This window comes from Mustela nivalis (assembly GCF_964662115.1).
Source record: "Mustela nivalis genome assembly, chromosome: 8".
Lineage (NCBI taxonomy): Eukaryota > Metazoa > Chordata > Mammalia > Carnivora > Mustelidae > Mustela > Mustela nivalis.
The window spans coordinates 138,736,612-138,875,446 of NC_139027.1; the positions used below are offsets into that span (position 1 = coordinate 138,736,612).

Here is a 138,835-nt window from a genome sequence, read left to right on the forward strand (position 1 = left end):
GTATGGTGGGGTGATCCAGAGCCCCTTGGGCTTATGTTCCAGTCTTCCTTCTGTTGGAGCTGGAAGTAGCCACTTGGCCTTTCTGTGCCACAGTTTCCTTGTGTGTTCATAGGCTCCGGCTCAGAACGATGCTTGGCATTGACTCATTCTATGCCTACTTTATGCTGGGAACGGTACATACAAGAATTAACAAAATAGGCAGAGATTCCTGTCCTCACAGAGTTTATTTTTGGGGTGGGGGACCCGTGGGGGACACTCAGTAAGGTTATTAGCCCCCAGTGAAGTCTGACTTTTGCCAGTGAGCCATGTAGTCACCTACGCTTGGGGACTTCCTTTCCATACGCTTTGCATGGTGACACCTCGCCACAGTGGTGTTCTGCCACCCACCAGCCAGCGGGACACAAAATGTGCTGCCAACAGCCCCTGGGACCCAGGAGGGGCACCCACCAGCCTTGTGGGATCCAGCCCGCCAGTCAGTGGGAGGACGGAGTGTTTTACATCAGCAGTGAACTGGGTCAAAGTTTAGTCAATTGCAAGTTGTGTAAGAACTTGCTGTGGCTGGTCTGGGGACAAAGGCCTCACAGCACTCATTAACAACTATCTGTTCAATAATTATCTCCCTGGGGCTTATTGTGGTGAGATGGTCCAGAAGCTCCACCAACTGTGGCCTGGATCCAAAGTCCGGCCCCTGACGTCAGAGACGAGCCTCCCTGGGTGTAGCCGAGGGGTGGGGCCTTTCTCCTCGAGGGGATTTAAGGCCAGGAGCTTCTACCCCCAGCCAGCAAACGCGGGCTTCCCCTTGGGAACGCGGGTTCACCAGCGGGAAGAACCTCGAAAGACCCTCTCAGATCTCTGATCGGGATCATCCGAGAAGAAAAAAGGTAGGTCGAGATTTTTAACTGCCGTTTCTAGAAATAACGTAGACTCATTTCTTCTTGTCCTCAGAGCTCTGGCTGTCTGGTGAGACGCCGCCCAAAGAAGTATGTTGAGTTTCCTTGAGGGCATGTGTTTTTTTGGTCATGAAGCCTGTGTTTTCTCTTTCAGGGAACCTTGGCGCCTGTGGCCCTTAGCACGACCCCGCAGAGATGCCTCCTCAGCTCCAAAACGGCCTCAACTTCTCAGCCAAAGTCATCCAGGGCACCCTTGACAGCCTGCCCCAGGCGGTAAGAGCTTTCGTGGAGAGCAGCGTCAGGCTGTGTCAGCCCGACCACATCCACATCTGCGATGGCTCCGAGGGGGAGAACCAGCAGCTGCTGGACCAGATGGAAGGAGAGGGCATGATCCGGAAGCTGCAGAAACTCAGCAACTGGTAAGCCGGCCCCCAGCCCCCAGACGCCGCTCCGCACCTGCACCCGCCGGAGGTGGGTCCACGCCCAGCAGGGGGTCGGCGGGGTGGCTTGTCAACTCTTGAAAAACTTAATGAAGGGGAGGAACCATGCAGCCTTTGATGGGAAGACGGGCGTCGAGCGGCTCAAGTCTGCAGTTGAGATGGTACAGACACACAGTCCTTGCAAACGGAATCCCTGATAGAAGTGACAGTCAGACGTGCTCTGTCCTAGAAGCCAAGCACCTAGTCCAGTACATTTACTCCTTGACGGTGCCCCAGCTGGTGCGGTTGTCCACTGTTATGGGACATTGTCAGTGTGCCTGGCCTCTGCAAGGTGTGGGAAGAGCACAGTAACGAAGGGGACTGGCCCATTCCAACAGGTCGCTTGGCTGAATCCCAGGCACAGATCCAATGACAGATGGTGGCACTTCCTCTCCATTCCTAACCTGTGTGTGTTTTCTATCTGCAGCTGGTTGGCTCTCACCGACCCCAGGGATGTGGCCAGAATTGAAAGCAAGACAGTCATCATTACCCAAGAGCAAAGAGATACCGTGCCCATCCCCAAAACTGGCCTCAGCCAACTAGGTCGCTGGATGTCGGAGGAGGACTTTGAGAAAGCGTTCAAAGCCCGATTTCCAGGGTGCATGAAAGGTGAGTGAGATGTTTGTTTGACTGGGAAAAATCCAGTAAAAGCAAAGGCAAACCTCTTATTATGTCTTCCTCATGATAATTAGGATAGCCCTGAACACTCCTGTGGCCTCAGATAGCTTTAAATTCATGTATGAAACTTGCAGCGTATTGAAATGTCTGGCTCCTTTCTGGGATTCAGGAGAGCTTGGCAGAACCCGGTTGCATGTTTATGAAAATGCTTTCGTTTTGGCATTCCGTTTGATTTCCAGTGGAGTTTTCAAAATCAGTGGGGCGGGGAGCGGGGCGAGGTTGCTGGTAGCAAGAGTGTGATGAGACAGTGGGGACCCTGACACTAGGCTCCCCTGCTGGGTGGCCGCGGGATCATTTCTCACTGGTTGCCATGGACTGGCCCCCACAGGTCGCACCATGTACGTCATCCCATTCAGCATGGGGCCCCTGGGCTCGCCGCTGTCGAAGATCGGCGTCGAGCTGACCGATTCGCCCTACGTGGTGACCAGCATGCGTATCATGACACGGATGGGCACAGCCGTCCTGGAAGCACTGGGGGACGGCGAGTTCGTCAAGTGCCTCCATTCGGTGGGATGCCCTTTGCCTTTAAAAAGTAAGCGTATTATTTCAGAATCAGAAGTGCAAACAACAAATAAGCTGAGCCTTCAACCCTGGGCCTTTGCCCTGGGGGATCCCTGGGTGGGGACGTGACACGCTCATCTGGGATGTGTCCTCCTCTGCAGAGCCGTTGGTGAACAACTGGCCGTGTAACCCAGAGCTGACGCTCATCGCGCACCTGCCTGACCGCAGGGAAATCATCTCCTTCGGGAGCGGGTACGGCGGGAACTCGCTCCTTGGGAAGAAGTGCTTTGCCCTCAGGATGGCCAGCCGGCTGGCGAAGGAAGAGGGTTGGCTGGCGGAGCACATGCTGGTAAGACGTAGCAAGTTCTGCAGGCGCACGGTGGGGTCTTGGGCATGGGGTGGAGGGGGGCACAGAGGTCCAAGTGTCTACGGAAGTGCATCTCCCACGGGCGCCTGACCCGCCCCAAGGAGGACAGACTTAGAAATTCCACTGATGATGCTTCATGCCTCTCTCGAAGACTTCCACTGCAGTGGGGCCAGTAGCACTCCTTTAGGCTTTGTTATTTAAAGTGTTCATTTTGATACCTGAAGACATAGATCTTGGGACTCTCTTTTTTGGGGGACTTCTGAGCACTCTCCTAGACTGAGCCACTGACCGCCAGCGGGGACACAAAGGACGGATTAAGGAGGAATTTTGTCGCCAACAGATCCTGGGTATCACCAACCCCAAGGGCCAGAAGAAGTACTTTGCAGCAGCCTTTCCCAGTGCCTGCGGGAAGACCAACCTGGCCATGATGAACCCCAGCCTCCCCGGGTGGAAAATAGAGTGTGTGGGTGATGACATCGCCTGGATGAAATTTGACCAACAAGGTGACTCTTTCAGGCCCAACGGCGGGCAGTAATCATTGGAGCTAAGTGAACTGTCGCCTTTTAAAGCATGCCAGATCCTCCCAAATCATGTTTGGATCTTTTAAGTTATTGCTACGTCTTGCAAAGCCTTAGGAATATGTATTCTGTAAGCATTCTTTAATTTAATATAGAATCTGGATTGAAATCGAACCATATGTTGTTGCTTGTTGACACAATACATTTGTTAAAATAGTACTAGTGGAAAAGGAATGAGGAAGAAAGGGTCGTCAAAGTGTCAAAGTGGAAAATAATGCTTGGAAGAGAAGAGAGAAATCTCTTCCAGGAATGAGGCAAGGGAAAGAAGCAAAGACTTGAGAATTTGGTGCAAAAATGAGCCTGGCCAGAGCTGAGAATATATGCTGGGCTTTCTTGGTCATGCGCTTCCTACTTCTCTGGTTTAAAACTTTGCAGGTAACTTAAGGGCTATCAACCCGGAAAATGGCTTTTTTGGTGTGGCTCCCGGAACCTCTGTGAAGACGAACCCCAATGCCATCAAGACCATCCAGAAGAACACCATCTTCACCAATGTGGCTGAGACCAGCGATGGGGACATTTACTGGGAAGGTATCGACCAGCCGCTGGCCCCAGGCATCAAGATCACTTCGTGGAAAAACAAGGAGTGGACCCCCCAGGATGGTGAGCCCTGCCTCGAGGCCCCGGGGCTCTAGCCCAGAAACACCACTTGTTTGGACCAGACGCTAAGGGGTCTCTCCTCTCTTGCTGTGGTAGGAGAACCTTGTGCCCATCCCAACTCGCGCTTCTGCACCCCGGCCAGCCAGTGCCCCATCATCGACCCTGCCTGGGAGTCTCCAGAAGGGGTGCCCATCGAGGGCATCATCTTCGGGGGCCGCCGACCTGCCGGTGAGGCTCTCCTTCGTTCAGCCTGGGAATGTGGGTGTGTTGGCTCCCAGGGGACATCCGTGGAATCTCTCCTTTCTCATGACCTTGTCAGAGGGTGCCAGAGATCTCCAGCTTCCAAAAAGCCAAGATAATTGGCAAGGCACCACAAGCCTTTTTGGATCCTTGACCTAAGGGAGCTCCATCCAGTTTAACTTTCTGTTGTGTGGCCTCAGTGGCGTGAAGCTGATGATGGTTTTGCACCCTTTCGCTTTGAGGGAGCCAAAGTTAGCTCAGTGAGACATCATTCGGCCGTGTCTTTCCATTTGGAAAGATGCCACTGCCAGCCAAAGGGTCTGTGTCAGAGCCTTTAAGGGACATTTCTTTTCTTCCACTGCAGGTGTCCCCCTGGTGTATGAAGCTGTCAGCTGGCAACACGGAGTTTTCGTGGGGGCGGCCATGCGATCAGAGGCCACAGCGGCTGCAGAACACCAAGGTAAAGCAGAGAGGAAATCACAACCACAGAGAGTGACCGGTGTGCTCTGTCTCTGTCTCTGCCTGTCTGTGGCTTAGTGCGAGACAGAACTGCACAAGCTTATGTCAACAATAATGTCAACAATATTATGTCACCGGTAAATGGCACGGACATTGTTCTGTGAGAACGTTGACCAGCATCACCCTTTCTGTTAACAGGGAAGGTCATCATGCACGACCCCTTTGCCATGCGGCCCTTCTTCGGCTACAACTTCGGCAGGTACCTGGCCCACTGGCTCAGCATGGCCCAGCGCCCGGGAGCCAAGCTGCCCAAGATCTTCCACGTCAACTGGTTCCGGAAAGACAAGGACGGCAGATTCCTCTGGCCGGGCTTTGGAGAGAACTCCAGGGTGCTGGAGTGGATGTTCAACCGCATCAGCGGGGAAGCTGGCGCCAAGCTCACGCCCATCGGGCTCATCCCTGAGGAGGGGGCCCTGAACCTGACGGGCCTGGGGGACATCAACATGGAGGAGCTCTTCCACATCTCCAAGGAGTTCTGGGAGAAGGAGGTGGAAGACATCCAGCAGTACCTCGAGGAGCAGGTTAACGCCGACCTCCCCGCTGAGATCGAGAGAGAGGTTCTTGCCCTGAAGCAGAGGGTCAGCCAGATGTAATCAGACCCGAGGGCTTCACCTGTGAAATCACCCCCTTTCCATCCCATGAGGGGGTACCAGGAACAAGAACAAGTGGGGTGTCCCAAACCCACACCACCTGCTCTACTGTAATGAGCAGATTCGTTTTCCAGTAAGACTGTAGAGTACGGGCTAGTAACTGTGAGATCAGGGAGGGAAATCTTAGCAGGTCTCTAAATCCACTCTCCAATGCACGTTTCTTCAACCCTGAGGACGCTAGGCAGTTAGGCTTTGCTGTTTTGATCACTGCAGCTCTCAGTTAGCTGGAATGCACCGGGAACGTACTTGAGTTGTAAATACAGGTGTGTGCGTGTGTGTGTCTGTGTCCGTGTGTGTCTGTATTTCTTGTTATCTGAGATGTATATAATACCTTTGGAAAAATCTTGGGCAAGATTCTCTACTAGTTGTTGCTAGAAAGAAAGGTTGCTTTATTACTGATATGTATGTTTAAATTATTTTTATATACCCTTGTTACTTACCTTGATGTGATTCCAATTTTTCCCCCTAACTCTTCTTGGAAAAATTAAAAAAAAATAAATTTTGTAGAAAAGATGGATTTGTTTGCTTGGTTTTTCTTACCTGAGCCACCAAGAAACAAGGAATGCTGATGAAACATTGTGTGATTGGAGCCCTGTCCGGAGGAGGAGGAGACACCAGGATCATCCCCAAGAAGGGAGTGGGGGTGGGGATGGGGGAACAGAGAGGAGTCCGATGGGAAGCGGGAGCAGAGAGAATGTCACCGGGGGTACCGTGGCACCACAGTTGGGTTTTCTGAATTGACCACCGGTTAGAGTCTAGAAACCACTAGTTAGTGTCATTAAATGGTAGGTCTTGCATCTCCTTGAGTGGGAGAATTTAAAATGCGCTTTTTGACAAAAGTGTGGGCCTGGGGGCTCTGCACCCCACATGGAGGAAATGGAGGCCAATCTCATGGGCTTTTGTCCATAAACTCTTTTTGACCAATGCTTTTCTCAACTGTCCATCCACAAGGGAGGAGAAGAGAGAAAGACAAGTGAGTTCCAGGGTACAAGCATTCATTGAGTGCCTTCTGTATACTGAGCAGCGTGCCAACCGTGGGCTACCCTGAGAAGAGCAGGTGGCGTGGTTTGGCCTCAAGCCCTCACCTGGTCCCTGGGCTCACAGTGTTTATTGGGTGATCAGCACAAACGAACCCGAAGCTGGTGTGCCACATTGTTCAGATAAACACAGCGTCCTCCACTTGCTGTCTCCCCGTCTGCGCACGGGCGGTGAGAGCCGTGACCCCCGCGTCTGCAGCGAGCTCCGTGCTCTCCCCTTCATCGCCATGCCCCTGCATCTCGGCTTTCCTCGCCTCCACCGCCTGCAAACTCGCTCGTTCCCCTGGGCTCCTTGGTGCCTTGCTCTGCGTGGAAGGTGAAGCCGAGGTCGCGTCAATCTTAGAGATGGGGAAACTGAGGCCCGGAGCATCTGCTGGAGCTGGGAAATGGCAATCAGAGCTTCCTTTCCCTTTAAAGGGCTGAGCGCTGACCCAGCTCTCCCAAGAAAGCCTCATGTTCTGATGCCAAAACCACTGATGGGGAAAACCCATTTAATGGAATTAAATGTTATCTGCTGTATTAATTTAAATCGAGGGCTTTCAAACCTGTTTTTTTCTTTCCGCACAGAACACTTACTTGGCGTGTGCTCTGACTCAGAAACTGAACGTCTGGGGCAGGGGATGGGCAAAGCAGGGGAGTGTCCACCCCAGGCTGGGGAGGGCTGGCACCCCGGGCACTGGGCTTCTGTTTCTCTGCCCCTGCTGGCCTCTGAGGCAGTTTCCTGGACCCCCGTTAGAGGTAGAGTTTGGGCTCCGTGGTTAAGATGTCTGTCCGAGGCCCTCGAGTCCTGTTCTAGGCCTTCAGCAGGCTTCTCATCCCCATGGCAAAGCTGGCCATTTGGGAAGCTGTCCCTCCCCTGTGCAGTGTCACCCACCTGCCCAGCGCCCTGGCCCATGACCCTGTTGCCACCAGGCCCTGGGAGTCTGGGAAGCAGCCCAGAGGAAGTGCCTTACACAGAACAGAAGTGTCCAGGGGGCCACAAGGGTTCCATCCCTGCCTTTGGCTCCTGACTCACTTTCCCCAAATGGTGCCAGCTGTGTTCCATCCACCTGCAGCTCCCGGTTTCTGTGCTGGGACCTCGGACTGCAATAATCAGGACGTGATGACCTTGTTCGCCCGCGTCTCCGTGCTGTGCCCCGGACCCTGCGAGGCAGAAAGGTAGAGAAGGCCAAGTTGGTTTGGGGGCTGTAGGTGCCCAGTCTGCCCGCCCCCAGCACGCACGAGCCCAGACCAACTGGGGCTGATACCTTCTGCTGGAACCCAGTGTGTGTGCCGCCCCCCAGACCCTATGGGTGCCTGGAGCTGGAGGCCGGGTTAAAGCCCAGAACACAGCAGGTACACAGCAAATACGGAAAAACTCGCCCTGAAGTTCACTTGGGGCAGAGAGGGGCAGATGAGCGGGGCTGGGCCAGCCCGGGGCACCTTTGGGGCTTACGAGTTCATACTCTTCCTGTCCTCTCTCCTCAGCCCACCCTCATCCAGAGTCCCCAGCCGCCCATGTGCCCCTCTGAGTGTCTTCCAGAGCTTTCAGACCACCAGGCATGGGCTCTGGAGGCTCCCTTGACCTGCTCCCCTGCAGAGGGCACCCGATCGTGACCTTTGCTGTCACGGTTAACAATCACAGTAAATAGGCATCAGGTTCTGTCACCTAGGGGAAAGGGCCTGCCTCCCCCGGCCTGCCCCCGCCCTCCTGCCTTTCCTGGGGGGGCAGTAAACATCTGTGACCTTGGACACATCCCAGCTCAACCTCTGGCCAGTAGTGTCACCCAAAGTGACATTTATCTGTGTCGTAGGGCACTAACATCCCTGTTGGGGTCTGATGAGGATAAAACAAAACAGCCCAGCTCAGCATGGACTCTGGGGTCCAGAGGGTCTGGGCGTAACTCACCACCCTTCCCCTTCCTAGCTGCATACTCCCCAGTGATTGCATGAAACCCCAAGCCTCATTTTCCCAACTGTAAAATGGGCACCATAACCGTGGGGTCATGTGAGCAAGGGGCCTGGCACTCTGCTCTTGGTCTTTACTGGGGGCTGAACTCACGCAACACCAGGAACGGGGGCTCACGGTCCCTCACAGCCCCTCGTGGCCCACTGAGGACCAGCCCTAGGCTCCTGGGTGACTCTGGAGGGCTGTCCCCAAGAGGAACACAGGGTCTCTAGGGGCAGGCTGGGGGTGGGGGTACACATGCACCCAAGCAGCAGCCACTCAGGCCAAAGTGGGCACAGGACCAGCCTGCACTCCCTTAAGGGCTGACATTCAACTTGGTCGTGCTGGAGGGGAGAAGCTGAAATCACTCCAAAGTCTCCTTAACTGCCCACTGCTCATCTATCCTGGGATGATGGGACCCCCCAGAATTTCTCAAATAGCTGAGGGGTTCCCAAACCTGGGTCTGGATTATCTCTGCCAGTCACAGTCCTCACCCGTGGCATCTGTCCTCTCCCAGCGCCGACCCTTCACACAGTGCACGAGCCCCCACCCAGACCTTTGCCTCAGACTGGGGAGCTGGGCAAGGGGAGGGTCCCCCCAAGCCAAGAAGACCTTGAGTCAGCTGACATCACCCCAGTGAACTATGATGAAGGTTCCTTCTTGGGGGCAAATGGCAGTTTGAGATGGAGAAAAGTCCAGAGGGAGTAAAATAAAGTGACTGTTTTTTTTTTTTTTTGCTTTTTTGAAGTTTCACCTTGAGTTTTCCTGCCCTCACTTGGACAAGAAACTGAACGGGGCAGGGGGTGCCCTTGGGAGAGGTTCCGCACACGGGTTCTTGTCAAGGACCACCTCCTGGGACCACGGCGCGATGGATATGTTTCTGAATTTTACAGAGCTGTTCCACGCACGATGTTCTCTCTGCTCTCTGCACCTCCGCACCTCCCAGCCGTAGGACAGAGCCCAGAGGTTTCTCTGATGTCGCAGAGCTGGGATTTAGGGCTGCCGCAGAGGAACAATGGACGTCATTGGTCCACTGTAGCACCGTGGCGGGGCTGAGAACACGGTCGCTTTGCTGACACCTGTCACCATTTCAGCACTGACGCTTGCTCCGGGGGCTTGCCTGTCTACCACCTGCTCGGCGCCGTGCGGCCCCCTGGGTAATGGGCTCTGTAAATGTGTGAATGTGCGCCAGCCGTGCCAGCCCGCTCGGCAGAACCTTTCTCCAGGCGAAGCAATTTGCAGCAAAATATGCTGTAAATATTTGTTCAGCCCAGGAAAATGACTTTAATTGCATAATTAAACTCGTTGTAGATGCTGCTTCTGGACAAAACGACTGGAGAGAAGCTGAGACCACAGCTGTCCCTCTGAGTTTGTTGAATAGACGGGACTAAACATTTGTTTGCAAAGACTTTGCTCTGCAACACCCCCCTCCCCCGCCCCAACTTCCTTCGTGCAGTGGGGGTTTTGAGAACAGTCAGGGAGAATGGAGGAAGAGGCTTGGGGGTTCTGGGAGAGGGGAGGGGGGGAAAAAGTTCCCCAAATCAGAGAACCAATAGCCAAAGTACCCCCCAGGCCCTTGGACAGGATCTGAGAGTTCTAGTGAATAGCCCACCTCCCACGGATAACTGATGTCTTGAGCAAACGACCCATTCCCTTAATCGGAGAAAAATGAGTAGATAGAAAGAAGTTTGTTTTAGAAGAAAACATTGTATCCCAGCCATTAATTAAAAAACAGGCATTCCTTCCTAATGTGACCACATCAACATGACACCAAGGGAAAGAAACACACCACGAAAGACAGGTCCATTGTGTAATTCCCTTCATAGCAAATGTCCAGAATGGTCAAATCCACAGGGACAGAAATCAGATTTGTAGTTTCCAGGGGTCGGGTGGGGAGAAGCATTGAGGAGGGAGAAGTGCTAGCTAACGGGACAGGGATTCATTTTGGGGTGCCGGAAAACATTCTCAAATTAGATTGGGGTGAAGCTTGCACAGTCCTGCGAATATATTAAAAACCAATGAATGGCATTTTAAGCAGATGAATTTTACGGTACATGGATTATATAGCTCATAACATGGTTTGAAAAGAGAATAAATTCAACAAAAACAAAAGCGTGTCTTTTTTTTTTTTTTTTCCCCAAAGTGTGTCTTAAGTGGCCTTCGAAACCTGTTGTCTGCCAAAGGCTGTAATCGGAGGCCCGCTCTGACCTTGACAGAAAGGCAATGGGAACGGGAAGAGGAGGTGGCGAGGCAGGTGCAGCCCACGGAGATTCATGCCCAGGGATGACCAGAAGGATTCACAGACAATGCCAAAAGGACAGACTTTCTCATTGCGGGGCTCAATGTCATCTAATGCCAGTCCTGTGAACCTCTCCCGGTTATTGTGAACACCGTGAAAATCATTTCACCGACTTCTAGGAGAAACAGGGCCGGAGAGGACAGAGAAAAGTCAGCAGAAGTCATGAGGCCAGCAGCAGCAGCACTGGGCCCGCCAGCCGCCTGGGATTCCAGGCCGCCTTGCACTGGCATTAAACCCAATTTTATAATCCCAACCTCATCCTCAGCAAGGAGAAGAACCCCAGAGTCAGGAGACCAGAGAGCCTCCCAGCTCTGACAGTGGGTGAGGAGCTCTCGCCAACTGGCTTGGCGATGGATGGGAGGAGTCAGCTCATGTCTCCACACGAGGGAGGGTCTTGACGCTCCGAAGGCCACGGGCTCCAGCCACGCGGGAGGGTGCACTTTCCTTCCTCCTCCCCCTGCAGCCGCCGTATCCCCTCCAACTGCTAGAACGCGGGCACAGTCCAGGGACACGCGCTTCCTCTCTGAGCCTCAGTTTCCCCAGCTTTGCCGGAGTGTCCCACCTTGTTCCCTGAAAGTCTTTCCACCTCCAACCTGTCGTGAAGCCGGTGCTATGTGGCTCTTCAGTGGACCCTTAGGACTGGGGATTAGGGAGACCAGGTGCAAGCTGGAGAAGGCAAGCTTTGATCAGGAACAAGAAGACCATGTCCTGCCCCCAAACAGGTCACCTGCTGCTCTTCTGCATGTCTGTGATCCCTCCCCAGGAACGCCCCCCACTCTGTTTGTCACACTTGAGAACACCCTCACCCCTCGCCTACAGCTCAATCCTGCCAACACCACGCCCCAGGGAAGGGCAATGCAGAACGGGAAGCTCAGAGTTGCGGGCACATCCCCAGCCCCGCTGGGCCCTCCATCTAGGCCCAAAGCCTTTCCCTGCAGCCCACAGAGGGGAGGGAGAGAGAGAGAGAGAGAGAGAGAGACCCCCAACCTGAAGCTGGTTTGGCCTTCAAGGACACGGGCCAACTCAGACAGTGAGGTACTCAGCTGGCTTCAAGAGAAACCCTCACATCTCCTGGGAAGAAGAAAGGGACCTTCTCTGTGGCCCAGGGGCAGCTCCAGGCCCACAGCAGCCTGAGGGAAGTCAGCATCTGAAGGTCTTGGCTGCCACTCTAGCACTAGCCCTTGCAGGGTTCAAGGCTACTTCTTGAGTCCCTGACCCCAGTGGAGACCGCTGGCCCACGGTGACATTCTCTGTCAAGGGCTGAGGCTCCCGAATCTGGGGAAAGGGGCACAGGGGCATCGGCCGCCCAAGACAGCCCCAGGGGACTGACCGGTCTAGCCCGGTTGGAGCCTCCCCTGGGGTTGGCATAGACGTCCCAGCCCACAGTTCCCTTGGTTAGCAGCACGGCCTGTCTGCAGAGGTAATCTCTGGTCTGGCCTCAGTGGGCACAGAGGCCACGGCTGTCTGAAGCCTTGGTGAGGGTTTCATCACCATTAAGAGCAGAGATCAGGGAGCCAGAGGCCTTGGTGACGCATGTGGCAGCTGCTCCCCCGTTCCATCAAGCGGAGCTCAGAGCCATTAGCCGATAGGAGATGAAATTTACATTTTGAATTAACTTGGATCATCAGAATGCTTCCTCCCGACCCAGGGAAATTAAACATGAAGTCGGAGGGGCTGTGGGCTGTGGGCTGGGGCGGTAGAGGTTCGGCCAAGCATGCCAGATTGGCTTTTTCTTTTTCTTTTTTTCAACAGGCTGCAGGCAAAAGGGGATGAGAGGACACGGCCACAAAGTCAGCCTCAGAGACAGAGGGAGATGGAAAGTTGAGATACATGTTCCCTCTTTTTCCCTGGGCAGAAGCACAATAGATCTGCGTGGCAGAATTAAATTCTGATCTGTCTGATCTCCTCCATTTCTTCCGCCCCTAATAATGGTTATTTATCGAGCACTTATTATGTGCCTGGCACTTAGCTAAACACTTTAGAGATAAGGCAGAGCGAATTTGTCTTCCCCCTGCACCCCTTTCCTTATTTCCCCGCCGCCTGCATCCCTCGTGGGGAGGGAGTCTGAGGGAAGAAGTGCAGACATGCTTTTATTAACAACACAAGGTTCCCTTAGATGCATGACAAGTCTTTCAGAGGCACTGCCCAGGACTGCGAGGACCGAATCTGGCCACGAAGCTAGCCAAGGCCCGCTGCCCTCCCCCTGGTCCCTGGGTCCATCCCTTGGGCTCGTGCAGTGCTCCTCCTGTGTAACTGTCCAAGTCAGAATAGACCGTGCAGGCCGGAAAGAAGACTCAGCAGACAAGCTGATGTTTGCACCTTCCTGGGGCCCCTGAATGTGTCTGTGACCAACATCAAGTGAGATTTGTCCTTCCTGGAAGGGGACAGTGTTCAGATGTCCCTCTAGCTTTGTGCTGGTCCTCCGTTCCCCCACTGCTCTAGGGACTTGGTTATTTATCTACAGGGTCTTCCTGGATTCATGGGTGAATCGACTCCCAGAACACTTACAAGTCAAGTTGCTTGGGGTTTGGCTAGCTCCGGTCTGATGTCCTTCACATCTTGAACCCAGATGGCTCAGAGGAAGGGCTACCTCCCTGGTACCCTGGGGACTGGTTCTTACAGGGAGGCATGGGCCATGGGCCCCTCCACTGGGTGGGTTCTGGTGCTGTGCAGACATGGCAACAAGGCCAAAGAATGGAGGCTGGGCTGCTCGCAGCAGTGTCAGTCTTCCTTGCGGCAGAATATGAGAGAGCGTTCTCCTCAGAAACAAAATGCCCAACACTTCCCAGCTGGCCGTGCCTCCCTGCAATGGCAGGCCTCCAAGATCAACCCATCACTTTCCAATGAATAGTTATTAAATGCTCTCTGCCCGCCTGGCCCTTAGAGTCTGCCCAAGTGCTTAGGTGAGCTGATCAGGACTGTCCTTCCTAATGAATTGGTCCCATAGGAGCCTCTGTCCTTTTCCCAGGGTCACTGAAAAACTCCAAGCCCCAAGCTCTCAGGAGCAATAGTTCTTGCGGACAAGAATCCAGAAGCTCACTTTCTGCCCCTTCCGGAATTTCCGGGTGGTCGGCCTCCTGGTCTACCTCCCAGACTTTGTAATTCTGCCTGGGCAGCGAGTTGCATCCGCAATTTATCTTCCCCTCCTCTCCCTCCCCCCTCCCCCACTTCTTTCCATCCATCAGTCCAACCCCTTCTCCTGCCACTCAACCGTCCATCTCTTTATCGTCCAACTCGCTCCGCCTCCACACGGCCTCCATCCCTCCGCACATCTACCCAGGGCATCACCCAGCCTCCACGTAGGGGCTCATCGGACCACTGTGGAGTCCGTTTAATCTCAGCGCTCCCCCCCCCACCCTTCCGCCTTCTCACCAGGGCGCTGCAGCTCCCAGGCTGTGAGAACCTGAATCTGAATCAGCGGCCCGATTTCTCGACTGTACCATGGGCCTTCAGGACAAAGAAGCCCTTCAGCTGGACAGAGCAGGAAAACTGGGTGTTCTCCGAGGTGTGGACCGATGGCTGCGAAGTCACAGAAGAAGTAGCATGGGAGCAGCCCTCACAGAATGATGTCAGATTAGGAAAGCCAGGGTCAAAAGGGCAGAGTAGAGGAATTGCGGGTAGATTAAGGGGCGCGAGCAAGGATCAAGGTGGGCTGGGGGTGTAAAGTGTGAGGGTCGGTGCGCAGGTGCCGTCTAGATGGTTGGAGGCTGAGGGGCAGAAGCGTGGCTTGGCCCGAGTAGAGTGCGTGGACTGTGGGACGAGGAGAGAGTTGGAGTGGCCGCCCTAGTCTGGAGCAGATGATGAGAAGCCAAGTCATGTACCTGAGCGGGGATTCATTTTGTTGGCACGGGGAGGAGATAGGGAGCTTGCCGAGGACGGAGACGTTTTTAGTGAGGGAAGCCTCGACTGAGAGCGGACCCTGAAATGGTATGCTTTCTGCTTTGGGGTGCTAGTCGGTGCCATCCTTCTGAATCTGGGGAGCTGGGCCCAGACCACTCGGCGCTCCTGGGGGTCTTTCCATCCAGTCCACACAGCGGCTCTCAGCCGACCGGGATCCTGAACAGCCCGAGTCCAGGAAACAGGTTGGCGTGGCGAGTGTGACCCACCGCAGGTCCAAGAACTGCGCTCTCCACGGCTCCTCCATAATGGCCGTGGCAGCTCCTGCTTGCCCACCACGAACAAAGTGGCACCGGAAATTGAACAACTTCCCGGGCTCTTGCCTCTGGCAGGGGAGAAATCTAGGTCTTTTATGGTTTCAGACATAAGTGCTAGCCTGCTGTTATGCTAAAAATTTCAGCATCTGAAAAGTTCCAAGCTAATTTTCAGGGGGAAATTAGATGAGAAGTGGCTTTAAAACTCAGAGAATTCTTGTGTTTAAAAACTTGGTTGCCAAGGAAACTCTTTCTCCAATACTTCCTCACCACTATGTTATAAATGAAACCCCCTAACTGAAGGGTAATTAGGGTAATTGGTAGCACTTCTGCAGAGAGAGAATGTGGCAAAGCAGTTGGGGGCAGGGTCCCCTAACATTTTTGGGCACACACCCCCCCGAGCCCCGGGGAAGCTGGGCCCATTACTGCACACGGGGGGCTCGCGGGCACCTTTGGAAGAACATCTAAGCCAGCAAACAGCTGCACACTGTGTTCTGTGAAAGGCCAAGCAATTGATTGCTGAAAGGAAATCTGAAATGTCACGCTGCTACCCCGTTGGTTTCGAATAGGTGAAAAGCTCCGTGAGTCAGTTAATGACCAGATTGTGGGGGCTGCGGCGTTCCGGCCCCCTGTGGCCGCGTTAATGTATGTGGTACCAGGCAGGAGCTGAAGCAACTGTTGTTGCCACCTTCGGGAGGGAGGCAATTTAGCATTTCGTTTCCGGTCCCAGCCATCCGGCAACCCAGCTGTCCATCATCTATCTCTCCATCTGTTCATTCATTCAGTTTTCCATTGGAACATTGACTCACCCACCAGCCAGCCACCCATTTATTCACTCAGCTACCCATCTGTCTGTGTGTCTGTCTTCCTATCTGTCCCTCTCTCTGTCTACCTCACCATGTGCGTATGCACTGATTGTACAGAGATGGTAGGAAGGATGGATGGACAGGTAGATGGATGGAAGGACGGATGGACGGGTGGATGGACAGGTGGACGGATGGATGGACAGGTGGATGGGTAAATCAATGGACGGATGATGACTGCACATGCACCCTTTGTTGATCTGCTCACCTCTGTCTACCTATCTAGGGGTCCGACCACTTACACATTCATCCGTCTGTCCTCCACCCACCCATCCACTTGTCCTCTCTTCCCTCCAGCTGTCTGGTTAGTGGACATCAACTGAGCACCCTCAGGGCTGGAGGCAACACCTGCCACTGCTGAGTGCTTGGTCCCTCATTCTATAGATGAGTAGGGAGTTCTTAGAGCTAGCAAGGGTGAAGGGCGGGCGTTTGGATTTTTAGCCCTTGTCTCCACTCTGGGCACCAATTCCCAGAGAGGAGGCGTGGGTTTGTCCTCTTCCAACCACCAGCATTTCAGCCCTAAGAGCAAGAGTTGAAGGAGGATGGGACAGAGAGCAAGGATGAAAGACCAGGAGGGGAGCCCACATCTGAGGCTCCAGAAGCCAGGGCCTCTCGAGGGCCTGGGTCCAGCTGCCCTGGCTCGCTTTTCTGCTCGAGGGCGCGTGCGCACACACGCACTCCACCCAGCCGGCCCCTTCCTCCGCCCCCAGGGTAAATACTGCCAACGTGTTCAGGGAGCCGGTGCCAAGGTGAAAAGTCCATAGATCAGAAACCCTAGCGGTGAAGGCTGAGCCCCCAGGAAACGCTATTCCCAGAAGCTGAGACCTTTGGCCCAGTGAGCCTCAGGCTCTTCTACCCCTCCGCCCTCCAGCTCTTTGCAGGGAGGGCCAAGTAGGCAAGCTGCTCCCCCCGGCTTTGGCCTCCGCCTCACCATTCTCTGCCTTCCAAGGTACCCTTCTCCCAGAATTGGGCTGGTTGGCAGTGAACTCCCGACATCCAGGGGGTCCGGGTGCTGAGCAGTGTGGCGGGAAGTGGAGGGTACTCCCTATGGCCTGGCACCATGCTGGGGCTCTAGGTGCTTCTTCACGGTGGATCTGAGTCACATTTCAGTCGTGGGTGGGCTCACTGTTCTCTGTTTGCAGAAGAAGAGACTGAGGTTCAGAGTGGTGAGGTGACTCCCCAGGTCGGACTCTTTGTTTTCAAGGAGCAGAGTCTCACTGAACCTTGACGGTGCCATGCCCCCTTCATGGGGCAAGGAACAGCTGCAGCTGGGCTGGGGTGGGCATGGCCGGGCGTGAGAGGGTAGGCTCTGGTGTCAGCCTCTTCAGAGCTGTGTGACCCTGAGGGGGTCACCTCACCTCTCCATGTTTCGCCTCCCTGTTTTGAACAGAGAGATAATAACAAGACCTTCCTCTTGGTGAGGGTTTAAGGAAGGGGTGCATGTCAGGTGCTCCGAACGTGCTTTGACACACAGTATATGCCTAGTGTGTGTCGGCTGTTCCCGATGATCGCCTCCCTTGGGCACCGGAGCTCTGCAGGGGAGTGGGAGCCAGACGAAGGAGCCGTGCTGTGGGCAGGGCACCCAGGTGTCAGTGGAGCCATGGCATCTTGCGAAGGGAGGATTGGTCGGCTGTTGTGTTGGTCTGGGAAGGCCACCCTAGAGGCTGGCAGGAACTCTGTCGCTGTGGCAAGCCTCAGTCCCTGGGGACATTGCCACCCTGCAGAGACGCAGGGAGCGGGATTGGGAAAGGGGATGCCCCTTGGCGTGTCTTTGGGGACAGGTCTCACAAGCTTTTTGTGGTCTGAAGGGACTGGTGAGCACCCGTGGAGCAAGCCACTGAAGGGCAGGGCTGATCTGCACTGTCGGCACCCCCACCCCTGGTGCCCGGCATGGTGCCTGGTATCAGCCAGACATTCAGGGACATGACACTCCTGTGGGCTCCCATGTGGCAGAGAAGGCACTCACAGCTGGCCCTTTCTCTGAGCCCCCAACCTCCCCTCCGAGGCAGCCATGACACCAAGATCTGGCTTATGGGGCTCACAGGGTGAGTGACTTGCCAAGGTCCCCGGATGCTAACCCGACGTGTCTGAGCCCAGAGGGGCTGCCTCTACCTACCGCTCTCTGCCTGCCAGCCGTCTACTGACCCAGGCAGAGCCAGGCACGGGTTCCCCTAACACTCTGCAGATGTTACCAGGGGCTGGGTGAAAGTGTGAGCCACCAGGGGCCATTTGCTGAGAGTGGTCCCCATGGCAGACTCGAGGGGCTCCAGTGCCAGCCAGTCGCACGCGGCCCTAGGCTTTGGGCAGCGGTTTGGTCAGACGTCCCTGCTGGGGGTGGGCTCTGCCAACTCTTTGGAGGGGCTTCTTGAGCCCAGAGCTAAACCAGTGACATGTATTCCTTCCTAGATCAATAGTCCCCATGTCCACCCCCCACTGAGTGCTTGCCAGGTGCAGAGCACTGTGCCGAGTGCCTTCTCAGTGTCTCTTGAGGTCCCCCCAAAGTTCTCAAGGGAGGAACGCTGCCTTCATTCCCATGCGGCGTACGGGAGACACCGGGGGCTTTGCTGTAAGCCCCACCACCCTCGTTCCTGCAGACGCGTCCAAATGCTCTGTCCCCCAACGGCTCCCACGCCCCCTGCCTGCCTCAGCCCCCCCCCCCCAGGGACGCAGGCAGAGCTGCCGCTGTATCCCTTCTCTCCAGGTGGGGAAACTGAGGCTTGTAGCCGGGAACAGGCGGATTGAAGGCTCCCAAGTCTCTCCAGCTCGCTCTGCAGACAGTCTGAGCGAGTCATCCAAGGTCACCCAGAGCCGCCACTGCCGCAAGACGACAACAGTGTTTTGACTTCTGGTCAGGCCACGCCGCGGAGGGAGGGAGGCGTGGGGGCCGCCGGGGGCCTCTTTAATTCATGAGTTACTGGCAGAAGCACAATCTCCGGGGAAGACTGATGGCCCGCTGCAGGTACCGGTGGGCGGATTCATAAAGCTGTCGGCAGCGGGCCGTAAATCAGATGAATATTCAAGATTCGGCCCCGGGAGCAATTCTCCAGCTCGGCAGTAACAAGACGGATGCGGCAGGAAGGCGGGCGCGGTGGCCTCAGGAGCCCCCGTGTGAGGTTCTTTCCACTCGCACAGAACTTCTGCTTTGCCTGGGGAACTTGGGTGGCTCAAAAGAGAGGGGGCGAGAGGAGACTGTGGAGCCTGAACCCCAAATCAGACCCTCCTCTAAATATTTTTTATAGGGGTATCTTTCCATGCCGTGAAATACACAGGTCTTCAGGGGCAAGTGGGGTGAGTTTGGACACCTGTGTGTCATCACTGCCCGAATCAAGATCTAGAACATTCCGTCATCACCCCCAAAAAGTTCCCTGGGGCCCTGCCTTATTAATGTCACGTCCCTGAGCCCCAGGAAACCACGGATCTTTTTTTCATTACCAGAGGAGGGTTGTGACTTATGAAGACAGACAGACTCCTGTGATAGACACGGGTTCATTCTCCCTGCTGTGCCCCCAGGACCCTCTTCTGCATGGCCACGTGGTCCCCTGGGAGCCTTGACCACGGGGCCAGGTCTGTGGCCAGCTGGCCTCTTTGTGGCTCTGCCTTTTGGGATAAGGAGACTGTGAATGCCTGCCCTGGTCTTACTGGGTTCTTCCTCTTGGGTAAACACCAGTGTGTGGAGCTGCTGGACCGAAGGCCGATGTCTGCTGAACTTTGCAAAGAGCTGCCCACAGGTTTCCAAGCGCGTGTGCTGTTAGCGCCCACCGGCCCTGGCCAGCCTCCCCCCGCCTCCCCCCGCCTCCCAGCCTCGCCGGGCATGTGACGGTCTGCTGTTTCTATCCTTCCCGCTTGAGCAGGTGTGTGGTGGCACGGGCACGGGACAGCCCTCTGTGTCATTCGGAGTCCCCGCCAGTCCTGCAAGAGCACAGGCTTTCTCCTGCCCTCCGAGCTGCGGGGGGAGGTGGCCCAGCTCTGGCTGAGCTCGGGAGCTGTGTGCCTAGGATCTCCCTTCCCGATGAGGCTGAAGCTTATTCCTGGGGCTGCTGGGGCTCAGCTCAGCTAACGGCCTTTCCACAGCTCTCCCGTGGCTGCCCACTGCGGCCAGGCCACCACCCGGTTCCTCCTGGCGGGGTCACAAGGTCCCATGGGACTGGACCCCTGCCACCACCCTGCCCTTCTCTCAGGCCACTGTCCCTCCTGCCCGCCTGGCTCTGGCCTACCAGCTGGGGTCAACCACACTGTCTGCTCCTCTGGCCTGCAGAGTAGTAGAGGCGGGAGGTCTGTGTTTCCTCCTCCCTCACCCCTGCATCCTCTGTAGTTGCCCCATTTTGGGTTCCCACAGGCTCTTTTGGGGGAGCCTCTGAGGGTGCAAAGGTTTTAGAGGGCCCCACTGCCCTCCCCTCCCCCAGTCCTATCTGACCCAGTGGGAGGGGGTCCCCTCTGCCTTCTGCAGCAGTGAACTCGCGGTGGGTCTGGTCCTGCGCCCTGCTACTGCAGGGACCACCGTGAGCCTCATCACACAGACCAGGAGGCTGAGGTCACTGTAATCCCCAAGGCCCTCTCCATTTCCAGCTTGTGGGATCAGCCTTTCTGGGAGAGGGCGTCTGGCATCCTGCCTGGGGAAGGAGCCCTGGGCTGCCTTCGGGCAGAGGTCAGACTCCACGAAATGCCTCCCTCTTGGGATCACAGCTCTTGCCTTTTCCTCTTCTGGAGAACATTTCCCTACTCCCCGGCTCCCGAGACGGACTTCTCTGCTAATTCTGGGCTCTGTGGCTTCACTGGTAGCAGCTGGCACCAAGGCCAATGGCCCATGGAGTGGGGAACCTTTAGAAGTAAATACAGGGGGGCCCCCCCGGCACCCCTGGGTCTCCCCACGTGTCCATTCCTCCTCTAGCCTGGTGCAAAGCCAACCCCAAGGACCCACCAACATCCCAGAGATCAGAGCCCACCCCCAGGGTAAGGAAAGCCACAGGACCTACACCCCTTTTTGCTATTTCATCCTGGGGCAGGGGTGTAGACGAGGACACCCCCCTCCCAACCTCCCCTGCCCCGGGGAGCTCAGCCTCCTCACCCCAGAGCACAGAGCCCTACCTGCCTAGTCCTTGGGGAGGGGGATTGTCCTTCCTTATCCCTCTGGGGTCCTGCCAGCGACCCCGACTTCTAGCCCCGGACCCTGGTGCTATCCACCAACGCCTCAAATCAGCCCCCCCAAAGACAGTCACCCCAGGTTTTTCCCCATTGAGTTAAAAGTTTCCTGTTCTAGACTTTCAAAGTCTGAGAAAGAACCTTAGCAACACAGGCACGTCCGCGGGCAGACATGTGCGTCATGGAAAGCCTGGAGCCCGGTGATTGGACCGTCTCTGCTGCAGCGAGGCCGGCCCCGAGCACTTGAGAAACAACGTAATGTATTCCTGTCTGCAGCTCTGAGCCGAAGCTCATTTCGTGTCTTGTGTTTCCATTTCCTGAGGGTTAGTAAGTGCGGAGGGGACTCGGGCTTCGTGCCGAATATTTATTTAGTCAATATACACATCAATTTAGCTAATTAGAGATTGCAAGCCATTTCTAAGCAATGCTGTAAAGTAACAGCTGTACTCTACCCTGGTAATGGGTTCTGGTGCGGGGGGAAACAGCTACAAGCCCGGCACTTTCCAAGTACAAAGTTTAGCTCCCCTTAAACTTCAGCAAATGTCTGAGTCATCGTGACTGTTTGTTAAAGCAGACATCAAAACCTCACTGTCTGGGGTACACGGAAGGGCTCTGGGGTGGGGGTTCTGGAACACATTTAGAGAAGACAGAGTGGGCTTTGGCTGGAGGGACCCCAAGTGTAGACCCTGACTCCGTTCCTTGTAGCTGGGGGACTACAGAGGGCAGGTTTGGGGCCAGATGATCTGCTGCTCAGGGCTCTGTGGGATGTTTCTGGCATTGCTGGCTTCACCCTCTAGAGGCCAGCAGCAGCAGCCCCCTCCCCAGTTGTGAGGGTCACAAAGGTCTCTGGAAATGGAGATGTGTTCCCTGGGCAGGGGCTGGGGGGTGGGCACAGTGTCCCCCAGCTGAGAGCTACTGACGCATAGCAAGGTTGTCAGACCCTCTGGGGCTCCATTTTTCCACCAAGACCCCATTCTGCAGCCCAGTGAGTGAGCGAGTTGCGGCCCCCCATGTTGTAGGTGAGTGAAGTGGCTCAGGGGGGCTCAGAAACCCGCCCGGGGCCCTCGGCCAGAGCCCGGCTGAGCTGGGATGTGCAAGCCTCTTCCCACTTCTTGGAGCGGTCCACGGCTCCTTCTCGGCCCTCCAGCCCCAGTCCGGACGCCGCCTCCCCAGAAAGGCCAGCTCTGCCTCCTGCGGCTAGGGTAGCTTTCCACCTCTCTGGCCCCCGCGGCTTTCTCAGCACACTGCTGCTCTCCTCCCAGGGCTTCGCCAACGGGCAGCTCCCGGTCTCGGCGGTCTCCCTGGGAGTCGCTCCTCGGGGCTCTCTCCCTCCTGGTCCCTACTGTTTCATCAGCACCTGGCACAGAGGACGGGAATCAGAATGATAGAATGGCTCCCCTGAAAGTGTGCCAAGGCAGAGCTGCTGCGGACTGCCCCATATCATTTGTTCTCCCTGTCTTCTCCAGGAATGAGGACCCTCATTTTTAGTGACGGGGCACATGGATGTGTGATGAGATGTAAGTGGAAGTCCTGTGTGTGCCCTTCTAGGAGGTGTCCTTAGAGAGAGTGAACAAGCTCTTCCTCACTCCTTTCCCCTTCCTGATGGTTGGAACAGGGACGTGATGGCTAGAGCACAGGCAGCCACCTTGGTCTCTGAAGTAGAAGATCTGTGTTGAGGATGGAGGGGCAATAAGTTAGAAGAGACCTGGGCTTTGGTGACTTATGGTTTGGTTCTCTGTTCCAAGTACCACACTAAATCCTAACCAAGGCTCTAGGCTTTTGGGAGGGCCCAGGATGGATGGAGGAGCAAACACTGTTCATTCTGTTGAAGCTGCTCCCAGGTCAATGGGTTGCACGGGGCTTTGCCATCAGAAAGAACTCCCAGCACCATGGTCAAGTCAGTTTCCCTAGCTCCCAAGGTCAAAAGGGTGTCTGTGGTCTCAGGAGAGAGGCATAGCACTGAGAAATAGAGGGGAGACACAAGAGTGAGAAATGGTCTGGGCTTCCAGACTTACTTCCACTCAAGCCCTTCATTCATTCATTCATTCATTCATTCATTCATTCATTCATTCAGTAAATGTGTTCGTTCTACATCTGCTAGAGGCTGGAGCCCCAATGACTAAGGCCACAGCTTCTGGAATCCCGGAGCGAAGCCAGCTGTTGGGGGAGACAGACCAGGACCCAGTGAGCAGGGATGCGAGGAGCGGATGAGGCTAGTCAGCTTGGCTGGGAATGAAGGGGCATGCGGCTGAGAGCCGCCGAGCAGGGCAGCTGCTGGCCCCGGGAGAGGCGGGCAAACGCTCCCCGAGGGCTGAGCAGGTGGGGAGTGAGGCCTGCAGAGACCCGAACAGCGTCGGCGGAGGGGGCCAGTCTCTGCAAAGGCTGTGGGACGGGAAGGTTGGTGGCCAGGAGGCCGGAATGGGTCAGCCAGGAGGCGACTGGGATAGCAGCTCAGGCGAAGGGGCCCGTGTTGGGGGATTAGACGGGGTTGGGGGGGGCGCGGCTGGAGCCACAGACGCTGGGACCCGCTGCTTGGTTCGCTGGGGTTTCTCCTGCGCCCGGGCAGTTGCCCCTGACTCCTGGGGTGGGACCCCTCGAGCAGGCTGTCCACGGCCCGCTCACCACCCCCGGGAGCAGCCCCCAGCCCAGGACGGCCGCGGCTGGCGGATGAATACCTCCCGTCGCTCGCCTCCAGCAGCCGCAAGCTGGTTGTCAAGGTGATGGACGGTGTGTCCGGCGCTGGCTCCCGGGCTCCTGCTCTGCCCGCGGGGGCGCGCTTGCCCGATTCGGGCCCTTTATCCGTGTCCCCCGTCTGCTCCGGGGGAGGCCCCAAACTCAGGCATGGCATTACCTTGTTTCACCCTCGCAACAACCACGCTGGAAGGGAGACACTCCCATTTCACCGCGAGGAAAACCGATCGGAAGCACAGGGAGGCTGAGTCACTGGCTCAAGGACACACAGGAAGTGGCAGAGCCAGGACTGGAACCCAGACCGTGTCGGGGTTAACACCCTGCCTGTGGCGTGGTTTGTAGTTGGTTCTGATCAGTGTAGACCCGCATCCTTCCGCTGTGGCCCATACTAGCGGCAGCCCTTGGGAACTTGTGACAAAGGCTGAGGGACGTCCCTCCGGAGATTTTGGGGTGCACTCAGATAGGAGAACTGCTAGTGTAGACCCGTGGTGTAGACATGACCCGACCTATAGTTTTAAAAGGCCCTTTCTGGTTGCCATGCTGGGCATGGATGGGGGGGGGGGGGGGCTCCGTCTCAGGAAAGAGGGACTTCAGGGGAAAGGTGAGGGTCATGTGGGTGGAAGGAAGGTGACAGATTCCGGTGCCCTTGCGGGTGGAGCCGACAGACCTAGAGATGGATGGTATGTTGGTGAGGCAGAGGAGAGGCAAAGAGCCCCCCCCCCTCCTGGTTTTCAACGTTGAGCCGCAGCGGGGAACAGGTATCAGCGTGGGGAGCTGGGGAAGTGAGGTGGTCGGTGGGAGTGGGGCCCATGTGAAGAGGAGGGGCTGGGCCGTGTCTGAGGGACCCCACCTTGCAGCTGCTCCCCCGCCCCCGACCTTGCATCTTCCAGAAGCCAGGGGATCTGACCCCCTGCGAGGACAGAGCTAGACGGAGCAGCTCTGGGAGCAAGAGCCAGAGGCCGGGCTGCTGGGCAGGGTGGGTGGATGGCACCGTCCCTCCCAAGTCCATCCCGTGGCCAGCGACAGGCAGAAATTAGGGTGCCGACAGCGCTGCCCAGAGAGCCTCGGTTCCCAGCATATCAGGTTGAGATCCAGCAGGAAGGGTCACCACCCTGGAAGGGTCTTGGTTCTGATATTCTAACTGTGAAACACGCAGTGCTTGGCGGGGGGCGGGGGGGGGGTGTCACTAGTTGTGTTCCACAGTTGCCTTCAAAGCTTTAAAACAGTGGTTGCTCCCCCAGATGTGGATCTCTCCAAGGACGCCGCATCCTAGCATCACCCAGGGGTTTGGCTGCGACTCCAGCGGGCTCACCGTGAGTGTCCGCATCAGGGAGCAGAGCTATCCTAACACCAGACACTGGCTTTTAAATGAATATCCACTTTTAAAAGGCATTTTAAAATCATTCCGTGCATGCAGGATTCGGATGCTCAGGGAAGCAGTCTTCAACACAGCCGGAAGATGCTCATGCAGGCGGGGAGGTGGGGAGAAAGGAGGATATTTAGGACTTTTGGAAATTGGGAACGAAGCAGGGACTGCAAGAAGGAAAAGGGTTTGGAGAGACAGCGCGCCAGCAGGGGGCCAGAGAGACAACACAGTGAAGGCGGAAAACGACCATGTCTGGTTACCAGCCGGTGAAGTAGCCCTCTGAGCTTCTCCTAGAAGATGCCTGGAGGTGCCGGGGTAGGAGCCGATAGGGCTGGAGAGGAAATATAGGTTCACTGAGTGCAGGGGCGTGATTCCTCAGGAATGACAGGGAGGGAATAAAAACCCATGCTTATCTCTCGGGGCGCCTGGGTGGCTCAGTGGGTTAAGCCGCTGCCTTCGGCTCAGGTCATGATCTCAGAGTCCTGGGATCAAGTCCTGCATCGGGCTCTCTGCTCAGCAAAGAGCCTGCTTCCCCCTCTCTCTCTGCCTGCCTCTCCATCTACTTGTGATTTCTCTCTGTCAAATAAATAAATAAATAAATAAAATCTAAAAAAAAACCCCAAAACCCATGCTTATCTCTCAAAAGGGCTTTGATTTTATTTAATTTGCTCCAACACGTCGTAATCGAGGATTCACTGTGTAAAAGAGCTTTGCACACTTTGCACATGTGTCCTGAAGGCAGACGGCAGGGAACCAGACACCCCACGGAGCACACGCTCTGGGTGGGTGGGGGGGCTAAGATCTGTCATGCGAGGCCATCCTTGAGCAGACATTTCTGGGGAGCAGACTGAGGGTACCCCAGGGGTGTATCTCCAGCAAAGGGGGAGGGCAGTACTCCTCCTCCCACTCTGTGGATTCTTCTGCAAGGAAGACAGACACAATCTTGCTGCCATAAAGAACCTGCTTGTCTCCCATCTTCTTCCATCCAGAAAGGGGTTCCTCAGTTTGGGGCTGACTCCAAGACAGAGGACAGAGGGTCCCCAGGAAGCCTCCCCCTTGGGTGTCCCTCTGCGTGCATCCTGTGTGCACAAGGCAGCTGCCAGGACTTGACCTTCTTCGTCCTGAGCAATGAATTCCACTCCAGCCCAGCTTGCTCCGCAGACTCAGAGCCCTTTGGGGCTGGCTGCACCTCCTTAGAAGGCACATAGGGGGCGCCATACGGGGCAAGGACGTCTTTGGGGGAAGAGGTCTCATCCCCAGAGCAGTTGGCTTGTCCTGAGATTTCTTGCAATTACAGACACACTCTCGTCGAGAGGAGCTCTAATAAATATGAATTTCTCCAATTTGTCACATTTCCACGGATATTCCAGCACGGGGGCTCAGGGAGGCGTCTAGACTCACTCCTTAATTGATCTCTAACTTAATTCTTAATCCTTCAGCAATTTCTTGCCTGGTGTTCTTCCGTCATGCTGTGCACGTGGGCATAGAGACAAAGCCATAGACTCCTCCGACTTCGGACCAGAAGGGACCCTTAAAGGGTAACCAGCACGTGCTGGGTTCTGTGAGCCGAGCCCTGTTCTAAAATGTTTGCCCTGGGCTCATTTACTCTCCACCCTCTTGTCAAGCTGTCCGCCTTCCTGCCCTCTGTAAGCCTCCCCAGGACTGCAGATTAGGGGACACCCATGCCTGCTTGATTTCTTCTGGGGATGTAGAGCTCACTTCCTGTTCCTCATGCAGCTGCAGAATACCTCTGCCCAATGTTGCCAACAGCAATGAGTCTGTTTCTGAGTCTTCAAGGGCTTCAGGCTCATCTCAGAAAACACTAGAAGGCACCCTCCTTGTGAATCAGAACAGCCCTTGGTGAACCCCAGCCATTCTCCCTGGATCCTGCTGTCCTAGTGGCTCCACGCTTGCTTACCTAACCCGGTGGCTAAAACACACCTGGTCTTCCAAGGCAGGTTCTGGGGTTTAACAGCCAGAATTCCTGACATTGCTCAATATTAAGCAGGAAGAAAGAAGAAGCAGGAAGGGGAGAAGTTTGCTTACCCCAGTGGGCTTGGACCCTTGGGCTGGCTCTGTGGACATTGGTGTGTTCTGGGGAGGCTGAGGGGGTGTCTCCTCCACTCATAGTGACCCCACTAAGGAGTGATCACCAAGCTGCCCATGCATGGCCGTCCCCATGGGTCAAATGCACCCAAATCCTCTTAGAAAGGGTGACGCTCTGTTCTTCCCGGCAGCCCAGGGAAGAGAATACAGCTGCCCCACCCCTGCACCTGCCTCGTTGGGATTTTGGTGAGGAATAACCAGCTAACACACACAAAGAGCTTACTTAGAAAAATGCCTGGCACCTTGTGAACACCTGAGACATGCAGCCCGTTACCAGTCCCATTTAACAGACAGGAACATTAAGGCTGGGGAGGATCAATGATCAATTTGGGATTTATGATGGGCCCTCCTGAGCCCTGGTCCAAACCGTGGATATTAACCTTGGGCACTCACACAGACCCTCTGGGGAATCAGGTGAATGACATGGATGATAAAGATGAGTTGCTTCCAGAGGCCGGGCCTGAAGAGATGCTTTCTGAGGAGCGTCTGCTAATGAGCGGCTCTTACTGTTGTCATTTTGGATGGGACCTCTATGACCAGAGAGACTAGACCTGGCCTGAGGCCACCCAGGGAAGCAGGACTTGAACTGAGATCTCTTAAACAGTAACGCATGAGTGTTAACAACCACACAGTACCATCCTTCCTGCTTCTTCCTTGTGGGCAGAAAAGGCAGGCTCCAGCCTAAGGTGGCACCCTTTGCCCTGACACTGTGTGACATGCCCAGAGGTGGCTGTAGCTCAGGCAGCATCACCAGAAAGGACAGGGCCGCAGCTGGTGGCCACAGGGAGTCACAGGGCAGCACAAGGACCCCGAATCCTACAGAGCCGCTTCGTGACCTGTGACCAGACACCTACCTGCTCTAGCTCAGCTCCTGGAATTGGATTATTGTGCCTACGCTGCAGGGACCCCATGGCACAGGTGGGACTGACCTGCCAGGGAGGATCCCAGTCCGTCCTGGCTCCTCCCCACTGCCCCGCCCCACCCCTGCAGCTGCTGGGAAGATGAGTTGGGGTCAACTGTGCCCAGCTCCTCACCCAGCTAAGTATACACGAGTCAGGGCCCCGTTCATGACCGTGCATGGCCAGCACTCTCAGATCGACGGGGTTCTAACCGGCCTGGACCTAGGGTGAGAGCTTCAGCTCCGCGGAGGTCTGTCTGGGACAGAGGCCCAAGCTGGGGCAGTTGGCCTCAGTGAGTTTCTAGCCCAGTGGGCTCCCAGCCCTCAAGCAAGCAGCTCCTTCCCCAGGAAATGCCTCCAGGTTACAAAACTAGCCAAGAAGCCAAGCAGGACAGAGATAAATTGGATGCCTGAGAAGTTCACCACCCTGCCCTTGGCCTTGGGGAGTTCTGCTGTCCTGGCAAGTGGCAGGGGAGGTCCACCCAGTTTCCCCTTCGCTGCCCTCCTCCCTGCTTGGACAGGGCTTTGCAAGGCCTTGCTTTTCTTTACAAAGTCCTGACGGTGGGGGCAGAGCTCCCCGTTAACCCAAAGCCTGCATCTCTGACAGCTTAGAAGTTTCTCGCAAGAGCCTGAGCTGGCTCTGTTAATCATTCCCTGTGGATTTGACGCTCTGCTTGGGTGAGTTTTCCAGGCCACAGGAGAGCCCAGGCCCTGCCGGTGAACAGTACAAAGGGGTATTTGGGTGACCTGCCCAAGGGAGGAGGAGGAGGTTCAAGGTCAGTGGGAAACGAGTGAGCTCCCCTGCTCATAAAGCAGGCCAGGGTGTCCCGGAGGCCGGGGTGCCGCTGTTTATTAACCAAATATTTACTGAGCGCCTGGCGGTATGGGATATGCTGGCTGCCGACATGATAGAAAATAAAGAAATGAGACCACGGTACAGGACAGCAAGATAAAGAGGCCCCTGTGTTCCCTGAGCGCTCAGCACACCCCAGGCGCCGACCTGAGCGCTTAGCAGCTGCTGATGCAGGTCTGGGCCCTCTGAGTGCGAGACACGGTCAGCACCTCCACTTCGGGGCGGTGGGGTGGACACTGAGGCTCAGTGAGGTGTGCTCCAAGCCCAGGGGCCCCCACTGACGTTGGCAGAGCAGGCTGGAACCACAGCCTGAACTTGAGCCCGGCAGCCACCTCTGGGCCGAGTGTGGGACAGGCCTGGGATGGAGATGGGGAAGGGCACATGCCCCTCAGCAACGCCAGTCCAGTGACCAGTCCCCCCATGACGTGGTACACAGGGTGGGTGGGGACTCGTGGGCATGTGCAGATCCCGGAGGCCAATCGGAGGCCGGGGCCCAGCTGGAGTGGAGGGGAGGGGGCTTCCCTGGGGAGGAGACAGGGCAGCAACACGGGGTGGGGTTTGCGCCTAGGAGAGCTGGGTGGGGGGCTGGACCCACCCCCTGCCTCAGCCCCTGTCCCTCCAGGTCCATGCTGGCCCGACCCAGCTGCTTCCAGTGGGGACCAACCAGCAGGTGGGTGCCAATTCCAAAGCCACACACAACACAAGAGGGGTTTGGGGCCCCTCTGTGGGGGTCAGGGCTGCTGTCAGAGGGCCAGAGGCAGCAGCCTCCTGCCTGGAAGAGGGACCCCTGAGCTGCAGCCTGGAGCCCCCTGAGGAAGCAGGAAGGACACCCTGTGGGGGGAAACATTTAGAAGCCGGGGGAAAGTGCGAGGCCGAAGCCCGTCCAGCCCGCTGAGGTAGCGGGCCAGTCTGGTGAGCAGAGCTGAGAGGGGAGCAGGGAGACAGCGGTCAAGGTTGGGGGCCAGGTCCGGCTGGTCCTGGGGCCAGTGGTCAGCCAGTGAGGGTCGCGGCAGCGGCTGCATTTCCCCAGAGCCCCGGAGGCTGGATGGAGAGGGCTTGGGGGTCCGTGGGGAGGCTGCTGCTCCGTCCAGAGAAAGATGGTCGTGGCCAGACCGGATAGCTTTGGAAATGGGTGAACAAGCAGGTGTGAAGGCTCTAACAAGTGACATTGCTGGGACCCTCCCTGGGAGGCTTCTCTAGGGAGATCTGCTGAGTCCTGGGGAGGACTGGGGTGAGCAGGGGTTGGGGACACACAGTCACCTGGCCGAGCCCTCTCCTGCTCCTGGGTTAAGACCCAGACCTGGCTTCTGAGGACGCTTCTGAGGACGTCCCCTTCTCGCCCAGCATGGGTGGGACCACCTCAGGACAGCCGGGGCGCAGGGGCGGGGGGCGTGCTTGGCCTGTGCAGGCAGCGAGGCTGAGTCTGGATTCTGGGGGTCGAGGGCAGACGGGACGTTAGGTCTGGGCCTGAAGTGTCAGCAAAGGGAGAGGGCAGGGCAGGGTCAGGAGGGCAGCCCCCAGCTCAGTCAGGACAAGTCTTTGGACTTGGCCGTTCCCGTAGATGTCCCCTGCCCAGAAGCCAGAATCAGCTGGAAAAATCAATGCTTAACCCGGTGACTCCTGCAGTCACCAGGCCCCAACGTCAGCACGTGGACTGAGACCCGGGTCGCTGTAAATACCCCAGGACCGAGTGAGGGCCCTGCACGAGGCTGCCGGGCTGGCCACGTGCAGGCCCATGGGCTGACCCCACGCGGGTGCGCTTGGCAGTGGGCCCGAGGGAAGTAGGTGAGGACAGTGAGGGGTTTTCCATGAACCCTCATCTTTTGCGGGCCCGACCGGGGCCCTGGGGAGTCTGAGATGCAGCTTGGCTATGGTGGCCACGGCAGGGATCATAGTCTGCTCTCACACAGGGAAGGGGACAGGACCACGGGACCGGACACAGAGACCAGGAGACGAGGGGGCAGGGACCACAGCCTGGCCACTGTGGGGAGAGCATGGACACTACCTTTAGGAGCTCACCGGTGAGTGGCAGGAATGAGGCCTGAGCTGAGTCCCCCGCTTCTGCCCAGGTGTGAGGTCAAGGATGGACAAGGATCGTGAGTTACAGACCGGAAGCCCGAGGCTCGGAGGGTCACCTGCCCGCCCACCGGCTCTTCGGGTGCCTGATCGAGGCTGGGGGGAAACAGTGTCTCACTCTGCGCCTGCTCTCGGCTCCAAGACTGACTTCTGTCAGGCCTAGTCCAGAACTCAGGGGTCAGGCTCCCTGAGTCCCCCCGGCAGCCTGCGAGCTCAGTGGAGAGGGGCAACCAGGCACAGAGAAGGTGGCCTACTTGCCCACAGCCGCACAGCCTGGGCAGGGTTTGAACCACCAAGGCAGCTCTGGGGCCAAGCCTCTGCCCTCAGGACAAGGTGGACCGAGAGGTCTTGACTGGGGAGCTGCTAACTCTTGTGTTCTGGGCCCCGCCCGCATCGGCCCTGGCCTCAGTGTGATGGGGGTCACAGGCCCAGCCCGCTCCAACCTGCAACAGCTCTCTGGGGGAAGGGGCTGGGGAATGCTGATTCCCGGGCCACACCTACGCCACAGGGGCAGCACCTCTGGGCCGTGGGGGGCATCGGCCGGCATCTCCGAAGTCCACTCTGGCGTCCAAGGGTGGTCAGTGAAGCCTGGGTTCCTGTATGGCGAGGCCCCTTGAGAGGGCAGTAGCTGCCTGGGGCTGAACCCCAAGGGACCCATAGAGGACAGAGCGGCAAATGTTGATTTGGGGAAGGGACCCAAAAGGCTTCAGGGTGAAGATGGAGGTTGGGTGGAGCCTTGACAGTGAGAGCTCTGTGGAGCTGGGAGGGGAGGGCGGCCAAGTGAAGGGCAGGGGCTGGAAGGGGGTCTTCCTGGACTGGGGTCATCAGGTCTGGGAGCCGCCAAGGGAGGCAAGGTGTAAGGGAATGAAGGCCCGTGGTGGGGCCAGGCCTTGAAAGGGTCTGAATGATAGGCTGCTTGTCCAGGTCTCCAGCTCCCACAGGACATCTGTCACCACGAGTGGGAGCTCATTCATTCATTTATTCATGATACCTGCATTGTATCTCTGTGCTGGCCAGACGTTCTAGTCACTGAGGAAACAGCAGAGGGACTGACAGAGGACACATGCCTCTGGAGCTGAGGGTCATCCAGGAACAGAGACTAATTAAAGGAAGAAGGAAATAAAATGACAGCGGGTTGCTCTGGGTGCAACGTCATAGCTCAGGGGCTGTGACAGAGACCCCTTGCGTAACAGGGAGGGCTCTCTGATGAGGAAATGTTTGAAGTGAGACCCTGAAAATGAGCCAGCCAGAAAAGATGGAGAAAGGAAGCCAGAGGGAGTGCATGTGCAAAGGTCCTGGGGCAGGAAGACTTCAGTCAGTTCAAGTTTCTTGAGGCTGGGACTAGGGAGGGGGGCTGAAAGGTCAGGAGATGAAGAGCGTCCGCAGGGTTAGGTCAGGCCTCCGTAGCAGCTTAGGAGCTAACCACAGAGGGTTTTCAGCAGGGGAAAGTCTGAGGATATTTACATGAAATGCAGATTCCTGGGCCACAGCCTGGCCCAATGGATTGAATTTTGCAGGGATGGGGCCCGAGAATCTGCCTACACAGATACATGGGTATTTGCGACTTTGCTGGAATGAATGTGTCATCTTTTAGGAGGCGAAGGTGTGAGGGAGACAGAGACAGAGACACAGAGACGGAAAATCAGAAAGATGTAAAGAGACAAGCAGTAAGAGACAAGAGCTGTCGGGGCTCCAGACACGGACCTGGGGTGACCGGGTGGCATGAAGACGCAGGAGACCCACAGGATCAAGTGTCTCCCCAGGACAGAAGGGGCTAGGACAGACAGACCCCACTGACCCCTGCAGGGACTGGACAAAAAGGATCCCAAAGGTGACTTCGAGGACACACACCTCTGGGCTGGCGGTGACAGGTGTTGAGTGGTCACCCTTGCTCGCAGGGATAGGATGGGGACAGGGGTCTGTAGATGTAAAGTTCCAGCCCTGGAAAGGACCTCAAGAACTAGCCCGTGCCCCAGGGGTCCTGGGCTGAGTTGAGGCAGAGAAGTGGATCCTGGACCCCCTGTCCCACTGCCCAGTTAGTGGCAAGCCTGGGCTCAGTTTGCAAAAAAAGATCGGGAGCGCCACCTGGTGGCCAGAGCCATGGCTCCGGTCCGGGTCCACACCGACGGGGTCCAAGGCACAGGTGGCCTGTCTGCACCGGTATCTCCATTCTTGGAGATGTGTGGAGTCACCCAGTCAGCTCCAGTGCCCTGCAGACGAAGTCGGAGACCCGGATAAAGCCGAAAGAAACTGGCCGCCTGGAATTTCACACCCAGAGTGAGCCTCCTGTGTGCACTGACTCCCTTCAGAGTGTCCTCCAACCGTCCAGTTAGTCTCTCATCCAAAACATGAATCGTGCCCCACGGAGAGCCCTGTGGCCTGCTGGGCCTGTCCCCACGCGCACTGGGTGGCAGGCCTCCTGTCAGTGACTGTTTTTGTACAACATAAGTCGAGCGGCAGTGCGCACCCTGGGGGAGCAGCCCGGGGCTGACTCGGGGTGGCTGAGCGGTTGCCTTTAGAAGAGCAAAGTGAGTTTTCCAGAATTTTTTTGTTTTGTTTTCGCTGCGCTCAAGGAAGGTTGAAACTTCAAAGCCTTTGGTGCTGTGATGCGAAGGGAGTCTTGATAAACCCACATTTGGAAGCAAGCCTCATGGCGCCCACCCCAGCCTCCCAATGTCCCAAAGTCTGCTCGAAGTTGCTTACGCCCCTGAGCCTCAGTCTTCTTGTCTGTGAAATGGGCAAAATCCGGTGCATCCATTTCATAGGGCCGCTGTGAGGTTAAATAGGTAAGCTCTGCAAAATACTGCCTGCAGGCCCAGCGGGGAGGCTGCTGCCCGCCAGGCCCGGACGGGCCTCACTAGCGGCGAGAGGCTCAGGATTCTGTCCTGTCCCAGCTGATGGTCAGGTACAATTTGCGGAGGACGGAGAGGGAGCTCCATGGCGTGGGTGCGTCAGAACGTGGTGGGGCAAGCCAGCCATACGGGGTCTCCTCTGAGCCAGATGCTGATTTCATCCCAAGGTCACATGGCTGGTGAGTGGGGGGGGGGGGCTGAAGTTTGACTCCAGAGTGGCCGTGGGCTTGTTCCCTTCAGCCCTACCCTGTACGTAGACCTGTGGGTGTCCGTCTGCGTGGTTGGTCAGTGTGAGGACACGTGGGCTGCGTGTTCGCAGAGGCTGTCACCCCCACCCCAGCTCCCCACCCCTCAGACGGGAGGCGTCTCCCAAGCGTGATGTGGCCTTCTACGTACGGAGGATTCCTTCCAGCCCCATCAGGACTGTCTTCCCTCGCTCTGTCCCCTCGGTGTAACCCCAGCAGGTGCTTCCCTGGCTGTGTGACCTCGGGGCTGTGTCTCCACCTCTTCTGTGCCCCAGTAGTTCGTCCACGTGAAAGGGCTAAGAATCCTTTCTTCGTGAACAGCACGGAAGGATTCAGTGAGTTTCTACACCAGGAGTCTAAAGAAGGCAGCTGCGGTAGGGGTTGCAAGCAAGAGCCTTGGCGGTCCCAGGGGCCCCCGCTTACAGAGGCGCTCCCTGTGGAAGAGATCAGCTCTTGCAGGGCACTGGGGTTTTGCCTGTGGGGCGCTGGCGCCCATGGGAAGGGAGACCCAGATGAGAAGGCAGAGCAGGAATTTAACCTGGGATCTGTGCACGGGTTTGGGGCACCACCCAAAACCACAGGCAAAGCGTTGTGTGTGCGGCCGCTCTTGGGGGAGGGAATGGGTCCGCGTCCCCACCCTGGCCTGGTCCGGGCGGGATGAGACCCTGGAAGTTCCAAGCTCAGTGCGAGCCACCACCAGCCCGCGGCCAGCAGAGGGCGCTCGGCCCAAGGCGGTGAAAACAGCGCGGGCTTCGCGGCTGCCCATGGCTGGGAGAGCTGAGGACCGCTGGGCTCTCTGGCTTCTCTCCTTCCAGATGCCCTCCTGCCCCAGAGGCCGGCCAGGGCTTGGCGCTGGGTGAGGGGGCTGCTGGGGTTACAACTACGGCTGTGGCCCACTGGTGTCCGGGTGTCCGGCTGGGGGCAGCTCTGGACATCTCAGCGAGGAGGGGGCTCCTTAGACCCGTGGAAGGAGCTTTTAAAAACCCACGTGCCCAGACCGTACCCCTAGAGACTGTCCTCAGTGGGTCTGGGGTGGGCCCAGATATCAGCATTTGTTAGATGCTCCCTAGACCAAGAGTCACAATGTAGGACCTCACAAGGAACTCTGGGCATGAAGGGCTGTCCTTATTTCTGCCCACTTTACAGAGGAGGAAACTGAGGCTCAGAGTTGCGGGGACTCGCCTGAGGTAACTCGGGTTACACCTGGGGCTGTGATGCCACAGCCCACTTGTTCTTTTATCTCCATGATGCTAAGAGTGGAAAAGGTATCCTCTACGATGGGCTCACTCAGCCCGGCTCTGCAGACGTTCTGGGCTTCGTGACTCTGTTGTGGGGGCTGGCCTGCTTCAGTGTGGTGGCAGCATGCTGTCCCCCGATGACGTCCATGCCCCAGTCCCCAGAGGCTGGGACCCCGTCACCTTACTCAGTGACACGGACTTTGCAGACATACCTGAGATCTTGAGGAGGGGTGGTCCCCGGTGGTCGGGCGGACCCACAGCATCCCAGGGGGCCTTAGAAGAGGAAGGAGCCTGAGAAAGAGATGCAGACGGCAAGATGCAGCGATGCTGGCTGGAGGGTGAAGGGCGGGCCGCGAACAGGGAACGCAGGCGGCCTCCAGAAGCTGGAGAGGCCGAGGGACGGATTGTCTTCGGAGCCTCCAGAAGGAGCCAGTCCTGCCAGCCGCCCCCGAGCTTCAGCCAGCGAGGCCCGCGGGGGACGCCTCACTTCCGGCGCTGTGAGATAAGCTGGTTTTAAACCACCTGATGGCAATTTGTTCCAAGAGTAGCAGGAAACCTCTTCCAGGCTCTGCCCCCGTGACAACCAGAAATGTCTCCAGACTTGGCCCACGGCCCCGGCAGCGAGAGGATGTGGGTAAAGTGGGCCGCAGTGGGGAAGCACGTGGCCGGACCCCGCACTGAGTGTTCCGCCCGTGTGGCCCGGCCAGCTGCGTGCCCCCCCGCCCCCACCTGCCCCTTTTCCTCTGAGCCTCCAGCCAACCTGCCGTGATTGCCTCGCCGGCCCATTCTGCGGATGAGAAGGCCGAGGCTCAGCACAGTGACATGGGCACCTGCGGGTGAGGTCACACGGTTAGAGAGGGCCTCTGTCTCAGACGCTGGGTCCCTGAACCAGACATGTCCCACCGGGAGGCAGAGTTGGCTGTGCTGTCTCAAGGCGGCCTCTTGGGGTTTCAAAGCCCCAGCCGGGGGCAGCCAGGCCTCCATCCGCTATCCTACATCCCTGCCTTCTGGGCTTGGTGATCTTTTCAAGGCTTGGCTGCTTCTCCAGCAGCTGGTAGAGATCTCACTGATGGCAGCAAAAGCCATAGGGTCCGAGGTGGGGGTGCGGAAGGGCAAGAGCGAATGTGGCACAGAAAAGTGAAGCCAGGCGGTGAAAGCCTGGCCAGGTTTTGAGTCCCAAACTTCTCCTTCAGCAACAGGGGTGAGAGCACTGGCTTAGGAGCCCAGTGGCCTGGGTTCCAATCCTGTCTCTACCCCTTGGGCAATTGTCTAACCTTTCTGAGCCTTTACCTCTCTGGTGATGGGCTCCTGAGGCTCGCCCAGGGCTGGCTACCACTTTCCCCCAGTTTATTTGCCCAGGGAACTCTTAATTCACAGAACACTTTGTAGGAGGAGCTTTCCACAGAACACAAAATGTTGGTTCTGTCCTTCTTCTCAGCTGCGGCAGTGCGGCTGCCCATGGGTTGGGTGGCATTCTGGTCTCACCCATCAAAGCGGAGAGGCTGGTGGGGCTGAATGTGCCTCTAGACCATGGGTGTATCATTAGGGCTGCAGAAATCTGACTCAGAATCTGGAAGGCTTGGCTCCGGGGATGGGCTCCACTTACAAGTTCAGGCAAGCATGTGATCCATGCTCAAGCAATGAGAACCCTCCCCGGGACATTCTACCAGCATTATTTGGCATGAAGAATTCCTTTTCTGCTGGGGTTGCTAAGTTGGCAGGCCCTAAGCTTGTGTAGCTAGCAGCAAGAGAAGAGAGTTTCTCAGAAAGATGGAGAGAGAGGGGCCTGAAAGATAATGCTTGAGCCCCTGGAGCCAGCCATTCCTGAAGCCATCTCTTGATTTCCCAGTTGCATGAGCAAATAGATTCTTTCTTTAAGCCTAGGTGAGCTAAGTTTCTGTCATTTGCCACCCAAACGCTCCTGAATTATTCTCTAGATCCTTTCTTGCTCAAAGCCTCTAATCTTGGCTGCCTGCTAAAGCCCCACAGGGGAAGAGTCCCACCTGGGCTCACCCTGAGACTAGCAGAGAGGCTGGGAGGAGAAAACAGAATTGCATTTGTGAGCAGGTCCTGGTGGCTTGGGAAAATCACCTCTAACTGTCATGTAGCAAACTATCCCCATTCAGCTCCGGGGAGCGGCGGGCTCTGTTTGCACGTATCATGGCAGAAGGAAGGGGGGGTGGCTGGGGAGCTGGGGAGAACAAAGGGCTGGGGGATGGGCGGACTCCATCATCCCCTGCCAGCTAATGGGAGCTAGTTAATTTCCTTCCTGAAGAGACCAGCGCCGACCTTCACCTCCAGCCCCCATTAACCGCTGGCAATGCTTTGTCAGCGTGTTTATGACAAATTAATTATACAGAGAGAGGAAATCTCGCAGAAAGATGAGTATTCTGGCTGGGGCAGGAGATGTGGGCTGAGTCTGAGTTCGGGGCTGCATTTCAATAATCCGCTGACATGGCCTGGTCAACCACAGGCCTCGGGCAAACTTCGAGGCGAGCCGCCTTCAGCTCACCGCAGAGGAAAGACAATGCCAGGAGGAGTGAGCCAAACCCCCTCTCAAGCCTCTCATACCTGCTGGTGAGTTGCAAACTGGATACCCCCTGAGGGAATGCTTTGGGGCCCCAACCCGACATGCCGACATGCCGGCAGAACTAACTTTGCCCCCAGTAGGCGGCATTTCCAGCCCAGGGAACAAGACGCCCCCTCCTCAGGAGTCCAGCGTCCCTGGCCGGCACACCTGCCCAGTCCTCCCTGGAAGACGTGTGCATGGGGGACTCCTACAGAGCAGTGTCAAGTCCTAGCTCCCGGGCACGTGGGCTGGCACCTGCTTCCCGCCAGCCGGCCTCGCCCTGGTTTCCTTTGCGTGCGCTTTCCACCAGCACCCAGGCGTTCGGCTCCGGTGCTCTGCATCCGTCCTCTTGCTCTGACCATTATGCGTTTGCCTGGGCTGCGCCCCTGCCTACAACACCGGACCCATCCCCTCCCCCCACTTCCCTCTGCCTGATGAGGGGAATGAGATCTGGGGTTTTCTCCTCCCCCAGGAGCCTCCTGGACCCTCCAGGCAGCTTGTGGGCCCCTGTTCTGTCTCCCTTAATTCACTGTGACTAGTGCTGCTTGGGACCGTGGCGATGGCCACCCCTCCCGCTGACTCTGAGCAGCGCACCATGGGCTGGGGCTTTGTCTCCCTCCGTTGGGAGCTCCAGGGCCTTGTCCGGGAAGGGCATACACTGGGGGTACAAGCAGTGTGAAGAGACAAGGCTCCTGTGCCTGGCAACTTCGCTGGCTGATGCTGGGGGAGACACAGTGGACTTCTGGGCGTCTCGCCGGTCGGGCAGCATCCCCTTTCTGTAACTTTTGAGAACTGCCCATCCCTTGTCCTTGAGGCAGGTGATGGGGTGGCTGACCCCCATCCTGGAGCCAGGGATAGATCACGTGATAGCAGTCGGCCAGTCACCAGCTGAGAGAAGGTTATGTGACCAAAGCCATCCAACCGGGCTTTTGCCTTTGGAAAGAAGCCTGTCCTTCCACTGGGCAACTAAGAGGGTGGCCGGGGGGCCTGGAGGCTCCCCCATCTTTGCCAACAGAGGAAAGCAGAGCAGAGAGATGGAAAGAGGGAGGCTGAGTCCTAAGACACGGACTTCCCAGATGGAGACGTTCCTGAAGCAAGGTTTGTGCTTGGACCTGTGTCTGTTAGAAGAGCCAGCACATCCCCTTTTGTATGAAGTGGGTCGCAGCTTTCTGTCATCTACAGCCAAATGAGCCTTGGTGAATATGGAGAGAGGGGCGAGTAGCCAGGCAATGCCAGGGCAGTGAGACACGGGTTTGTCGGGGGAACACAGGAGCCTCAGAAGCGGAGAAGAGACAGGCTGGAAGGAGAGCCTGAGAAGCTGTCCTGGATGAAGTCACGCGGCAGCGGAAACCTGCGGGCTGAGTCGCACTGAGCTAAAGAAAGGGGGTGGCAGAGGTGAGAGGGACAGGCCACGCTAGAAAAGGGAAATCGACTGGAGCTGACTTCCACACTAAGGGGACAGACACATCAGCTCATCTAATGGACAAGTGCAAAGATAGAGCTTGCTTCAGGAATCACAGGATCCAGGGGCTCCAACAATGCCTTAGGACTCCCCTTTAAGGGACATACCATAAATGCTGTGTGTTGGCCCAGCCACTGATCAGTGTGTCAAGGATCTCAACACCCTCCCAGTCACATTGAAAAGAGAAAAAGGGTTGTTCAATGACATTCTTTACTGAGGCTCTGTGATGAGCCAGCCCTTCCGTCCACCAAGGGACATGGCTCCTGGGCGTTGGAAGACCCTGGTCCAGAGGAGGAAACACAGAAGAGAGTGAAGTACAGGTGAGGCCTTGGGAAGGGCAGTGGACACGTAGCTGTGTGTGATGTGGACGTAACGAGTGGAGATGAAGTCCCCTTCCACAGTGGTCCTGCCTGGCTGACCACCACCTCCCTCTGTCCTTCTCTATCTTCCTTCCCAAGTGTCCCCCAGACCCCACCCCAATTCTTTGTTCTAGAAATGCCACTGTGACCACAAGCCTACCAAGGGAACTCAGCCCACCCACAAGCGCCATGTTGGTGTGTGACAAACTGTCCCTAACAGTTGGCCAGCACAGGTCACCTGACCCACGGGCTAGCCAGCGATTTCCACTGGGGCCTTGAGGGAGGGATTTATTCTCTGGAAGTTCAGCTAAGAAATCTTGAGAGATCAAAGTGGAGGTAGGAAGGTTCTAGAAAGGTCAGGTGAGAAAGAGATCAGGCAGCCATAATGGGCCTTGAGGAAGTCAGGTCTTGAGTGAGGGAAGAATGGACAGCCATGATGGAAGGGAGCCAGGGAGGCAGTGGACAGAGGTGCCTTTGCCCAGCCCCAGGCCAGGCCCAGCCCCAGTGCAGACTCTCGCTAGCCACGTGTCAGGAGGCAAGAAGGTGGAAAACAGCGTTTATGAAGCACAGAAGGCACAGGGCCAGGGGTTCACTGGTGTCTGCCTGCTCTTCCTGAGAGAGCCTGGCTGTTGGTTCCGGTCTCCACCTGCCCCCGGGAGTCCATGTCTGGGGTTCTGTCCACCTGGCTGCTGTCTTCTGTAGTGTGGGGATCCCCGCTTTCAAGAGTCACAGCTTCAAGGTCGGAGATGAAGGTCAAGACGTCGCTGTTGCCGGGGGGAGCCTGGTCACGGTGGTGAGGGAACTGGCTTCTAGGCTCTGCACCTTTAGAGAGAAGATCCCGGAAAGAGAAGCTGTTGCCAAAGGGACACAGGGGCCCCCTTGTCTCAAATAACTGAAGCCGCCTGGCTCACTGGGGACCCATCTCCGAGACCCCGCCCGCTCTCACCTGGACGGCGCAGTAGCTCCCGTCTTCCCCCAGGACCCCCTTGGTTCTGTCCCCTCACGGTCTTCGGTGAGACTTTAACACTTGCTCCTGCTCAACACCCGCCAGGGGCTCCCCAGTGCACTTTGAAGAAGATCCAGACCTTTCTTCTGGGCTTCCCAGCTCGGAGGAGCCCAGCTGGCAGAGCGCGCTCCCTCGTGCTCCCTAGGTTCCTGCAGGACTCTGGACAGGATCCTTGCACGTGCTGTCCCCTCCACCCGCAGCGCCTTCCCCGATCGTTGCTTGGCTGGCTGCTTCCCCCTCAGATGCCACCTCCTCCTGGAGGTTTCTCTGATTGCCCCCATCAAGGCAGCGCCTCGCCCATCATGGCATTGCCCACCCCTCCGAGGTTTTATTGTTTTTGTTTGTTTGTTTGTTTGTTTTACGGTGCCCGGCTTTCTTCAAAAGGCTTGATTGCTTTGTGAGCTGCCTGTCTTGGTCCCCGGAATGTTTCTCTGACTTGTTCACGGCTGTGCGTCCAGGTGAAGGAGTGGTTTAGGGCAAGGGCAGGGCCAGAACTGGGAAGGGAATGAACTTCTTCTTCCCAGTAGAGGAAAGACAGAAGAAGGTCTAAGGTGGCTGCAGCATTATTTCCGGGAAGACTCAAGGGTCTGAGTGACTTGGGGGGTGGGTACGGACTAGAGGAAGGGTCCTGTTCCAGAAGGCTCCAAGGAGGGCCAGCTTCACGGACACGTGGCCTGGGCCCATGTTCAGAGGGAGCCTGGGCTCCGTTCAAAGCTCGGCTCTGTCTTGAAATTCTGATGAAGCTGAATCAGGGGCCCCTTTTCCGTATTGCACTGGGTCCCCAAAGTCATGTTCCCAATCCCATCAGGGTGTCACCGCAGCGAGCCAAGCAGCTGGGGGCTGGGAGCTGCCGGCACCCCTACTGACAGCCTGTCCAGGAGCCTCAGCTCACAGAGACCCCAAAGAGGGTGCTGCCCTCCATGGCACTGACAGACCCTGACCATCCATTTCCCCCAAGAGGAAGACCTGCCGGGCCTTCCACGTCCTAGGATGGGCGTCACCTGAGTAAGAAGTCAGGTGTTCCTCAGGCCAGTGAGGAGGGTGGGTAGAAGTGCAGAGTGAAAAAGGCTTTGTCAGCGCCACTGCTGATTCCTTGGAGAGGGACAACGGAGGGGGCATTCGCTATCTTTCAGAATCAGAGGGCTGTGTTTCTTTCCCCCAAAGAGGAGTCTTGGCTGGTTCCACCTAAGACCAGGTGGGGGCCCCCCACCCCCAGGGTCCCTGTGGGCCTCCGTAGAGGTTTCTGGGAAGTGGGGAAGAGGGCACCTTCTCTCGACGGCCTCCTCTCGCTGTTGGAAGTTCAAGGACATGGTCATCAGGATGGGAAGACACTCTTGGCGTCCAGCACAAGTGCCCAGAGGCCTGTGGTGCCGGCTGGTGGATGCTGGCAAGGTCTAGACTAGGTGTTCTAACCGTGGGGGGGGGGGCGACGGCACGACTCCTTCCTCCAAATCCCAGCGTCGGGAGCTGCGGCCCTCCTCCCGATCCTTCCTTCGTTCTGAAGGCAGAAGTCCCGTCATGCCTCTCGTGCCCACATCCCCTCTGTGGTTCCTGACAGCCGTGGGATGGAGGCCAACGTCCCCACCATGGTGTGGCACCAGGCTCTGGCCTCTGCCATCCCCGACGCGTGCACAGGTCGCACTCACACTTCTGTTCACCCACTATCCTGTTCTCGCTTGCCGCCCACACTCTTCCGCCTACCGGATGCACCTTCCCTCGGCCACCGCCACCTCGTTCCTGCTTCTGTCGCCTGCCTCCACAACCAGGGGTTAGGAGCTGTGCTGGGCGTCCAGCTGTTGGCCATGAAGCCCCTTCTCCTGAGTCTCAGCCAGGCTCAGGTGCCATTTCCCAGCCCCTCTGGAGGCCAAGAGCAAGCCCATGGATTGAGGCCGGGAGTGGTGTGCGTGTGCTCGATGGAAGGCGGATGGCTGGGCCTCTGTAGCGTCTATGTCCCCAGATGTGTGCAGAGCTGCCCGGGAGAGCCCGGGTTCTGTACCTCCCGCCAGCCTGGACGGCCCCCCTCGCCTGTGTGCTGAGCCTCCCGCAGGTGGGAGCCACTCTGGTTAGAGGGTCTCTTTGCTGCAACAAAGTATCCTTTCTCCGAGAGGGACCATCACTCGCTGTGGCACCCCAGCGCCTGCCACGACGCCTAAAACAACACCAGTGGTAAAAGGACCTCTCGATGCCTGGAGGCATGTGTGGGCTGCGCACGGGGCCAAGCTTTGCCTGCAGAGCTCCCCCAGTCCTCACCACAACCAGGAGCCACAGGCAATTACCATCCTTCGGTCATGATGGGGAAATGGAGGCTCAGAGCTAAATGCTGGGCTAGGCCACTTGGCGGAAAATACTTGCCCCCACACACTATCTCCAGGGCTGTTCTCTGCTATGACCCTCTGTTGCTGTCCAGACTCTCGGAAATGGGAGGTTCGAGAATGACTGTTGATGAATGGATGGATGGATGGGTAGGTGGGGGGATGGGGGGGATGGGGGGACGGACGGACGGACGGACGCAAGGATGGACGGACGGATGGGCGGATGAGTAGACGGATGCGTGGATGAGAGAGAGGGAGAGAGAGAGAGAGAACACGGGGCTCACTTTGTCCCAGGCTCACCTGCATCCTTGTCTGGCTCCCCAGGGTCCCTCTTGGTGTCCTCAGGCCTTACAGCTCCTTCTGGACCAGCTGTCTCCGAGCTGACAGTCATTCTGTTGCTGTTGCCGATGGCGGTGTCCTCAAGGAAGCATGAACGGATACGGACTCTCTGGGCCACCTCCTCCTCAGCAGAAGGTCCTGGTTTGGGCATTCGAATTTCGAACAAAGCTTCTGGGCCATCCGTGGGGGCACAGACTGTGGGTCAGCCAAAGACAGAGACGTCAGGAGGGCTGCAAGAGCAGCTGGATGGCGGCCCTGAGCCCTGACGCCCCCCAGCCTGGCTTTCAAGTTCTCCCCGGCCGGTTCTCCTCCCTGAAGCCAGGCCAGGCTCGGTCCACGGCCGAGAGGCTGCCTCCCACAGCACCTCTGCACACCGCCGGGCTGCCGGCTCTCTCTGCCACCCAGGTCCGCCGGCATGGACGCTGGCTCCGTCTGTGCCCTTCCACGGGATTCGAGCACCTCTGCCCTCCCCGCCCCCGCCCGCTCCCGTCTCTGCTGCTGGCTTCCCCGCAGCTCCAGGACACCACCTCCAACCTGCGCTTAAAGCCTCCTCGTGGTCACAGCCAGTCCCCAGCCCTTGCCACCTGGCTCCTTTCCCATCCAAACTTCAGACAAGAGCTGCACACAGTCCCCCTCCTCCTGACGCTCCTGTGTCCCCTCGGGTCACCGCAGACCCCTGCGGCTGGACCCCATGCAACTCCCTGAACTCATTTCCTTTTCTCCTTCCTGGAAACTCTCCTCCGGGCGTCCCTGCCTCGCTGCTGTTTTGCCCCAGCCTGTCTCCGGGTTACCAGAGGACTCAGCCTGGGCTCTCTGGTCCCTGTGGACAGCACTCAGTAGGACACCAGGTACTCAGATGGCTCCTGCCCCCTCCTTAGATGCCATTCCAGGCTGGCCGTCTCCTCTGACCCTGCTTCACCTGGTCCACGCCTGTCATACAGAGGATACAGGTTTTCCTGGGGAGGGTGGAGGGCAGGGAGCAGGACCCCAAGGGCCGGCTCTGGAGCCACACCTGCTCCACTGTGTAGACAGCCTCCCGGTGGAAGGAAAGGAATTTCCCATCATGCCTCTCTCCCAGCAAAAAATGGCTCAAGTTCTGTCCAGTGGGGAGATGGATGGGGTGGGCTGGGGTAGGGGCAGGCTGAGTTACCTGGGGGGCTGATCGAGGGCCTGCGGGCTGTAGGGTCCTTGGCCGGGGCACTCTTGAGGTTCATGTTGTTGCCGTGTCCCATCTGTACCCGTCTGAGCACAGACTTCTCCAAGCAGATGTCCTGGGGTCCCCAGGCTGCAGCCGGAGATGTCTGAGATGAGGGGTCAGCTGGTGCCACTGGGGGGAGGTGGAGGGGAGCCATGGAGCCTAGCAGGGGACACAGCAACATGACCTCAGACCCCCAGCCTCTGAAGCCCCCTCCCCCCTACACACACAAAGTCCTGGCTGGATAGAGACTGGCCTCTGAATTCTTGGTGGGTTCTATCGGATGGGAATGAGTGTTTCAGGCTATTGATGAAGAGCAGGTGGGCCCAATAGTACGGTTTGTTTGGGGGTCCCCTGGGGTGTCCCTGGGGCACTGGAAAATCCAGTCAGTCAGTGAGCACAGCCTCTGCTCCCTCAGGCTCTCAGTCCTCTGAACCCACCAGGGTGAGTCTCGTTGGGTGCCGGCCTATCTTCAACACCCCGAGCTGGGGCATCCAGTTTTCTCTTCTCGGTATTTATCTTTATGGTAAACTTCCTGGTTTTAAACTTAAGGTCAGGCTGTAAAAGCTAACTTTAAAATAAATTTGAGTAGAGGGGCGCCTGGGTGGCTCAGTGGGTTAAGCCTCTGCCTTCGGCTCAGGTCATGATCTCAGGGTCCTGGGATCGAGCCCCCCATTGGGCTCTCTGCTCAACGGGGAGCCTGCTTCCCCCTCTGTCTCTGCCTGCCTCTCTGCCCACTTGCGATCTCTCTCTGTCAAATAAATAAATAAAATCTTAAAAAAAATAAATTTGACTAGAATAGAAAGATAAGCCATTTAACTATGTTAAGTAAATAATCAGACATGGGCCTGGCCCAAATTGGGGAGGGCAGAGGCCAGAGGACTAAGGTTGGGGAGACATTGACCTAGATTCTAAAACAAAGTTCCTCATTTCACCGCTGAGGAAACTGAAACCCAGAGTCGGGGGTGGGGAGGGAGGCGTCGGCTCTCTCCGGGTCACAGGGAGGACAGCAACTTTTGGGCTGATGTTGCCACTGGTGTTCCACGGCTGCTCTCTGAGGGGCCCTGTGCCCTCTTGCCCCAGTGCCTGGCACGGAGGAGGCACTCCTTTGCAAGACTATATTTTAACAAAAGTAGGATGTTGCTGGTAAGATGCATCCCAGTTTCTAAGATGTTAAAATGTGTGTGGGGGGTGGTGGGGGGAGTGTGTCTCAGAACAAACGAAATACTACAGTGACACCTTGGGACATTCTACTGAGGGAGCGTGAACACTGAGATGTTTCTCATGGCAAAGTATCAGGTCCCGTTGAAACCAAGGCAGAAGGTATCAGAATGAAGGGAAAGCAGGAGAGGTTTGATCCAGGCATGAAGGAAGACTCGCTCCCTCTCAGGAAGGCCACAAAGGGAGGACCTTGGAGATCTGAGAGCTGCCCTTTCTCCTCAGAGCTTGAACATCCCCCTCTCTGGTCCCACCCAGATGGAGCAGGGACCCCTACCTACAGGGAGCAGGTGTCTCTCTGAGGACTCACCATTCTCTCCAGAGGCTGTCGGTCTCACGATGACATTCCCATGTCCAATCTGGATGCTTTCGGAGTTTTCAATGGAAATGTGGTTATTGGGTCCATTCTGACAGATCATGTTGATTGGATTTTTCTGGTAAATTATTGCAGGGGCCGGATTTCTTCCTGCCAAGTTTGCAAAGTAATACTCGACTCAAGCCCTCTGCCCTCCCTGGAGGTCGGGGGTTTCCAAATACCAGGGAGCAGCAACCAAATCTCTGGCGGAGCGTGTAAAACCCAGACGCCCCCGTGTCCACGCTGAGCGTCCTCGGTCAGGACATCCAAGGCGGGACCCAGGAGCCGGCGTGTGTCATCCCCTGTGAGGCATCCCCTGACCACTCGGCTCCAGGACTCCTCTCCCCTGCACGAAGACTGCCAGGGGGCTGACCATGGGCTGTTTCTGGCCATGGGATAACCTCCCTTTGGCTCACATGGCACTTTGAAGAATGGGGACTTTCCACCAGTGTTTAAAACCTGGAGGCTGCCGTGTTATGTCGCCTGTGATGCGGAGCCCCTCCCCGCCTCGAGCGCCGCGAACTTGTACATCATCCCACAGGCCACGTGAGCACCTGCCTGGGGCTCCGCCAGCTCCACTGCAGGGCCACCCCCCACCTTTGTGGGGCCTCGGCTCTTATGCCTTGTTGGGGGCCTTCCTCCATAAAAAAATACTCAAAATTACCGTTTTCGACAGGGTCGATAAAGGCAAATATCATCGACGCGGGAGACATGATTAACTCGTCTTTTTTTTTTTTTTTTTTTCCCCCCTGATTTTAAGAGGAATTAGAACAGGGTCGTGGACCTTAATGCTAGGGCCTGTGCCTGCTGCGCCTGAGGGAGACGTCACCCGGGCCTCCACCCTTTGGGTGTCTGGGCCCAGCCTTCTCTTTCGGCAGCTTCAAAATTCCAAGTTGGGCAAAGTGCTGACAAAACTGTTAGCAAACTCGGGCTGAGCCCCGCATCCCAGCGCTGCTATAGTTGAGTGGGACACCTCTGCTCCTGGGCCCTTGCCTTCGGCAACTACAGCCTCAGGTCACTCCTCCAGGAAGCCCTCCCTGGATACTCCCACCAGCACATCCACCTTCTTGGTACCTCCTTCTAGGGACCCATCAGCAAGGCCACCACAAGCTTTGGGGAGGGTCTGGCAAGGAACCTGGGGCTGGCAAAGTGCCGGGCAGGGCACCCACCAGTATTGGATGCTATGGTTTCTCTTCCTGCCCTGCCCCATCCAGGCATGGGTGGCAGGTGAGGACCTACCTGGCCGATAAACTGCCCATGTACTTGACTTCTCATCCAAGTCCAGAAGGTGCTTCCTCCTCATGGCGTACAAGTCTGGGTTGACTTCTCTCGCTGTCTTCTTTCCCAGCTTCTGGGAGATGGTCAGGGCCTTACAGGGCCCATGGGTTTTCAGAATCCTGTAGATCTCTTCCTCTGGGAGGCAAGGCAGCGGGTGGAGAAGGAGGAGTCCGGGTTTGAATCTCCTCCGCTGCTCACTAGCTGTGTGAACTTGGGCGACCCAGACCCCCTATGCCCCATGGCCCCATGGGAAACGTGTGGCTGTTAAGAACAGCCCCGCTCAGCGGCTGTTCTTGGGGGCAGAAAAGACATTGGCTGCGCCAGACGGTGCCGGGCACGGGGCAGGCACCCGTGCCCGGTGCAGCCACGGATCAGGGGGCCTGCCCAGCCATCAAGCCGCTTCCACTGTGCTGACTGAGTCCTGCCTCTTTGTGGGCACCTCTGGGGGGACGGGACAAGAGTAACATCACAAGTGGCCAAGGAGGGTTGGGGCAAGCGGGCTGCTTACGCTGTTTAGTGAGCTGACGGCCAGGTTCCTCTGGAGCTGCAGCCACGTCCTGCTGGGGCAGCGCTGCTGGAGGAGGAGAGAGCAGCGGGGGCATGAGGGGCGGCAGAGGGGACGGGGACCCCAGGGGCAGAGGTGGGCCGCTCCACGGTGGCCCCGGTGCGCCGGCGATCGGAACTCAGAGTCTAGAGTTAAACAAACCTGCCTTCCGGCCTGCCCTGCTGCTCTCCATGCCCCCGGCTTCGCTGCTAACTCACGCCTCTGGGCCGAGAGGAAGAGGGTCGTCCCCGCCGTGCGCGGGCCGGGGAGCGCCTGTCGAGCGCCAGCTCTGGGACCCCCTCGAAGCCAAGTCTGTTCTACTCCTGTCCCCACGTGGCCGTCGTCCGTGGCGCCCCTCCTGCTCATGCTCTGCTGAGAGCCTGCTGGGTGCGGGCGTGAGGCCCTCCCCTCCTCGCCACCCCAGATCTACAAGGCGTGGCCACGGGGTGCCGCGCACCCTCGAGAGGCAGAACCCATATTTGGGGAGCCCATATTCGAACCCAGGCCCGGAGCCTGCGTGTCCGCTGCCAGGGTCCCCGTGCTGGGTCCCCCGCCCTGCTCCCTCCTGGCGGGCAGGTTACCCTGGCTGGGCCGGGCCGGCTCTGCGGGCTCCACTTCTCTGGTCCCACCCTGGCCCAGGCCCCACATCGCACGGCCTTCCTGGGAGACTTTGGACTCCTTCAGCATCTGGTAGAGGACTTGGTTGACATTCTTCTTGGGCACTTGGCACTCCTTTGCCAACTGGCTGGACTTCATGGGGGAGCCAACATCCCTCAGCACCTGCAGGATCCTCTGCTCGAGGTCTGGGAGGAGGAGAGAGGGGCAGAGAGGGAACTGACTCTTGCCCGGATGGAGCCTGGGCTGGAAGCCCTTGGGCAGGGGAGGCACCCCCGGGTGAGGGGTCCAGGGCAGAGGGAGGGGCGGGGGCCCGAGCAATGACACCACTGGTCGGGGAGGGAGCCACGCCAAATGACCTTGGCCACACAGCCCAGAGGAGGTACCCCAGCCTTCGGAGTATCCCTTGCCTGGTGTGAGCCCCCTCCCCCTGGTGCGAGCGGGGGGAGGCTCAGCCGTCAGACCTCCCCAGAGTAGAGGGGCGTAGAGAGTGGCAGGGTGGGCTAGACTGAGGGCAGAGAGCAAGAAGTAGGGGGAGGCACAGGGCCTGCCTGGGAGGCCTGCTGTCTCCGACTCCCCCCGGTGCCTTCCCCTCCTCGTGGGCTCTCCGCCCACATCAGGGGCGCATCAGCTCATCCAAGCCAGGAAGCTATGGACACGCAGAAACGGATCTTCCTCCCCGATGGCCAGTTACAAGAGAGCCTTGGAAACCTTACTCCTGGCTCTCCCTCGAACCTTTTCTTCTCCCTTCCGTGCCTCTACCTTCCGATTCTTCATCACTGTTTCCCAGACGACCACGGCCGGGATCCCTCGGGCCCACCCTCCGCTCTGCAGCCAGAACTTGCCCCCGAGGGCCAGCCTGCCATGCTCCTTCCAGCCCGTCGTTCACCCCTGGGCCTTTGCACACACTGCTGCCTCTGTCAGGAACACTCTCCCCCCTCTCCACCTGCCCAACATCTACTCAACCTCCAGGTCTCACTCAAACACCATCTCTCTTGGGGAGCCGTCCTGGGTGCCCCTGAGTGTGTGTGTGTGTGTGGGGGGGTCCCTGCAGAAGGTCCCCAAGGATCCCCTGCTGTGATTGCCGGGTTCCTTGTATTATCTTTGGTGTCTAGCACAGTGCTGGGCACACAGTGAACGCTCAGGAAATAGCATTTGAATGAACAAGTGTCTGAGTGGGTCTGCCCAGCACAGGGACAGGTGTCTGTCCAGATGACCCAGGGCGGGGCCTGGGCAGTTCCTTCTGGGTCAATATATCCCCACCTGAGGTTAATGACCCTAAAGAGAATCCCAGAGGCTAGAGAAGGAGCTCTCTAAACGACCTCTGTTCCTCTCAGACAGGCTCCCACAAACCCAAGCCAGTGGTTCTTTGGGGAGCCGAGAACAGGGCACACACAGTGCCTGGGGAACTGGAGGGAGCCCCGTGGGCGGCAGCCCAGCGTCTTCACAGGAAACATCTGCTCCCAAGAACACAAAGGAAATGTAAAGCAGGGTCCTTCTGGGGAAGACTCGGGGCCCCTTAGCAGGGCAGCAGCCCGACCTCTCACCTTCTGGGCTTTCCCTAGTAGGGGAAGGGGTTATCCACTGTCTGGCCCCGCAGCTGGGCTCTGAGGCTCGCCCTGTGACCGGGACGTGTTTGTCCTTGCTGGGTGCAGGTGAGGCTGAGTTAGGCCACCTGGGGGCCTCTATCCGTTCACCCACCGAGGTCAGCCCCCAGTGGCCGGGCACCCCCTCTCATCAACAGCGAGCCTGACGTTGCCTTGTCTTGAAAAGAGTTTCGATTCTTGAAAAGCCTGCCCCTGGGTGAGCGCCTTCCCCTCCCTCCTCCGCCACCCACCTGACCCCAAAGGAGCAGAGGAGTCGTGGGGTTGGAGATCAGAGTGAGGGCCGAGCCCATAGGGCTGGCGGACTGAGTCTTCAGGCTGGTGTGTCTGTAAACGGGAATTTGTAAAACGGACGAGGTGTAAGGGACAGGGTGGCAAGGCACACCTGGGTGGGAGAAGTTAAATCCACCTGCTGAGTGACAAGTACTTTTGTGTCCCCCTCGTGGAAGTACAACAGAAACCAGGGATGATCCCGGGCCCTGGGGGACCCTGCTGGCACCCTTCCCCAGCCCCCCACCTGCCCTCTTTTCTGTTCTCTGGCCGTGGTTTGAGCCCCTACTCTGCCATCCATGGTATCTCTCTGTGCCTCACTTTTCCCACCTGTGAACTGGGGATGAAAGCAGCTACCTCCATGATTGTAGTGAGGAATAAACCAGCTAATGATGACAAAACAAGAAGACAAAAACCAAAGCCACCCTCAACCCACAGCCCCCAGGCTCTCTAGAATACACAGTTTGCTTTTCTAGGGTTTTCTTCCAGGAGCCAAGTGTTATCCGTGGTACAGGGGAACGCAGGCTCGCATATCTGCCTCTCCTCAAAGCAACTTCTGTTGTTCCTTAAAATGAGTGTGAGGTCAGGTCTTCAGACCCCAGTGTCAGAGGTGCTGCCCAGGGTCCCCCTTGTAGGGCCTCAGAGCTGCGCTTGCCCCCTCCCCCCCCAGGGCTCCTGAAAGGTGTGTGAGGTCCCCGACCAGACCCTGGGTTCCCCTGGGCCCCTGCGGCCACTGTGCTTCGGAGCACTGTCAGCTAGCATTGCTGTCGTCTACCTGAGGAAAGGAGCTGGAAAGAAAAGTGCAAAGCCCACTGGGAGCGCCCACTGTCCCTTAGAAGGAAAAAAAGTACCTGTTTCATCAGGGTTCCCAGGGGCCTGGGCCATCCTGGCTGTAGAGGCTGGGAGCCTGGAGACGTGGGGACCGTGGCAGGTGTTGGCAAGGTGGCTTGGAGAGGACAGGCTGGAAGGAGGCCGGGTGTCCTTGCTTGGCTGGATGTGGTGCTCCCACAGCTGTGAGGGGACACGTCAGCTGGGTGGGTGTTTGCTGTTCACACTCCAGAAACAAGCCTAGTCAGCCTGACCTGACCAGCTTTCTGGGGGAAAAGAAAACGAAACTCCTGTGTGTGGCCTCAGAAAAAAAACTGAAAGCAGAAGTGATGAGCAAGGGCCTCGGAGTACGTGTGGGTAGAAAGAGGCTGAGCTTGGCAAGACCAGAGCATTCTCTGGAAGCGCGAGGCTTCCCTGACTTTCTGGGCGCTCGCTGCTGCCCACCCTGATCCCCACATGTAGGCTGAGGCCCCTGGTTGGGGGTGGCTGGGCTGCTGCAATCGTCTGCGCGTGTCAAAATCAGAGGTCTTTTTAGTGAGCACCTACTATGTGCTTTCCAATCGTGCATGCCCCTCTGACCCCCCATCAGTGCAGGGGCTGGTACTGATATATTTTCTCAGAGGGGAAACTGAGGCTTAAGTCATGAGGTCACTTGGCCAAGGCTGGGTTCTAACTCAGTCCACAATTTACTGGCTGTGTGACTTTGGGCAAGTTTGTAAGCATATTTGTGCCTCAGTTTCCTCATCCGTGAAATGGGGCTAATAAAAGTAGCTACATCAGGAGGTCCGGAAGAGGACGGAAGGGGGTCATCCAGTTGAACAGTCTGACCAGACCACCCCCTGCAGTGCCATCTCCAGCCATGAGCACAGGGGGCACCCACAGACCTGGAAAAAGGACCTATCCCTTCCATGTAGTTTCAAGGGGTTCCTGACCCCCAAGTAGTCAGAGCCATCGTTCTTAACCAGGTAACAGAAAGGGGAACCGAAGTCTACGGTGGTGAAGGGCTTGGGGCCAAGCAGCCAGGAGGGGCACCAACTCAGCCCTGGAAGTCCCTGGGCTCAAGGTTCCAGCCTCAGATGCCTGGGGAGGATCTCCACCTCGGAGGACTTTGCCTCAGCACTTCTGCAAAGGGAGGGGCTCGCCCATCTGGAGCAGTGTTTGCAGAACCCGCAGTCCTGATGCGCGGTCCCCACCCAGGCCACTTTCAGCCCGGAGTCTGGGGGCGGGGCGCGCATCGCAGGTGAGCTGACGCGCATGCGCCCCACCCCCACCCCTGCTGCCACATCCGACAGCTCAGAAGCAACAGGAAACCGCAAGGGTGTTTTGTTTCTGTTTAATGTAAAAACTAGAAAACGTGCTTCTCCCTGTGCGTTGTCAACATCCATTTCAAACGTGCCGGGGCTGTTGAGGGATACAGTGGAGGGGCACCCAGGGAGGGGTCTCGGGCTGAGCCCCCAGTGGGAGGCTGGGGGTGGGGGGCGGGCGGCGTCCCGGGACTGGCCACCAGGTGGCGCTCGCTCACCAACCTGGACCCGTGGGCGGCTCGCGGGTCTCTGATGCGGAGGGACCCCCCGCACCCATCACCACCCTCCTTGGGAACCCCCTGATTCCATCTGGCCCCATCCCCGGGCTGCTCCCCATCCTCCCTGGCCTCTCGTACTCAGCACGCTGCCGACCTCTTCGTGTGGAGGCCAGAGGCTCTGGCTTTGACCCAGGTGTCCCGCAGGCTTACAGGTTAGGCTGAGACTCGGGCTTAATCCCGAGGGTCAAATTCATTTCTGGAAGGGCCGCTCGTGCTTCCGTGGTGGTGGCCGGCACCCTCGTGGCCTGTGTCTGGACGGTTTTTGATGGTCCCTTTCTGCCCCTTCATGCCCCTGTCCCGCAGCGGCCCCATCCTCACTTCCCCGCCCCCATCCGGAAGGCACGCGGGGCTCGCACCCTGGCTTCGGAGCCTGCGGCAGGAACCACTAGGTTGGGAAGGTCAAGTGCCCCTGGGACCTGGACAGGGTTCTGCCTCGCCTTCTTCTCCAGGCAGGTCCCAGCTGCAGACCTGCCCCTCCCCAGCTGTGTGTCACCATCTCTCGGCGCCCTGGTTTCTTAAACTATAAAACAGAGATAATAAACACGAAAAACCCTGCCTTAATCGGAGCTCATCAAAGTGCCAAACGTTGGAAAATGTGACACAGTGCATCTGTACAAAATAAGTTTAGACGCTAGAGACAAACAAAACCCTGAAGCCTTCCATAGCATTCCGTCCCAGGTCTGGAGTTTATGGAAGCCACACTCCTGCTGGAAGGGTCTCACTGCGCCGAATGGGATTCCCACTTTTATTTTATTTTATTTTAAAGATTTTCATTTACTTATTTGACAGACAGATCGCAAGTAGGCAGAGAGAGAGAGAGAGAGGAGGAAGCAGGCTCCCCGCTGAGCAGAGAGCCCGACTCGGTGCTCAGTCCCAGGACCCTGGGATCATGACCTGAGCCAAAGGCAGAGGCTTTAGCCTACTGAGCCACCCAGGCACCCCAGGATTCCCACTTTTAAAGATTTGGATTCTCTTCTATTTCATTTCTTAATTTAAGAGATTTTGAAAATAATTTTGACTATAACGATTACCTTTGGCCCAAATATCAGTGGCTTAAACAATGCAGATACCTTTTTCTTTCACCCATAACAGTGGGGTAGGCTGTCCAGGTTTGGTGTGGCCCAATGTGGTGTTGAGACCCTGGCCCCTTCTATCTTGTTGCTCTTTCCTTTGTGGCCTTCATTTCCAGGTTGGCCTTATGTTCTAGGATGACTGCTGAAGCTCCAGCCATCAATCTGCCTTCCTTCCCGCAGGAAGGAGGAAAGAGAAGGGCAGGTAGCTCCCCTTTAAGGACACTTGTCAACTGCACACACATTTTACTGACATCCCAGTAGTACCATGGCCAGAAAAGAGGGTGGGGAAAGATGGTACTTATCCTGGGCCACAATGCACTAAGCTAAAATGGGGGTTTTATTACTTTGGAATAGGAGACCATAGGTATCAGGGGATACCAAGCTGTCAAGAATTTCGAGAATCTGTTTTGAGATTCTGTTTTGAGAATCTGTTTCAAGATTCTCGAGAATCTGTTTTCTCCATGTCGGGTATCTGTTGCTCCCCCCAAGGAATGAGTATGCCAGAATGTCAATTCACGGGAGCCGGTTGATTAGCAATTTTGAGGCTGAGTGCAAACCAGTGTCCACATTCTCAGAGCCTCCTGTCCAGTGTGGAAGGCAAAACAGGAGAGGAAGAGAGTAGGCGGCTCCCTACTCTGCCGGGGAAAGACCCCAAAGTCCACAGTAGTTCCAAGTTGGGGCCACTGCCTGCTCAAGCCCAGATCTCTTTTTGCCTTGGAAAGCACATTCCTTTTTCATGGTTTGTGTTTTTCTGGAAACTATTAGAACTCGCCACCCAAATTCACATTTTCTCTGTGAATTCACCTCGAGGGAGGGAGTGGAAAGGTCTGAAGGCACCAAATGTGGGTAATAATGTGTCTTCGGTCAGGGGCAAAGATCAGAGAACGAGAGGTGGCCCGAGGAGAAGGAGTGAACGCTGTCTCGAGAGCTATCAACACCAGGCGAGGAACAAAAACCAGGGAAAGCTGCTTTGTCAAAGGCAGCAGGACCCGCTGTGGCAGCCCCTCCAACCCCCGCAAGGACCTGCCTTGGCTCTGTTCACTGCCCTTTAAGGCAGAGCTCAGAGGGCTTCCCTTGGTCATCTGTGTCCACTGCAGCTGGACGGACCTGGGGTTCTGGTCTAGCACCCCTACTTTTTAGCTGCAGGCCTGGGAGCAAGTCGTTAGTCTTTTTGAGCCTCAGGTTCTCCCTTTGGAAAAGGAGATCAAAGCAGCACCTACTTCTGGGGTGACTGCAAAAGTTAAATGAGATCATGCACCTAGGTCCTACCAGAGCACTGAGCACGTAGTATGTGCTCAGTAAGCAGGAGCTGGTCATCATCACGGCATTATCCACAGCTGTCCCCCTCTGACATGACAAAGCAGTCCCGTTTCATCTGGTCTTTCACTAAATAATGTTTGGTGCTTTCTTTATGGGCCAGAAGTGGGCAAGGGGTGGGGAGGTTGGCCAGCACCAGGCTCTTTTCTCTTCCTTCCCCACCACTAACACCCTGTAGAAAGCCCTTCCCCATATCCCAATGAATGGCTTGAAATGAATTTCCACCTAAGTTTTATTTTTATGATCAAAAGATGTTTTGATGATGTTCCCACCAAAATTATTTGCCTCCAAGAAATTCATTCATTTCAACTGACCACAAGCTCTTCACGGAGCACTCAGTATTCTTGGGGATTCTGGCAAAATGAGAAATCTCACCTATAAACTCGTTCCAAATACAATGAAGTGTAATGAAATTTTAACGACTAAATGGAACGATTCATGAACGTGACATAATGTTAGGTTTCCTAAATGTTTCATTAAGCCTTTGTTGATTCTGAATTCGCAATGTTTTGCCCCCCGCCATCCCCTATTTTGGAGCTCAAACATTTTCAAAGCCTCTTGAAGTATCCTTTGGCCTAGGGTGCTAAGACTTCTATGCCCAGAAGGTAGGATGGGGAAGTGCAGGGACGCGTCCTAAGTTGCCAGGGTTCCTGCTCTTCTGGGGGCTGCGGCTCCTCTGAGTTCTGGGCGGGCTGTTGCCGACTGTGGGGGAGGGGATGGGCTGAGAGTAGAACACTTTTACATGCCAGTTGGTACCTTCTTTTCATTTTAAATGGAAATCCTGCTGTAAAATTTGACCCAATGATGTTTCTTAAAAGGCTGGGGGGCTGAGTAAGGACTGATGCCAACCCTTGAGTACACTGGCTTTGAGCCGTGCAGGTGTACTTATACACGGATTTTTTTTGATAAATGCAGTATGATACTGTAGATGTATTTTCTCTTATGATTTTCTTAATATTTTCTTTTCTTTGGCTTACTTTATTGCAAGAATACAGTACGTAATACACAGAACATACAAAATGTGTAAACTGACGATTTATGTTATCAATAAGGCTTCTGGTCACTTGTTACATTTGTAGGGAGTCAGCTACACATGGATTTTGGACCTCACAGGATGTTCGGTGCTGCAACCCCTGTGTTTCCAAGGTTCAACTGTATTTAGTTAGAAATTACTATGGACTCTGTTTCCATGATTTCACTGACTCCTTCTAGCAACCTATAATGTTGCTAAGTAATATTAAATCTGTGTTTTGCAGACAAGAAAACCGAGGCACAGGAAGATGGCTGGTCAAGATCACGGAGCTAGGGAGCGGAAGGGATGGGGTTCAAGCCCAGACTGTTGGGCTCTAGCATCCAAGCTCTTGGCAAATGTTTCCCTCGCTGTGAACAGGTGTGTGTGGTCATAGCACCGCCCTGGGAAGAATCAATCCTTTCTCTGCTAAACACCTCTGTGCCACCGAGCATGACTTTTCAAGCCTGTCTGCAAAAGGAAAATTGATATTTAATTGTTCTGTAAGGTTTGGTTTGACAGAGTATGTCTGCCTTCATCAGGCTATAACCAAACAGCACAGATGGGAGTGGGGGTGGGGAGAGTTTAAACAACACACACTGTCCTGGAGGCTGCGAAGTCCAAGGTCAAGGTGCCAGCAGACTCCATATCTGGTGAGACCTGCTTCCCAGTTCCTCAGTGGCCATCTTCTCGTTGTGTTCCCACTGGGTAGGGGAGCAGGCTGAGAAAACTCTGTGATTCTTACAAAGGCCCAATCCCATTGAAGGCTCCGCCTCCTCAGACCATGGTGTTGGGGGGATAGGACTTCAGGATATGGATTTAGGGGCCACAAACACTCAGTCCACACCAGGGCCCCTATGAGCAGAGTGCTGTGCTGAGTACTCAGAGGTCCAGAAATCTCACAAGTTGTAAGAAAAGTCCAACACTTAAAGATTTTTTTTCTCATTAACAATTTTTGTATTGATTCCATGTTGAAATCGTATCTTGGATATACTGGGTTAAAAAAAAGACAACTAAACAGTTTCACGAGGCCCTGAACACAGACGCACGTGTGCACCACACACACACACACACACACACACACACACACACGCCCCTCTGGACCTTCTGCTCCTTGAGCCCTTTTTCTCCGAGGTGCTCTGATCCCGTCACTTGGCTAGCCACCACTTGACAGTTTGTGGTCTGAGGCTGGGTGCCCCAGAAGGCAGAGGTTGGGGTGTAAGCCCTTGTTTACTTGGAAGGTGACACCGGGAATTGCCGGACGGCAGTGGGAAGCAGGCCCAGGGAAAGATGGAACCTCACCAGGGGTGTGTCATCAAGCAAATGACCTTGCTGGGCTAGTACTCAGGGCCTCCAGATCGTTGGAAACACTGGGAACATGTGGAGAATCTTCCAGGCCCCACCCCACTGCCGGAGGAGGAAGGAGCTGGGGTTTTTATCCCCCTACTTCCATCTCCCGGGCAGGCTTCTCGCAATGACGTCGATTCCCAGCACTTCTGGTCTGCTGCGGGATGGGCAGAGAAGCTTTTGGAAGACAGAGGAAGCCTCAGGTGGTGGGATGCAAGTTCTTTTACCTAGAGGCTGAGCCCACGTGGACACACACGAAAAGAAATAAGGGGAGACGAGTGAGGCCTGGATGACATTTGCTACAGCTCTCTGCACACCTCACTCCTCCTGGGAACTGAGGCAGGGTGGGGGCGGTGCGGGGCGGTGAGGGGTGTGAACTGGCTGGAAAGGTGACTGGGGAGGATTTGAATCCAGATCAAACGACCACCGAGCCCAGACCCCACGCTTTGCCCCTTTCTCCGCACCTGCCCAAGTCTGTAAAGAGCAGGCAGGAGTCTAACGATGAATTTAAAAAAAAAAATTCATTTCAAAACTTGTTCGCTCAATTAAGTTGGATGCTTTTAAAGACAAATTTAATTATTTTGAGTTCAATAAAAGCCTTTTAATAAGATGAACATCACGATTTCAGGCCTCCACTTTCAGGCTTATCAGTCCCGGCGAGGTGGGGACCGAAAGGGAGGGAGGGAAGCGGGGGCGAGGGCAGGGAGGGAGAGGCGGTGCGAGCGGGCGCACGCCGGCGCGCGCACCCGCACCCGGGAGGGATATTTATTTTAAAAACCTATTCGCACATTTAAATCCATCATTTGTTCCAAATTATTTGCGGAGCTTATCATGTTTTGTTTTATTTTTAGAAGCCGTTCTTTTACTTCGGTACAACTGCACCAAGTGTTACAGGAAACGCGACGCCGAGCTGGCACGGCTCGCTGTGTGTTCTGTCTCCCCCGTTGGCGCTAGTCTTCCTCGCGGCGAACGCTCCGTCTATGCCTGCGGCGGAGACAGGAAGCCAGACACCCATGCTCAAGTAATTTCAACAAATATCAACTCAAAGCCGACTTGAAGTAGCCAAAAATGTCAGGGCTGCCTTCCCAGCCCGGTGCAAAGGGAGCCTGCAGGCTGTGCACGCTGCAGAGGCCCGGCTGGGCTCCGCGAGGGCCGCCTGCTTTCTGTACCCACGCCTTCACGGGGCCGGCGTGATGGCAGCTGCTGCCTCCAGCTGCCAGGCCCGAACCCCGTCTTCTGGCGAGTCCCCCTCACTTTCCTTTAGCGAATCGCCGCTCTCCCTTCCCGGTGCAGGTGGACTGCAGGGAGCTAGCCCCGCCTCCAAGTGCAGGGAGGGGCAAGTGACTGAAACCTGGCCAATCAGAGCCCGGCTTTCCCCGCGGCTTCAGGGATTGGCTCACCGATAGGCACGTGACCCAGGCCAGGCCAATGGAATTCAATTCTGGGACTTTTGCTGGAAGGACGGGGAGCTAATTTCTTCCTACTTGGTTGAGGGCAGAGAGAAGGAAGCTGGAGAGACGGTGGGTGTCGGGAGAGGAGACTCTGTTTGAAAGGGAGGTCCGTGAGGGGCAGAGCAGCTTGGTGGTCGAGGCAGACATCTTCGTGATGTCATGGTGGGCCCATCTGGACCTGGCAGCAGGTGGTCCAGCCCTGCTCTACCTGTTGCTTAGCAGTTGCAAGAGTCAATGATTCCCTCTTCTGCTAACGCCAGCCTCAGCTGGGCTTGGCTCACTTATTAGAGGAAGAAAGAGTGGATTCCAGGGCATGGCTCTGCGGGGCTGTGCGGCGGCGCTGCTGAGTCTCCTGCTGGCTTCTGCTCACGCAGGCACCTGGTTGGCTCTCTCCCCTCCCTTTCTGCCTGACATCTCTGGACTGGAAATCCAGCCTCCCCCCACCCTAACAGCACAGTTTCCCGCCCTTGCGGTATTGTGTTGTGATGCCAGTCTGCGAGTCTCTCTCCAAAACCAGAAGGTGGGCTCCTTGGGGTCAGAGGTTAGGCTCTGTGCGCTGACAGCTTTGAGCAGTGCCCAGTGTGATGCTGTGCTTAAAAAAAAAAAAATAAAAAATAAAAATAAAAAATCAGATGAATGAGAGACGGGACCTCCTCAAACGCAAGGGCGACTTCAGTCAAGAACTTGACATGGTGCTGGGCACCTAGTAGGTGCTCAACAAATATTAGACATTCTGAGTTCTGCCTTTATTCCGGACTCATTCAGTTTTATCGGCTTGAGCTGAAGTCGAAGGTGTGGGGAGGGTCTCCTTTTCAACCCAAGACATCCTTCACAACTACCTCACAGGCGCTGCCATCAACCCTTTCTACAGATGAGGTGACTGAGGGCCAGCAAGGACAGTGACCGCTAAGGAGAGGCACTTGGGCTGTGGAACAACACCACGGTGTCCCACTGCCAGTACTGAAGAGTAGTGAGTTCTCTGGGTTTTTCTTCAATTTTACTTTTTTTCCTTTTCTTCTTTCCTTTCCTTTTCTATCTCTTCCTTTCTCTCTCTCTCTCTGAGATTTTCCCCCACCAGAGAGAGGGAACAAGTAAGATAGATGTGTGCCTCAAGGCCCTGACTGTAGGACTCTGTACATCAGAAGCTTGCGGAACTGTGGGGATGAGGCCAAACACTGGGCATCCCTGGGGAATTAACTGTTTGGGCTGATTAAAAAAAAAAAAAAAAAAAAAAAAAAAAAAAAAAAAAAACTTAACCAGGTGTCAGATGGTTCTAAATATGAGTTAATGTAGGAATGTAGGGGGCACTGTGGGTAGCCCACTCAGATCCCCTGGGACGCTTTTGGGTTCCTTTCCCCCTGCCCCGGCATCCACGGGCATTACCAAGGGCCAGTACCTGGGAACATCCTCTGGGAACACCCCTAGGGCTTGTGACGCTCCCCCGCTGCTACATTCTGACACACACGAGTCAGGAACATGAGTCTGCTTCTCACCCAGAAGCACCTTACCCGCCAGAGGTCCCCACAGGTCCCTTTGGGATCTTTGCGAGCTGGCTGAGGTGAGGACTTTGCCTAAAGTCGTCCCTATCCTGCTTCGTTTTTCCTCTTCCCAATTCCCGTTTCCCCTGGGAACACACCCTTGCTGTATCCCTTTATACAAATTCACGCTTCAATGTTTACTTCTGTAAGTGACTCACCTTGGGCAGTTTCTTTCTTGCAGAACTTATCAGAGTTTTTGGCATGCTATAGAGAATGATTTTTCCAAGAGAGAGGAAAAGTAGGTAATGTCTTGCAAGATCTCTTAACCCTGATTAGTAAAAGGGGTGGGTTGATTTTAACCCCGTTTACTAGAACCACCTGCCTGAGCTAGTGTTTTCACTGGGCTCCCCGGATGCTGCCTGAACTGGGCCAAAGGTCTAGGGAATCGCTCAAGGCCCCCAGCAACTCAACAGGTTTCTTCCATCCCGCCAAATGGATCCCGGGAGCGTTGCTGAGAGCGGTGGGGGACAGGGGACGTCAAGATGGCCAAAGAAGTAAAAAAGCCTCATTCCAAAGAATTGTAAAATTTATTGTATAAGTATTGCAGCTTTTCAGAATGTCATCATTGCCACTAATGATTATTGATACACAACAAGCGATTTCATCAGGCCTGTGGATTGGCATCCAAGTACAGAGTCTTATGCAGCAGCAACGTGGGCGCAGCACCCAGCGTGCCACGGAGAATTTACATGATTTGAACTTGAACAGAACTTGGGAAACAGGGCTGCAAAGGAGAGCGGCTCCAACGCCAAGAACGCAACGTAAAAGCGTGCTGTCAGCACACCACCATGGAATCAGGCAGGCAAACGAGAGAACATGTCCTTCTGGGCTCTATAGATACAGCAAGATTTGAAGCAGTTTCCAGAAAAAACAAACAAAACAAAACAAAACAAAAAGACAAAACAAACAAAACAAAAAACACTTTTATTTTTCCTTTTCACTGGGATGTTTTGTGGATCTGGAAGCTTTGTGTGCCTGTAGAAAGCAATTTGTGAAACATACAATGCGCAGAGCCGAGGACAGGGCATGGACTCAGTTCTCGCCCTGCCCTTGTGTTCGCTAGACTTTGGGGGTGGGGGGGGGGGTTAGCTCTTTGCAAAGAACACTGGGCTTCAGGGCAGGGGTGGGACAGGGATGGCTCTCAGGGTCTGTGGAGACCTGGCCTTTGTCGGGGGAAAAGCTCTTCCTTGGGAGGAAACATGATTGACAAGCAGGGAAACGAGGAGTAGAGGAAGCCCAACCTGGTCCCCCTCCAACCAGCTACTGCCGAGGACCCCAAACTTTTTACTGGAAAAAGTTCTCCTCAGGGGTCTCAAAGCGACATCTAGAGGAATGAGTGCAGCCGCAGCTCTGGGGTCCAGCAGAGAAACCGAGAGCTTAGCTCCAACAGTTGTTTCCAGAAACACACCCCACTGGTTTTCTTGGGATGCGCCCTGACTTCGACTAGCTGCTCTGCCATGAACCCCTGCCACTGGCATCTGCATGGCCTGGAGCCCAGGGGCGCCACAGCATTAAGCCCTGATTCCTGGGGTACATTCGGAGGGGCGTATTCTGCCCTCAAGCCAGCTGAGGTCAGGAAGCCACTCCCCCGCCTCCTTCCGAACGCACCTCCAAGTGACAGGATTCAGAGTTTGGCTCAAGAGGACCTCGGGAACACTTGGGGCTGCCGCTGCCCGCACAACCGAGAGCCACTTCTGGGCTGACAACTCCCATGGGAGTCAAACACAGTATTGGACGAGAGGGTGGAGGGCAGGAACAGGATGGCCCGACGGAGCCAGGCACATCCCCCGTGGAGAGCAGGCGGGGCGGGACACAAGAGGACAACGGGGACATTTGAGAAGCAGCAGCAACCCTTTGTTGACCTCGAGTGGGAAGGCCAGTCCCTGGGTGATCGGGTCATTGCCCAGGGATGCCCCCAACTGGTGGCAAGAGAGCCCTGCTTCCTCATTAAGGCACTAGGCAGACTCTTCACATAAAGGAAAGATACAGTTTTTAAAAAGTTTTTCTATAAATGTGTCCCTGTACCTTTTAGGACAAATTATACCGATTTCTCTGCACGACTTCTGAAAACAATCCCCTTTGAGAAGCCAAGTTTAGGCTGAAGACCCCCACGGAGAGGCAGGTTTCATTGTCAAAGTATAAGAACTTTCTGCCAAGCTGGTCAACAGACGCTCAGACTCTCCGTGTTTATCTGCTGGTCACCATGTTTCTGAAAATGTATATATAAATAGAGTTCAAAGGGTCAGAACTTCAAAAACGGTTCTCAGGGTTTTTAAGTCATAAAAAAGTTGCTTAAAAACAAGAGTTATTGCCCTTAAGCCTCCTCTGATGTTAGTCCGCTAGTTAGCAGTCTGCCAAAATGAAGACAGCTAGCTCTGTGCTGTCTTTCGAAAGGGGTTGGACGGGGCGCTGCTCTTCCATTTTAGGGGAGGGTCACCCCATGGACTGTGAACAAGTCCTCAGTGCGAGGAAGGGGCTGAAGCTCCAGCCACTGTCCCTGGTAGATCCCAAGCCCCAAACCCCCAATCCACCGTCCCGCCTGTCACCACCGCACACACACGTGTGCCGACTCACGCGTCCTCACCAGCACACCGTCACCAAGGGGTCCTGCCACACCGAAATCTACTCAGTAAAATCCTGGTATCTGCTAGAGAGGCTATGAAAACACAGATAGATAAACACAGCAAACGTGATTGTTTCCACGGGGAGAGGGGATGAAAATGCAGGAGAGCAGAAGGTCAAGAAATCTGCTTTGAAAACATAAAGCACAGGTTTGACTGTTTCCTTTGTGTTAACCCTTTTTCATGTCCCGGGAGAAATCCGGGCATGTTGCTTTCTCACCTCTGGTGTTCCGTTTGGTGGCCGTTGAGTGAGAATGGCTACGTAAAAAGAAAGACAGGGATGAGGTCAAGTTCCTAATACTTTGGGCCTTTCTGATGAGCCAGGCGCGGGGGGCGCTCCACCGACCTCAGCAGAAAAATCCTGGAGCCAACCCGATCACCCCAAAGAACTCCACGCAAAGCAGCCACCTGAGCCCCTCTTGGAGCTGGAGAGGGGCACCTTAGCCCCTTCCCGGGGTGGGGTGGAGGTGGGGGCTTCATGCTTAAAGAAACAGGAAGAAAAACTAAATTCTTCAGTAAGTTTATTTTCATCTCAGGAAATGCAAAGCCACCACCTGGAATTTGGTGCCGAAGAGTAACTTCCCTATCTCATCTGCCATCCGAAGGCTGTTCTGGACCGGAGGAAGACATCAGGTCTCCTCCGATGGGGGAATGTATAACGAGGTAATAACCTATCGCTAGCCAGAAGCTTCCACGTCACAGGAAAGCGGCCCCCTCTGGAAGCTTCTCCAAACTCCGTGTAGAGCCCGCCCTCTGCCTGACGTAGACTGTGAAATTTTGACATTTCTCCCTTAAAAGTCTCGACAGACATGATAGAAGTTTCCATCAAACAAGCACTGACATATTTATATTAAAAAATAGTGCAAAAGCTCAACATTTATATAAATAACTCTAAACCCCTGCTTTGTACTTTTTTTTTCTTTACAAGGTAATACACGCTTTCTGAGTTGGCACTCCAAAATTGCCATTTTTTTTCTCTTCTAGTTCAGAAAACAACTTTTTTTTTTAATAGGCCTCTTCTAATACAAAAATACTCCTGCCCTCACAATACAGTTTCTTTTATTTTATATATATTTATATATATAATATTGCAGATCTTTAAACAAAGGTTTTGTGCAAATATGTCTTTAAAGTTAAGTGAAATCATCATAAACAAAAGAAAAGAAGCATTCACGCACGCAGCTCAACTAGAAACATAAAAGACTAGGGTAGATTTTGTGGGGTTTTTTTTTTTCTCTTTTGCCTTCAAGACACAGCTCAACGAAGAAACGTGGGTTTTTTGCAAGCTTTCTTAGCTTGTGCATTCAGACCAGACAGAACAGGTAAATATTTATACACAGAGAGGGGGGGGAGGATGGTGACGCGCCGAACGTTGTGGTGCCGCCCAGTCCTCCTCTGTCTTCTCGTCTAAGAGGTGCGGAGTGTTTCGCCTTTTACCTCCTTGCTGCCCCGGCCCCCCGGGACTCCTAGAGAGGGTGCCCTTTCTGTTTCTCCTTCTCTTGGCTCCAGGCAGCTGTGCTCTCCAGGGAAGCGATGTGCGCGTGGTGCAGCCGCGTTCCCTCCAGCAAGGAGGGCGACCCACTGCTCTGCTGGTGCTGGAAGGCGGGAGACCCAGGGTAATGCCCGATGACCTCGCTGTAGGTGGGGGGTGGCCCCTCCATGCGCCCGCCGCCCCCATAGCATGTGGCGCTGATGCCCGAGTTACTGCTGGGGGGGCAGGGGCCGCCCAACATGGCACTGTCCATCAGGTCGCTGTCGAAGATGGTTCTGTTCGGGGGTGCGCGCACCGACTCCCGGTTTAGCTCCAGCTGCTGCTCGGGGTCCCGCAACTGGAGGGTGCAGGGGCCCTGGTAGGGCGGGGGCTCCTCCCCATCCGACAGAGAGATGGTGGGTGGCAGGTCGATCTCGTGCTGCAGGTAGGGGTACGTGGGCTGGAAGCGGTGGAAGCGGTCCCGCTGGGTGAAGGGGGGCACGGCCAGACGGTCAGTGGGCCTTGGAGGGGCATAGACCTGCGGCTGGAGGGGGCAGAGCAGAGTGAGGGCCCCTCAGAAGCAGGACCCGAGGCGGGGGTGGGGTGGGGGTAGAGGTGGGGTTTCGGGCCACCGGACTCTCTGCTCTCTGCGGGAGGGAGAATCGGCAGCAGTGGGCTCCGCCAAGCGGGGAGTCCAGCCCTGGCTTGCCGCTAGGGAGCCCCGGCTAGGAACACCACCGCTGAGCTGAAACTGGGGCAACTTTTGCCCTCCGCGTTGCAGACACCCCGGGCCGCTCCCTGGGGGCAGGGCGCAGGTAACATCCTCCTGCAAAGGATCCCAGCAGCCAAGGACAGTTCTTCAGAGAAGGGCACAGGTGTGAGCCCAGCAGCCACAGGAGGCACCTCTGGCTTGGAAAGGGGACCCCGGGGGCAGATGGCCTCAGGCATCCACTACAGCACCTACACTACAGCAGGGAGGGGACCGGAGGCGGCGCAGGGTCTCACCTCTGGGATTCCGTTGCCGGACACTGTGCTCTCTGAGGGCCAGAGGCATCCTTCCTGTGTGGAGAGGAGAGGAGCAGGGTTAGTGGGAGGAACAGAGGAAGGCGCCAAAGGGTAAACTGGCTTTGACCCTGAGGTCTTCTGTTCGCCATCAGAGCTGGCAGCCAACCACTACTTTCCATCCCCACCTGTCCAACCGTCCACCCTGGCCTGGTCCCCCACCATGTCTCAGACAGGACCACAACGGCCGCACTGTTCTCCACACTGTCCCCTGAAAATTCAGCCCCCCACCCACACTTTCCAGAACAGACGTTTGATTTGTGGGTCCCTCCTCAAAACCCTCCAGGAGCTCCCCCTGCACCTTCGAGTGGGTCCACATGAGCTCGTGAAGTGGCTGATGAGGAAGCCTGGCGTGATCTAGCCCTCCTGTAACCTGGCCCACGGGCTCACGGTGCGACCCTGGCAAGTTACTTAACTTCCAGAACTTTCTCAAGGTAGAATATGCCTGGAGTGCATGTGGCACTCTGTGAGTTTATGGAAGTGCTGGGGGCCATGCGGACATGCTCTCCAGCTCCCTGCTATGCACGCCCCCTGACACCACTGTTTAAAGCGCCCTCCCCCAATAACAACCCTGCCGTGGGCTAACTTCCTTCCCAGCAGCTCTCCTATCTGTAATCAACTTGTCTCTGTATTTATTTCTCTCTTTTCAGTCCCCACCTGTGTATCAGGAGTCCTGTTCACAGGTGAAGAAATATGGACAAAGCTGGTTAATGAGACAAGCCAAGTGCCCTCACGTGCCTGCTCTGCCCCCAAATGACTCCATCCATCAGCCAAGATGGAATGCGTCAGGACCGCTGCGCCAGGCCTCGTGAAGCTTGCTACACGGGCTTGGGGTGGGGGACATGCTGGCACACCACGTGGATTTCAGGCCTTGGGGAGAGCCCCAAGGGTCAGGGAAGAAGGACCCCCAAGCCAGGATTAGTTTGTCTGACAGGGAAGCCCAGACAGTTATGTGGTGACCGATCGCCCTGGTCCCAGGGGGGTGGGGGGATGTCTTCTTTAAATTTCACAGCTTTCCACAGATGTTAACAGATACAATAAACTGTACGTCCTCTAAGTACGCAATTTGGTTAAGTTTTGGCATGGGTCTACACCAGAGATCCATCGCTCTAATCAAAATAACGTATCACCCTAAAAATTTCCTTGGGGGCCTGTTTTCTTGAGAGTTCCCAGGTAAGACATTCTCACCTACAGTGTGGGGCCCAAAGGTGAATGAGGGGTGTGTGGGGCGCACGGGTTGCCCAGAGAACGGCAGTTACCTAAATGGCCACTGGGGGGCTCTGGGGCTCTCAGTGCTGTCCTGCCAGTAAAGCATGCACTTAACCCCATGAAGACTCACAGGAGTCTAGTCCGTTCCAGTGCTAGGACGTAGCAAGCAGACATGCAACCTCGCTGCTCAGGTGCTCATCGAAGGCCCTTCATTACCAGTATTAGTAATGTTTCAATCGCTGCCCTGGTGCCGGACACTGCACTAAGCACTCTTTAAAGCACCATCTCATTTCTCCCAAGAAACCCCCAAGGCAGGCTGAGGTCGGTTGGCTGAGAGCTGAATGGGCCCAGCCAGTAAGAGGCAGTGCTGGGATTCAAACCCTCACCTGCCTGCCTCCTGACCCACTCGGGCTCAGGCCGGTCCTGGCAGGCTCCGTAGCCCCCAGTCGGGCCACTGGCACAGTCCATGTGTGGACCAGGAAGCAGATGGGGCCATCCGCCTGCTCCTCAGCAGGGTCAGGAGCCCTGGGGTGGGACGCATGCAGCCAAGGCCAGCTTGGACGGACTGTGACCCAGATACACTCCTGCCCACGAGTCCCTCTGTCCCAGGGTCTGCGTGATGTGGCCAAGAACCCCTTCCCACCACAGCCCCCACTCCCAGCCCTAACAGAGCAGCTATCTACCTGGCACACAGGAGGCTTAAGAAAACACCAATGGAGGCCCAAGGAGCCCCACTGTAGAGCCCCGAACCATCCACCAGCCTCGTCACACTTCCTCCTCCAGGGAGCCCTCCAGGAACCACCCACTGCCGCCCTGCCTCCCAGACTCTCATGGTGTCTCAGCTCCTGCATGGGCCTGGCCCGCTGTATAGTAATCCAATGTCCAGCTGGCTGCCCGCGACCCGATTTAGAAGCCTTGTGTGCACAGAAGCCATGTGGGAAGTGGGAGTCCCATGCCAGGGCTATTTGGGGACAAAGAGAACAGAGGGTTACCCCATCCAAGGCCCTGACTCAGCCTCCAGTCCGAATCCATCCCTGCCCCACGCTGAGCAGGCCCCACACACGAACTGTCTTCCCAGAGCGCTACTGGTGAAGCGGTCATTGCTGCTCAAGATGCATAAGCTTTGGGGGAATAATTAAAGCTGCGAAGGTGAGGAAATCACCTTTCATGTTTGAAAGCAAAGCTCAGGGACCCCGGAGCAGCTCAGATACTTCCTGGGTGGGGCTTGGTGGCACCTGGGTACCTGCTTCCTTGTGTCCAGGTGGAACGGGGCATTCCCCTCCCCACCAACCCCAGGACAAGCCTTTGGGCCCAGCTTCTGCGCCACCGTGGTGGCAAGATCACCGTTACACAGTCGAGTGTGGCCTCCCCCGGCACAGCATCGGGTGGGGGAGTGACATTCTAGGCCCGGTGGCGCACCTGCACCCGAGCCTCAGTCTCTGACAGATGAAAAAATGGGGACACCCTGAAAAGGAACCGAAGCAGGACAGTTATGCCGGGGACAGGAGGGCCCCAGGTCTGGGTCTCTGTGGGAGGCCACAGGGCCCTGAGACTCCTCTGATGCACTCTGTCTGGCAGGAGGTCCCCAAGGGAGCTGCCACACTTACTTCAGGCCTAACGAGGCTCCGTGTTTACCCAGCCGGGCATCCCCACGGGCCCCTGCAGGTGGCTGGGTAGGTGGGGGAGGGGACTCTCCTTTGGCTCCAGGTGTCCGGGAACCAGGGCTGGAACCGGAACCCCCATCTGGGCAGCAGGTGCCGCCCCCAAGACTGTCTCCCCGGCCCGGCGGCAGGCAGGATCCCTCGCACTGGAACTTGTGCCATCCCCCCAGCCCTCCGGGCGAGCACTGTCCTCCCTGTGACCACACACCTGGGGGAGGCCGCAGAAAGTCTAAGTCCACCCGTCTGATGGGCTGAGGCTCGGGGTGGGGCACAGGAGGCCCACCCTGGGTGTGAGCCACCCAGCGAGATCTTCTCCTTGGCTCCCAATATCCCCCTTGCACTAGCATCTGAGGCAGAACGGAGCGGCCCAGGCTGTGCACGCTGCTGCTCACAAGCTGCCGGGCTTCGGGCAGACGCGCCCACCTGTCCGGGCCCCGGTCTCCCTGCCACAGGGTGGGGTTTCCGGGCTGCTGGGAGCCGGGAGGCCCCGGGTGCGTGCGGGAACAGCAGGTGGTGCCGTCACTCGGGCAACAGCCACCGCCAACAAACACAGGTGAGCCCTGGCCTTGGGAGTGACAGATTCCTTCAGAGAAGCAGCACCAAGTGCCCGCCATGTCCCCATCGGGGAGAGGGGGACAAGCAGAAGCTCCGGGCCTGATGCACCACAGCCGCGGCCTGCTGCAGGCAGAGATGCCGAGCCTGCTGAGGTCCCGGCTCAGGCCCAGACTCTGAGCCCCGCCACCCAGCCCAGGTGCTCTCCAGACCCTGGAAGCCACGCCCAGTGCCACCTCCCTGCTCTGTCGCTGTCCCCACAGGCTGGGAGATGGGGTCAGGCCCACAGCCCCAGGCCCCCCATGGGCCACCTTCTTCTCCCTGCAAATCCCAGCCTGCCCTTCCGACAGCCCACTGCTGCCAGCTGGGGAAATCACGCATCGCCCGTGTGGGGGCAGAAAGCCCTTGGGGGTCAACTCTGCACCTGCACCGGTCCACCTGCTGAATGATGGGGGGAGGTGGGGCACAGGTCAGCCCCAAGGGCACAGGGTGTGAGGGGCCCCGGCACTCCCAGCGGCAGAAAGCCAAGTTCCCACCCGGCCGGGCCTCTACTTTGTGCTCTCGAGGTGATAACTCTGGGGCTTCCAGGATGCCCAATGAAGCTCGAAATTCTGGTAACACGTCAAAATGCAGGATTACGTTGAAAGGTCCCCTTTCCAGCACAGCGCCTGTCCTCCCCTGCCTGCACCCAACCACCATCACTTCCTCCTTCAGAGCTCGGCCTGAGGGGCTCATCCTGGCCAAACACGCGCTCTGGCCTTCTTGGGGACAGTCACTTTGGTTCCCTTCAGAACCCTCGATATTGTCTGCTTCTGTCTGTCTGGATCCGGCCCTAGGTGGCTTGGTCACAGCCTTTCCTGCCAGCATCTGCGAGACTTCTAGGACCTCTGCTCTGTAAGCATCTGTCCGGTGATACACGAATGGACGGGCAGGTGCTGGACAGACGGCCAAGTGACTGAGTGAAGGGAAGTGCCTGCCCGCGGCCAGCAGTGCCCGGTCGCTGACTCCGTGTTAAGCCCCGAGTCCCCCAGCGAGTGACAGAGTCGTCCGTCTCTTTCACAGTGAATGGCAACGGATGCCCCACTTCACGGACTGGGGACTGGTCCGAGGGCACACGGCCAGGCCCAGTGGAGCTAGGAGGGAAGGGAAGGTTGCATCGAAACACCGTGAGCCCCCCGCCCAGATGCCTGCAGGGTGTGGAAGGGAAGGGCCGAGGCTGCAGGGCTGTGGGCTGACGTCCCACAGCGCCCGGACCCCGAACGGCCTCGTCCATCATCTGCCCAGCAGCTTCCCCTGCAGCCGCCGACGGCCGTTCTGCTGTTCCCGCGAGCACCCCGACCCGGGACCCAGGATCCCGGGGCACTGCCCTGAGGGGCATCCCGCTGGCCCTGGGAGCTCAGGGTGCGGACGGGAGGGGCCGGGCACTTACCGACGAGAGGGCATCTTCTCTTCTCCGGCCCTGGCTGTGGCGGCCGATGAAGGAGCGCGCAGACAGCTTGTAGTGGCTCAGCAAGCATGTGATCACCACGACCATCACCATCACCACCACCACGATGATGGTGATCTCCACGAACTCCAGCTCTGCTGCAAGACGGGGGGACACGTGAGCCTCGGGGGACCCCGATGCGGCCACCGGCGCAGGGCCCAGCCCTTCAGAACGTTCACTCATCCCCCCAACACTCCCAACACCCACACGGACACACGTACACCCCAACACTCACACACGGACATGCACATATCGAATCACATACACACCCCAACACCCACCTAACACCCACACATGGACACACACACACACACACACACACACCCTCACACTCACAAACGGACACAAGGACACCCCAACACACATGGACACTGAACCACAAACACACACCAACACACACCCCCAACACACACACACACCCCAACACTCACACACCTGAACACTATCTCATACACAGCTTCAAACATACACACCAAATCACATACACACACCCCAACACATGCACACCCCAGCACTCACACACACACCCCAACACTCACACACACACCCCCACACCCCAACACTCACACACACCTTCCCCAAAATACATATAAACAGATAACCCACCCCCACACACCCCACACACACCCACACACATACACATTTATCACACACACCCCACACTCACAACAGGACAGGACCGTGTGCAGACGCCCCCAGCCCCCCAGCTCTCCAGAGAGACGCTTCAGAAAAACTACGTCCTGGGGCTGCATATGCTGCCATTCTCCTTTCTTTTTCTCTTTTCTTTCTCCCCCCGCCCTTTTTTTTGGTGTTGTTTTGTTTTTCCCCTCGAAGGCGGAAAAACCCTCAAGTGCTGGAAAAGGAAGAAGGTTATTTTGATCCTGCCAGAGCCGGGGCGGTTTCTGCTGACTCGTGCGGGTCCATGTTGAGGCGGCTCAGCAGCTGGCCACGGTCGGTGCCAGCAGAGCCCCCCAGCAGCGGGCGCGACGCCAATCACCCGGTCCCGCCGCGGATCTGGGTGGTGACACGACACACAGGGCAGCAGCCAGCAGTGCCGGGACCGAGCCCCGCCAGCCTCCCCCAGGCCACGGCTGCCCACCGGGGCACAATCCCCCCACACCCACGGCTAACAAGCAATTAGCTGACGGCTCCCCAGGGCATAGGTTCAAGCTCAGGGCCACTGACTCAGCTCTTCCTCCTCCAAGACAGACGAACTGCAGCTGGGGGGTTGAGGCGGGTGGGGGAGGGGGAGCAGGGGCGGGTGGGGGGGGGAGCAGGGGCGGGTGGGGGGGGTGGAGGGAGGAGTGGGGGCAGGCAGCAGGGGGGTGGGGGAGTCGGGCTAGTGGCGGGTGCAGGAGTGGAAAGCAACAGGCAGCATGAGGTACAGCTGTGTCAAGGGCTCTGGCCGCTCTGCTGGACCTACCCAAACTCCAGCCCTGCGAGGGCCAGACCCTCCTGCTTCAGTTTCCCTGCGGCTTCCGGCCGGAGAAGCAATGCGTCCTATGTGGGAACGTTACTGTTCTCAAAACAGTGGAAGCTTCTCCACACAGAAGCCCCCACCCCAACATCCTTTCCAAAGCCCTGGCCACCCCCTTCCTCCCACGAAGGTCCCCAGGGCACCACCTTCTCAAGCCACATTCTGTGTTGGCCCAGCTGCACCGGTGTTTGCCTGTCCACTGCTCAGACCCCTGCTATCATCGAGCTGCGTGAGTCTGCCCACCAGGGAACACGTGGCAATTTCTGGGCACACTGGCGACTGTCACACCGGGCGCTCCGGGCATCTGGTGGCCAGGACCTCCTGCAGTGCCCAGGGTACCTCATGACGAAGAACGACGGGTCCACACTGCAGCGTTGAGAATCCCTGTCCAGGGCTGCGATTTCCATCATCCTATCTCATAGGCAAGGACAGCAGGGTCCAGAGATCCAGTGACAGACTCTCAGCCCAAGGGTCCTAAGCTGCTGGCTCCTCCCACGCAACCGTCCACTGGACGACCTCTGTGCGCCCAGGAATTCGACCTGGAGCCTGGGCCTTGTCTCTGGTTCCCAGGTGGGACCTCGTCCCCTCTTGCCCTGGAGAGCCCCGGAGGGAGGGCGACCTGGCCAGGGACTCTGGGGAGACAGATCCTGGGAGCTGAGAAGGCTGAGGCCCTGCCCGGGAGCAGATCGGGCAGGCCTGGATGGAACCACTGGAGGGACACCCTCAGTTTCCTGCAGGAGGGCGGGTAGGCCCTTGGACCCAGCAACAGCGGCCCCACCCCCTGCCTCCCCAGACAGGCTGGTCCGGCGCCTGGGCAGTCTGGTCTGGCTCCCTAGGGCAGGGCCCTGTCTGTTAGGGCCCTGGATAAAGCTGTCCATTCAGGGGACACACAGGCCTGCTTTGTGCAACCCCCACGCCCTCCCTCCTCAGAGGGGCCGACGAGGCCCCTCCCTCAGCCCCATGCACTCTTCACCCCGGCCAGGATCAGGGTGGTGGGTTCCCCTCTGCCCCCTCCCCCTGCTGTCTCCAAGGACCTGTCCACACCAGCCTGGACAAGGGAGGTGTCTTTGTCCTAACGTTACCCAGGCCCCGGCCCTTCCCATGGAGAGACAGCTGAGGCAGCCGGATGGCAAAGGGGCAGCGGGTGAGGCCCGGGCATGCCCGTGGGGGTGGACAAGCCCTCCACAGCTCTCCTGACCCCACCAGCCCAGGCCAAAAAGGGCAGGAGAACACATTCCTGGGAGAGAATCACCCCCAGAAAGGAGCACAACACTCCTAAAAACACGAATGTGACGACGCCGGGCCCTGGGCCACAAACCCCCGGAAACGCACAAGGCTGAAGGGCAGGAAAACTCAGAAAAAGAGAAGCCATGACTGATTTCTAGGCTACATTCTGGAAGCCGAAGGCCTGGGTGTAGGCCCGGAAGAGGAGGGGGACCCCGAGGGCCCCTAAGCCCTGCCCCAGCTGCATCAAGCGTCCTGGGCCCACCGGGCGTCAGCCTGGACCTCACCACCCAGCCCATCCCAGCTTCCCCAGGTCAAAGGAGGCTACGGGCCCCGAGTGGCTGTGTGTAGATGAGATGCTTGGCACTCAGCACTCCCTCCGTGACTGTGATTAATGGGGGGCTCCTATCATCCCTGGACAGCAAGACAAGGGAAGCCCAAACCTATAAGCCCACACAGAGAGCGCTAAGCGGGGCTGGGCCGGATCTTCCAGGCCCAGCCCACCCCCAGGCCCAGCGGCATGAGTGGGTAGGGGGCACGGAAGGGTCCAGAAGAGGCCCCCAGCCAGCAGCTGGTTCACACAACCCGTAAGGCAGGGCACACCTCTGGGCTGGCTGTGTTGGCCCTGGCCGCGGGGTGAGGGGATCTGGTCCCGCTGACAGCACCTCCGTGCACTTCCCCTCAGGGGGCTTCTTCCAGGAGACACCACCTTTGGGGGGACAGAACCCGCTTCTCTAGCAAAGGCGCCAGGAAAGCACCTGTTGGAGAGGAGGCCCACTGCGGGCCATGGGCGCCCCCACCCCGCCATCATCCCCCCACCAAGGAACAGAGCTGCGGGTGGCGGCTGCCTCCTTTCTACCGGCTTGTGCTGTCTGCCGGGCCCCGCTGGGCAGCTCAGGCTCCTGCACCTGTCCCCCGTCCAGGCGGGCACCCCGAACCAAGCCTCCGCCTCCTCTCCCTAGGCAGGCGCGACTCGTGGAAACCCCAGGCACGGAACAGGTCGGTGCCGCAGGCAAGCCGGCTGCCTGCAGCCACACCTCCGGATATCTCCAGAACCAGGAACCGTCTATGAAGCTCCCGGGCCGGGCCGTTAACTGGCAACACATTCAGGAGTTTTGTTTTGTTTTCTTTTCTTTTTTAACCGTTAACTGGCAACACATTTAGGAGTTTTGTTTTGTTTTATTTTCTTTTTTAGGAGAGTTTGAAAGCCCTAGGCAGGCTGAAGCCTGCAGGGCAGTGGCCTGGGGATTTCCAGCCACTCAGGAGCCCAAGGGACTCGACTGCTAAGGGCAGACAGGGGGCCACGCTGACGCCGCCTCAGCTCCTTCAGTCTGACAGACGTCCCCTCTACCTGCACACAGACCAGAGGCCCAGCGCCCAGCTCAGAGGGGTGGCTCCTCCCACTGCCCGCCCCCCTCCCTGGCTTTCGAGTCTCTTGTAACCGCAGGAGTCACGCCCAAAGCCAGGTCACAGACAGAGGAGGACGGAGCAAGAGGGGGCGAACGGGCTGGTCAAGAGCCCCACCTCAGCACAGTCCCTGGAACCTTACTATGATCCCAATGGTGAAGACGGCCGCATGGACCCGCCTCCCCACATGGACGAGTAGATGGAGACGCAGGGCAGACGGATGCCCAGACCTAGGAGAGCCGAGATGGGCCTTCAACCCCGAGCCTCCGTGGCCGTCTCATTCTACTAAATTCCTGCAGCTCTCCCAAAGCATTCCTCAGTTTCCCCTCCGCACACCCCGAGCACCTGCCGGCTCCCCGAGTGATCCTGGACATGCGGACCTCCGAGAGCCCCAGGGACGACCCGCCATCGGGGAGATGCAGTCAACTTAAGAGCTCCGAAGGGACAGGACACAGCGGGCTCCCCTGTCCCCATGTCACAACCGCTGACACCCCTCAAACAGGCCGATGCGCTAGAGATGCTGAGGTTTGCCCGGCCGACTGCCCGGCCAGGTGCGCCCGACTGGCCTCTGCCGCAGGGTGGGGGTTGGAAGCGAGGTCAGTCCAATATGGTCACCCCAGGGGACAGCCAGACACTAGGCCACAAGGGGCTCAGGAGCACCTGCCCTGCTCCTGCTCCAAGGGCCTGGCCGCCAACAGGAGCCATCGGGAAAGAAACACATTTCCCTCATCGTGTTCTGGGCATCAGACCTGCTTGCTATGGGGAGGGCATGGAGAGCGGCTCTGCCATTTTTCTTTCTAATCTCCCCCTTGGGGTGGGTGATAGACGCGGCAGGCTCTCGGGGGTGGCCAAGCCCATCTTCTGCATGCAAAGTAAGGTCACTCTAATTTAATTTAGCGTCTTCTTTCCTGGTGAATAATTTCAAATTAACAGGCTCGTCTGCCTCCTCCGAGTAGCCCGACCCTCCCTTTTGTCTTCTCCTCCAGAGACAGACGCAGTCACTTTGAGATGTCCGCATGCCCATCTCAGGTCCTCTTCCAGCCCGCCTGACCCCGGACGGAGGCGGCGTGCAACCAGTGCCCCCTCCATGCGCCCACGGGCATCACCTTGGTGAAGCCTCACCATCCTTCTGTGAAGCAGATACAAACACGCTCACTCTCCACACCTGCTCTACGGACCACAAGAAGGAGGCGGACACAGGAGATGGCTGGCCAGAGGCCCCACAGCCCACAGCCCCAGGACCGCACTCCCAGGCCGTGCCCTCACGGCTCCGTTCAGCCAGCGGCCCCACACCCCGCGGTGCCGAGCCCGACCTTCAGCTCAGCAACACCCCGGATCCGGCAAAGGGCTCATGTGGAATGGATCTGGTTGCCAGGCAGGGGTGGGACAGCTCACAGCATCACCCACCAAGCGGTCCACGCGGCCAGTACCTGCGGCAGGTGGTACCCACCTCACCCACCCCCCTTTCCCTCCCTAAAGTAGAGGAAAATCACAGAACAGTCAGGAAGGTCACGCCAGGCACTCAGGGGAGCTCTGGGTACTTCTCATGGCACCGAGCACAGACCCTAACAGCTCCCATCTCTTCCGCTGCTATAGGATTGCCAAGTGCCAGCCAGGAATGGGACTTCCTCTCTCAATTCCCACAACAGCCCCCCGGGGCTGCAGCACCTGCCCTGCCGAAACCGAGTGGGAGAAGGGCCCCGAATCCTCGCCGCGCCCGGTTCTCCTTTTCCCGGAGCTGGAGCGCCGGCCACCGGGGAAGCCAGGATGCTCTCTCAGAATATGGCCTTTAAATTAAAATCCAATTAAAATTAAATAAAACTGTGGCTTAAGAAGGAAGCCAATTATATTTAAAACAGTTATCAAACTCTCCACCAGACTGGCGATACGGCGAGAGCATACGGAATTATTTTTGTGACGCGGGGACAGTATGGCATTAAGCAGGACCTGGTAGATTTCAGTTGATAGGACATCCGTGGTTTCCACCGGTGACCACGTGGCAGGGGCCGCCGAGGCCTCTGTGGTTTGGAGCCTGTGCTCCTAACCCGGTTACTTAAGGTAAAGATGAATTCTTTTGCAACCAAGTTTATGGCCCTGTGTTCTCGGTGGACAGAGCCTTGACCGGGACAAAGCCCAGGAGCCCAGGACACTTCCTGGTAGACGGGGTGCAGAACTGGACGAAAACGTGCTATTTGTACACACAGCACTGCAGGAGAACACGCTCCCCACCCCTTCCCCACCCCCCGCCCCCCGCACAGGTACCAGTAAGCGAGTGTGACTGTCACCAAGTTTTCGATTGATTAATCATCGGAGTAGCAGTTGGAAGCTGGACCTCAGCCCACCTGGCTCCCGCCAGCCCACAGGAGGTTTCCAGACTAGACGACCCCCTGCCACCCCCTCCCCACCCCCCTCATGTCTGCTCCCAGTGGAGGGGACCCAGTTTGCTTCCTGGTTAACAAGCAGCTGGTGCAGGCGGCCCTGTCTGGCCTCGCGGCCGCACACCAAGGAATTAGGAATTGGCACTGTCTGAAATTTATGAAAATCTAATCTTGTTAGACCTGCCTGGATGAGACCCACTGGGGCGGGCTTCATTGTCATTCAGCAGAGCCCTGGCCTGCCTGGGGTTCCAGCCACATCATTACTGCCCCCCTCCCCCAACGACCCCCCCCTGCATTTGAATAAGGACCCAGCTCCCTCCCCACCTAGAATGTCAAATAAAATTGAACCAGACGTCCAAGGAATAACTTTCTGATCACTCCTGGTGCCATTTCAAACACCCCCCAATGGCACACTTGTTTCTTAGGGTAAGACTGTTTATGGGGGGGGGAATGAATCTTTCTTTTGAGGTTTGAGAGGTGGGCAGCAAATCTAGGGCAGTATTCTCGTTTTTAAAAACAGACCGAACCGCTTCCTAAGTGCTTCCTCTGCGCCAAGCGTGCAGTCGGGCGTCTGGCACCCGTTAGCCCAACGCGTAGCCTTGTGATGCTGTCTGGTGCTGTCTGGTGGCCTCAAGGAAAAGTCACACGCTGGCTAGTGCGGGCAAACGGGCTGGGGCTCCCTGCACGCCCGGTCATGATAAAATCCCGGAAGCCTGGTTACGAGCGTGTCTGACCCAACGACTCCTGGGTTCAAATCCCAGTCTTGCCATTTACCGTGACTCCAGGCAAATCACTCAATGTCCTCATCTGGGAGAAAAACAGAGGGACCACCAGGCCCTTCTTCCCACGGCCGTGGCAAGATCTCCACCCGCTGACCTGGAGCCAACGATTCCAGGAGGGAACCCGTCGAACCAAGGCCTGCGGGCCCTGGGGAACGCCCGCCCCCACTCCTCGCGTACTCCGGGCTGGGGTTGTCTGATTCCACTGTGGCTGGCGAAGGCTCACCAACGTGGGTCGCCCCGGCTAGCGCTATAGTTCATGGACGGCAAAAATGGGGAGCATGGATGTAGAGGGAAACCGACAAGCTCTCAGAACTTTCAAGCGTGAACGCTCGACCTGGTGTATCAACTCTGAGCCCTCTCCTCCACATCCATGTTTCCTGGGACTCTCCCTCATTCTCACAGTGCTCTAACCGCACGGTCAATAAAACCAGCAAGCACGGCCCCACCTCAGGGCCTTTGCATGTGCCCTTACTGTTACCTGGGAAAGATCACTTTCCCCCATGCACACACTTGCTCCTTTCCTTACCTTCCAGCCTCTGTTGCTATGTCCTTTCCTGTGGGAGTATCCCCGGGCACCCTGTCTGGAACAGGACTCTGCCGAAGCCCTAAGACCCAGGACCCTATGCCCTGTGCCTGCTTTCCTTTTCATCAGAACATTACTCTGCCATGCTATTTGTGATCTAACCACTTCCTTTCAGCCTCTCCCTACTAGGTCTCTCTCACCCAAGACGACAGCTTACCCCCTGTCCCCAGCACCTAGAACCTTCCCATGATACGGTACACAAGAAATATGCTGAATAAATGATCACATTTGTTCTCCTGGGCACAGGTGAGTGTCCAGACAGCCACTGCAGGTTTGCACAGAAGGGCAAAAATCACCAAGAACCGCTTACATGTCCTCCCAAGGGGCCGACACAACGTCAGGAAGCCACAGCCCCAGATCTGTGGACACTGGCACCAAAGACGGCCAGATGAAAGAGAAGCCACTAGATAGGATGAGTCTGTTTTTGTTTGAAAGAGAGCAAACATATATATTTTAAAATAAAAGTGAAACTTAGGACACATATGTATGTCTGTGGGCGACAGCTGTGTCTGCCCAGACCGGGGACCGGCAGGACACCTGCAGAACAAGATGGCCAGGCATGGCTGCCCTGCAGAGGACCCACAGAGGGGGCGAGAGGGAGTCTAGGGCAGAGTCCTGGATGCCCATCCTGAGACACACTTGGCCAGAGGGCAGCCAGACAAGTGAGAATCAGTGGGAGACCGTGGTGTGCTCTGGAGCCCGGCAGTGGGGTGGGGGTGGGGAGCAGGGGCACATGCCCAGCAGGGAAGTGTTGTGTGCAGATGTGCATGTGACCAGGGAGGAAGAGGGAGAGTCAGCCAGGTGATGGAAGGCTGAAGTGGCCTCCAGGACCAGGGAAAGGTGTGAGCCTGGTCCACCTCCCTTGTCCTCGGCAATACACATGCCAAAAGCACACCCTCGTCCCTGCAGTGGCCGTGAATCCAGCCACATATCCTGCTGGGGGGAGGTCTCCTCTTAACTGGTATGGGATCCTGTCCTAGTTGCAGAAGGATCACTCAGGCCAGGGGGTAAAGTGCCCCTTGCCCCTAGGTCACCCTCTGGGGGTGGCCTCAGACAGGCTGCAGCTGCCCAGTGGGGGGGCCCAGGGCTAAGAGCACACGTGAAAACCCCAGGGACAGCAAAGCCTCCTGACCCCCGGCTCCTTCACTCAGTAAAGACAAAGCCGTGCCTTTTATCTTTCTTCGCTATTATCCAAATGGAGAGAACTAATGAGATTTTTTTTCTATTGTCACTGACATCGAACATCTTTAAACACCCACTGTCAGCAAAATATCAATCACCGTTCGAGAGTTATTGGCAGAATGGAGTGAATTCACGGAGAGAAAACGGTTTCTGCCGTTGGACATGTTGGAGTGCCACGGAAAGTTATTTAGAATAAATCAAATGCGTTCTGTTAATTGAAGAGAACAGGGAGCAAGTGGGGAGTGGGTCGCACGGGTAAGTGAGTCTGTCTGCCGGCGGTAGTGCTGGTGGCCACAGTCCTCTTGGAGGACGCATGCTACCCTGCAACCCAGCAAGCTCAACTTCCAGGACTGCATCCAACGGAAACAGGCACAGAAGGCCAGAGAGCAAGTATGTAGGAGGATACCTCTGTAGGGTTTTGTTTTGTTTTTTTCTTTTTAAAAAGCAAACAATCAGAGACCAAACAAACCTTGGGACTTCACATTACGGGACCGAACGGGGCCATTCAAAATACACATAAATCTACCATCGTGTTTCTCAACCTTGGCATGACTGACGTCTTGAGCTGGACACTGTTTGCTGTGGCGGTCGTCCTGGGCCTCAGGGGGTGTTAGCAGCACCCTCTTCCCACTGGAGGCAAGTAACACCATCACCCCTAAGTTGTGGCAACTAAAAATGCCTCCAGACATCACCCAATGTCCCCTGGGAGGTGGGGGCAGGGGCAGAAAATGGGCCGAAAACCACTGATGTAAGTTTGATGCTGGAAGATGTTTGCAGTTTCTTAAGGAGAAATTCTAAAACAGGAGCAGCAAATATAATACGGACCCACTTTCACATAAAAAATGAGAATGATCATCAAATCATTTAACACGACTACTTCTGAAAGAGGGACGCCGAGCTCTTTTCTTTGTGCTTCTATACCGTTGGCGTGTTTATGGTCAACGTTGATCATTTTAATTCTTAGAATCCTAACACACAAAAACAACTCAGGCACGCGCGTGCCCGTCTGTGTGTTTCCGCGTGCGGCTCACAGCGCCACTCCCGCTCGCCCTGGCCCCTCGGGGGGACACCGTGTGCTCCTTGAAAGCCAGCAGATGTTTCTCTCAATTACCGATTTTCAAGAGCCCGGTGTTTCCCAACGGGAGCTGGGATGGCAGCCCCAGGGGAGGGGAAGGAAGCCCAGGCGCCCTTTCCAAGCCTCTCTGACAAAAAGCACCTCTCGGGACCTGGGGCCACACTGCGACTGGTCTGTGGCCACTTGTCAACGGCTCCCTCCTTGCAAGACTAGAGGGGTCCAGCTATTCTGGGTCTCACCCAGGGCAAGGGCAGGGAGGTAGCCCAATGGCCAAGGTCAAGCCCAGCCCTGGCTGCCCCAGAACAACTTCCCCATCCTACTACTGTGCTGCCAAGTCCAGGCCACTGTCCTGGGACCATATGTCCCCGACTGATGGCATCAGGGCCACCACGGTTCTCAGGCAGCGAAGAATCTAGGACCCGAGCACCCAGGAGCCTGACCTCCAGAGCCGGGCAGGGGCTCCAGGTGTAGACCCGGATGCATCAAGCACCTTTCTCTTTCCTCTACCTTCGGCCCTCACTGCCATCTGGAAGCTCCCTCCTGGAGCTAACCTGGGAACTGAATTCCCTGGAAGAATGGCTCCCGGTAAACCCTGCCATGGAGACCGCTCCCAACACAAGAGTCCACAGAGCCCGCGGTGTCCAGCAGCTTCCCAAATTCTTTGTTTGGACCAGAAGGAGGCCTCGGGCTCTGGACTGGGTTATCTGTGCCCCATCCCGTCTCCCCCCAATTCCTAGGTCCACGCCTTAACTCCCAGTGTGGCTGTATTTGGAGATGGTCTCTAAGGAAGGAAGGTTACAGGAAGTCATGGGGAAGAGGCCTGAGTTTACAGGATCAGTGTCCTCGTAAGAAGGGGCACCAGAGAGCTCCTTTTTCCTCCCTGTACAGCACACATGGACGAGGCCGTGCGAAGACACACAGGAGGCGGCCGCCTACCAGCCAGCAAAAAAGCTCCCCCCTGAAACTGAACTTGCTGGCAACTTGAACTTGGATTTCTTGCCTCCAGGACAGAAAGAAAATACACTTCTGTTCAAGCCCCCAGACGGTGGTTATTTTGTTAGAACAAGTCCAGCTGACTAGAGGACACCAGGTAGAGGAGCTAAGTGAGGCGAATTCTGCGAATTCTGCTACCAGCTAAGGACGGCACCTGTCCGGCGGTGGGGGCTGGGGACAGACCGAGGAACACATCGTCCCTCAGGCACCCCTTCAGGACAGGACAGCCAGCAGCAGGGCCTCGACCTCTATGCAGGACACCAGGGGCTTTTCCCATTCATTCTCTCAAGTGGTGCGTACGTCCTGCGCCCCCACCATGTGCCAGGCCCACCTGGAGCCGAGCTGCTCCCAGGCAGGAGGCGCCTGAAATCCTATCTTGCCTTGTCCTTTCCGAGGCAGAACAATTCGAATCCGTGCTCCCGGAAAACCTGGCTGGACTTCTATGTGGGATAAACGGATGATGAAGCGGAAGTCTCCTACTGCCTCCTAACCGGGAGGGGACGGCAGCACAGTGCGCACCTGCTGTGTCACCTGCCCCGTACCCCGGTCTCTGGGGCCTCACCGCCGCCTCTCGCAGCTCTCCAGGACGGCCCTGGAGCCGTGTCCCCGTAAGCTAAGGACAAGGGAGCTGAGGCTGGCAGGGGCAGAACCACACACCTGGCTCACTCAAACAACTTCACGGGGCCCTGCGGGGAGGTTCTAGGAAATAAGGCTGGACACGCTGACCGTGGTCTGCTGCATGGACCACACGGCTGGACAGGGCCTGAGCCTGGGAGGAGCTCACGTGGGGAGAGTGACGTCACCCATGCAGGGCCACCCCACCCCCCAGCCCGCCCCAAGCAGGTGGGAGAGCGAATGTCAACTCCTGCTTCTCTCTGAGGGTCTGGGAGGCTGGGTGGCTGAGATTCTCCATGGACCGGCCTCCGGTCTGTGATCACCTCTGTGCTTGTCCCGGGGTGTCTGTGTTTCCCGTGTGTGCGTGCGTGTGTGTGTGTGCACGCGCGTGCACACGTGAGAGAGGGAGGGAGACAGTCTGGGGTCTAAATCTGCCAGAACTCTCCCTGTGACTCGGGACGAGTTCTTCCTCTTTCTTTTTCAGGCGACAGTCAAAACACATTCCCTGGGGCAGTTACAAGCCTCCCCGACACCAGCCGCCTCTTCCCATCCCCACCCCACAGGTGAGGCTGTTCCCACCTTCCGTATCATTTCCTTTTGAAACAGCACCTTCCAGAAGCAGGAAAATCCCAATAGCTGGGAAGACCGAAGTAGGACCAAGGAGCTCCCCAAGGTGTCTTTTCGGCCCTCCAAGACAGGGACGTGGCAACACGGTGGGGGCCGAGTGGTCCAGCTCTGGATTCAAATCCGGACGTTGCCACACACTGTGTGGGTGCCCGTAAGTGGTCACTTGGCCCACGTGCCTTAGTTTCCCCCATCAGAAAGATGGACAATGCATAACTTGGCCAGGCTTGTGCAGACTAACAGAGCTAGCAGAGGTACAGAAGTTCTACCAACACTAGCCGGTACCCAGCAAGAGCATAATAAACGGTGGCCCCCATTAGATTAAAACGCAGGCCACTCGCCGGACTGGGCAAGGCATGAGGGCTACGAAGATGTCAGTGTTCATTTATTAAATGATCTGGAATCGGGCTCTCTGCTCAGCAGGGAGCCTGCTTCCTCCTCTCTATCTCTGCCTGCCTCTCTGCCTACTTGTGATCTCTCTCTGTCAAATAAATAAATAAAATCTTTAAAAAAAAAAATGTTAATAAAAAAAAAAGGGGCGCCTGGGTGGCTCAGTGGGTTAAGCCGCTGCCTTCGGCTCAGGTCATGATCTCAGGGTCCTGGGATCGAGTCCCGCATCGGGCTCTCTGCTCAGCAGGGAGCCTGCTTCCTCCTCTCTATCTCTGCCTGCCTCTCTGCCTACTTGTAATCTCTCTCTGTCAAATAAATAAATAAAATCTTTAAAAAAAAAATGTTAATAAATGATCTGGAGTGGCTGATGCTGAGCACGTAAATTCAATTTGTATGATGACAGCTAGTGTGGAGACAGGGGAAGAGAACAACACGAAAAATCCACCGGGAGACAGACCTACACGGCAGCCCAAGGTCTGGCTACAAACACCCAAGGTGGGTGGCTGGCGGGGGGGTTCTGTCCTCTCAGGGCACAGCTGTAGGACACCCAGGGGTCGTCCCTCAAGACCAAAGGGTTCACTTCACCTACGTGTCCTCCCCGTATCCCCACTTCCTCCATGGCACACGGACTCCCCTCCTCCAGTCTATTCTGCATACAGCAGCCAGAGCAATTTTTAAAAATATCGATCAAAGTACTGACTCACGCTCAGATTAGAACCCTACGGAGGCTCAGCTTCCTTTCTGTACCTCCCACCTCCTTCCCTTATTCACCATACTCCAGCCACACTGGCCTCTTTCCTGTTCCCACCCCAGGACCTTTGCATGTGCAGTTTTGTCCTGGAATCTTCGCATGGCCTTCCATGTTACCATGTCAAGGAGGCCTCCCAAATGCCCCATTCCAAATACATAACACCTCTGACCTCTGCATCCCCTGATGGCCTGTGTCGGCCACAAGAGGCGATGCAGTGTACCGACAGGGTCTGGATTTTCCTAGTTCTGTCTCGTTCTAGCTCTGTCTGCCTCTGCTTCTTCACCTGCACCATGCGGTGAACGACAGCCTCACCACACTGGCCTGTTCAAGGATCGTAAGGTACCCAGAAAGCCCGTGGCATGTAGAAACGCCGTGTGAGTGTTGGCTACTATGAACGACTCTCTCCTTCAGGAACGTGCCTGCCTGCTGATCACTGACTCCCAACTCACCAGCAAGCGAGCTCCCCAAGGAGGCCTTGCTGATGCTCGTCTTGTAGTCTCCCCAGTGGCGACCACCCTGCCTGGCCCAGGGCACGGTCCACAGTGACCACCTGCAGCAGGAAGGCGTTCACGTCCGAGGTCCTCCTGCGGAAGCCTCTCCGCAGAGGCCAGAGGGTGCGCGGGTGTGGACGGAGAGTAGGGTCTTTCACACCTACACATGCAACTGCCGACGACGCAGCTGCACACTCCTGGGCTTGGATCCCAAGAAAGGAAGACTTGCGCTCGCTCGAAGACCCATGCGTGAGTGTTCACAGCAATCGCCCTTGTAACGGCCCCAAAGTGCGACCCACCCAGCTGCTCTTCAACAAGTGACACCCTCCCCTCACCGCGGCATCTCCAGCTCAAAGGACGCCACTGGCCGAGAAAAGGGGTGAACTGTAGATCCATGAGACAACCTGGAGGATCTTCGGAGAACCAGCCGAGCCAAGAAACGCCGCACGCTACACGGTTCCCTTTATGTAACGTTTCAGAATCACATTACAGAGACGAAGAGATGACAGGGTGCCACCACGGGTTAGGGACAGAACGGGTGGGAGGTGGGGGTGGCCACAGAGGGAGGAACGAGGGGGTCCTCGTGATGGGGCGGTTTCGCATCGGGACTGCGGCAGGCTCACCGGAACCTACACGTGTGATGAGACAGCACAGAGCTAAACACACCCGACGCACACACGTGTGTGCACACGCACACATCGCTCCGATGAAGGCACGTCAGCTGGGGACGGGGCAGTGAGGTCGACGGGGTGTACCGAATGCAGCTCTGCGGGCTGCAATACTGTACCTCAGCTCCGCACACCGTTACCACGGGGGGAAGCCGCGTGCCACGTTCACGAGCGCTCTCTGGATTATTTCTTGTAAATGCTGCAAATCACAATTGTATCAAGACAAGAAGTTTTCTTAAAAAGGGAAAAGTACAAGCGGGGGGGACCCTGTCCTTTGGGGCTCTAGCACTGCCCTGGCGGAGGGCAAGGCCAGAAGTCCCAAGGGAATCCCCAGGGCGTGGCCCAGGCCTGGCACTAGGAGGGGGCTTTGCTGCGCTGGGAGTGGGGGGGTGGGGGGGTAAGAGCCGAAACAGAAGCCGCCTCCCCTCTCCCGGCCTCCCTCCGTCTCCCGCTCACAGCATCTGCCATCTGGCGGCTGCAGCCAGCCAAACGAAACCATCTCTCGACTGTCATCTCTCAACTTGCAGGTCTGGCTCCCAGGTTTGAAGATTAAATTCTAAACATGCCATTTAAAATTTAGAAACGAAGAAAAAAGAATTTAAATAATCTCTAAGCACCGGCTGCTAGTGGCTTCCCCCTAGCAAAGGGCAAAGATCCTCCAGCTTCTTGGCCAAGGGGAAGGAGCGCAGCTTGGGTTCTCCCAATGTAAAATATGATGGCAGCCCCAATATAACCAAATATCCCCAATACAACGTCTCAGTGGGTCACCGCATCCCCAGGTCAAGTGTCAGTGTATGACCAGCGACAGTGACGGCTGCCAGGGGCCCCTTCCAGCACGGAGGCATCAGGACCTGCAGGGACCTTCCAGCTATACAGGCATCTCCCAAGACACCTGAGTGTCTTCTGAAAGGCAGCTCGCCCGCTCACCTGTCTTCTCAGGAAACCCGGACTGAGCTGGAGTGGGCCTGCCAGGAATGCTGGGGCCTGTCCCTCCACATCTAGGGCCGCATCAGCCCTGTGCCAGCTGGCCAGAAGCACACGTGTGGTCTCACAGGGCTCACGCCGCCTACAGGGCCCAAGGATGGGTGAGCAAACATGCAAGTAAGCACCAATCGCTCCCAGCATTAGGCAGGGCGGGGGAGGGGCGGGTGAGCAGAGTGCCTGGGAAGGACGGTCCCCTGGATGGCGTGTCGGGGTGACCTGAGACCTGACGGCAGGGAGGGCTGGGGGAAGAACACACCTGGCTGAACGAATGACCAGTGCAAATGCCCTGAGGTAGGACTGTGTGTCATGTTCACGGGCAAGGCAGAAAACGAGTGTGCAAATGATTCAGATACTACAGTCCAATGTGATGTTCTGAACAAGGCCACGCATCAGAGCTGTCGTGGGAGCTCCGCAGGCGTGAGCCCCTGAGCCCTGCATCCCCCACATCCACCAGACTGAATCAGTCCTTTGGGGGTGGGTCCCTGGCTGCAAGATTCCATATTTCTTAGAAGCGCCCTGCTTCGGACTGACCAATCTCTGTCAGGCTTTCCCCCCTTTAGCGGACAGGCCCCTTGTTCTAGCAAACTCGTAGCTGAAGTCCGGGATGCCAAAGCAAACCACTGGAGCCTAATATTTAACTGAGTAAGTGCAAGAGGGAAGAAGAGGGGGGACACCAGGCACAACAGTAGTGTAGAAACCCCCGGAGCGATCTCTGCGGGAGGCAGCGGCCTGAAGTCCCACTGCGTGTTGCATGAAAAGAGGACAAATCAGAGAAGAGGAAAAGCAACCCTGGTGAAGCCAGGAGCAGGGGGCAGCCTCCTGGTCCCCTGGGCGTGGGCCTGGTGCTCCGCTGTACCCGAGCACGGTCAGCAGGAGGCTTCCCCCTAGAGAGTGGGTGCCAGGGCCTTGCCTATCTTCACAAGGGGGTGCTAGCAGGCAGTGTGGAGCCCCCCTGACGCCCCAGGAACCTGGTCCGATGAGCGCACAGAGGGACTTCTGCCCATCAGACACACCAGCGGGCAGTTTCAGCTGCCACGGCTTTGCCGGGCTCCACGAACAGCATTTGATGCGTTCTATCACTCAAGGTCCCCAACCAGCCATGGTGGGGTGTCCTGTCGTTACCTGGATCTAATAGACGAAGAGGCCTGCCCACCCTTGCTCAGTGACTTCAAGGGCAGGCCCTGAGGCATCTGGGGATGTCCCAACGGGGAGGGCGTGCTACCTGCATCTTGGGGGTCCGGGGCCTGGGATGCTGTCAAACACCCACAGTGCCCGGGACACCCTGTGGGACAGAATGATCCCCCCAAGTGTCAACAGTGCTGAGACTAAGGAGGGCAGCCAGCACCCAGTGCCCCGGACCCGCTTGAGAAGCAACATCAGGCGCCAAGAGAGTCCAAATTTGAACCCCGTCTAGAGACAGTGACAACGACTTCCATCCCACGCGACTGCTCTGAAGACAGATAAAACCACCCAGCCTAAAAACTGGATTTGAAAGCACAGAATCTGGGGAAAGGCACTAACTGTACCTTTCTGCGGGCCGGAGCTGCCAAACTGCGCCCGGTCTCGGCAGAAGCACCCGGCACACAGTAGGCGCCTCATGGATGCTTATGGAAGAGTACGGATGAGCGAGAACAGCAGGCCCCATGCCCACGCACACCTTGTGGACAGCTCCCCCCCACCCCCGCAGAAAGGAGAAGAAAACCAGCCATCTGTGGGGTTCCGATCCATGAGAAAGCAGGGGAGGATTTCCGAGATGGGACGGTCCACCTGTAGGAAAACCGGGTTTTGTGACACCCCAGCTGCTGCGTCTGGTGCCAAGGGCAGTCACTATCCGGGAGCCCGTTCACCCACATACACGGGAGGCTGTCAGCTCAGGGCCCTCCTGGGGACCAAGTGCCTTCAGTCTCCGGGAGAGCTGCGGTGGCACCAGTGAGCCCCTGATGGCAACCTTCCCACCGGCTGCGGAACTCGGCGGGGCTACCTTCACTGCCAGTCCTCTGGCTAAAAGGCTTCCCGCCAGCCCCGCGCCGGGGAGCCCCGTTACCCTGTCCACCCCAGGCTCTACTGCAGACGGGCCCGTGACATGGGCTGCCATGGGTCAGACCTATCCGCCCAGGTGCCAGCAGGGCAGAGGAGGTGCATTCACTGCCAACTTCCCAGGGTGTGCCATCCATCTCGGGGTGGTGAGAAACCCCCACAGGGGTCATGAGAAACTGTAGCTTCCAGAGGTTTCCGCTGCCACCGGGATCCCCCACGCCCTCCAGACCAGCGGCCTGCCCCAGACCCCTAGGGACCCCGACCCCCCACCTGGGCCTCCTTCTTGCCAGGGCAACAGAGCCCCCAGACCCCACTCGTACGAACTGCAGGTGACAAGGAGAGAGAAGTGATCCGAGGTTTTCCTGTCTGGAGTGGCGACGACAAGGGTGACCCCAGCAGCGAGAAGCAAAAGGGCCCTCCCGGAGCTCACTTTCTTTTTAAGGAATTTTCTTCTAGATAACTGTAGATTTATGTAAGTTATAAGCAATTGAACAGGAAGATCTCCAAACACCCTGCACCCAGTTCCCCGACGGACACATCTTGCGTAACTGTATCATTTACAGCTGTCCCAGAAACTTCCACACAGTTGGATCAACCGTTGTCTTATAGATCAGGGGACTAAGTGTGCGCAGCACCTCCCCCAGGATCTGCAGCCCGCCAAGAGGTGCCCCTCTCAGCTCCCCTCTCCGAGACCCTCCGCCCCAGGGCTTCCCACAATCTGCATCCCACCCCTCAAGTCCTGGGTATGTGTCAGCCGCTGAGAGCCTCCAGAACCACCGACCCCCAGGCACGCTGATGGGACCCCGTTTCTCCTCCTCCCGGGCACTTCCAGCATCTGAAACCACATCCGTCCTCTCCCCACTGGAGTCCGAGCTCCTCGAGGGCAAGCATCTCACTCGCTCCCAGCCTCTCCAGTCACCAAGGAGCTCCACTAGCTAATGGGTGAGCAGGTAATGGCTTCTCCCCCACACCCGGGCCTGCCCTCTGTCCCAGTTGTAACCTGCACATTCACATTTACGCAGCTGCATTTAGTCAGAGGTTACAACAGCTCTGCTCGGGGGTGAAGGTTCGAGCAGGATCTGGCAGTCCGAGTCATTTCTGGACCTTGTCTCCAAGGCGGTGGACCCCCTCTGCCATCAGTTCACTGCATGGCTTCAGGCACACTGCTGCTCTCTGAGCCTCAGTGTTCTCATCCATAAAATGGGGGGATGACCCCCAAATTCCCTTGCAAACTGAAGCACAAGCCCCTACCGATTGGGAACCCAGGTCCTGGGTCTTCCCGAGTGTGGGAGGAGCCAGCTGCTTGCTTGAAGGACCGGGGGATGTCTCTCCAAGCCCAGCCACCATCTGTCCCCCGCCCCCCAATGACAGGAAACAGAGCCTCTCAGCCAACAGCCCCCAGGCTTGGAAGACAAGAGGACCTACTGATGAGCTCTGACTGGCTGGGACCCCCCCCTACTCCCCCCTTTCTAAAGTGAAAACAAAACCAAAAACCAAATGCCTGAATTCCTGCAAAGGCACCTACTACCTACAGAGAGTCCCCCGTCCTGGTCCCAGCCGCCGGCAGAAACAAGCTCATCCCGGAGGAAAGCAAGTTCAACCAACGAGCTATAAATATTTCTGCTAAATGCTGCTGGGGAGTGGGGCTTTCTGCATGAGCGGGCCCCACTGAAAAGGAAGGCGGCTCACCAGATTTGTTTCGAATTATGAAAATAGATGTTGTCTCCCCGCCACATCTGTTTTGCCTGACAAATGAGCAGCAATTCGCCTCCTATAGAAGGCAGCACACCCAGGCCGCCTTGAAACCCTGGCCTCTCCAGCTCTTCAGAGAAGGGAAGAATAAGGCCTCCCAGATTTGCGCTCTGAAAAGGAGACTTTGAAATCTCATTCCCCAAGCGGCGGGCTCTTGGGGCACCCGGGCCAGGCACGTGCTTTGGGGGGCCTGGCCAGGGTCAAGGCTCCCTGCACACGCCAAAGCTGCTCTGATTCAGGGGAAGGGGGTCTTCCGCTGGTCTTTCAAAAAGACCAGGAGACAAGGTCAATGATTTAAAAACAAAACAAAACAAAAATGCAAGCCAAGAGTGCACTCCTAATGTGCAGAGAAAGGACAGGTTCTGGAGGGAATACCAACGTGGACCCCTCATCTCTCCAGGCCACACGGGCTTGGTGACTGGATTAACAGAATCATTTTCCTTTAATTACTCCAAGACAGACCCAATTCCAATCCCGAAGAGCCCATTCTTCCTAAGGCCCTTTCTCGCAGGGGCACCTCGTGGAAGGAGTAGGGCCGTGACTGTGTCCCCGCACGCAGGCCCAACTTGGTGATGATGTTTTGCTGTCTCTCTCTCTTCAAGAAAGGCCCCCTTTTCTTCATTTTGGATGTTTCTCCATGAAGATGGACATTATGGTACTGGGGGAGTAGAAGTGACAGCAGAACTCAAAGTATGACTTGCTCAGCCGCCTGACCTCTGCCTTCCAAGGGGAAGGGAATTACAGGTTTTCAGGCCAAGATGATGAAGAGCCCACAGCTCGGTCAGTGACCCAAACAAAGCCTGTAATAGTAACAGACCCATGCAGGCATGATGGGAATAGCAGCCTAAGACACTGCTCCGACCTGTGGGTTCGGTCTGTTTTGGTGGTGGCGGGGGGGTGGAATAAAGAAATAAAAGTATCGGGCCAAGAAGCCCAGCGTGCTGAGACGTATTTTCTCCATGTCCCCTCTCCTGCAGATGAAACTCCCAATCCCTCCCCACCGACCCCCAAGGCAGCAGATTGATACCCTGGATTTGCTTGGCCTGGCAGAAATGACATGCAGCTTCAGGATCCCAGGAGACATCTGGTCCGCTGCCCGCCCCCAACCCTCTCCCTCACCTTCTGTGCCCCGACCATGTAAAACCCTGAGGCAGATTGATGACTGCTGGGTGGAGGCTGGAAATTTATGGCTCTGAGGCCGGGTCAACAGCAGCGACAATAGTTTTCAGGGAGCTGGGGGAGGGGGGGTGTCTGCTGGCCGGGTGGTGGGGGGGCACACCGTCTCTCTGCCTCTCCAACCTGCAGCCCCCACTTCAGAAGGCAGCCCTGATGTCTGCCCCCTCCCAGTGGCCCTAGCACAACAGGGCCGTAATTCAACTCGATTTCCTACATCCACAGGCTTGGTGGCCGCCTCCAGGGGAAGGAGTGGAGAAGCGTCCCCCCAAATTACAGAGGCAGGAGAAAGCCAGAGTGGCCCACTTTCCTGGTGGAATGCCAGGTCAATGCCATTTGCAGGTTCAGTTCCTGTAGAGACAGCAATGGGTGGCTGCGGGGGGAGAGGGGGTGATGGCGGCAGGCCCTGGGCCCCACCACCTGCCCGCTTCTCACCCCACGATGATCATCCAGTCGCTATGGCAACGAAGTGAATTAATGCATCTGTTTGGTGTAACTATAACCTCGGACCCACTCAAGATACCCTGATACTTCCATCCTTCGAAAGCCAACCTCTGCTGTTTTGTCTATGCATGTCACCAACAAAAGGTGGGGGATGCAGAAGTGGTAAGAAGTGGAGAAAGTTGTGGGAAGGGGTGCCGGGGGCTTCTGCCCACCCGCCCAGGGGAGGACGGCTGGAATGTCACTTTCTCTCTTTTCGTTGGTGACGGTATAAAATTAGCACAGTCCAGAAAATGTGTTATAAACGCAAAGACGCTGCCGGGAGGCAAAGTGGCTTCATTTCAGGGAGGGAGGAGTCACCCCCGAGAACAGTTTGGGGACGGTCTGGGGAAGGGGACGGTCTGGGGAAGGGGCCGGCGGTCAAATGGTGGGAGGGGGTGGCGGCTGCAACCTTCCCATTTCGTGTCCCACAACCAGAAGGAAAAGCCACGTCCCTGCGAACGTCCATCTGCAGGGCGTCTAGACAGTCCTAAAAAGGACAATTAAAGACGGAAAAAAAAAAAAGCCGCAAGCCGCCGGTCACCCCGCGTCTCCTCCTCGCCGGGGTACCGGCTGCAACCCGCGCGAACTGCCCAAACAGGCGAAAAAATGATATAAAACAAGAAGAGCCAGTGTGGGCTAGGGGGAGGCCGGGGCCGTCTGGGTCGAAAACAGTTTATGAGCAAGTGTTTTGAAATTCTGCTTTAAATAAGCCGGTAAATGAATTCAACCTTGTCAGATCTCTCTCCCTCACGCAGACCAAATACCCCGCTGGCGCGCTGTCTAGACACAGATAACAAAGGACTTTTTACAGCGCCCAGAGACGCGCTGACAAAGTGGCCAGTTAAAGATGCAGTGCTGCTTTCTCCGTCTAAAACGATTTGTCAGATGGACTTAAATGAAAATGCTAAGTTATCGGTCTGGTTTGGGGTCTGCCGGGGGCGGGGGCGGGGGCCGGGTGGGGGGACGCCGGGGGGCCGGCTGCGCTGAGAGGCGGAAAACGGATCCTCTCTGATTGGGCCACGCTCCAGGCTGCTCCAGGGCCCTACGTGGCCGGCAAATCCGTCTCGCTCCACGTCCCCGACACCCCGTGTGGGCGTTTTCTCTGCGGCTCTGTTCACTTCAAAGGGGTGGTGGCAAAAGGGTTAAATGAACATGCATGGTGGGGGAGGGGGCAAGAACTTGTGTGTCCCCCCGCCCCCCCCAGGAAGTCACCTCTGACTTTGGGTTTTGCAGGAGACTCTGGCCCCTGTTTACAAAGGGAGGCTGCCAAAGGGGGAAAGGCTCGCCCCTTCCCAGGAAAGGACAAGGTCAGGGTGGGCTGGTCTCAGGGTGCCTCCCTGGGACACACTCACTGTAACCCTAACATACCCTAAACCAGGGGCTGTGCCCCTCCCAAGCTAGGCCAGGTCAAAGGGAGGAGGACCCGCACCCCAGGGCCGGTGGTGGGCCAAGCACAGGGCGTGTGTAGACCCCCCTGGCCAGCCCACCACCAGGGGCGGCCTGATGGGGCTGGGTCCCCTAGATGTGGGTCTCTGGTCTCTTCTGTTCAGGCTTGCCAGCTTCTGGAGCAAAGCTTGGTGCCCACCAAGTGCCCACCGGGGTCCTTCTTTCTGTCAGCTTCCCCTGCCTTCCCTGCCAGGGTGCTGGCCAAACTGCCACTTCCTGCATATGCTGGCCCCGGCCGGAGGCAGCTTCTATTTCTGAGACCGGCCTGCCCTCCCTTCCTGTGTCCCTCCCGCCCACCCTCAAATGTGGTGGCGTCCAGACACCGGAACCAGACAGGCACAGACCAAACTCGACTGCGGCCCTGTCAGGCTGCGGCGCCCGAGCCTCAGTTTCCCCAGCCGGGGAACAGGGCCCCAGCCACCTGCCCGCCCTGAAGGGCCGTTGTGGGCATGACGCCCTTCCCGCGACTCGCCGCTGGCCCAGGTCTTGTTGGGCTCTGCCCCCGGGAGGCGGCAAGCGGGGGCCGCCCGGCTCACGCAGAGCAGGGGGGCCGGAGCCCACACAACGGAGCAGAGCCCAGGGCCGCACACACGGCGAACACTTCCAACAAAGCCCTGTCGAGCGAGGGTTCTTACGCAGAAAAGCGATCTGTGCGGGTCCACGGGGAGGTCACCTCGCTGGCAACTGAAACCCTGAGACCCCCCCGAGGGTTACGGTGACTGAAGACCGCTCGCATAAAGGGGGGGCGTTACAGGCTATGTGCGCCCCCTTCCACACGCTCATTTTTAATAAAAAGCGTCTGCTCATCTCCGCTCCTCCCACGGGGACGGCCCACGGCTCCCTGTCTGTGGGCAGAACCTCTGCTTTCACCCAGACACGTGGAGCAGAGGTGCCAGGAGGGGTCGGCGCCGCCAGGGATCGGACTCGGCGAGTCAGGACGGCGTTCTCGTCGCTCAAGGGGGTTCAGGCCGAGCGGCGGGAGAGGGAGGTCCTCACAGTCCCTGAGCCCAGGCAGGGCCGAGACTCCCCCGGGTGACCCAGTCGGGCCCAGAAAGAACCCGGTTCCTTCCCGCACGTTGTGACCCCCCGGACACCTGCTGCCACTCTCACCTGTAACCAGGGCAGATGGGAACCAGTAACCCCACGCCCGCCAGGGCCCAGCCTGGAGTTCCCTCTCCCCAGCCGCCCTGCTGTCGGCCAAGCCAGCGCGTGAAACGTTTTTGCCAACACGTCCCCCAGTGCTGTCGTGGAGTCCCTACCCTGAGTGGGGACGAGACAAGTCCTGCAGGGCCGGATCAGGGCCATTGGGATGGCACAGGAGGGGCCAGGCGCTGGGGGTCACCGCAGCCACCAGCAGCCGGTGCCTCTCAGCGCCTCTGCTCCCACAGATTCCCCCCACGCTGCTGCCCTTCCCGACCCCGCTCTGCCTTCCCTGAATGGCTCCTGTGAGTGGCCCTTCCTGCTTCTCTTTCCCCACAGCTGGGCCAACAGGTACTGGGGAATGAGCACCACATGCCACCCCAATTCTGAGGGCTTCTCCCCACCAGCACAGAGCTGGGGGGGGGGGTCTTCTGGTGTGAACAGACCATTCAAAGAGGCAGTGATCAGATCCATCACACAAGCCGCGTCCTGCGCACGTGCTCCGGCCCTGGCCAAAGGCTTCCACGGCTGTCACCACCATCAGCCCCGCTCCGTGGCCTCTGCCATGCTCTCTAACAGGCTCTGAATTCACCAGGGAATGGGGCGCCTGCAGGTCCCCCGCTCAGCCCATGTGTGAACACTTTGCCATCGACAGTGAGAGTGACGGCGCCCACTCCGTACCAGGCGAAGAAGGCGGATTATCCCACGACACCCCTGCACCAGTTCACCCTGTGATGGATTCCTGTGGCCACTCACGGCCCTATTTTACAGATGAGACGCCAAGAGGTCACAGACCTGACCAGTCAAGAACGGGTCTGGAAGCAGAAGATCACACTGGAGACGTCGCCCATGGCCACTAAGTGAGACGGCTTCGTGGGTCACGTCTCGGGGAGGTTTCTGTCTGCCCTGCCCTCGATGAAGCAACCAGATGTCCCCAAAGCGGGTGGAGGTGGGGGACGTGGCTCGGCAGCATCTCTTCCCACAGCTTCCTGGGCTCCAACCTGGCCAGGCACTCACTGCCTCTGGCCCCCGGGTTCCCGCCAGCAGCCCGGCACACACCCGAGGGGACTGTAGGGTTTTATTTAGACAAAGTCCACGAGGCGGCTCCGGGCGCACTGGGTTCCACGAGGCGCTGCCTTCATCATTACAACGCAGTGCTCTCTGCCGGGACAGCTGGTCACCTGATGGGCAGGCGGGGACAGCAGGCCGCCTCCTCCGAAACTCACTCCCACCCCCTTCTTCGTTTGGGGAAGATTTCTTCCTGCCTCGGCCCAGATCCCACTCTGTGGGGCCACTCCCCATCCCCTGACCCCACAGAACAAAAGGGAGCGTGAGCGTCTAGACCGCCCGTCTGAACGAGAGAAGGGGGCATTGTACGACTGGGCCGGAGGCCTGGCCTCCCAGGCGGAAAGGTCGGGGCGCGGGGGCGAGGAGACGGTGGCTGTAGAGGGGCCCACCTCTCGGGTCCCACGCACCGCCTGTCCCTCCTGGAAAAGCGAGGTGGCCAGAGCTCTGCCTCAGGGAAATCGGCCTGGGTTGCTGCCGAGGCAGGACGCACGGTCTCCACATGGAAAGTGAGGACCCCTGGGCTCATCACGGAAGAAGCGAAGCCACTGGAAACCTTCAGAACGGCGCCTGCGACCAGGCAGCAGCCGTGAACACAAGCTGCTTACCAGAATGGCCAGTTCAGAAACTTCGTGTGTATTTTGGGCTGAGGTGATGAGGGGCCCTAGGGTCTTTCTTGAGCCTGGAAGGCCCTGCTCCAAGCGGGGGACCCGTTCCTGGACACTTAGGCCATGGCTGCTGGCTGTGTGACCTCAGTCCCCTAGTCACCCTCTCTGAGTTTGTATAATATAAAGAGAGGCTCGAATCAGATTTGCGGTTTTTCAGGATTATCTTACCAGCAGAAGCCGTTGGTTATGAACAAAGGTCAGACCTGGGACCTGGAGGCATCAGACAGACCCGAAACAGCATGGCAGCCAGTGGGAACATGCGGCCGGGGGCGTGAGGCCCTGCACCAGTGGCTGATTGTTTCCTGAACTCTTACTATGTGCCCAGTGCTGGCTGGGCCTCTCCTAATGGCTAGGTCTACTCCCTTTGCCTCTGAGACAGAAACTGTGGGTATCAGCCCATTTGACAGACGAGGGCCTCAAGGCTCTGAGTGGCAAAAGGACTGGCTCCATATCTGGGCTGCCTGACAGCAGAAAGCTGTGCTGGAGGAGGGGCAGAAGCTCCCCCGGGGGCCTCCCACCCCACTCGTCCCAGGGAACAGATGCTGCGCAGCTGGGACACAGCACAGACCGCCTGGTGGCGACCTGTCCTTCCCCCTCCCAAAACTGCTGGCGGGGGTGGGGGGGGTGGGGGGGTGAGGGGGGTGGGTAGGGGCGCCTGCATCCATCTCCTAGCCACTGCTCTGAGCTCTTTTATCAGCCTTTGGTGCAAATGCCTGGTGACAGGCCTGCAAAGTATTTTCAGCAAAATAAACCCGTCTCCACGTGACGGGATTATAGGCATCTTGACTTGTGTCTTGGTCATTTATCAAATCCTTGGCATTTTTGTTAAATAAGGAGCACAGATCACCTTTTACCATCAGAAGAACCATGCTATATTCTCAGCAACCCAAAAGGAGACGGGCCCATTGTCCCTGGCAGGGTGGTGCTCCGGGCTTGGGGCATCCTTGAGGGTCCTGGCTGGAAATACGGGGCGGGTACTGGAGAAACAGGCACACGAGCTGCGCCCGTGATCCCCTGCTTGGCATCTGTCCTAGGAAGCACCCAGGGAGGGAATCAGCGTCTCAAGGATGCCCCCATCCACCAGAACGAGCAGAGTCTGCTCCGGCCCCAGCTGATTGGGATCTAGGACCTACGTTCCTGAATCCCTATCTCCTACAAGAAAATGGCCAAAAATTCAGGCTCCTGGTCCATTCCAAGTTTCTGGCTTAGCACCCCAGCAGGAAAGTCGGGAAGCCTCTCCTTTTGAGTTCCTTATCTAAGGGAACCCTTGCACCTGATAAATTAGGAAGCATCCACACCAGGGGACCCAGGTCCACTCCGCCTCCCCACCTCCCTTCCCCCACCAATTTAAAAGCTTGATGGAAAAGCAAGATCGTGAGAGAAAGATGGTCCACCTCTGCCCCTCGATGCGTCGTGCACGACTTCCAACAATCTGTGCTACGCAACCCCTGGTTTTCTGTCGGCCATACTCAAGTTGGTCTTTCTCATGGCGGTATACTTCTAGAACATTCCGCCCAAGACACACTAGGTACTGAATAAATGAACTGAATGAAGGAGCAGAACAAGGAAAAGTTACCCACCAGAAGTTACAGATGACACACCCGGTCCCCACCTCGGGCACCTCCCCCCATCAGGATACCACGAGGGGACGACCCTCCTTCCCTAGCTCTTCTTCCTCATCAGCAGGGGGCTGGGCTGGGGTCCCCAGGCAAGGCTCTGAAAGGGGAGGGGCTGTGAGCCAGCGCTGACTCACAAAGGGACCCCGGGCAGGTTGCTTCGAGGGCGAAGGCACTGCCCGAGGGATGACGACTTAATAACAGAACACCCTTCGACTCTTGAGCTTTTACAAGGCCCGGAGCACTGAGCTAAGCATGTATCCCTCATTTGATCCCCACGATGATCTAGGGAGTGACCGCCTCCTAGGATCCCCATTCTACTGACAGGAAACAAAGGCTCCGAACAGGGAAGCAACCCCAGGGGACACTCCCCTAGTGGTGGGGGTCTACAGCGGCTCCGCCGCCTTCTCCTCCTCGTGTCTGAGTCCTCAGTGCTTGCTCACTCCAGACACACTGGGTCTGGCCCTTCTGAGGACCTCACCAGGCTGCAAGCATCAGGGTGTACCCGTGAAATCGTGGGGCGCAAGGGTAGATAACAGGGTCAGGAAACCACAGATGGCCAACCTTGGCATCCCTGGTGCCCAGTGTCCCCGGGCCTGGTCCTCCTCCAGAAGACCCTTCTCTGGCCAGAGGAGCCTGTACCTGGCCGACAGCCCATGGAGGACAGGCACGGCCAAGGCCGCCCTTGGCCCCAGGATGAATTCCTTGAGGCCTGACTCTGCCAGATGGAGAAGAGGCAGAGTAGCATATGGTATCTGGAGTAGACCTGGAGCCCCCGGCCTCACCCGGACACCCTCCCCGGTCCAGCCCCCACCCCACGTGGGCAGTCTTCATGGTGGAGAGGAAGGCAGAGCCCTAGGAGCCCTGAGCTAGCCTATCTCCCAGCGACTGGCAAGGCAGTTCAGGTCCTTGAGGCGTCATGATGATGCCTTGGCGGAGCCCACAGCCCACACTCAGCCCAATTCGTGGGCACGGGAACCAGGGCTGCTGGGGTTCAGGGCCTGGCTCTGCCACTCACAGTCATGGGACCTAAGGCAAGTGTGCGTGCCTCGGTATGCACATCTGTGCAATGGGTCTAAGGACAGGAACTGCTGCCAGGAGGCTGGGAGGTTTCAGAACAACAGCAATGTTCTTAGAACATTGTTCTAAGAACAGCAGAACCCTTAGAACAGCAATGTTCTAACAGCGGGGCTGCCCAGGACCTTTTTAACTCTGAAGACTACTTCCCTGGCTTTCATACCTTGTCATAATCAACTGCTACTCCAGATCCTGCCATGGGCCGAGGTCGCAGGGGAAGCGGTCAGACCAGGACCAACCTTAGGCAGAATGAGGGCACAAAGAGCACGAAGCTCAGACAGGCCCAGAAGCAAGAGAGGCACACCATCCACACTCCGCTTGGGAGCAGGCCAGGGGCCTCCGCCTCTGCATTCCCACCCATGCGGCCGGGACCTCTCACATTCCAGCCAAGCTGCCGTGCCTTTGCGGGTTTGCAATAAAAATTCCTAGACAGGTAGTCAGGTAGGAGGCCGGACGAGCAGTAAGAGGGCAAGGGGGCAAGGGCCCTGAGCAATCCCCTGCCGGCCCGTGAAGCCCGTGGGGTGAGGGATAGCCTCCTTGCCTTCTCCTCTGGGTCCCCGAGGGCCGGACCCAGACCAGGGACCCGAGGCCTGGGCTCCATGTGCAGGAAGGTCTTGGAGTCAGTCGGGAGCTCCATGGGGAGGAGCCTGCCTCACCCCAGCCAGACCCATCCCCTCGAGGGACTCTGATCCCTTAAAGGAGGTTCGATGCTCTTGTCCTTCTGGGGTCTTCAAACAGCTCCCTCCATCCCCTGCCACACGCCAACCGCTTTGAAAATACTTGAAATAAAGCACAGGTTCTGCGAAACCCCAAGGCGGACGTGGCAGAACGTCCCCCCACGCCCCTGAGGCCGGAGCCTTTCCCAGCAGTGGCCCAGTGGCAGCAGGGAGGAGCAGCGTGGGCGGCGCGTCCCGAACCCCCCACCGCGAGGCCCGGAACGGAGACACACCGAAGTCCTGTGCTTCCCCTGCGACCTCCTGTGCCCCCCTACCCCCAGAGCCAAAACTGCGCCTTAGGGAGGCTACGCAGGAAATCACAGATCTAACCTGCAAAGCAACAAACCGTTTCAGGCGCTGCAGAGCAATTAAATTTGGGAGGTTTTCGCCCATGACCAAAAAAGAACTTCGAGATCTCGGTTAAAACACACACAGAGATCCAGATGACACACAGCTGTGACAGGCACCCTCCTGCAAACTGCGCGGGGAGCCCTGAGAGTCCGGAGGGGCCGAGGCTTGGCTTCCCACTGCCGGCACGGTCCCGAGAACAAGCGTGGGGCCCGAGCACCTGCCTGGTGCTGCTCCCAGCTCTGTGTGTGGACTGAGGGTGGCGGAGCCCCTCTTCATCCCTAATCTCCCGCCCCTGCGGAGGGAACCTTGGGTTCCCTTCCTTCAGAGGACCCTGTGATCTTGCTCTCATTAGAATCGAGCTGACCCTGACCTTCAGGATGGCTGGGTGACCTTGGCAGACCAAAGAGCGAGGTGCCCCCTTCTGCGGGAGCTGCCATCAGTCTGCAGGGGCTACTGGGGACCCTGAGAAGTCCTTGGCAGGAAGGAGCCTCCTAGAACACAAGTCCAACCAGTCTCCCCGATGTTTGCCATTTCCAAATACCCATTAAAGGAATTAAGATTTCTAAAGATTTTAATTTCAAAATTTACATCCTATTCAATCGACTCCCTTTTATTACCTCCTCTTGTCTCGAACAGTAACCTCAGGAAATCGGTGCCGTGCTTGCTCCATCTGTCCTAACGCGCTCTTAACGTCCATCAGCCTAAGCACCTCACTGCGAAATTTAAAATGCCCCTCCTCACGCCATGAACAGCTTGTCTCAGGGTACCGGCGTGCCACAGGCCTGCTGATCTCCCCACTCTTACACGGTGGGACAGTTAGGACACGGGTGGCTTCAATAAAATCTGATGCAGGTCCATTAACTGTGGGCAAGCGTGCCCTTGGGCAAGTGACTTCTGTCCACCGCACCACAGTGTGCCGGTCTGAGAAACAGGTCCGGCGACAGTGGCTATGCTGGGCATCCATGTGACCTGGTGGCCCACCCACGGCAGGCACGGGTGACAGCAGGAGTTGCCACATTACAGCCCCGGGGAGTCTGAACACTCCCCAACACAACCATGTGACAGACAAAGCGAGAACCAGGGGCAAAAGGCGCCTAAGAGCCATGCCGCCGCGATTCGGGAGCCGTTCTGCGGCTTCTACTCCTTCGGCAGAGAAGGCTGGCCGGGGACCCGGTGTGCCAGCCCCCACGCTCCCCGGGGAGGCCTGCTCTGACCCCCGACCCACAGCTCCACTCGGAGGCCCGAGCCACCCGTCAGCCGGCAGGAACGCGGCCTCACTGCTGCCGCCTCTGAGTAACCGCCTCCCCCAGACATGATTCATACCTGTCTGGGGTCACCCACATCCTTCTTCCCTGCGAAGGAATGCATGCCAGGGGAGGCGAGCGGGCGGGCGGGCGGGCTGGCAGCAGCAGCTGGCGGGGCCGTGCCAGGCGGCGGCAGAGGCGTGGCCCGCGGTGCCTCCAAGGACTCGGCAGCCACGCTGAGTGCCCCGCTGGCCGTGGCTGGACAGACAGACATCTCGCGTCCCCACGTCTGAGGCCCAGATCCAGGTTACAAAAGCTTTGCCCCGGGGAGGCAGCTGGCATTCCACCCGGAGACAGTGATTCCTCTGGGTCCAGCGTGCCCCCAACCCCCGCCCACCAAGCCTCCTCCCCGCTGGGGAACACTACACACAAACAGAAAGGCCTCACCACGCGATGGGTCTCTGAGTCGGCAGACTGAGTGAGAAAAGCCAAACAAGAGGGAACACAGAGCGTGTTTTCACGTACGCTGAGCCCTCCACTAGGAAGGGCTGGCCCTGCCTGCTCCAGCGGACGGGCACAGACCAAAAAGGGGCACAGGGACCTGTCCAAGGATGGAAGGTTCTACGTCTCGGTCTGGACAGGTGTCCCCTATACACATTTGCCAAAACTCATCACAGTAGACGTTACACCCATGTGCTTTGTGTCTGTAAATGACACCTCAATTCGACACATTGGAGCTGGGACAACACGGGTGCCAGGGGAAGGCGGACAACTCAAGGGAAGAGAAGGGACCGCGGGTGAGGTATGACGGGCTCTTCCTTCTCACAAAGCCCTAGGTTTGATGATGCCCATTTGGCAGAGAAGAAAACTGACCAGGGGAGACGGCAGAGCAGAAGGAGGAGCTAGGGCTCCTCCAGCGCATCAAGGACAAGAAAACCTCCTGTCCAGAAAGAACATTCTGCCTTCAACTGGGGGCTGTCTCCACCTGTTGTCTCCCCACTCTGTCCCTTGTGCCAAAATACCTTCGCAAAAAAGCAAGGTGCCACTTCCGTTGAAGGAGAGCCTTGCACGGGTCGCCGAAAACCCAGAAGGCAAAGGTTAGGGGCAGCTCCAGCTGCAGACATCGGGAACAGAAAAAGCAGCCACGATGCCGAGTGCCCACCGTGATCATGGTGTCCACAGAACCCCAGGGAATCCTCCAACTCCGAGGCTGGCCGGAGGCCTCAGGGTTCCCTCAGCTGTTCCGAGCACCTGGTCTGGGACACAGCACGCAGCGGAGCCCCATGCTCGAAGGCAAGGCCGCCCGGCCTCCCGCCGCTGCCTCCAGGAGGGCCGCCCGTGAATGGAAGCACCATCCCTGCACCATCCCTGCACCATCCCTGCACACCCAGAGCCCCCTGGTGTGAGGCGTCCTGGGGACTACAACGTGCTCAGAAGCAGGCCTCCACAGTAACAGAAGGGCTCTGGGCTGAAGGCTGGCCCTGATTTTTTCGTCTCGCCCCTGCACCTCTGCTAAGCTGCGGCCACACGGAATCACCCGGAGGGTTCAGCGCCCCGACGTCCTGCCCTGTCCCCAGCAATTGGCTCAGGATGCCCCTGAGTATCAGGTTTGCGAGCCCCCAGGTGGCCTTCCCGGGCAGCCGGCACCGGGACCCGCTGAGTGCAGAAGGGCTGGAGGAACACCGTCAGCCGTGAGGTTCACTACGCCTTCTCCACCTGCTCCCAGGAGCCCAGGCCCGCCCGGCACCCACAGGCCATGGCAAACCCTCTCTCCGTTCAGCTGCAGCTCAAGGCTGGTGCCAGACCAATTCCTGCTCTCCCAGGCTCGAGCCCCAGGCACCGCCACCAGGTGACCCTTCCAAGAAGGGGGCGGAGAGGGCAGAGGCAGCTGCGGATGCCAGAAAGACCACACCCTTGCGGGGGAGGACGAGTGGTTCTGAAGTTTAGGGGATGGTGGGCAGAGCACAGGTGCTTTGCTCCTCATGACCTCCCATACCAGGTGGCTTATGACCTAGCTCCACCTCTTCGAGCCGGGCTGTGGAAAGCCACAACCTCATTGTGGGCAAATACCAAGGAAACGACCAGCTAGACGAAGTTGCTGGGTGCCAGCTGCCCACTCTCTGGACACTGCCTGCGTCCTAGCCTCTTCGCTTCCTTGTTCTTCCCAAGCCCCATGCCCCCCACTGGCCTGAGTCTACTCTGGGGAAAGGGTCCAGAGCTCATTCTCGCTAGAGTGTAAAGGAATGCTGTGGTGTGCTTAGGGTAGGGCTCAAGATATCCAGGGCAAAGAGGCTGCGGAGGTAAGTGGAGGCTCTGGTGACATGCAGGCTCATGACTGTGATTTTAAAGACAAAGGAAGTGCTGTTAAGGAACAGGACGGATCTTCCTGCAGATCTCACCGGGCAGAAGCCTGGATCTTCCTGCAGATCTCACCGGGCAGAAGCCTGGATCTTCCTGCAGATCTCACCGGGCAGAAGCCTGGATCTTCCTGCAGATCTCACCGGGCAGAAGCCTGGATCTTCCTGCAGATCTCACCGGGCAGAAGCCTGGATCTTCCTGCAGATCTCACCGGGCAGAAGCCTGGATCTTCCTGCAGATCTCACCGGGCAGAAGCCTGGATCTTCCTGCAGATCTCACCGGGCAGAAGCCTGGATCTTCCTGCAGATCTCACCGGGCAGAAGCCTGGATCTTCCTGCAGATCTCACCGGGCAGAAGCCTGGATCTTCCTGCAGATCTCACCGGGCAGAAGCCTGGATCTTCCTGCAGATCTCACCGGGCAGAAGCCTGGATCTTCCTGCAGATCTCACCGGGCAGAAGCCTGGATCTTCCTGCAGATCTCACCGGGCAGAAGCCTGGATCTTCCTGCAGATCTCACCGGGCAGAAGCCTGGATCTTCCTGCAGATCTCACCGGGCAGAAGCCTGGATCTTCCTGCAGATCTCACCGGGCAGAAGCCTGGATCTTCCTGCAGATCTCACCGGGCAGAAGCCTGGATCTTCCTGCAGATCTCACCGGGCAGAAGCCTGGATCTTCCTGCAGATCTCACCGGGCAGAAGCCTGGATCTTCCTGCAGATCTCACCGGGCAGAAGCCTGGAGGTCTGGGAGGGACCCAAGCCTGAGAGCGGAAGGTCGGCGGCTGGGGCACTGCAGGGTGGTAGCACATTCCTAAAACTCCCAGAAGGGACTGCCCTGACTCGTCCTAGCTTGGAGGGAGACCCACAGCCCTCACGCCTCTCCCCGCTGCGCTGCCCCGTGAAGACAGCGCTCCGCTTCCTTCCCAAGGATCATCTACACCCTGGGTGAGCCTCTTCGGAGCCCCGACTGGGAGTGGGCCCGGGAGCACCACCTTGGGGACAGTCTGACCCCAGCCAAGAGTGGACTCTTGCGACAGATGAGCAGTGTCTGTCCCAGGGAAGAAGGGCAGCACGGGGATCCCCACCCGGGGAACGTTGCAAAACCGATCAATAAACACGGGCTGGGCTCCCCTCTAGGTGAGGGGTCCCAGGAGCTGGGGAGTCACACATTTGCGAACCGGCCCTCATTCAGTGGCGTAGACGGCAGGATCGGGCGGAGTGAGTTAGACGGACAGCAAGTCACCGGAGAAGTGGACTGCGGGGAGCAACACTACTCAACTACACAGAGGCGAGTGCCGGGCTGTACACTTGCAGGCAGGGCCTGGCTTTACACAACGGCTGCAGCTGGACTCACCACCCGCCTCTGCACCGCGCAGCAAGCAAGTCTAATCAGCCTCGAGATGGGAGGGTGGCGACAATTTTATTTAGGGCCACAAGTAAGTAATAAAATTAGGCAAAATGAGCCGCTCCACGTGTAAGTCCCCCCCCTTAGCGGAGTAATGAAAGGCTTGGCAACTGCAAACATCTAATAATGGTCATCGTTAGGAAAATCGAGGGGCTGGTGGCGAATGGCTGCTGACTCTTAAACCTGGACATTGAAACCATTCTGTGATGGACCCCCAGTCAACGGAATTTGTTGTTGTTGTTGTTGTTTTTAAGGATTTTATTTATTTGACAGAGATCACAAGCAGGCAGAGAGGCAGGTGGGGGTGGGAGTGGGAAGCAGACTCCCCGCCAAGCAGAGAGCTGGATGCAGAGCTCGATCCCAGGACCCTGAGATCATGACCTGAGCCAAAGGCAGAGGCTTTAACCCACTGAGCCACCCAGGCGCCCCTGTTGTTGCTGTTTTAGAAGGGAACATTCTCTGCATCTGTGCCTCTTCGACCACAAACTCTGCTCCAAGACGCCAATGGGGGCGTCCCTACATGCCAGCCTGCTCAGGAACCAGGATCCCAAAACACGGGCAAGATGCACCGGAGACAGGAGCATATTTAGCTGTGAGCTGTCGTAACGATCACCAGCAGCAAACCGAGTGGCGTTTAGAGGGCCTGTTGGTATTACTTAATCGGTGACACTCACCAACGTAATCGACACTCTCTCCAACATCTCAATATACCCACCTCTCCCTCCCATACCATAAACAGATTAGAAAAAATAGTTTCCTGCTATGGCCGTGACCTCACGGGCTGCCAAGCTCAGCCCGGTATGAATCACTCGGGGCTCACCGCGACGGCGTTCTCCAATGACTGAATGATAACGGGCGCCACAGACACCAATAAATGAATCACGCCTTCCACAAGGCCAAACCTTTGGCTTTTACAGACACCAATTACAAAGTAGAGAGAAAAGAACAAAGAAATTACTCAGGGTGTTTGCGCAAAGTTGATTCATAGGTTTACAGAATTATTACCGACTAAATTGTTTTTAGGAAGGCAATTAGAGCTATGACCAGCTTGAGCCCAGCACCAGCCTATCGACGTGGGAACTTGCTAGATGGGGTAGGGTGGCCACCAAAGTCTTACAGGGCTCCGGGGACCTCACCTTCTACAGTCTCCTGGCGGGCTCCTTAAGACGTTTGTGAAATCCTTAAAACGTGCAGCCACAGAAGCAATGCAGAAGAAGGCACATATATGCACATCGTTTCAGTGAAAATCTTGGTTTTCACTTTTATTTTTCCTTCTTGAAGTGCAGCACCCACAGTAGAACTCAGAGCTGCGACCAGGGTTTTGAAACACACCGTCCACAATAACCAAGTGCTCCCACGATTTCTCCATGCACAGAAACGGCAGGTGGTTCAGATCAAAGCCATGTTACCTACTATAAAACTTAGGGTGATGAAGAAAGAGCGTTCACGGTGGTCACATGCAAATTCTGAGCTTCTCTAACGAAGTGTGACCTCTGAAATGAATCACCCCACAGGCCTCGGGTTAAACCTTGCTGGCCAGGCTTCCTGGACAAGCTTCTACAAAAGGGGAAGCTTCCCCATCAGGGATATCAGATCCTTGTAAGCAGAGAGAATGAAACTGAGCTTACACCAGGCTTGGGCTCTCAGGCAGCAGCCCCTCTTACCAGCAGCTGCCTGGACCGTCACGGGTAAAGCCAGCAAGTGCCCCGGGCAAAGCCATCCCCCGGCAGTGACGTAACGAGGGCCGCTGGGACAGAATACCTCTTTTGGGAAAGGGCAGTCTGCTTTCCCCCCAAATTTCCTGGAAATCTGATTCAGCTCCCCACTTCTCTTTCTGGAACCCTGGGCAAAGGCAGGGGAAGGCTCAGGGCTCAGTCCTGGGCACACCTGGTGGAAGGCAGGTCTCCACAGTGGCCTCCAGTCAAGGGACCTTAAAAAAGCCACCCCAGCTTGGTGGGTGGAAGCAAGCGATTTAAAACATTCTACATATTTTACATCATAAAGTATCTATGTGTCTTTCAAATATCCAAAAATATATGGCTTCATATTTTACTTTTTCAATACTTTACTTATTTATTTGAGAGAGAGAGAGAGAGAGAACACACGGAGCGTGGGGGGGAGAAGCAGGTTCCCGCTGAGCAGGGAGCCTGATGCGGGACTTGATCCCAGAACCCTGAGATCATAATGTGAGCCGAAGGCAGACATATAACCCAGTAAGCCACCCCGGTGCCCTGGTTTTGTATTTTAAAGCACATATTTCTGTATTCCTAACCACTGACATCAAACAAATCCACGGCCGGATTTGTCTCTTTACCATCCTCCAAAGCCAGGGATGGAAACATCATCTCCTGGAGAACTAAGGACCAACAGAGACTCTCCCGGCCCGAGGCCTCCGTGACTGGGGTCGAGGGCTCCCCATCGCTCTCGGGGGCAGGTGAGGAACACGTCAAGCCGCTCATCCGCCAACTGCCTCCCTGTGTACTGAGCATCTACTCTGGGCCAGTAGCACACACAAGCTGTCCCAGCCCTCTCCAGGACTCGGCATGGCTGCCCCATCCCCATCTCCACTGAAGTCCCCCGCGGGGGACACAAGATATAGGACAACGTCTCCAAACTTAAAGGCAAGGTGAAGTCTTGAACCTGTACAACTGCTCAGAGGTGTAGGTTGTGTCTGTCTGTCCAGCTGGGGGGCCCGGCGCTGCCTACGGTCTTGGAGAACTGGAACGGGCAGGTGCTTCTAGGGGACGGAGCAGCCCTCAAAGCAGCCAGAAGCAGACTTCATCCAGCATCCAGATCCCAGGACCACGGGCGGCTTTACGTTTGCTACCGAATAATTAAAACTCTTCAGCTAGCAGAGCTATTTCCTAAACCCGCTGAAACGATACTCATTGATTTTAGTTACAGTACGTCTGAAGGGAAAGAAACTCAGCCTCCACGTTCCCCGAGGCTCGGGACACCCTCACTAGGCACTGAGGGCGCTGACTCGAAGCTGAGTGACCCATCCCTTCTTCCCGCCCCTGAACCCACTGGAAAACACACATGTATCAGAATCTGCCGAAACGACAGAAGACCCCATTACCCGATACCTCCCCGGTGAGTCCCGGAAGCCCCCCCCCAGCTCCCGTCAACACGTGGTGTCTCACCGTCACTTCGGAGTGAACGCCAGCTCCGCTCGGGGGTGACACCGGGTGGGGAAAGAGCCCCCAAAACACTCCAGGCCTGAAGCGGGTGTGCGCAGAAAAGAACGGCCCTACAAACTCTCCCTGTGCGGTTGGGACCCGCGGTGGCTCTCCTTTCTTGTCATTTCCATACTCTCAGCATTAAGGGAATTGGAAGGGAGACCCTGACCTCCCAGGACAAGTCTGGCTGAAGCAGGAGAGGCTTGTCTGGCCTTGGACGTTTCCAGAAACGATGGTGCCCAGAGACGAAGGCACCATTCCTGCCCCCCAGACAGTGGAAACTTCCTTGATCCCTTGCAAATATGAGTTTATGCCAGGGGGGCCTGTCAGTGTCCAGGCCTCGGTCCGGCCCACCTACGAAGTGGCTACTGGCCTCCCCTCCGTTTTATGGGCGTGCTGCTGGAGGCTCGGGAGGGAGGCAGCCCATGTCCTGAAAAGATGGTCTTCAGAGTCTGTATCTTGACTGCGTCTTGTCCCATCTGGACTCTTCTTCCAGCCTGCCCACGCGCCCTGCCCAGGCCCCTTCCTTCCTGCCTCATCCACGTGCAGGGTCTCTAAGGGCTCCGGGGACATACCGAGCAAAATGGGCACGGCACCTCACGCTTCCGTGTCTGATGACCAGAAGCGACACAAGCGACAGTGAATTACATAATACCCGACACAATCTGACAGGTGTGACAGGAGAGACCTCCCCCCAACCGCCCGCAGTGTTCCTGGAGCCCAAACAGGATGACGGGTCTGAGAGCCTCCCCGAGGGAGGCTTTGAAAGTGGCCTCGGTTCCGTTCCCTCCGCCGCCTCCTCCCTGAGTAACCTTGTTATGTCTGGTCCCTAGAAGGGCAGCTTCCCGAGGGCAGGGTTCGGTCTGTGGGGTCCTGGCATTCTGCAGCCCAGTCCCGACTGAGCGGCTGGGTGCCCCATTCATGACCGACGGCCGGGGGACAGCAGTATAAGGCGGACAGATCTGGTCCCTCCGGGAAGAGCCACGGGCCGTCCAGCAATCACCTACCCCAGCATCTGAAGGTGGGGGTACCAGGGCTGCAGAGGTAGATGCCAGCTCCTCGCACCGCCTGTAAGGGACACCCGTCTGGGGGACACCATGCGAACAGAAGACAGTGTTGTGCTGCCAGAGCGCAAAGGCCCCAACGGCGAGGTCCAGGAGCATTCTTCCCTTGCAAACGGCGCAACGTGGGCTTGCAGTCCTGGGGCGAAAACTAAATGACCATGGCCATGTTGAGTCTTGTAAAGATAAGGCTGGGACTGGGGGGCTCAGTGTGGGGTCATGGGAAAGAAATCTTGGGAGCACAGGTGTGGGGCCAGGGAGCTTAGGTTCCTGGCTATGCCACCTGGGGCAGGTTCCTTACCCCCTCTGGACCCTCCTCCCCACCCCCCACCCCCAAAATCTGCAAATCGGTGATACCAACAGCTCTCTCACAGAGCTGTTTTGGAGACTGAGAAAAATACGTCACTATACCCCTGGCACATAATAAGTTCTCCATATCCAACTAAGAAAGGGAGTGGCAGCAAAATCCATCAGTCACCCTGGAAACAGAAGAGAAAAGCCATGCGGGGGCTCTGCGAAGACCTGGGGAAACCCCCAACGCTTTCCAGGCCCACCCCGGGGCGCTGAAGCCCCTGCTCCTGTCTGAAAACTGTTCCGCGGCTTTTCCTCCCAGCTCGGCGACAGCGGCTTCCACCAGCACCCGTCAAGGCCCCGACGGAGACCCAGAGGCGTCACAGTTTGGCTCTGTCGTGTCCCTCGAAGGGAAAGTGAGGTTGACGGTCAATGGTCCAAGTTGTCGTGACTACAGGAAGGGGAGCGGCCCACCTCGGGGAGGGGGTTAGGCCAGACTGAGCAGAAGGTGGTGCTCGGAGAAGCCAAGCAGAAGACACGCACCCCACCCGCCGGGAAAACAAAGATCACGGTCTTACTCTGATGGTTCACAGCCTGTATAGACTCACTTGTTAAAAACGGGAATTAATTTTCAAAAAATGGGAGCCTCAGACCATCCCTTGTTTCTGGGCTTTGCGCTCTGCATCCTCCTCGGCAGGGGACCTAGTGGGGTGTCTAGATGTCAGGGTGCTCCTGCCTTTGTGCCTGCCAGGCCCACCCAGCCCCTTGGCCTCCGATGCTGGCAGTGGACTGTGGGAATCCAAGGGGTTCCCTCTGGCCAGCCCTGAGGTGGGCCTGGCAGGAACAAGGGAAGGCAAAGAGTCAAGTCCCTCTACCTTCAAGGTCACGGTTCCCACACATGTCTGTTTATTCCAACATCCCCTCTACTGCCAGCACCCCAGCCCCAGGATGGGGAAACCCTTCTCTGGTGCCGGTCTCCTCACCTGGCAGCGACCGCCAGGGGACAGGACAAAGTGAACAGTTGAGACTAGTCCTCTCCCCGCTGTCACCACCAAGCCCCATGATCACAGAGCTGTGGAGACACCAGGCCACACTCCACAAGAATAACCTTGGCAGAGGCACAGCCCCCCCTCCCCCCCCAGCACCCAGGAACTGCTGTCACCCCACTTTCCACTCCGACCCCAAGACAGCCAGGATGCTCTGGAGCCGGGATGAGCCTCCATCTCCCCACCTTCCAACACACGCTTGACCCACCGCAACCCTCGGAGAGATCACATCTGGGGACAGGTGTCACGGGGCCCTTGAAGCAAAAGGAGAACAGAATTGCCAGTCCTTAAACGCCAGGAGTTTTGTATCAACTTCCAGACAGCCGGGTCCCTGAAGTGGACAGGTCTGGCCACACAGGGCCCGCGTGGCGGCCGCGCCCTCAGGCAGCACTCACAGCCCCGGATCTCCGCAGCCCACCCACCCTGAGGCACACCTCCCGGGCCGCAGCACAGTGTCCTCCTGGCTCCCTGGTGCACAGAGTGGGGCGGGCGGGCAAGCACACGGGGCCTAACCGTGCGCTGGCACGCACACGTGTGCGCACACACACGCGTGCATACACGTGGGTACACGGCACCTTTTAAGAAGCACAGAGCAAGGCCCTGGGCTTTGACCGCCTCCTTAGCACATGCCCACCCAAGCGCCCCGGCTGGCGGGAGCTCGGCCTCCCAACTCCCACTTGTTAAAAGGAGTTTCCTCTCTGCGGGAAGGACCCCAGACTGTGAGTCACCCGCAGACTTGGTCTCTGGGTGGTAAGAACCCGTAGAGGAAAAGCCACGCGGCCCCTCCATTTGGGCCCTATCCCTCGTAAGCTCCTCTCCGACACGGTTTTACATGTTAAGCACTGCACAAACCAGAAGGCTGACGTGTCCCGGGGCCCGGATGCGGTGCGAGCAGATACTGGCGCCCCTGAGCAGGCAGGTCTGGGGCTGCTGTGGGACATGTGCACCTTGTTGTCCTGTCAAAGTGGCGGCCATCCTGACCCTCTCCAACGGCCTCCACTCCGGGGCAGCTGAGCACCCCACTCCGTCTCCCTCCTCCTTCCAAGGGAGAGCGAGTGCATCGATTTGCACAACGTAAAGGGCAGGTTGTGCGCGCCCACGCAGGAGCAATGACTTACTCTCTGCCTTGACACGCACTAAGCTTGGCCCTGACCCTGGGCCAGGCTGGGTGGTGTGGCTGGCTTACCCCAGACCTCCTGGGGAGCTGTGGCCAACTGTCTGACCTGAGATCCAGTTCAGGATTTGCACCTCAACCTAAAACCCAGACAGTCAGAAAACATGTGGGTTAAAAGTCCTCGCTCCAAGGGCCCACGGGGGAAATGGCTCAAGCTAGACGGCCCTAGTGTCAACCAAATCCTGAAATACAAGCTTGCACAGTGCCTGAGTCTCTCCTCCTAATAAATGCAAATCCAAGATGAAAACCGGGAAGCTCCTCAAGACGGAGCCCCCATCCTTCCTGCGCGGCACACAGCAGGCACTCAAGAAAGGCCAAGGGAGTGAATGACAGGCAGGCACCAACTCTGAGCACAACCAAGAGCCTTCACTGGGGCTGATCTCTGAGCCAGACAACTCCCTTCCGCCCTCAGGTCCCTGGAGAAGTAGCCGATTAAAACAGCAGTTTTCAGCCAGGCCAAGGGCATCAGGCGAGGCCCGGAGGCATTTTGGGGTGTTACAACTTGGCAGGGGAGCAGAAGCCTACTCCAACGGGCACCTAGTAGGCAGAAGCCAGGGATGCTCCTAAGTGTCCAGCAACCCCCACAGCCTCCCCCTCCCTCCCCACAAGGACGTCCTTGTCCCTTGGGTGAAATGCCCGGATTTGAGACACAGGGCACCGGGTGTCCTAGGCATTTCTGCAAGCTCATTTTGTAGTGTTTGGGAGTATCTGTCTGGAACCAGGTGGCGAAGAGGAATCAGAGGCTCAGTGACATTAGTGGTGGTAAGAAACAGAACAGCCACCAGAGATACTGGCCACAGGGGTCCAGGGTGGGGCCGGGCAGGCTGCTGCCCGGGGTCCTCCAGATACGTAGCCTGGCAGCGGAATGGCCCAAGTCAGTCCAGGCAGAGGTGGCACCCACCTGCCTGCTGCCCAAAAGCCTCAAGCCGAAGCTGGAGGAGAAGGACAGGGGCTAATTTCTAAGAGAGACAAACCTCTAAAGAGGTCAACAAGAATGCCAAGAAACACGCAGGCCAGCAGGAACTCTGTTCTGAAAAGTCTGGCCAACTCCCTACTGTCAGCCTGGTGGGCCGTCCCTGGAGCCGGCTGTCTTTCACCCCAGCACCCCCGGCTTGTTTAAAGAACAGCTTATTTTTCTGTGGGGGGATCCTGAGAACAGTGAACCCCCGTCAGAGAGTGTCCCTCACCCCTTGACTCTCAGAGACAACTGGAGACCCCGGAGGGTGTGGAGGGTGCAGAGGGTGCGGGGAATATCTTGAACCTGGCTTCCTTGGAGAGAGCCCCGTTCCCACACTTCCTGAGAAATAACTCTGGGTCTGGGTCCAGGGTGCACTGGGGACTGAGGGCAAAGCTTTCCTTTACTACCTTCCTTCATTTATAAAGCCTGAGCTGGCCAAGGCTCCACCCAGCTCCGAGATCTGGGGCACCTGAATGCCACACTAGGGACCCAGTGCTGCTGGGGGGAGGGCAAAAGAACCACTTCTGGTCCTGGAGCCTCCAGCCAGACTTTGGAGGGCAGAGGCCCCATCTTGAAAGCTGGTAGAATTTTCGATTTCAACCGTCAGGGTCTCATCCTTCAGATGAGGAAACTAAGACAGCTTAAGGAACCTACTACCAAGGACCACTGGGACAGGACCCTGCAGCCCAGCTTGAAATCCATCTCTGACGGTCCGCATGCAGACACCCTCAGTCTGCATCACGTGAAATGTGGCCTTCCTGCCGCACTTCACATTTTCCTCCCCATCTTTTTGTACAAAGAAACTCCAGGCCTTCAGGCTTCCTCACCAGTGCCTTTCGCAGAAATCTGATTAGCACTTGCAACAAACTGTTACATTATACCTGCATTTTAAAGATCGTTTCCCTTCCTGCCCTGGGCTTTCTTCCAGTAAGCAGGGGGCCGTGTGTAAAAAATACACTGTGCATGGTGAGTCACGTACCACGCCGGGGCTGGCTGGAGCAGGCCAGGGTTCCAGGTGCTAACCTCGAGGGTCCTGCTCAGACGTGCCACTGGGGGAAGCACACAGGTTGAGGGCAATGGGTTTAACAACACCCTGGTGTCAGCCAGAACATCATCAAGGCTGAAGGGACAGGAATAAGAATGATTTTTTTTTTAACATCCTGAACACAAAGGAAGGACAAGAGCAAAATGCCCATGCCCTGTCCTCACAATGGTAAGTTCGACACAACAGCGTGGAACCCTGGGTTGGGGGGTTCCCCTAAGGCAACTTTACAGAAAGGGGGAAATGAGGCACCGAGGGTCCTTCGCCAGCATCCACTCGGCACTGAGGAGGCCCTCTCCAAACATGTGCGAACATATTTTAATAATATCCTCGTGCATTTCATTAGCCTCCTGAGTTCACAAAGGGCCTTTGGGAAGCAATCCGGTTTAATGCAACTCAGTTCCGCAGACGGTGACTCTGGGCAGGTTCTCCTGGCACCTCGCTGGCCCAGCATGGGGCGGTGGGGGGGGGGTGAGGTGGGGGGGGCAGGCTTTCAATTCCGGGACTGGAGGGAGCAGGGGCACTCATGGATGGAAGGACCCATCACCAAAGCAGGCCAGTCTGCCCCAGCAGGACCAGTCATGGGTTATTTTTACCTCTTGTGCCTCACTGTACAAGCTCAGGGGCCACAAACTGTGGCAGCCGCCTGCGGAAACTGGCTTATGAGTCACCCAGTGACTGCCCTGCTCCGTGGTGGCCGCCTCTGACTCCTGGTCCCAGCTGGAAGAAGGCTGGCCCTTGCAAGAAGGGCTGTGTGCTCCCGTGCCTCAGGTGCTTAGAGGCAAGAATAGGGTAAGTGAAGCCCCAAGAGGCAAGAGGTCCCCAAAAGGATGGGCTGGGGGAAGGGATACAGTCCAGAAGGCCGTCTACACAACCCAACTTCCACCTGAGTGGGCAAATGCATGGCAGAAGTCGAGGCTGATTTGTCTCAAGTTCTGGCTGTATAAGGCGACTTGGTGCAAGCTTCCAACACCCCCTCCCCACCCTAGATCTAGCTCCTCCTTTCAGGGCAAGGCCGTCCCAAACACAGACAGCCCCAAACTTTGACTCATTTGTAACCAAGGTCCCAGCCAGGCTGAGCCAAGCTGTCCAGACAGAGGCTATTTATAGGTGCGTCGGGGACACAGACACTCACACAATGAGACACACACTCGGGATCCACCTTTGGCCAGACCCACCAGCGCTGAGCCCTGAATGCAGACACCAGACACCAATGGTCCCCAAACCTCCAGAGCAATGCACACAGTCTAAAGAGGCACCAGTCGCGGACACGGGCAAGACGCAGGAAGAATACATACTCCCGGGACAAACTGCGACCCAGACACACAGACACAGAGAGACACGGAGACGCGCCAGACCCAGACAGAGACACACAGACACACACTCCACAGACGCAAGGAGACCCACTCACACAGACCGAGACTGAAGCGCCACGCACACTCCAGACACACACCCCGGGCCCCAGACACCCCGCAGGCCAGACAGTGTCTCACACGCCCGCCACCCCCCTTCCCCCAGCCGAAGTTGATAAAGAGCCGGCCTAATTGCTCCATCGAGACTGCCCCTTAGGGAAATAAAATGGAAACTTCACGGCTTCGACCGCCCCAGTCCTCCCGCGCCGGGCGCCCCGCCGCCCTCCGCGCCGCTCGGCCCCGGGTCCGAGTCCCAGCGGGCGGGGCGCGGGCAGCGGGGGCCGTGCCAGGCTCGCCGCGCCGCGGGACAAAGCCGGGCCGGCCGCCAGCTGCCGCGAGCCAGGAGGGCGCGCCCGGGGCGCAGGGCGCACGGCCCGAGGGGGCGCGCACGGCCCGGGCCCCCGCCCGCAGCTGCGCGGGGACTCGGGGTCCGAGCCCGACAGGGCCTCAGGGGAGGGGGGCGCGGGGGTCACTCACTGATCTCCATGCTCTGGAACAAAGAGCGTTTGCAGTTGCACGTGCAGGAGACATTGGGCTGCCCGGCGGCGAGGGCGGCGGTGCTGTTGACCCCCATCAAGCGGTGCATGGACGGCGCGGCGGCTCGGCGCGGGGCGCAGGGGGCACGGGGGCGGCCGGGGGGGGTTCCGGCCGGCGCCCGGCACTGGGGCCCCGCATGCAGGAGGCGCGCGGCGGGGAAGGCGCACCCCGGTTCGCCGGGCTCGGGGCTCCGCCAAGTTCCCGGGGCGCTGCGGGACTCAGTGCGCGGGGCCGCGCTCCCCTGCGCCCCCCGGCCGCCCCTCGGCAGCCCCGGGGGCGTCGGCAGTGCCCGCGGGTGGCGTCCGGGAAATGGGCTGGCAGCCGGGGCGCGCACTGCCGCCGGGGCTGAGCCTCTGCTGCTGGCTTCCCGCAGCCGAGCGCCTCCGCCGCCGCCGCCTCCTCCTCATTCAAGTCCAAGGAGATCGGGTTTCGCTCCGAGACCGCGGTCGGAGGCAGGCAGACGGTCTGACGTCAGCGCTAGACGGGGCTGCCGGTTCCCACCGCGCGGGGGCCGGGGAGGGGGCGCGCGCTGCGCCAATCCCCGCCGAGGTTCCCCCGCACCCCCTTCCCGGGCCGCGGGGCGGGGTGACAGGGAAGGGGGCGGGCTCTTAAAGGGCCAGAGCGAGGCGGCCCGCGTAGACCCGGGACCAGCGGGGCGGAGGAAGGGTGCAGCGTCCCTGCCCCTACTGGGGTCAGTCTGGAACCCCCTGACCTGAACACGCGGGTCGGAGGAAGCGGGACTCGCTCCCACTTTCACCTCCGCGGGTTGCGGGTGCGTCGCGGGACCCCGGAATCCTTGACCCCGGTTTAGGGGAAGCCTGTCCCTTCCCAAAGGAGAGGGAATTGGAGAAGATGAGGGAAGTCCTCCCTATCACCCACACCTGATTTCGCAGGAAACTCTCCGCCCTTAAGGTCTACAGTCCCATGAGGCTTCTACTAACTCGCGCCCCCTGCGCCCTTTAACCCGACCCGAAGGAGGTCGACTGGGTCAGACTGGAATTCGGGTAGACACGCCCCGGACCGCTCCGAAAAACGCCCGGGAGCCCTTGTCATGTAAATACGTGTCTGGAACTTGTGTAATGTCGCAGCCGGCGGGGCCCGGGGCGAATCCACTCCCATTGTCTGCTGCCGGAGGGGCCACCGGCTGGGGGGGGGGGCGCCTCCGGAGTTCAAAAGAGGGGGGAGGAAGTGCGGGGGTGTACTTTTATTTCATTAAGTTTTAATTACACAAGTGCTATAAGAACACATTCTCCCGGTTTAAAAAGAAATGGAAATATTACGTCAGAGGATCTCTCCCTGGCACACCTCCAAACTCTCAGCGATTTGGTGTGTCCCCTCCTAGACCCTTGCCTAAAACTCCACATGTTTCCCCTGCAGTAGTGGATCGCCTACCTTGGGCCAGAAACTTACCAAATATTAACTCAACCTCATACCTACTCCCAGAGGCAGGAATGTTGTTATGCCCATTTCACAGACGTGGGAACTGGCCTGGGGAGTTGGTTGCTTAGGGTCATGCAATGGAGGACCCTGGTCCTCACACAAGGTCCAGCCGGTATCTGTACACTCACATAGTTTTCTCCTTTGAATACCAACATACCCTAGAAATTAATGGGGTTTAGTAAGGAGCAGATTCCTTTCATATGGTGGCTGGAGGAGGGGCGGGGGCGTAGAGGTGTTTAAAAATTATTTCCTTTTAAGAGAGGGTAACCACACCAGAGGAAGCCAGCTCAGGAAGGGGATGTGACCTCTCCGGGCAGCTGGGCACAGCGATGCCTCTTGCTCTCTTAAGAACGCAGGCCAAGAACTCTGTAGGACTCCAGCTCAGGGGTGACTGGGTGTTCCGAGTGGGTTTATGGAGGAACCCTAGGGGTTGCCCAACCTAGAGGGAGTTTCAAAGGTACTGACCATCATTTGTTTGGGAAGAGAGGCTCACTCTCAGAGCTGTGCCCAACCCCAGGACTCGGACGTGGGGAGCTCTCAGGGATGGCATGGCTGGGACAGTCTCAGACCCTAGCCTGAGAAGGGACTGATCTACCTGCAGGTCTGGGATGGGGGGAGGTCTCCCTGCCATTTGGCCCCCACAGCTTGGAGGGAAAGCCTGGGGGTTCCTGATTGCTGCTTGGGGGGCCCTAACAATGTAGGTTGGACTTGGGGATGACCGTGCGTCCCACTCATTGCCTGGGCCAAAGAAGACCACCATCGTAGCCCCTTCTTTCAGCGATCCCTTCTTTCATTCAATCAACAAACTCTCAGGAGCTCCGGAGCTGTGTACCGGGAACTCAAGAGTCCAGGAACAACCCCTGCGCTTTGACTCTCTGGCAGAGGCTCTGGATGTCTGACAGTGAAAAATCCCGCACTTTGATTGCCTTGGAAATGAAGCAGCATTTACTCAATCGAGGTCGAACCACCAGCAGGCAAAAATAACCAGTGAATTCAATGGATAAAAAAAAAAAGAAAAAAAAAAACCACCTTAGCCACAACGTTGGCCTCTGGTTGATCGGCCTGGGACGACAGCGCTGGTGGCCTTCACGGAGTGTCTACGGTGTGACGTCACCGCTGTGATGGCGGCACTTGCCACTGGTTCGTGGTCTGGACCCTGGTTCCAAAGTTGGCTCTGCCCAGAGGCCTGAAGTGGGGTGCTGGGCATGGTGGTCACAACTGCAGCTCTAAAGATGGGTGGGACACATGACCTTGGCAAGTCCCTTCCTCTGTCCCACAGCAGCTACCTCCTCTGCAAAATGGCACTCCTCATGGTGTCCTTGACTGGCATGACAGTCAGGAATGAAGGAGTCAGGGCTGAGTAAGAGGCTGACTATGTGCTAGTGGTTATGCTGTGTAATCCTCACGCCAACCCGGGGAGGGAGGAACTAGCATCACTTTACAGATGAGAGGACTGGCAATTGGGAAGGCGTCACCCCGTGACAGTGTCCTTGGCTAAGGTGGGTAGGAGGAAAGGACAGAATTGCTCTGGGAGAAGCATAGGCTTAAGAACCCACAGTCATGGGAGGCTTTGTGTGTGCCTGAGGCTGCCAGATCAATGTGAATTTCAGATAAATCACAGACAAATTTTAGTATGAGTATATCCCATGCAATATTTGGGAAATACTTATACTAAAAATTTGTGCTTTTCTTCTCTGAAATTCAAATTTAACTGGATGCCCTGCATTTTTATTTGCTGAATCTGAGTGTCCACTGTGTACCAGGCGCTGTGGTGCAGGTAATTCAGGGAGGGGGAAGACAGAGCCCGTGGTCAGGCAGGCACAGGTAGAAGAGTTCATAGCTCCCTGATTCTGTCTACGGTCATGCAACAGGGCCAAGGTGTGAATGGTGCTGTGTGGGAGCCCTCACCCGACTGGGAGTGTGGGTGCTAGAGGGTAGGTCACCTCTGCTGGACTAGCTTGAGTCCATGGGAGGGAGGCCACAAGGCAGGGAGAGAAATTTCCTTCCTTCATTCAGTAAATATTGTGTACCTATTCAGTGCCAGGCTTTGTGCTGGGTACCGGGCACAGGGCAACAAAAAACCAAAATCTCCACCCTCGTGTGACATGGGGGGAAGGGTCACATGGGATAGGGGGCAGGAGAGACTGGAGACTCAGGTGCAAACCCGTAGGTAAACTAGGTGACTTCAGATGTGGTCTGAGGCAAGGTTGGCGATCAGCGGAGCCCACCCTGAGAAGGTGGCATTTTGTTCCATTCCTATATGCTGGGCATCAACATAGAGCCACTCACAAGCCCCTTCGCTCCTGGGGCTCCTGTGCTTGCAGGGGAAACAGACAACAAATGTGCAAACATCTAAATCCAGGTGATGGTTTCAAAGAGGCGCCGAGTTCAGAGCCAGAAACATTACCAAGGGACATGGTCTGGAAGCAGCTGGAGCCAAGAAGGGGCCTCTCTGGGAACCGGGGACAGTGGGGTGGGAGTCCTGGGCCAGACACAGCAGGTGCCCAAGGAGAGCCCTTGGAGTTGGGGTAGAGGGGAAGAAGAGCAAAGGGATCTTTACAGTCCCGAGAAGTCTGGGATTCGGGACGCATTTCCCAACCTGGTTATAGGGCATGGGATTGTGAAACGGGTGTATGTCCTCAGGTGACTGCCAGGACAGGCCTTTCAGGGTGTCCAGACGGTACAGTGCTGCTGTCCGCCCCGAGCACGGGTTGGCTCTACCGCAGGGCATCTTCAGAGAGAAGAGATCCTGTCCGTGCCGGTAAGGAGGGTTGCCCCCCAACGGCACATTCCTGCTGCCTGGGTTTGGGTACAAGGCCAGCTTCACAAGCGTGTGACCATGCAGGTGCCAGGGATACTCCCTCAAAAGGGCCTCAAACTTGGATGAATCCTTCACTGTCACCATCTTGAAACTCTGAATAAAGACTGATTTTGAAACGAGGGGCCCTGCATATCCCGTAGCTGCTCAGGTGCCCGGCCTGCGTTGGCAGCCGGTTGGGAACCCAGGGCACCCTGTATGGGTTTTGGCTGGGCCAAGGGTGGCTGGCCGCATCCTGACTGTGTCCGCTGGGCATGGTGGAAAGTGCCCGGCTGAGTCAACAGAGGGCCCGCCCCAGCTGGCCGCCTGCAGGGGGGATGTGGCAGACCTCGGCCGCCCCACGTCCAGCCCTGCCCCTCACCCCACTGCCCCCCCCCCAGGCCTGCCGCACAGACCTGCCTCTTCAGACGCAGCTCTCGGCAGCCACGGGGTGGTTTAACCACCTCTCCCCTCAACTGACCGCCTTTGGAAGCTCCTTCCAGCTGGGTCCATCTGTCCCCAAATCCAACACCGTGGATTCATGGGTCTGCCAACATTCCCGGGTAGCATCTTTGGACTTTGTGTTTTTCCATTTTGGGGGGAGGGGGATCCTGGATCCTGTTTTGCTTCCAAACACTAATAACAGCCAATGATTTTTGGTCACTGCCTGTGTACCAGGTCCTGTTCTCGACACTTCACATTCACTCATTTAATGCATCGGGGTCTACAGGGAATTCATTGGATCGTTACAACAGCCCTATGATGTCTGAGCTAATGTTATTCCCTTTTGACAGATGGGGGCACTGAGGCTCAGGGACCCACCAGGGAGGCAGGGCAGGATGTGAATGCGGTGCTTGGGCCCCAGAGCCCACGGGCAGACCTCGACAGAGGGTGCTTTCTGCTCCCGTCCTCCATCCTTACCGCCTGAGCCCCTTAGACCGTCACGGCTGGGCTTGGGCAGCACCCATCCCTGAGCTTCCTGAGGCTCCCTGGGCTTCATCTCACCTCAGAAGAGGAAGAGCCTCTGACTTCTGCAGGGGAGGCCTGGGAGTGGGCGGGGAGGAGAGGAGGTCAAGATGACACTCAGAGAGCACCTTCTGCCGGAATCCCACAGGGGTGACCTTGGCAGGTGGTTTCACCTTGCTGAACCTGCATCCCCACCCCTAAGTGGGGAGTGGGAGCAGTAGTTCACAGTGAGTGGCGGGCTGAGTGTCAAGTCCGTGGCACAGTGACCAGCGGCAGCCGACACGTATATTGGCACGTTCACGGTCTGTCTCCACTTGATTGGCAACCTTAGAGAGGCGAGTCAGTGGGCTTGTCACTGGATACACCCCTGGTGGGTGTACACACGGGGTCTGACATGCAGCGGGCACTTGGCAAACCTCTGGCGTACATGCCTGGTTCCCACACATAATAACATACAAGTCACACTTGGGCTGACTTTGCTACCTGCTGACAATTGTCTCTTCCCTGCTCACGCACACCTTCCACACCCACACCTCTTGTGTTCAGTCCCCTGGATGCCTGTCTAAGGACAAGCTTCTAACCAAGTATCTGGAAGCCAGAAGCCTGCCTGGGCCAGTACCTGCGAATAAGAGTAACTACTTGCCTGGTACCAGACCAGAGTAAAAAATCTTAACCATAAAGATGCACGGGTGTGTGTGTGTGTGTGTGTGTGTGTGTGTGTGGTCTGTGTGTTGGGGGTTTATGGGTGCACGTGTGTTGCATATATGTGTGGGGTATGCACTGGTGCACACTCATGTCGTGGGAGTATGCGTGTGCTGTATGTTTTATTAGTTGTGTCATGTGTTCACTGATACAGGAGCTTAGCTCCTGGACAAATGTCACACAATTGAGCTCTCCAGCAGCAAGCCAAAGAAAGCTGACTAAACTGTCACAGATGCACCCTCCAGCAGGGAGGACATCTCTTCCCCTACCCAGTTTCTTATTTCCAGCCTGGAACTGGTTTCTGTGGGACTTTGGGACCAAGGCACGGAGATGAAGGTAGGCAGAAGGCAAGGACAGAAGGAAACATTGGAGCCAAATCCTGTCTTCTGGTGGATGGGTAAACTGAGGCCCAGAGAAGGACGAGACTTGGCCAAGGTCAAGCTGCTGGTGAAAGGCACAGGGGAGCCAGGATCCTGTTCCAGACTCCAGGCTGGGGTCCGCAGGGTCTTTGGTTACCGTAAATAGCTTAATATACAGACCTTTCTCACACAGGCTGAGAGAAGAAGGTTCCACTCATTCAGACATGTTCAACTCCTGTCTGAAACACTTCCAGAAAGAACTGTGCATCGTTCAAGCTGATTTCATGGGCCAGACACACCAGAGCAGAAATGTTCTGTGTCTCTGTGCCCATGAAAGGATCCAGTCTACTGTTGTCAGGAGTGATTAATAATGTAAAACTGTGATTCTCGGCGGCAAGAAAGGCACCGGGGGCCAGGCTGGGCTGCTGAGCGCTGCTGCTGGTTTTGAGGGGGAACCGATGCCAAGGGGCTGGATGTGAGGGAGAGCTGTCTGCCTGGCGCGGGGATGGGCCAGCCAAGGGCATCGCACCTGGTTCACACAGACTGTTCCTATGATAACTGCACGCCAGGCCCTGGAGCTCATGGTGACCATGACAAGCTGGTCTCTGCCTTCACAGAGTATGCCCTCTGGGGAGCTCACTTAGTCACTGACCTACTCCCCAAACACTGAACTCTGCATGCCCAAAACTGAGGTCAAATGAGTACACACCACCACTTCTTGACTGGGAAAGTTCATGACTGACCCCAGGCCACCTCAGTTTCCCCATCTTTAAAAGGGATGTAAGGAAGTACCTTTAAAAGGTACTTACTCAGAGGGCTACAGGCAAGATTAAACGGAAGATGTGCTGGCTGGCACTCAGCATCAGGCATGGACAGGAAAATGCTCTGGAAAAACAATGTATTATTACTGCATGCTCCGGGCTCCGGGCTCCGGCGGCTCCCAGTCTCATATAAAATATGAACAAACCCTAGAGTCCCTTCTTCCCTTTGGAGAAGTTACCCGCAGTGATATTTCTCATGACTTTTTAGTTGCTTTGTTCTGCGTCTTTCACCCCAGCTGGGCTGTGCCCTGTGTGTTCTCAATGTCTAGTTCTGGGAACAGATGCTCAGATGTCCCCAGGGCCTCTAGAACACCAGACAGGCACTGTTGGAATCCAGACGAATGGAGCACCATGGGGGCCCAATAGTTCCCACAAGGGAGTGACGCTCAGAAAACACCCTGGGCCCTCCCGCTGCAGCCCCCTGTCTAGCATCAGAGATAGGGCCCTTTCCCCTCTGCACAAGGAGCCCTGTGCTCATATAGGGGCTTCGGAACATGTGTCCAGGAGCTGGCTCCAAAGGGGAGAGAGAGGCACTGCATTTTTGAAAGGGGCATTGCCCGGTTCTTTGCTGCATCCACAGCTCCTAGCATCAGTCCACACAAGAAAGACAGATCCACGGAATGGATGAATGCGAAACAATTCTGCGATGTGTATTAAGCCCTTAAGGTACGGGTATCCTCAGTCCTTCGTTATTAAAGGACAGGAACATTTCATTTTTAATAACAAAAATGGAACTAAATTAAGAAGAAAAAAAAAAACGGGGTTGGGGAGGGGATTGGTTAAATAAGGCGAAGAAGACCAAAGAAAATGCATTAGTTAAAAGTGTTTTCCAGATTATCTGACGGAAATCTGAAAGTCCTTCATAAAATAAATTTAAAAATAGGCTGCAGAACTGATCCCAATTTTGCACAAATAAAATAACTGGAATGATATATGCTAAAACGTAAACAGTGCTTGGCTTTGTGGAATGAATTGAATGAAATTTACTTCATCCTTACATTATTTGCTGCATTTTCTACAAAGAACGTTAATTTAAAAAAAATTTTTTTTTTTTTTTAAAGGTTACTTCAACTTGCCTCCGAAGCAGCTCGCACGTCTTCCGCTGCGGCTCCTTTAACTCCCAGTACCGGACGCGGAGGAGGCGGGGCGCCAGGCCCGGCAGCCGTCAGGAGCAGACCGAAATGACACAGCGGCCGGGCCAATCCGAAGTTCGGATTTAGGGAGCAGCTATTTGATTGGACACAAGTGCGGGCGGCCTTGCCCAATGGCGGAGGAGGGGCAGGAGCCTGGCTGCCGCGTGGGTTTTAAATCCACGTGGTGAGCGGAGGGCGGGGCGGCGTCCCGGGACTCGGGTCCCCTCCCCGGAGAAGCGAGCGCCGGTGTCACCCTCCACGCCTCCCCCGCCCTGGGGTACACAACCTCACCGCGCTCCTGGGGTATCAGCAGGTCCCTTCCAGGGTGATGTGCAGGTCCGGTGGCATGCGTCCTGCGAGAGAGTTTACTGAGCATCTACTCATGCCAGGCGGGGCGCGGAGCCCACCGGGGACACGCGGCGAATCCCACCGTCCGTGCGTGTCGTGTGGGCAGGCGGCGTCCCCTGCGTCCCCGCTGCTCTGCTCCATCTTAGCCCCCACTCCGTCTCCTCCACAAGGACATGAGCTCCACCGGGCGAGGGGCGGTAGGGGCAGGTCCCCGTGCCTCCTGGAGGGCCTGCACCGAGACCTGCGTTCAGCGCGTACTTGTTGCGTGACTATTTCGAGGCCCGCCACTAGCGCGGTGCTGAGGAAGGCCGCTCACGGGGATCCCGGGCAAGGCGTTCTGACGGTTTTACGTGTATGACCTGATTTAAGATTCACAGAAAACCCAAGTTAGCTACCGCCTTTATGACCATTTCACAGGCATGGAAACTGAGGCAGAGGGAATGGCCGGGTAACGTTGCTAAGATCTGGTGGCTGGGGCGTGGTAGGGCTGGAGTCAGACCAGATCTGCTGCTTTCCGGAGGCCTTGGTCTTAACCCAATATCCATCCAGGGCTCAGCCTTTCTTTTCTGAGAAAATCCTCATAAATCGCAGCTCTTGTTGCCAAGCATGACTCAGCCTGCCTCAGTTTCCTCCTCTGCGAAATAGGGACAGCAGTAGTCCCTCCTCCCGTCCCGCCCCCACACGGAGCCGCTAGCAAGAGTCAGACGAAACATGGAAGATGCTTGCGGCAAAGTAGGTGCTCATCTCATGGGCGGGTGGTGTTTCTCCCGGGGGCGGCTGTCGCGGGCATCACGTTCTGCCTTGCACCAAGCAGAGGTCTGCCTGTTTGGAACGTCTGTAAATTCATGGGCCTGGAGACATAAATGTGCTCCTCTTTCCATAGCACAGTGCTTGAGACATGGAGGACCTCGCCAAAGATCCCGGCTTCTGAGACGTAGACCCGCTACATAATTTATGGAGTCTGAGCAAACCAAAAATGTAGGGTTGCTTGTTCAAAAGTTATTTATAATGTCCCAGTGACAACGGCAGAGCTCAGAGCTCCTTCTGAGGGCAGACTCCCCTGTGACTGACACATGTCCCACTCCTTGAAGGGGGTCCTGCTTCTCACTGGTGGTCCCCAGTCGCCTGCAGTGTCTTCCAGGAGCACACACTGCATGTGGGTGTCGGGGTCGGGGGTTGGCCCAGGGTAGAAGGGATCCAGTCCGGAGAGTTTCCAGCTGGGCCCAAGGAGAGGTGCCTGCAGGGATGGTCTGTTTCTCTGTGGCTCCCCTCGGGAGTCCTGGCTCACAGAGCCTATCCCACACCCGCCGTAGCTGCTCTCTCTGCCCTTGTTTTACTGTTTATTTGTCATCGTGATAGAACATCTACCTAAAGCGCAGACTGGGACACCTGGGTGGCACAGTGGGCTAAGCCTCTGCCATTGGCTCAGCTCATGATCTCAGAGTCTTGGGCTCTCTGCTCAGCAGGGAGCCTGTTTCCCCCTCTCTCTCCGCCGGCCTCTCTGCCTACTGGTGGTCTCTGTCAAATAAATAAAATCTTAAAAAAAAAATTAAATAAAGTACACAAACCCAGAGTACAGAGCTGGATGACTTTTTCCGTGGCGTGCACCCAAGTAACCCCCACCCGTACTGAGCTAGAGAACATTTCCTTGGTGTGGTCTCAAGGTTCGCTTCTTTTCATTACCCTGGGGCAGTCAGGACATGCCACAGTTTAGCCACTCTCCTGCCGATTCTTGGGTTCGTGTTGTTTTATTTCCCAGCTGTTGGCTGCTTCAGCTGGGGCTGTGGCCAGCATCCTGGGGCCTGTCTCTGTGAGCTCACCTACACGTGGGCTTCCTGGCTGGAGCGGGAATGCCGTGCCAGAGGTTCAGGCTCCAGCATACCTGGCCATGCAGTATCCTGGGAGGTTGTACCCTGCTCCCCACTCCCCCTCACACCCCCCCCCCACCTTCCCACCCTGCCCTGCAGTCACCTGAGCTGTCCTAGTCCTAGCATTTCACACCCTCACCAACTCTTGACAGAACCACTCCCTTAATTGCAGCTGTTCTGGTGGATGTCACCCTTGACTTTGGAAACTGACCTAAGGAAGCCAAGCACTGAGACTCACACTTGCTCTCTTAGCCAGCACAGGCAAGATCTCCTCAGACCCTGGCCCTTCTTCACCCACCGGCCTAGAGCTGCCCCTCCCTCTTGGGGGTCACTTGCCAATGTTACAAGCATGGGTTCTCAGACTTCCTGTAAGTGCTTGGGGGAAAGCAGCAAACAGGGCAGACCCAGCACTGGCAGAGCCCGGGGGCCTCCTCTTGGAAAATCCCCTCTCAAATGGGGTGTCTGGTCTCTCATGAATCTCCCTTCCCAACATGAATGCCGTGTACCTTATATTTCCACACCTCGAGCAAGAAGCTATCTGATCTTTTTAAAGTCAAACAATCTGTTGATAAACAACCTCGGGAGGAGAAAAGCGGCAGAACGGTTGTTTGACCAGGTTAATTTTCCATGGTGATCGCAGTTTGCATCCAAATGTCTGAATGATTAAAATAAGAAAAAATGCATTTCAGAAACACAACCATAATAAGGCGCAGTCCTTATGACACATTCCCTTTGGGAGGCCCCGTGCTCTGGGCTTCCTGCCCCGAGTATCTCAATTATCAATAGCCACAGGAGGTTGGCATTATGGCCCCATTTGCACCTAAGGAAACTGGGACTTGAAGGTATCTGTGTGCTTGAGGTCCTACAGCTGGTGAGGGGCCGATTTGAACCCAAGTCCATTGTCCCCGGAGTCTCAGCTGTGGACCTTCCTCCCGTTCTGCTCCAGAGAACACCCTCCCAGATGCTGGCTGAGTTCTGATAGCCTCGGTCCACAGCAGACGCTGGGAGCTGGGAGCCCACGGGCTGTGTCTTGCTTGATTTATAGAACACTGCAAATTTTTAGAAGTAGTTGCTTATTTAATAATGTGGATATTTCACATGGACGGACCTTCATTTCTGGCTGTTCCTGGTAAATCCAAAGATCAGACCATACCCAGGGGAGCTGAGCAGATGCTGTCCCCCCCACCCAGGAGAGGACTAGCTTCCCCATCGCCCACTCCCTTCATTAACTGTCTTTGCCTGTCCTGAGAGCACTGACATGGCCTGCGAGGTGGGTCTCGTGATAGGAAGTGGAAGGGCCAATTATTCTTTGGGACCCTTTGCTGGCTCCTGGGACTCACCTCATTCCTTTCGGGGCCCTGGGGACAGGGCCTGTGGTGGATCTGTTCTCAAAGGTCGCTGGAGAGACTCTAGGATGGTCAAGTGATTGAGGAATCGAACCATGGACTCGTTTTGGAAATCGTGGAGCTCGTTTCCTCCTCGCAGGTGTAATGAAGTTGGGGTCTTGAGTTGGGCAGTTGCTGGATTATCCAAGCAGTCCTGAGACACATGGCCGCATCAGACAGAGGGAGATGGACACAGAGAAGGCCATGTGACTGCACGGAGAGGCAGACACTGGAGTGATCTGGAAAAAGCCAGGGAGCAGCGACAGCTCCCCACCCCCCTGAGCTGTTCTCCCAGTGCCTCTGGAAGGAGCGTGGCCCTGGAGACACTGTGATTTTGGCCCTGGGATACTGATTTCAGGCTCTGGCCTCCAGAACTGTGAGGGAAGGTATTTCTGTTGTTCTAAGCCACCAAGGTGAGCATTTGCAAAAGGTCTGGGACTCTCTCTGATGCGTGGCTAGCACAGCTGGTTCCCAGTTTCAGCAACCCTGAGGCATCTGGAAAATCAAGCATCTCGTCTTTGGGGCAGCTTCAAGCAACAGAGCTCAGCAGGCCAGACATCCAGCAGCCTGATGTTAGCAGGTCCGGTTCCTTCTGGGGCTCCAAGACTCTCTCCCATTTCTGGGGTTCTGGCCATCCTTGGCATCCGTTGGCTCATAGATATAGCCAATCTCTGCCTCTGTCCTCGCATGACCTCCTTATAGACACCAGCCCATTGGACTGAAGGCCTGCCAAAATCCTGTCCGACCTCATCTTAACTAATGGTACCTAAAAAGACTGCCTCCAAATACGGTCACATTCTGAAGTTACGGGTGGACTTGAATCTGGGGGGACACGATTCAACCTGGTACCTTCCTGTTCCCAGAAGTGAGCAGTCTTAGGTTTCTGCAACCGGGCCATAAGCTACAGCGGGCAGGTGCATTCAATTCAGGGCTTGCTCCCTTTCCTGGAAAAGTTACTGAATCTTGACACTTCGATTGCTTCTTAGAATCTCAGAAGGGCTATGCAAGTTTTCTCTGAAGAAGGTACAACCACGAGGTCTGCCAGAATTTTGCCATTCATTCCCCGAGCTCATTCAGTGTTTGGGCCTCTGCTGATTTGGTCTGGGGCGGAACAGATGCAGCCCCTGACCTCTGGAAGGATGGAGTCTGGCGATCACAACAGACTCCCGAGTCCCCCCCGCTCCGATTCTTTGCTCATCCCTCTGAGCAGAAGTTGTCAGGGAAACAGGCAAAAACACAAAACGCTCACTCTGGACTGAATTGCAAATCTCACACCTTTCTTCTTTCCCAAAGCCAAGTTCCAAACCTGTTGACCCTGGACAGGAAGATCACCTCTCTCCTACTGACAGACAAATCAGAGGAAACATCCCGTCCACCAAACACCTCCAGGTGAACCAGGTGAGGAGTCACCTGGGAGAGGCAGGTGAAATCTTTACACACCTCCCCCGGCTTTGGACTAAAGTCCACAGGCCTGCACCGGCTGCCCAAACCCACCTGCCACCTGGCCAGCCCGGTTTCTTCCTGCTTCTCCGTCTCTATACCCAAAGCCATGTGGCCTTGGACAGGACCACCCCACCCCAGGGCCTTTGCTCTTGCTGTCCTGTCTGCCATTCAAGGCTCAGCACAAATGTTCCCTCCCCTTGGAAGACTTCTCCCCCACCCCGCCCCTGCCTTGTCCTGCTCCAACGCCCTGTTTCTTCCCTTGGGTCACCAGCAAGAACTGTATCTGTGTGTGTCCTTGTTGACCTGTGGCCAACTTTGCCTCCCTCAGTTGTAAGCCCCGTGACAACAGGGACCTGTCTGGCTTGTCTGCTGTGGGACCCCGCAGCCCAGGGACATCCCGTGGAGCTACTGAGTGAATACGTCCGCCAAACAGAGCCCTCCTCCCCAGGGAGGGAACTAGGCCTTCTGCTGGCCCCCGGTTTAGAGCACCATTTCTTTGGCTCTCTTTGGCGAAGTCTCAGCCTTCAAAGTGACTGAGGCAGCCCACGGGGGGGGGGGGGGACAGGAAACAGCTGTCAGAAGTCGGGAGGGCCGTGTCCGCCTCTCTGGCTGGAACCACCCTTGCCCATTGGTCTGGTGAGGCTTCAGGGTCTCAGAGGATCCAGACAGCAGCCAAACTACTTTCCTGGTTTGATATTTGGGGCTTTTTTCCTTGTCCTGCAGGGCAGATGGACAGGGCTTTCTTTGTTTCCTGGAAGGTCTGGTTACTTTTGGGAAAAGTCTCAATTGGCCATTGTAGAAGCCGGTCCACACCCTTGTGTTCATGGCCGAGGACAGCCTGTCCCTCTGACACGCCGGTCCTGAAATCACTCCATCACTCCGTCAGAGCCTTGGGGGGAGGGGCGCGGAGGAGGGTGTGGAGAGCAGAGGGGCGTCGTGGAAAGAGTGCAGGGTCTGCAGTCAGCCAGAGTTTCAACAGTCACAGGGATTCAGACTGGTTCCTCCTGCGTGCCGGGCGCTGTGCTGAGGTCCTTCCCTGAGTTAGTTCACAAGATCCGTATCAGAATCCTATGACCTCACTGTTGTCCCAGTTGTAGAGACGTCGAATCTGATGCCCAGAATGGGTAGGTCATAGGCCCAGTGGGCAGAGACAGGATTCGAATCCAGGCTGTTGTTTTAAAACTGATGCTCTCACCCATGAATGGAAAAACTTGGATATGGAGTCAGAAGTCAAGACTGGGGCAAGGGCATGACAACAATAGCAAAGGCAGCAGTAATAGTAACACGGATGCTACGAATACCCCTAGCTAGTAATGGCCACTTGTAAGCCTGTCTCAAGAGCTGTGTGCCCGCACTCTCTCACCCCCACCCTGGCCATGTCCTGTAGCCGGTGTCATGTGGGAGACCCCAAGGTGTTAGTGACCTGCTTGTCAACTTGCTGAACTGCTCTGGACAGTGCTTATGTTTCCTTCCATTCTGCATATGGGAAGACTGAGGTCCAGGAAGCAAGTTTGCCTGGTGACTGTCCCAATGTCAGGGGTGACATTGCCATCAGGCCACCGTGAAAGGCCCACAGGGAGGGGGCGTGAACTTTTTGCGAGGACAGATACGTTTCCCATTCTGCTGGCATTAAGCAGTTCTTTCATGGATGAAACGATGCTGGTTGCAGAGAGTAATTTGCAAGATGTTCCCGGCTGGTTGGCTGGTTGGAAGTTACTAACGGGGCCGGGGTGGGGGGCTCTCCTCCCACTCCCGGAAACGAATTGTGCCAGTTCGTCTACACCACACGGGTGGGAGTCGCTTCCAAGGTCACACCTCCCGCACCCCTAGAGCAAGAGCCCAGGTCTGGGTGAGCGTCCACACACGCTCTGACGCCAGTCAGCCCGGGCACAGAAGGCGGGTCCCCGCATGGGTCCCCACCTCTCTCAGCCTCTCCAGCTGTGCAGGGAATCACAAGGACCCACCCTGAGGAGTTATTGAGAAGCCGGAGGAGACGAGCTTGGAAAAAGCCCTCTCCTGGTTTCACGCTCCGGCAATCCCAGGACCCACGTGTGGGAGGGGGCTTAGAAACACCCCCAAGCTGACCCAGAGAGAGGTGGAAAGGGAGGGGGAAGAAGCAAGTGTGTTTGCCCAGAAGGAATGCCTGTGGGGTGGGCAACTAAATGGAGAAGCAGAGGGCTTACACTTCTGCAACAACAAAACAAAACAAAAAACACTGACTTACACGCACGATTTGTCATTGAAAGTCCCAATGCTGAAAATAAATAAGAATACAAGGGAGCTCTGTGCTGGGCTCCGGACAGGCACCTCTGGGCTGGGTGAAGCGAGGGCTGCAGGGGTGGGGGGGGCAGGCCCAGCCCCAAGGTGGGGGGCGCCTTGTGGGCTTCCTGAGCCGGTTTCGCTTATTTGGACACTGGATCATTTCAGCTCCTTCGGTGGGTGGGGTTGGTTTCCTGAGGGCAGGGACCCACCTAGGTGAGGCCCTTAGGCAGATGACTTCATGTCTCTGGGCTCAGTGGTCTCCTCTATAAAGTGGGTAGAAGAAAAATGACTTCTCCGGCAATGCTGAGAAGTTCAAAGCCAGGGTTCAGGGCTGATTCTCCTCCACAGGAGGGACGGAGCTGGATCGCGTTCCCTGTGTGTTCCATCCCAGCACCCCATACAGGGCTGGGCACACAGGGGTCAGTGGAGAGGGGAGCTTCTGAGACCAGGTCACAAAATCCGAGCTCTGGTCTCCGTTTAGACTCGGACTGACTGCTGCGACGCCGCTCATCGCTGGAGGCTCTGACACTCTCTGCCCTGCATTGTTCAGAGCTGAAAATGTGATCCTCTCTTACTTACAAATAAGAGACTTTGGGGGTGCCTGGGTGGCTCAGTGGGTTAAAGCCTCTGTCTTCGGCTCAGGTCATGATCTCAGGGTCCTGGGATTGAGCCCCGCATTAGGCTCTCTGCTCAGCAGAAAGCCTGCTTCCTCCTCTCTCAATCTCTTCCTGCCTCTCTGCCTACTTGTGATTTCCGTCTAATAAATAAACAAATAATATTTTTAAAAAAGAGAGAGAGACTTTGTGGTGCCTCCTGCTGCATCCCCAGTATCTGGCACAGTTTCTGGTGCATAGTAGATGCTCAGTGAAAAAACTGGAGTTAAAGATTAAACCTGGTTCTTCCAGACCAGGGCGTGGCTGACGACAGCCCGACAGCCCACAGCCAAACCCAGCCCAACACCACTTAAAAAATATAAATACCCCTCCCAGCTGAGAGGGGTATTTATATTTTTTACCTGGTTGGAAAAAGACCAAAGGAATAATATCCCATGACACCTGAAAATTACATGAAATTTACATGTCCATAAATAAAGTTTTATTGGAACCCAGACATGTTCACTTATAGTCTGCAGTGGCTTTCTGGCTACAGCAGACGTGAGTAGTTGCAAGGGACCTTATGGCCCAAGCAACCGGCAAAATTCCCCCCTTGGCCCTTTAAGACAAAGTTGGCTAACCAACCTCCCCACCTCCCCACCCAGGACAATGGGTCCCAATCCGGACTGCACACTGGAGTCACCTGGGGAGCTTGAAAAATTCCATGTCCAGGGTCTAGTCTCAGATTCTGACTGGTCCACAAGGCCGCCCAGACCTGGAGAGCCCCCAGAAGGTTCTGAGGGGTGGCCAAGGCTAAGAACACTGCTTTAGGGGCTGGCTATTAATTATGACTCCTCCTTTTTGCTGCCATTTTGGCCCAGAGCGTGTACAGAGCATCAGAGCCCTGGGAGACCAGCGCCAGCTCCCCCAGGAGAGCCTGAGGCTAAGCTTGCAGGTGGGGGCAGGAGGAGGCAGAAATGGGTAAAGTGTACAGGTGAGGCTGTCCAGGCCTGTCTACCATTCCGTACCCCTCAGCTCCAGCCAGGGTGGGCTTGGGAGGATGGGGCTCTGGGGTGAGTCTCCTTTACTGGCCAATGGCCATCTTTGTGGGTCTCGGGGTGCATGCTCACCGCCTGGGCCCCATCCCCTCTAGCAGCATTGGAGGCAGCTCTCAGGTGCCGGGTACCGCTCTGCTTGTCGTGTGCCCAACACCTTGTATGGTCCTACGAGGCCGGGAGCATTTTGCCTTTTGCTGAACAGAGATGGCAACCCCTCTGAGCCTTGGGGAAATTCAGTAAGGTGCTCAAAACCGCCCAGTGACGACGCGGGGCAGAATTTGAACTCAGACCCAGTGCACTGTGTTGCAACAGGAGGAAAATGCAGCACTTCTCTGTCCTGGAGCCCAGGCGAGCGCTAGAGCCCGTGGCGGCAACGTCCTGTGGCTTCTTTCTCGAAAATCTTTTATTTTTGGCCTGAGACAGCTAATGCTCGGCCAACGTATCCAAGGAAACCAGGATGCTAGGAGCAAGCTGTACCCACTCTCCATGCTAAAACCATCAGACGGCTAATTCGGGCTTCTCTAGTTATTTATTTATTTTTAGACCCCCGTGGATCGTTTTACACCCTCTCCCCACAAATGCGACCGTGTGACACACGTGTCCAAGGCACACGACGATCGGCCTGTTCTTTTCTGGGGGAGGTTAGCTCTCTGCTTTTCGTTTGCAAGCTTCCCAAGGGAGGCGCGATCTGGCCTCGGTCTCCACCCCACCCCCGGCCTCTTCTTGGCCCACAGGGCAGATCCGGAACTTCAAACCCCTTCCCACCCCCCGGGGGCTGGCTCTTGATCAAGGTGGCTCAGTGTTGTCACTACGGACGTCTGGGGCCATGAAACTGTGGCGGGGTCTGTCCCCATGTGTAGCAGGTGTCTGCCTACAAGATGCCGGCAGCCGTGTCCCCTGATTGGGACACTCCAGAGTGCCTCCAGACATCGCCACGTATCTGCTCGGGATGAGATTGCCTGACAAAATACAGGACCCCAGTTATGTTTGGATTTCAGGCAAACGATGAATTATTTTTAGTGTGAGTGCGTCCGTTCGATGTTTAGGACACACTTCTATTAAAAAGTTATTTGTTCACTTTTAACTGGCTGTGCTGTATTTTTATCCAGTAACTCGGCCAACCCTCACTTGGGGGCGAAATCAGCTCAGGTTGGGAAACACCATTCTGGAGCCTGGGTTCGTGACCCCCACACCTGTTTCCTCACCTGGACAATGTGTAGACGAGCAGTGCAGACCTTGTCAGGGTGTTTGGGCGCTAAGGGAGCAGAGGCAGGCAGAGTGGTCGCACGGGAGGGCGGAGTCACCCAGCCAATGTCCACTGCTATTCTCCTAGACACGGTAGGGGCTTCATGATGCCAGCTTCTCGACTTTCTTCTGTTCTCTGCCCCGGTCTCCCCTGGGTGACTCTTTAACCAAGGAAACACTTAAGGGCGAACGCACCAGAGATGGACAGGAGGGGCTAGGCCTCGCAAAGGACACGCATCTTTAGAAGAGATCGCCCTTTCCCGGGGGGGGGGGGGGGGGTCAGCACACATCACACAGTGCGGGTCCTCCCTGGGTCTGGCCCTGCGCTGAGTGCCAGGGGCCAATGGAGCCCAAACACAGACACACGCCCCGCCTTCCAGGAGCTGGGGTGGCATGGGGGCAGTGCAGGAGGACCGTGACAAAGGCTCCACCTCCTCACTTTCTTGGTCCATGAGTCGGGGGTCCCCCTGTTACTCCCTCCTGTCCCTAACCTCCACATCCCATCTGTTCTAAAAACAGCTTTATGGAGGGATTGACATACATGAGATGACACGCACATATTTAAAACGTACAGTTCGATCAATTTTGACATTTGTGCATCCTCATGAAACCCTCGTCGCAATCATGATACTGGATGCTCCGTCCCCCCAGAAGCTTCCCTGTGCCCCCTGCTAACCTCTCTGCTGCCCCCACCCTCCAGGCAGCCACTGATCTGCTTCTGTCACTATAGATTACTTTGCATTTTCTAGAGTTTTGTATAAATGGAATCATACAGTATGTGCTTTTTTTGGTCTTGCTTTTTTCACTCAACATAATTATTTTGAGATTTGCGCATGTTGTTGTGAGTAGCAATAGTTGACTGCTTCTTATTTCTGGGTAGCTCTCCTCCTTGTGAAGGTGCCACGCTCAGTTATCCGCTCACCTGTTAGTAAAGCTTTTTCCCCGTTTTTAAGCAAAGCGATTATTTATCGGGGTATAACATACGTACAGAATAGCGCACAAATCATACATGGCGAGTGACTTTTCACCAGGTGAACACACTAGCCCCCAGGGCGAGAAACAGGACGTGACCAGCACCTCAGAAACCCCTGTGCCCCCGCAGGTCACCCGCTCCCCTTCAGGGAGAGCCCCCCGCCTGTTTTCTAACTCAGAGATCACGCTGGTGGCTCTGGAACTTGAGCGGAATGGGTCCTATGACACGTCCAGTCCGTGCGTCCAGCTTCTTGACTCCACACTGCGATGGCAACACTGACTTCTGTTCTCGGGTGTGTCGTACCTGGTTCCTTCACTGTGGGGTGGCATTCCGTTGTGCGGACGCATGCCGGGGTTTCCTCATCTCCTGTCCGGGGACATCTGCGCTGTTGCCGGCATTTGGCCATTATGACCCACGCTTTGACGGACTCTTGCGCATGTACGAAATCCTTTCCTCTCTTCCTGACTGTGCCCAGGCCTTCTTTCCCGCTTCATCCCTCTCTCCCTCTTCCTTCCTTCCTTCATTCCTGTCTCCCACTAGGCTGTAACCTCTTTCTTACCTTTGTAACTTGGTGCCAAGAACCAGAGACTCCAGCCCTCAACCAAGCTGCTGGGAAGGGGCGGCTTCTCTCCGTGCGACGGGAGAGCATTAAGTGTGAAGAGCTCCAGCCCTCCACTGTCCTTTGCTGGGAACCCTGGAGGTGTGTCCTGGGCAGGGGCAGGCCCAGGACAGGCAAAATGAAGGGACCTTTCAATTTAGGGGCAGCGAAATGGTGTGGAAATCTGGGGTGACAAAGAAGGACCTTGGGACTTAGTTCTTATCTTTGCCAAACAGGACTTGTGGCTTTGTTTTTGGGGCACCCCCTGGGTTTGCTGTACGGGCCTTTCCCGCAGAGGCTAAGGGCATGCGCGGCTCTCCGCTCTGGATCTTCTCTGTGAGGCCCAGCGGTAGGATTGCCAGATAAAATAAAGGATGCCTAGTTAAATTTGAATTTCAGGTAAACAGTGGAGATTTTCTTAGTATAAATATATCCCCAATATTACATAAGACATACTTATCCTAAAGCACGCTTTGTGGTTTAACTGAGACCCAGATTTGACTGGGAATCCTGCATTTTCATCTGCTGTATCTAGCAGCTCTGTCTAGCAGAACTGAGGTGGAGGAACAAATTAATGAATTTCTTTTAATTTTTTGTCATTGTCCACCAAATTACCATAAACTTAGCAGCTGAAAACAACACACATTCAGTGGCACCTGAGTGGCTCAGTAATTAGGCATCTGACTCTCGGCTTTGGCTTAAGTTGTGATCTCAGGGTCATGGGCTCAGTCCCCACATTACTCAGTGGGAGTCCATCTCAGGGCGCCTGAGGAGCTCAGTCGGTGAAGCGTCTGCTTGTGGCTTGGGTCATGATCCAGGGGTCCTGGGATCAAGCCCCACATCAGGCTCTTTGCTCAGTGGGGAACCTGCTTCTCCCTCTCCCTCTGCCTCTCCCCCAGCTTGTGCTCTCTCTCTCTCTCTCTCTCAATCTCTCTCTGTCAAATAAATAAATAAAATCTTAAAAAAAAGCTCTCTCCCTTTCACTATCCCTTTCCACCTCTTCCCCAATGCATGCATGTATGCATTCCCTCTTTCTGAAATAAATAAATCTTACACACACACACACACACATACACATTCAGTAGCTCACAGTGTCTGTGGGTCAGGAGTCCAGGCATGGCTCAGCTGGCCAGTGTGGCTGGGGCTGTGGTCTCATCTGAAGTCAAGGTATGGGGCTGGAAAAGAACGAGCTCCCAAGTTCCCTCGGGCTGTTGGTTGAATCAATAAATAAGCTTGAAGCTGCGGGACTTTGGGCCGTTCCCTTCTTTAAAGACAGTGGGAAGAGCCAGACTCTAGAGCCTCGGGACAGGGCCTGACCACAGAAGGCAAGCAGAGGAATGACGGCCATCAGCGTGGCCGCACCCACAAAGAATCACAGGAGTGACATCCCATCTCCTTGACCGTCCCTAGAGGCCCGGCCGGCTCAGTAATGATGCCTCCATACTGGAGAGAAAGTGCAGCAACTATGAAGAAGAGCGTGACTCCGATCCGGGGATGGAGAGAGGTGCCCAGGACTTATCTTTAAGTCTAGAAGGCGAGTTGTACATTTTTCAAAATGAAAATAGCTAAATCATTTTTTATATCTCTACTCGCCCCCAATTATAAAAGCAATACATGCTCATGGGAAAAAAATAGAGAAAACAGAAAATTATAAGGAGAAAGAAAGTGGAAAGTATCCAGAATCTGACTGCCCAGAAACACTACTTTTAACATTTTGATGCCTTTTCTTCTAGCCTCATTTCTATGCATATTTGCACACATGGGGATATATATACACACACACACACACATATGTATATATAAAATACACACACACATATTTCAATATATTGAAGCAAAAATAGACTCACACTAGGAACGCTGTTTAGTGGTTTGCCTTTCTCCACGTGGCTGTCGTGCCTTCCATGCTAATGAACATAGATCTGTCATTGTTCCTGGTGGCATCCACGCTCGTCGCCTCCTTCCCTGTCTGAGCAATCCCCTGGGTTGGACGCCGAGGTTGTTGCTGGGTTTCATCCCCAGTACGTGACGCTGCGGAGAACATCTCTGCACATCGCCCATTGTGTAACCATCTGATTATTGTCTAGAGATAAGTTGTCATCAGAGGGATTGCTTCCTCCAAGGGGATACCTACCCAAGAGGCAGGCCTCACGAGGCTGTGATGGCGGGCCCTGGATTCAAGGGCATGAGGGCGAATCCGGCCTCTTCCCCCCCTCACCAGCTGCTTTACCTGGAACGTGTTCCTTAACCTCTCCGTGCCTCAGTCTGCTCATCTCTAAAATGGGAATTATAACCCATGTGCCTCCTGGGGTTTCTAGGAGGAGTCAGGAGTTGGAAAGTGGGAGATTGTGATGACATAGCCAAGGGCTAACCCATGTGTGTGTCTCGCCGGCACAGGGCATTGTTCTAACGTCACAGACCCGGCTAATACTTGGACAGGCCCCGGAGCTGGGCAGTGGAAGGTGAAATACGCGGGCAGAGGAAAGAACTCTGTGGGTGGAGGAACAGGGTTCGAATCCCGACTCCACCTGCTCACAGACTGAATGAGGCCGTCGCGGGCAGTGAGGGGTGCGGTGGGGAGGACACAGACAGCAAAGGAGCAGTTACACAAAGAGCAGCGAACAACTGTAGCTCCTGATACGGCTGGGGAGGACAGAAGAGGATCTGAGAAAGGGCGGGTGGGGGCTTTTGCCTTGAAGGCCTGACGAGACCTTAGACAAGACCTCTGAGCTGAGGCCAGAGAGGGGTCAGCAGTCCCCTTGGGAAAGGAGCTGAGTGCAAGGTGCATCCAGCCCACGCAGGGCCTGAGCTGGGCAGGACCTCGTGAGTCTGAGGAGCCCGAAGGAGCCTGTTCTGGAGCCCAAGAAGGGGGAATCGTGTGCTCTATGTGTCCCCACACTGCTGCAGAGGACGAAGAAGTCTGTAGCTTGAAGCTCAAGTTCCTGGGGCCGGGATGCCAACCTGGATGGTCCTGTGCCCAAGTGTATGCCCTGACTAAGGGACGTGGGCCACCTTCACTCAGTCTTCTGAGGGTTCAGGAGGAACAGAAATCCTGATTTTTATGGGAAAGTTCCTGATGTTTACGTTTCGGCAACCAGTTAAGAAGTGAATTAAAATAAGTGATATGGAGATATGAATACACGTGTGGGCCATGACTTAGTGTACCATCCCCTGCTGAACCACGGTCCCCTCATCTGGCAGTGTAGACCACACTGACAGGGGAGGATCTTTAGAACTGGGCCATAGCGGACCCAGGGGTCTGTGTCTATCAGTCTTGGGCTGAGCTCCCGCTCATGAAATATGGCGTCTCTCTCCTTGCTCCCTTCCACCCTGCTCAGTGACCTTGAGGAGGTTACGTTTCTAGAATCTTCTCTGCCTTTGTGCAGAAAACAACCAGTTCGTCCCTGGATGTGCCTTGTA

At 56.6% G+C, this 138,835-nt stretch overlaps 3 protein-coding genes and 4 long non-coding RNA genes across 13 annotated transcripts; 3 read left to right on the forward strand and 4 right to left on the reverse strand.

Moving 5' to 3' along the window:
* Positions 1–454: 454 nt before the first annotated feature.
* On the forward strand, positions 455–6,012 carry PCK1 (phosphoenolpyruvate carboxykinase 1). The gene is made up of 10 exons (XM_082746730.1): positions 455–881; positions 1,045–1,309; positions 1,797–1,978; positions 2,376–2,579; positions 2,710–2,897; positions 3,256–3,418; positions 3,869–4,093; positions 4,187–4,318; positions 4,695–4,790; positions 4,988–6,012. The coding sequence occupies exons 2-10, from the start codon at positions 1,086–1,088 to the stop codon at positions 5,440–5,442; spliced, it is 1,869 nt and encodes a 622-aa protein (XP_082602856.1). The 5' UTR covers positions 455–881; positions 1,045–1,085; the 3' UTR covers positions 5,443–6,012.
* Positions 6,013–21,259: 15,247 nt separating this feature from the next.
* On the forward strand, positions 21,260–25,462 carry LOC309871905. Of its 2 annotated transcripts, none has more exons than XR_014315561.1 (3): positions 21,260–22,432; positions 23,800–24,364; positions 24,848–25,462. It is a non-coding gene; the product is annotated as an uncharacterized lncRNA (long non-coding RNA). The 2 variants fall into 2 exon arrangements; XR_014315562.1 differs by lacking the exon at positions 23,800–24,364 and having other exon boundaries at positions 24,848–24,919; positions 25,024–25,462.
* A 3,180-nt stretch (positions 25,463–28,642) lies between these two features.
* LOC309872145 lies at positions 28,643–36,679 on the forward strand. Its single transcript, XR_014315692.1, has 3 exons — positions 28,643–28,654; positions 29,452–29,499; positions 33,719–36,679. It is a non-coding gene; the product is annotated as an uncharacterized lncRNA (long non-coding RNA).
* Positions 31,865–33,719, reverse strand: LOC309872144. Its single transcript, XR_014315691.1, has 2 exons — positions 32,757–33,719; positions 31,865–32,004 (listed from the first exon to the last, which is right to left on the reverse strand). It is a non-coding gene; the product is annotated as an uncharacterized lncRNA (long non-coding RNA).
* Positions 36,680–40,172: 3,493 nt separating the features above from the next.
* On the reverse strand, positions 40,173–51,472 carry ZBP1 (Z-DNA binding protein 1). The gene is made up of 9 exons (XM_082745815.1): positions 51,218–51,472; positions 50,330–50,423; positions 48,459–48,680; positions 47,842–47,907; positions 47,295–47,468; positions 46,011–46,175; positions 44,438–44,614; positions 43,249–43,482; positions 40,173–40,452 (listed from the first exon to the last, which is right to left on the reverse strand). The coding sequence occupies exons 1-9, from the start codon at positions 51,224–51,226 to the stop codon at positions 40,220–40,222; spliced, it is 1,374 nt and encodes a 457-aa protein (XP_082601941.1). The 5' UTR covers positions 51,227–51,472; the 3' UTR covers positions 40,173–40,219.
* Positions 51,473–61,019: 9,547 nt separating this feature from the next.
* On the reverse strand, positions 61,020–115,981 carry PMEPA1 (prostate transmembrane protein, androgen induced 1). Of its 4 annotated transcripts, none has more exons than XM_082742955.1 (4): positions 115,365–115,981; positions 70,517–70,668; positions 65,609–65,662; positions 61,020–65,147 (listed from the first exon to the last, which is right to left on the reverse strand). In XM_082742955.1, the coding sequence occupies exons 1-4, from the start codon at positions 115,471–115,473 to the stop codon at positions 64,599–64,601; spliced, it is 864 nt and encodes a 287-aa protein (XP_082599081.1). In that variant the 5' UTR covers positions 115,474–115,981; the 3' UTR covers positions 61,020–64,598. The 4 variants fall into 4 exon arrangements, with proteins under 4 accessions (XP_082599081.1, XP_082599080.1, XP_082599082.1 ...); XM_082742954.1 differs by having other exon boundaries at positions 70,517–70,671; positions 115,365–115,980; XM_082742956.1 differs by lacking the exon at positions 115,365–115,981 and adding an exon at positions 71,241–71,528 and having other exon boundaries at positions 70,517–70,671.
* LOC309870585 lies at positions 96,614–97,646 on the reverse strand. Of its 3 annotated transcripts, none has more exons than XR_014314715.1 (3): positions 97,574–97,646; positions 97,356–97,492; positions 96,614–96,918 (listed from the first exon to the last, which is right to left on the reverse strand). It is a non-coding gene; the product is annotated as an uncharacterized lncRNA (long non-coding RNA). The 3 variants fall into 3 exon arrangements; XR_014314716.1 differs by having other exon boundaries at positions 96,614–96,986; XR_014314717.1 differs by having other exon boundaries at positions 96,614–96,991.
* Positions 115,982–138,835: the final 22,854 nt, after the last annotated feature.

Coding starts and splice junctions, on each gene's coding strand:
- PMEPA1 (XM_082742954.1), bottom strand. CDS start 115,473: ATGCACCGCTTGATGGGGGTCAACAGCACCGCCGCCCTCGCCGCCGGG. Junction 70,672..115,364: donor GTTCCAGAGCATGGAGATCA/GTGAGTGACCCC, acceptor CCCGTCTTGCAG/CAGAGCTGGAGTTCGTGGAG. Junction 65,663..70,516: donor GAGAAGATGCCCTCTCGTCG/GTAAGTGCCCGG, acceptor CTCTCCACACAG/GAAGGATGCCTCTGGCCCTC.
- ZBP1 (XM_082745815.1), bottom strand. Junction 48,681..50,329: donor CTCTGCTCCTTTGGGGTCAG/GTGGGTGGCGGA, acceptor TCCTCCTCCCAG/ACCTCGAGCAGAGGATCCTG. Junction 43,483..44,437: donor GCCCTCGATCAGCCCCCCAG/GTAACTCAGCCT, acceptor GCTGACCCACAG/TCTGTGCCCCCACGGATGGC.
- PCK1 (XM_082746730.1), top strand. CDS start 1,086: ATGCCTCCTCAGCTCCAAAACGGCCTCAACTTCTCAGCCAAAGTCATC. Junction 1,979..2,375: donor ATTTCCAGGGTGCATGAAAG/GTGAGTGAGATG, acceptor TGGCCCCCACAG/GTCGCACCATGTACGTCATC. Junction 3,419..3,868: donor GATGAAATTTGACCAACAAG/GTGACTCTTTCA, acceptor AAAACTTTGCAG/GTAACTTAAGGGCTATCAAC.